Here is a 144,179-nt window from a genome sequence, read left to right as displayed (position 1 = left end):
ATCTTATCTCTCCCTTCAACAAGAGATAAAGCATAAGTGTTGTGTCTGACATAAGCATAATAAAAGTTAATTTGGGGGCTAAATTCAATTTGGGAGCACTGGGCAGATCTTTGCACCCCGGCGGCGCATATGCTAAAGACAGCCCTTCCTGTGTGAGAAGGAAATTCTGGAGGGAAGCTGAGGAAGAGAATCAGTTGGATTAGATGCTCCTTGGGGTCCCTTCCATGATTCTCTGATCCATTCATAACTTTGAATGTGTTTAAAGAGCTAAGGTTGATTCATTTTACAGACTATACATGATCTACGCACAGGAAAGAAAGGAGTGTGTGAGCATTTTTGCTGCCAGAGGCAGATTGCTGGCAAGCTCTGGTCAGCCCGGCTGCATTAGGGTTGTAATGGAAGGGCACTTTAGACTTTAGACTTGAAAAAAGCATTTCTTCACCTTACATGGAAGCTAAAATGACTAGAAAATTATCATTGAAATGAGTAACCAAACTAAAATAAAATTGAAAGGAATCTTGTTGAAGTTTACTCAGGAGCAAATTTCCACATCAAAACTCCTTGAAAGGGTTTCCACAGAACCAAGAAGAAGAAGAAGAGTTTGGATTTGATATCCTGCCTTTCACTCCCTTTTAAGGAGTCTCAAAGCGGCTAACAATCTCCTTTCCCTTCCTCCCCCACAACAAACACTCTGTGAGGTGAGTGAGGCTGAGAGACTTCAGAGAAGTGTGACTGGCCCAAGGTGGAGGAGCGGAGACGCGAACCCGGTTCCCCAGATTACGAGACTACCGCTCTTAACCACTACACCACACTGGAAGAGAGGTGAGTGGCAAAAGCCTCAAATGGGGAGGGAAAACATTTTAAAAGAAAACCAGAGGGTCTTGGCTGATCTTATGGAAATGCAGTCTTTTAATGATCCTGTGACCAAATAAATCCAATTCAAAACCTGACCAAAGATAGACAATTGCTGCACATGGAAGTTCTACTTTTAAGAAACAACTTGCTTTTACTGGAAGGGATGCTCATTTTTCCTTTGGTCATACAGTCATAATACTTCTTAGGATTCCTTTGTATTCAATGATAGATTGCCTACTTTTTATGCCCTTTAAATGTGATGAGGGTGTGTGTGTGTGTGTGTGTGTGTGTGCGCGCGCGCTCACGCATGCAAACACACATCCATGTGGTGGGGTGCCAACCTGGGTCTTTGACCTGGGTAACAGAAAGCCTAGTTTTGCTCCTCATTTTAGGGCTGAATATTTTTTAAACGTCTTGCCTCCGGCATTGCTCTTCTGTTCATGGAAGGGTTCCTGATTCAGCAGAGATCTCTGCTAAGGAGGGGTGGGGGGAGAGGAGGTGATTTTTGCCAATTCCACACCCTCCCCCATGCTACCAGTGGCCCGTCTAACCAAGATGGTGGGTGGTTTAGCAGTGATGACAGCCAGGAGTAGCAGCGGAGGCCAGAACTAAGGTTGGCAGCAGAGAGCCTCGGTTTTGGCTTCTCTCCATTTCTCCATCTTAAATTCAGTTCTCCATATTTACACCTCACTTCGCTCCCCAAAAAAGAAAAGAAAAGTCCTTATGAAAACTGATAGGCATTTCCATGCAAATTTCTCCTAGCAAATGCACTTTGGTATGTAGTGTCCTCTTATATACACATTTTTGCAAAGCAATTCCACCTAATACATTTTTTGGTATATTTTCACTGTCATATGTATGTTATGCATGCTTTACCATAGCCTATGTAATTTTGTCCATGTTATCTGACTGGAGAATTGCATTGCAAACTTCAGAGAGTATGAATTTTGAAGAATGACTATAGTTCCTTTTGTGTGTTGTTTGGAAATATGTGAATTAAATGACTCTGATTCCTCCCCTTCCCTGACTGACAGTGGCCTTTCTGTGGTGTTGGGGTTTTGGTTGGACACCAACCCCAACCCTGGCTCTGAAAGCAAAGCTAATGCTCACTACCCTTAATCTTCTGTGAATTGGGAACTGTGACCATTCACTTTCTCATGCAATCTGTTTGCTCCAAAAAAACCCCACTTTTTTTAAGGAAAGAAGATGCACCCATGCCTACACCATGTTGGAAACAGAAAGACGGTTGTTTCCCTGGGCTACCCCCCAACAGCAAATTAGGATAAGGTACTATTTCCATCACAAAGGGGTTTGTGGGAAGAAGCTCGTTCCTCTTCTTCCACTTCCATGTTTTACTGGTCTGCTTCTATATATTTAAAAGCACCCTGACATGCAAAAATTAAGCCAGTAAAGGTTTTCATGTTTTGATTTAAAAAAAAATGCTATAATAATAATCGGGGCTTCTAATTTCTTTGGAATTTCTCTCGGCATCACTGAATATTTCCATAGTATTTGTCTCCTACGCTTTGCTGATTCATCCTCCTCTTCTCTCCCGTGCTTCGCTGCTAATGCTTCAGGCACTGATGAGGTAAACCAGGAAGGTTAGCTGGCAATGCTCTGAAACAGAGCTGTGGTGCTAACTGCTGCTGTGGCAATGGAATGAAACTCCAGTTTGTAGCACAGATGCCTTCCGGGTACAGCTGAGGGTTTCGTTTCAAACTCAGGCGCCCATCTGATTCCTTGTGAGGAGAACATGCATTCAAGGTCACATCTCCTTGAGGGTGTTTCCTTTCTCCTGCTCATTTGGTTATATTCTGAAATGGTTAAATAAGCGCCGTGGAGATTTATTACCACTAAGCTGTGAAACTTGAGAAGTGCAGGTTCCCAGAATTGCAGTGCACATAATCTCTGGCTATGTGGACTCAGGTAAACCCTCGTGAACTTTAACCACCTCAAAACAGCCCCCAACTAATAAAATCTCTTCATTATTATGTCAAGGAAAACCCAGAACTTTCCCTTCATCTTAGTCACATTAAACCAGCCCCAGTTTAAATTGCTGGAGTTTAGTTCTCTGCAGAAGATCCAGTTTCAGACAGTCCTTCTCAGATGTGCTTGCAACACCTTATCTGAAAAGCAAAACAAACAAAATGTACGGTTGTGAGGCTGTGGTGTAAAGTCTAGCACTGCAGTATTGTTGAAAGGTTTCTCCAACATCTGTTTTATAGTTATTAAAAACAAAACATTGGGCTGTCTCCATCCAGGCTATGATGTAGTTAAGGTGGAGATTCTGATCAGCATTCTTAATGCAAGATGCTGTTCTGTTGCTCTCTGGGTGGATTTCAATAAGTAAGAAGGTCTAATGTCTCACGTTTCGCCCCTCTGAGGCGTCAGAGGAATGGATGATACTGAAAGGTGTCTGAAGACACAACAGTCAATCATAACATTAAGTTGAGCCAAGTGGGAGGAAAGACACTGTCCTATCAAGGCCTATCAAACCATGTCAAAAAATAAATAAAAATAGGCATGTAAGCTCAGAAGATAAACAGGAGCACGGTGATTGGTGAAGGTTTCTGCACTTATAAAGGAGGCTGAGAGAGTGGCTATACAGACACTCATTTGCTTTTTCATCACATTTAAGGTGTGGAGTGGAGCTATTTGGGTGTGGGGTGAGGTTGGGACTAATCCAGTGGCAAGGTGGTGGCCCCCTTGATAAGGGCAAAGGGCTTGAGCTGCGTTCAATTTTTGACGCTCAGTATGTTGTTAGGCACACACAGCACACCAACCTATTTCCAAGTGTTCCAGTGGAGATATCACAGCTGCCCTCTTTCCTAGGAAAAGTGGTGGCCTGAGTGTGAATATGGCATCTAGCAGCAGGTTTGTCCTGAACATGACCACACCTTCCATTCTGAGGAAAATCTTGCATTGCACCTTATTTTGCATTCCCCCCCCCTCACCGCTGCCGCCACACACACATACCAACAACCACTTTGAAAGTGAGCATGGCGAGCGACTGAGTGGGTGGAGGTCAAGCTGGTATTTAAACTTGAATGTAAAATTGTGTTCTGAATGTGTGTACAAAATTTCATTCTGATATTTCTGTGTCCGGGGCCATTATCGCCTTGCAAACTGACAAATTCAGAAAAATAATACTAAGTGGACCAATACTCATGGCCAAAGTCCAGATAAAAACTATGAAAACTGCATCAAAAATAACCCTCCATCAGAAATTACATAATAAACTGCCCCCTAAGAAGTATGAATGGGAGGAAGTTGCAGTCCCTGGTTCAAATCCTGGGCAGACCAATTTCATCTAAAATGTTACAGGTGGAATTGATTTTTTTGATTGTTGGTTTGGGGAGCTTGTTCACTGGCCTGTGGGCAATGCAGTGTCATGACGCCCAGCTATACTTGGGGCCTCAGCTGCCTGTGTTACCTGTAACAGCTATCTGTAATAGGGAGAAGTATGAAAACAACAGATCCATCTGTACACTTAGCCCTTTGTAAATATAGATATTCACAATTAGGATAGACAAGTAAGCTTTGCAAGACCATTGTGCTAGATCATCTCAGATCTCTTGAAAACAGCTCAGCTATTCTGCAGTTTAAATGCTATATACTCAACAAAACCTGTGTTGCAGGAAACAGCTGTCAGTCAGTCCATCTTTAGACTTAGTATATGGCAACATGAAATGTCTTAACATTCTTGTTTTTAACATAGCTTTAGGAATGTGAATCTGAATCAGTCAACATATTTTAACACCTGACCTCATTTTATTGGCTTTGCTATCAACCTCGGTTTGGAGGGTGGGAATATTTTGCCATGAGAAGGAGCCTAATTTTAATTTGTTTGGCTTTTCAGTGGCTGGCAGGTATGTTCTTTAGTCAGATGATTTACTAATGTGAGAGTCACCTCACTTGAGGCAACCGTGGTAGTTTCTACAGGCGACTTCTGCAACATCAGTAGTGCAGGCCGAGGATGCCTGTCCTTCAGTCTTAAAGAAAAATTACTGACCATTAAACTGACTTCATTAAAAGCAGACGTTTATTGCTACAAATCCAGTGATGTCAGATATTGAAGCATAGAAAGGGCATCGGCTGAAACAACAATGTGCTTTTCTTTTATAAGTGGTGAGGGGGCGTTTGGTCTTTTATGAGTGGTGAGCGGGATTTTGACATTTTACAAGCAAAAAAGAAATGATTAACCCCATCTGTTGCAAATTGTGCTAGATGAATGTGCTCACCAATAATTGCTACAAAGCCCAGACAGCAGGGATTTGCAGCAGCAGCCCATTGTTGCCTCTTGAGATATTTGTTTATTAATATTAATAAATAATAATATGGGTTATAAAGGGTTCTATTTGAAATGAATGATGACAGAAAGTTAAGCAGCTGCTTATGAGTTGCTCCAAAAGAATAAGCATTACTGCTAGGCAAAGGGAACTGACTGTCCCAAGCAGCTGATTGGGGTGTCCGAAAAGAAAATTGTTAAGTTATTTAGCATATTACTGCTGAAGAAGGTGAAAGGCATTTGCAGGATTTCCAGCCTCAGACACCTAAATTACTTGACTGGTTGTGGGTATTATGAACTTTGTTTTGGAGGGGGGGGGAGTGCCATTTGTTGCTGTGCCTCAGACAGCAAAATGTATTGGTTTTGCCCTACGTACATGCATCAGAAAAGCTCCTATACTAAAGAGATGGGTTCATTTTACTAGCCTATCTGGGGCTCCTGTTTTCTGTAGGTCGTCATTGTGGCATGAAAAATGGTCTTGCATGCTTTCAATATGGCCAGGCTAAATGTTTGCATGGTGTCTGCAGAGAAGGTTGGGGAAAAGAGAAGAGTGTGATAAATAGGCGCTCCCCTTGTGGGTCTGTGACACCCGGGTCTTTGGCACCATTTATGGGACAGATGAGTGCCTGGTTCATACAAGCCTGGGGTGGGGGGAGGAATACCGGAGGAGCTGTATTCATGCAACATGAAACCCATCTGAGAAACAACCCCTGTGTGCATAAGTCAGAGCCGCAATGTTTACACACACTGGCTCACAAAGTTTTCCCCAATCATTTCTTGTCTGTGATAAATATAGCTTGGAGCAGATGAGCACATGATTCACAGCATGACAGTGTACTCTGGAGTAGCTTTCTTTTTCTAAAACTGCCATGAATCAAAGGGGATTGCCTAATGAAAGTAGTAATTAGAGAGCAGCAGTTCAGCGTCAGACAGATAGGAGTGAAGGAAGCAACTTTGATGATTAACAGTCCCATCTCTGGGCAAACCTGGCCAGAGGGAACAAAACATCCCTTCTCTTCCTGGGATTTCTGGAGCTATCCTGCTCTGTGTAACTGACCTTTAAAAGGCAAGCCGGCCAACCTCAGTGGACCTGGATAGCCAGACGTTGTGTGAGTTCAGGATGAGTTTAGCAGCCCAGAAAGAAAATGTAATGAAGATGATGTATAGATGGTATTTGACACCTGTAAAGTTAGCTAAAATGTATAGGATGAGAGATAAAACATGCTGGAAATGTAAAGAAGCAGACGGAGACTTTCACTATATGTGGTGGACGTGTGACCAAGTAAAAACATTTTGGGAACTGATCTATAATGAATTTTAAAAGATGTTTAGATATATATTTCCCCAAAAACCTGAAGCATTCTTGCGAGGTTTGATGGGAGAGGAAATTGCGAAGATAGACCAAAGACTATTTATGTACGCCACAGTAGCAGGGAGAACTTTAATGGCCCCAAAGTGCAAGTTACAGGAATTACCAATTGCGGAGTGGCAGGCGAAGATGATGGACTTTGCAGAATTGGCCAGACTGACCTGCAGGATTCAAGTCCAGGACAATCAAAATTGTCAAGGGGACTGGAGTAAATATATTGTATATTTGAATAATGATTGCAAAAAAATGAAGACACTAGCAGGACTGAAATAAATCCTTCAATGTGGACAATAGGTTAAAGAGCTAAAGTGTGAGATAGGACTTGAAAGTGGAAAACCTGCTGAAGGGAGGGAGGGAAGCCACAGGCTTGGCAGAGCTGAAAGTAAATGTGTATGTTACTGTATTGTTGAAAATACTGTTTTAAGGAGAAAAATAAATAAAAAATATATTTTTTAAAAAAGAGTTTAGCAGCCCAGAGTGGTTGGGACAGCCCAGTCAGATGGGCAGGGTACAAATAAAATGCTGCTGGTGGTGGTGGTGATGCCGACGAATGCAGGAAAAGGCACAAAACCAGGCCAAGCGTTAGCCCTCACCCCACTTGTCCAAGCAGTGGGAAGTCCTGGGGGTGCAGCGCTTAGCCAGGTTGGGTTTCATTTGGAAGGGCATCACTGGGAGCTTATTAGCATGTTGTGTTTATTTACAAACATACAGGCTGGGCAGAGGTGGAGCTGATATTTCACGCTGCAACCGAAAGCCAAAGTGTAATGTCCTCACATCAGAACTCCCAGGAGACAGCCAACACTCCGGAGGTGCCTAAAGCTGGTCATCTCTACCTCTTCTCAGCAGCCTTCTTCAGCCATCCCATTACTCGTGCAATTAACATTGTATACAAGTAGAAGAGGGAAGATGATTATGTCTCCATCGCCCTTTGCAGGTTGGAGGGCACCTGTTGATAGCAAGAAGCCTGAGCCACTTCTGGAGGACCCAAGGTGGAGCAGGCTCCCTACTTCAGACAGTCACCCTCCAACTTGTGGAGGACAACGGGATAGTGGCAGAGTGTGTGATTAGAGCACACTTGTCTTCATCCTGCACACAGTGTCAATTGGGTGGAGAAAGGAACACTTGAAGATGGCTTCTCTCACTTACAAACACCATGATCATGTCACCTATTAGTTGGGGTGGAGAAGAGCTCTCCCCCTTTCAGGTATTTCCTAGCCATTCAGAAAGCCTTCTATTGAGAACATCTGCCATGCTGCCTAACACTAGGACTACAAGGCAACTAAGGTAGCCTACAAGTTTCTCCGGCATCCACCCCCCTCAAATTTAACAACAGTTTATGGTTTGTCTGAAGGAGACAAACCACAGGCCCGGGTTCAGGCAACACATGAAGCCCAGCAAAATATCTTGGACTGCTTTTATATGGGTTCCATTGTCCCAGACCAGGCAGTGTCTCCTCCCTCGCCTGCCACTTGCCTTGCCTGGCAGGACTGGTCCCAGCACCAGGAACTCCCCATATGATAAATCAAGAAATGGCTCTAAGAAATGTTTGAAAGCACCCTAGATTGTACACAAGTACAAGCAGGAAAAGAAGAAATAACTTTTCAGAAACCTTACGACTAGGGAATGTGAGATAGAGATGAAGACTCATATATTTTTATCATTTGAACTCAAAATTAAGGGAATGCCTAGTGACGGCATCAAATGTAAAGATGTTATTGAAAGCTGGTTTTTGATTGGTTTTTAGATCTGTGACATGTTCACAAAGATGAGTGATATCTGATTAGTTCATTCCTTTCCAGGATGAATTCAGGCACTGGAGAAAAACACACACAACTTCCTGGAGCAACTTTATTAAACCAAGTGTTGTTGATCTTCTTTCTGATTCATCTGAGCCCAGGTATCATCTGAAACTGAGACACACCTTTTATAATTCTGCAGTCAATCCTTTTTTTCTGCTGTGGAAATTGCTGACAATGCTGAAGCTTCTATAATACTTACTATATTGTAGTTAAAAGCAAATTTTGTTTTCTTGCAAAACAAATTCAGCAAAAAAAAATCAGAAGATTACACAAACCTGTTCAATGGCTTCCACTCTAGGTCATATTCAAGTCAACTTCTAAAAAGTACATGACTGAAGCCCAGCTGAAAATTCAGGTTGCAGAATTATAGTTCACTAGTGCAAAGTGCCCAGAATTCCTTGGTAATTCTAAGAAACAGAAAATCAGTGCAGTTTTGAAAAGTTCACCACCTTGATTTAAAATGGCATCCAACTGTAGCCAAATGCAGAAATAAAACCTCCTTGATTTCAAGAGCCATTGTGCAAACTTTTGTTAAGGAAGGTGGTGGTGAAATGCAGTGGAAATTATGGGATAATGCTTGCTTTGACGTAACATCACTTAACCTTCCTACAAACAAATCAGGACTAATGCTCAATAAGCATCTGGAAGCATCCTAGCAAGTCATATTTCACTGAAGAGAAAAGGAGCTAAAATGACTTTCAACACAGAGGGTAGTATCCTCCAAGGCCAGGAATTACCACAATCTTGAAAGTAGCAGGTGGGCTTTTTCCAGGCTTTTCCAGGTCTTCAAATCGTTGCTTTTTAGAGTTGAAAGGGATATTGGAGGTCATGTAATCCATCCCCTGCTCAATACAGTACAGGACTCTTGCAACTACAGCATCTCTGCTCAAGCTCTGCTGAAATGCCTCCAGTGAAGGAGAGCCCACAACAGCCTACAAGAAAGAAGATTCCACCTAAACATTAGGAAGAACTTCCTGACAGTAAGAGCTGTTCGACAGTGGAATTTGCTGCCAAGGAGTGTGGTGGAGTCTCCTACTTTGGAGGTCTTTAAGCAGAGGCTTGACAATCATATGTCAGGAGTGCTCTGATGGTGTTTCCTGCTTGGCAGGGGGTTGGACTCGATGGCCCTTGTGGTCTCTTCCAACTCTATGATTCTATTAACCTTCCAATGGATTGTTGCACGGCTGAGTATCTTGTGTCACTGAATTTGACTTCCTTGCAATTTCCACCCATTGGTTCAAGTCTAGTCCTCTGAAGTAACCTCAAACAAGTCTGCTCCATCTCTGTGTGGAAGCCCTCCAGCTATCTGAAGGCATCAAGTATTTCCCTACTTTTCCCCAGGCTAAGCATACCCAGTTCTTTCAAATGTTTCTCCTAAGACTTGGTTTCCAGATCAATTACCCTCCTCCTCTGACTTTGAGGAACAAGACAGGCCAAGCACTTCATCATCACCAGGGGTGCCAGCTTGAACAAAATATGGGAGGGGGTGGTAAGTCCCTCCCCACATAATCTATCACATGACATAGCACACACTCACCATTTGAATGAGAATTACCCTCAACTTTGTGGGGAGGGGCCTATGATGATCATCACCACCATCTTAGAAGCTTGCAGCCAAAGTTTTAGCTGAAATATTTATTTATTTATTTGTTTCATACAATGGAGTATCAGACATTCCCAAATAATAAAGCATTGGAGAATCGCTTTCCCTCAACCCCAAAATACTGTCTATTGTTATAATATGGGTCTTGGCATTTGTTGTTGCTGTTGTTCTTGCTTAGTATTCAGACACACACACAGCAAGATGTACTATCTATGAACATTCATAAGACTGGCAGATATATTTCTGATCTTAGCTTGCCATTCTGGGCTTGCTTTTTTCCAATCAGAAAACATATGAGATTTGTGATATATGCAAGTTACAAACTAACTCAAAGGAGTGTAGGAAACTCAACTCAACACAAACTGACATCACTTCCAGAAGAAGCATACATTGCACAATCGTCCTGATATGTTTGCACAAAAATTGCCTGGAGGTTATATGATATGGCCATCAAGTGGTTGTAATCCTGCAACTGTAGTTTTCTGTCACTTTTCATACCACAAAATGTCCATTAAAAATTATTGCACAAAAGCACTATATAACCATTATCAATTATTGTGCCATACCAACTTTCTTTGTGGTGGGTTATGCAGGGCATATACTGACATGTAACCAAATTCGTGAGAGATCTCTGCAAATGTATGTGATGTTAAAACCCTCTTGAGTCCATGATGTGGAGTGATAAATGAAAGAATCTGCTAGTGCTGCAGATGGAATGTTGAGATATCAGCCAGAAAATATATTTATTAGTCATGTAATATAGGAACTGCTGGCAGAATTTCAAGATGGTGTGCATGGTTATTCTAGCTAGGAACTGCATTTATTTAGGTTTTTAGTATATTGTGATTTCACTCTCTCACACACACACACCCTAAAATATAGAGCATGTAATATTTAAAAACTCCTATTTAGCAATGATGCTGCAGAAGCAGGGCTGGCAGAATGCCCCCAATCCTCAGGAGCTCTTTTCCATCCCCTCAATCCTACAGCATCATGGCATGGTCAAGATGTACACTTGGCCCTTTGATCCATTGCGTCTATTTATGACCTCTTTATTCAGTGTGGTGTAGTGGTTAAGAGCGGTAATCTTGCAATCTGGGGAACCGGGTTCGCGTCTCCGCTCCTCCACATGCAGCTGCTGGGTGACCTTGGGCCAGTCACACTTCTCTGAAGTCTCTCAGCCCCACTCACCTCACAGAGTGTTTGTTGTGGGGGAGGAAGGAAAAGGAGAATGTTAGCCGCTTTGAGCCTCCTTAAAGGGAGTGAAAGGCGGGATATCAAATCCAAACTCCTCTTCTTCTTCTTCTTCTTCTTCATAGAATCATAGAGTTGGAAGAGACCACAAGGGCCATCGAGTCCAACCCCCTGCCAAGTAGGAAACAAATAACAACACTGCCTGGAGAAGCAGAAGGGACGTTGTTCATTTTCAAAACAATCTCCAAATCAAGGCACTTTATAATTTAAATTGCTAATGCTTTGGCTCAAATCCATAACACCTTAGGCTCTTACCTCATCATGAAATGTTGCAAGCGAAGCAGAGTCAATGCTCATCATTATTTGGAGAAGGGGGAACTTGTGCTGAAGCTGATTCCGTAGGTGATGCTTCTTGAGTCAGCACTTACAAAAGCTGACATGCCCTAGTCAAGAGGGGGAAATGATATGGAGGCAGATGCATTCCCCGCCCCCCCCACACACACCGACGATAAATAACAGCAAGTCTCCCATGAATCACTTTGCCATGAGAAATGTGAACCAAGCTAATTGCAAGACCATTTATCTGTGCCTTTCGTTACATGACGCATCCACCTCCCTATTCCATTTGTAGAACTGTTATTGTTTTTGTGATTTGACAAGCCTGCCCAAAGAACAGGTATATGAATAGAGAATTTGGAATCTTGCAATCTCAAAGTTAAAAGCACATTTCTCCTACTTAGCTTGAAAAGATGTGGGCAGCGTGTGATGAGGATTGAGAAGTCAGAGAGGAGTTTAAGACATTTCCATTGCTTGTGGGAGGCGGCACAACCACTTGTTCCTACGCCATGTTTCCTATTTCCTGGTCGGTACACCATCCTGCCCATTAGTGTCCAATCTCTATATTCTTCCTCTTTCCACTCTCCTAGTCCTTAGGGCTAAAAAAAATATCATTCCAAATCTATTGAAAAACCATGTATGCCTGTGGTGCATGTTTTATCCTTATTTGATTGAGCATATGCAAGTCAAAATGATTAAAATGCTTCTCAAGTTCCTGCGTGTCATTTCTGCATGAATTTTTTCCCATGTTCCTTTCATTCCATAATTCAAATGTTTGGCTATCCTTGTCTGAACCTCACACCTGGAATTCAAGTACATGCTGTTTGCCACATCTTCTTCTCTCTTCCATAAATTTCAAACTCTGCTCGTCTCTTGCACAGAGCTCACAAGGAAGGCAGTGGGTGCCCTGAGCACTCAGGCTTTCAGCTCACAGGGGCAGCCTGGTCATCCTCCAAAACACCCAAAATGACGCTTCTGGACTACAAAGCCCACCACCGCTGATCAGGCTTTGCCAACTGGAGCTGATGGGAACCAAAATCTAAGAACTTCTAGAGGTCCACTTATTTCCTACCCTAGCTTAGCTTAGGCCTTACTCACACCAGGCTTGATCATGAGGTGATAACTGCAATACCATTATGAGCTGCATGTTTCAAAGTACAAATACTATTTAAAATACTGCAGTACACAACCTTTAACCAATTTATACATTACTGAGGCAGAAGAACATTTACTTAAAAAAACAACAACCCTTCCCTGTTACCCAGTTCTACATTGCCTAGGTAGCAGCTTGAAGTTCCAGTCACACAGGAAGAAGAGAAGAGTTTGGATTTGATATCCTGCTTTATCACTACCCGAAGGAGTCTCAAAGCGGCTAACATTCTCCTTTCCCTTCCTCCCCCACAACAAACACTCTGTGAGGTGAGTGAGGATGAGACTTCAGAGAAGTGTGACTGGCCCAAGGTCACCCAGCAGCTGCATGTGGAGGAGCGGGGAAGCGAACCCAGTTCCCCAGATTATGAGTCCACCGCTCTTCACCACTACAGCACACTGGCTCTGGCAAACTCAGTCATTTCCTTCATCAACATCTCAAGCCCGAGGTGGTGGGGATGCTTGGAACTGAGTAAAACTATTGGTCCATCCAATCAGTATTATCCACACAGTATGGCAACATCTTTCTAGGGGCTCAGACAGGGGACATTCCCAGCCATCCCCAGAGCTGGTGGGGACTGAACCTGGACCTTCTGCATGCAAAGCAGACACTCTGCCTACAGAACTTGTGTCTGAATTGAGCCACAGCTATAGCAACAGCCGTTGAAAACCCTTGGGGACTGAAATAGTTGGATAGACATAGTTCCAAGCCCTGTCGAACTAGTCCCAATGTTGACCTGGAGTAAATATGTCCCACTGGGTGCTAAGTGTAAAGTGGACAGTTTTTTAAGGAAAATATCTTCAGACACAGGCTACCTAGGAGCATGCTTGTACATAAAATTCAGAGCCCAATATATCGAATGATGTTCTTGGGTAATGTATGGTGGTGGTTTGTGTTGGGATCAGGATGAAGGCATAACACAAATGTGTAACGAGGCAAAGCAGCAAATAAAGCAGAAGAAACCCAGGCTAATATTAGCAACAAGCCGCCAGGGCACCCATTGCTTAGAGCAGTGTTTCCCAAACGTTTTTGGGCAACGGCACACCTGCTTACCGGAAAAAAATCTCGCGGCACACCACCATTAAAGCCCCGCCCCGTGACGTCAGCGCGCAGCGTCACGCGGGGGGGGGGACGCACAAAAGTGAACGTTTTTTCCCTTCCCCTTGCCGGGGTGGGAGGAGGCAGCAGAGCGAGGGACTGAGGGACGGCGGCAGCTGCTGTTGTGGTGGTGGCGGCGATAGCGGGCGGAGGAGGAGCCGTCGCCGGGAGTTGCTGCTGCTGCTGTTGCTGCTGCTGCCCGGACATGCCGGCCTCCTCCTCCTCCGCTGTCTCGCGCTCCTCCCTTTTGCGCGAGCTGCCCCGCCGCTCGGCACCACCACCGCGGAGCCGCCCCCGGCTCGACGCGGATCCTCGCCGCCGCCGCCGCCGCCTCTCGCCGCCCGACTCGCCCGCCTCCCTCCCACGGCACACCAGCCGGTGTCTCACGGCACAGTAGTGTGCCGCGGCACACCGGTTGGGAAACACTGGCTTAGAGCATTTGGCACTATGGTGGGAGGTTGATAGGATGGTGACAGTTACCAGACAAACCTTGTTGCTATAATAAGGCTTATATGTCGAGTAGATGACTCATTGCAAGCATCATCTCCATTACATTTCCTCCGTACACAGGCTGTGGCTGCGGCTGGGTCTGTTTATGGGTTCCCTTGCAGTGCCAGTTAGAAGAATGTCAATGGTTAAGAGGCCTGATTCCAGGCAGCAAGGCAAGTCGCACCTTGGGTGACCTGGGTTCTCATCACAGTGGATGCTTTGGATTGTAAGGGCACACCAAGAAATTGAATTTTCACGATTCTGACCCCAAACACATTATTCGGGTTCATTTGATCCATGGCTCTCACACTACTACAATTCTTTCTGTATTTATTGGATTTTAATGGATTGCTTTTGTTGTATTGGTATTTATGTGTTGTACACCTCCATGGAATTTTTAATGAAGAGTGCCATTAAAAAAAGTTTTAAGGAAACAAATAAAGATAAATGAATATATAAACCTCTCTGTGCGGAACAGTGTTGAACTTTACAAACATTTGCAAACAAGAAATCCTCAGCTGTGTGAAGATTTCTCACAACCCCTGCCCTCTGGCTGTGTCTGCTCAGGTGGTCTTGCTTTCCCATGCCTCCACACCGTGTGCCCACCAGAAGAGCCTTGCTTCATCAGACCAAGAGTGGTTACGAGAATTCAAAAGCAACTAGGAGAGAGAGAAACATCACTTCAAAATTGTATCATTTCTCATATCCCTACTTATGCATCTTTTCTGTCAAAAAGAAGATAAGACTCCCCTTATGTAGCCGTCCATCCTTCTCACGCCACAGGAAAGAGGGTGTAAGAGCTTCTCATGTGGATTACGGGGCATCCAGCTATCGCTCACTCCTGCCTTTTATTTATTTTTATTTTTTAATAATATTTATTAGTAGTTTCAAAGTTATAAAAAAAGAAAAATTAAAAACAACACTGTAATACATAGAAAGAGAAAAAAGTGAAAACAACAATACAGCAAAAAATAAATAAAAAGAAAAATGGAAAACACAAGAAAAAAGAAAACAACATAGATCCCAAATTACATATCTATAACTTCCATTTGCTTGTTTCATTGACCTCCTCACACCTCCCTTTTTGTATTCTAGTTTAATTAATTATTTCAGCAAATTCTTTCCATCTTTCTCAATTTTTGTTAAAAAATTTATCTTGACAGTTTAACTTTATAATTAGCTCAGCAAATCCTTACCATCTTTCCCTATATTCTGTTATTCAAGTTGCCTTAATTTATTTAACCTTATCTTACCCTAAAATACAGTACCTTAAAGCTTAAATCTTAGTCTTCAAATATACATAACTCCTGATATCATTTCTGCTAGAGTCATATAGTTTCATTCCAACATTTTCCCTAATATTCATTAATTTTTAGCCAATTCCCTAAATAAAAAGTTTCCTTTATAAATTTTCTTCCAATCTTCATCCAACGTCTCATCTTCCTGGTCTCGGATCATGTCAGTCCTTACTGTCCAATCCATCTAGTCCATCAACCTGGAAGCCTTATGTCCAAGGCCGTTAAGTCTCTTCCATGTCCCTTCTGCATTTCTTCTTGTTGTTGTTTATACTTGCCCTTTTCCTTGTCTTTTGTTGGTCTCTTTCTTAATTTCTTTCCTTTCATATTGAGGAGTAGTTCTCTGGGGGGTTCCAACCCAGAGTTGTCTCCATCTCTCTTCATCAAACCCACCCATTCCCCAAAGTCCCACTCCCCACAGTCCTCGATAAAATCCAAAAAATATTTAAAAACATATTTCAAGGTCTCTCCAAAATTAGGAACCTCCTCAACACCAGATTCCCCCTGGCCCATTCCAACTTCAATCTTCAATGACAGCGGCTTATGCTCCTGTAGGGCCTCGGGTCTCTCCATTTGTATTATTTGAGGTGCAACCGCATCCTCCTCCATTATCTTCTGTTCTTGCCCAGTCAGTACTTTCATGAGTTGGTCCCTGAATATCAATGTTCCCTGTTTGTCCACAGTTATTAACCACAACAGTCAAATCCATTTTTTCATTCATCAAGTCCATCTTCTCATGCATCTGTTCCAACAGGGCACTTGTCTTGCATAAAGCAAGCACCCAATCTTCCTCCCAGCTCATCTTTAGGCAAGGTCAGAAAAGACTGTTCCCACGGTCTTAATCTCACAGCTGTTGAGTCCTCGAGTATACTGCTGCAACAATTTAACAAGCTCCCTCTAGAGGAGACAATTTCTATTTGTATCCATTTTTTTTTTAAGGCAAGTCCAACAAAGGAAAATTACTTTCGTTTTTCAGATATTTTCCGGATATTTTGTTTCTTTAAGATGCAAAAGGCAACATTGGAATCAGCTTGTTTCTCTTCTTTAACTATCTGTCAAAATGTTCCATTCACGGTCAATGAACCTACAATTTCTGTCTCTGACACCCCATTAGAGGTTAGAGACGGTGGAAACTCATCCTTCTTGCTCCCTCTCCTGCAGGGGTTAAACACCCCCCCCCTTTTCTCCCGCTTCCAAGGGGGTTTCAGTATTTCTGAATGAGGGAAATTTAGACTTTTTTGACAGTTTCCCGGCTTTAGCTTACAAAGTTTTTGCTTTAGTCTACAGTATATACAAAAAGCAGAAGGTGGACTTCCTGTTTTGAACCTTCCTGCTTCGATGCCAAATTAAGATATTTCTTGATCCAATTTTCCGTTTCTACTCACGGGTACTTGTTTTAAATCCAATTGTCCACAGGAAAAAGTCAACGCTCTCCGGCAATGGCTGTGCGGCTTCACTCCGTGAAAGTAGCAATCAGTTCGCAGCACCGCGCTGCTCACCCCGCTTCAATCCGGCGCCCGAAAAAGGGGTTCCCGGTGAGTAGGGGGGCGCTTCTGGTGCCCTGCCGAACCCCACGTTCCCAGGCTTCCTCCGCCTGGGATTTCTAGTGGGTCCCCGCCTTCGCCGCGGCAGGAAGACCCAGTTTTCACGGAGCTAGTTATTTATATAATTGCCAGGCTTTCTTGCTTGGTAGCTGTGACCATGAAAGAGGCTTGAACCCAGCCCACAGGGTAAGGAATTTAGCCCTTATGAAAGCTCATGAAATTCATAAATGAAGTTCATGTAGAAGAAGTGGGGAGTCAAAATGTTTTCTAGACTCTCTTTTAATAAATTGGAGACCTGTTTGACAAACATTATTGACTCATACTACTGTAGAATTATCAGTTACATGCACTCTACTAATCTTATAAGGTGCATTTTGCATATTGCAAGAAAACACACAATGCTAGACATTGAAATTAATGGGCCTAAGTTAAAAAGGTAAAGGTACCCCTGCCCGTACAGGCCAGTCGTGTCCGACTCTAGGGTTGTGCGCTCATCTCGCTTAAGAGGCCGGGGGCCAGCGCTGTCCGGAGACACTTCCGGGTCACGTGGCCAGCGTGACGAAGCTGCACTGGTGAGCCAGCACCAGCGCAGCACACGGAAACGCCGTTTACCTTCTCGCTAGAAAGCGGTACCTATTTATCCACTTGCACTTAAGGGTGCTTTCGAACTGCTAGGTGGGCAGGAGCTGGGACCGAATGACGGGAGCTCACCCCGCCGCGGGGATTCAAACCGCCGACCATACGATCGGCAAGTCCTAGACACTGAGGTTTTACCCACAACTTGATTATTTCTCCCCAAAGCATGATTCAGACCTTAACTTTATAGTTCCCTGCAGTAAGAAAAACAACAATTAAAATGTGTAATCATAAAGTAGGCAGCAACAAATGGCATTTCCCTAAGAGAAGCTGCCTTCACTACACAAAGCCGTTTCAGTCTTTATCTCCAGTGTTGCCATTTTAGATTTCAGGGGAGTACAGCAGTTTTCCCCAACCTGGTGCCCACATCCCCAGCCTGATCATTGTGACACCACTGCAAAGGAAGGAAGAGCAGGCAGTACCATTACACCCTGATGGATGGCCTTGACTGGTAAAGTAAGAGGCTTCTCTGGCACCAAGGGCTCAAGCCATGCTGGGGAACAATACCACTGCAGGAGAGGAAGGGGTGGAGAACTTTGGGAAAGCTACAACTGCACTCTCCCCCAACAACACATACCAGTAGCTCACTGGGTGGATCAGGATCCACGGGCACGTCTCTGGGGGACTTGTGGCAATTCTGCGGGGTTTCTCACTCCCTCCTTCACAATAGTAACAACGAAAAAGTGTTTCCTCCCATAAGTTAGGCAGCAAAAAGAGAATAAAAGATATGTCTGTTTAATGCAGAAAAACATGATCCATTAGCTCTGAGATCCATTAGGAATCTAATTTGACCAAACTTGTATTGCTGGCTTTTGGTGAAAAGTGGGGTTGCTGGTTTCTTATCTGGATGTTGAAATTCTGACCTATGTCAAGTTTTATTTATTTATAAGCCTGCTTCCTTAAGGAAACAAGAAGCAGGAACGCTCATGTCCTAGTGCATTAAAACTGGGGGGAAATTGTTTTAAAATTGGCTGAACAAGGGTTTCTGCCCTTGGGGAAATAGATCTCTTAAACCTACCCTTTCCCTCTCTTTGAGTCTCTGGCAAGATAAGCCAATCATGTTGTTGTTGTTTAGTCGTTTAGTCGTGTCCGACTCTTCGTGACCCCCTGGACCAGAGCACGCCAGGCACTCCTGTCTTCCACTGCCTCCCACAGTTTGGTCAGGCTCATGTTTGTAGCTTCGCGAACACTGTCCAACCTTCTCGTCCTCTGTCGTCCCCTTCTTCTTGTGCCCTCCATCTTTCCCAACACCAGGGTCTTTTCCAGGGAGTCTTCTCTTCTCATGAGGTGGTCAAAGTATTGGAGCCTCAGCTTCACGATCTGTCCTTCCAGTGAGCACTCAGGGCTGATTTCCTTAAGAATGGAGATGTTGGATCTTCTTGCAGTCCATGGGACTCTCAAGAGTCTCCTCCAGCACCATAATTCAAAAGCATCCATTCTTCGGCAATCAGCCTTCTTTATGGTCCAGCTCTCGCTTCCATACATCACTACTGGGAAAATCATGGCTTTAACTATACGGACCTTTGTTGGCAAGGTGATGTCTCTGCTTTTTAAGATGCTGTCCAGGTTTGCCATCGCCTTTCTCCCAAGGAGCAGGTGTCTTTTAATTTCGTGACTGCTGTCACCATCTGCAATGATCATGGAGCCCAAGAAAGTAAAATCTCTCACTGCCTCCATTTTTTCCCCTTCTATTTGCCAGGAGGTGATGGGCCCAGTGGCCATGAGCTTGGGTTTTTGTTTGTTTGTTTTTTTGATGTTGAGCTTCAGACCATATTTTGCGCTCTCCTCTTTCACCCTCAATAAAAGGTTCTTTAATTCCTCCTCACTTTCTGCCATCAAGGTTGTGTCATCTGCATATCTGAGGGGTTGATATTTCTTCCGGCAATCTTAATTCCGGCCTTGGATTCATCCAGCCCAGCCTTTCGCATGATGAATTCTGCATATAAGTTAAATAAGCAGGGAGACAATATACAGCCTTGTCATACTTCTTTCCCAATTTTGAACCGATCAGTTATTCCATACCCAGTTCTAACTGTAGCTTCTTGTCCCACATGGAGATTTCTCAGGAGACAGATGAGGTGATCAGGCACTCCCTATTTCTTTAAGAACTTGCCATAGTTTGCTGTGGTCGACACAGTCAAAGGCTTTTGCATAGTCAATGAAGCAGAAGTAGATGTCTTTCTGGAACTCTCTAGCTTTCTCCATAATCCAGCGCATGTTTGCAATTTGGTCTCTGGTTCCTCTGCCCCTTCGAAATCCAGCTTGCACTTCTGGGAGTTCTCGGTCCACATGCAGCTTAAGCCTGCCTTGTAGAATTTGTAGAATTTTAAGCATAATCATAGCTTTCTTCAAATGGCAATTTAATCAGGGAACGCAAAACTTAAAATGGTGTGATAGATTTTGCTGCATCATGAACTGTCCATGGAAAGGAACTAGTTTTCTGATATGAAAGGGGGTTTGTCTGCTTAATTGCTTTGGTAAAGCCCCACTTGACACAGGGAGCTATATTTAAAGTGAAATTGGGAACCATTTGAGGGTGGGCAGGTACCCCTTTTGTGTGTGAATGTGATGGGAAATTTAAGTTGCCAGAGGGAAAAGGTCTTTTCCCTCTTTCGGGGGGGGGGGGTGAATTCCAGAGAGAAATATGAGTAACAGCTGATGTATGGATGTGGGTAATTAACTTAAGTACAACTAGGAACTTCATAATAATCCTGCTGCAAACTTGCTACAGCATCCAAATATTTAAAGCTAACTTATTTCTCTTTTTTGAATACCCTTTTGTATATATTTATCCAGTGTTGATTGAGATTTTCAATGGAATGTTAAACCAGAGACCTGCATTCTCTCTCTTTCACAGACCTCAGCAAATAATGAAGCTGCTAGCCAGTCTAACACTTATACTGTACTCAAAACGCTTATCAGAAGAGTTTTCCACTTTAAAGATTGTCACTGGGAATGGCCAACTCAGTAATTAATACTTTTGATGCCTCTAATTATGTTTTTGTTTACTTGTATTATAAAAGCTGTGTCTCTTTGCATGGATTTTCAATTGTTTTCATGAAATCCTTACAGGAATAAACCCTTTAATACAGGATATTTGGACTTGATGTTTAATAACTTGTCTATTGTGTTCAAATACACAATATGTCTAGGGGGGGGGAACCTTCTTTCTTCCCTTCTTTCTCCCTCAGCCAAACTAAGTGAAGGAAATTAAGCTGAGTATATAGTTTTATAAGTTGTGTGTCCTTGTTTCTCAGTTTGATCCTTTTATATTTTGTGGTATTTTATGCATTGTGAATTGCTTTTATTAATAGACTGGTAATTATTTATTATGGTTGATAAGTGTATACTGTGTAATTATTATATGCTGGTATTTAATTTTACTGTTTAGCATTAGATCCTGATGGATTGTTGAATGTTGCTTTGTTTGATATAAGTTTATTATAAAGTTACTGTGACTTTTTATAATGGATTGAATTGCTACTATTGTTTGATTTTTTTATTATGTTTTATATGTGTTGGAAGCTGCCCAGGGTGGCTGGGGCTGCCCAGCCAGGTGGGTGGGGTATTATAAAATATATATATATCATTACAGTGGTGCCCCGCAAGACGAATGCCTCGCAAGACGAAAAACTCACTAGACGAAAGGGTTTTTCGGTTTTGCGTTGCTTCGCTAGACGAATTTCCCTATGGGCTTGCTTCGCAAGACGAAAACGTCTTGCGCTTTTTTCTTAAAGCCGCTTGAAGAGGCGCAGTTGCGACGGACCGTGCTTCGCAAGACAAAAAACATCGCAAGACGAAAAGACTCGCGGAACAAATTATTTTCATCTTGCGAGGCACCACTGTATATTCAGTGGTGCCTCGCAAGACGAAAATAATAATAAAATAGAAATGAATAAAATTCTTAACTCAGAAGTTTCATATTGTTTACAGCTTGCCAAGAAGAAAGGTAAGGATTCCTCCTTTAATTCCGGAATTAAGCCTTGGCTGTTTCTACTCCCTCCCTTTTCTAACTGATTGTGTCTTTCAGCTCCAAAGGGCACCCCCCCCCCCGGTTTTGCCCCCTGCAGGCCTTTCTCTAAAGATGGTGCTTTCCAGCCCAATCTGCCAGCCCAAGTTCACTGCAAGACTGTTGCACGCCAGAAAACTGATAGCTCAGGTTTCTCCCCCCCCCCCGACATCTTCATTGAAAGCACCGACTTATGTGTGCACTAAGCATGATGAGACATCATAAAAGAGAGAAAAAGAAAAAGAAAAACAGCACCCGTGTAGAAGGAAAAATAAAGGGGGAGACCCAAAAAACTGTATACTTTACAAAGTTGTTATTGTATTTCACCAGATCTTAACCTATTACAGTATTTGTAAGAATGGATTCCAAATACCGTTGAATTTGTCCATGACAAGTCTGTGTTTATATGCCAGTTGTTCTTTTGTCGTGAGTTTGTATGTCTTCAATCCAGTTGTGGAAGGGAGCCACGTTTTTATTTTTCCAATCCATCAGTATCAACCTTTTTGTTGTGGCACGGAGAGTCCTTTTGTAAGGTTCCATGTGCTGGGTATATAATTCAAAAGGATATTGTAACATAATAGAAACTACAGATAATTTAGGATGATGAAAACTTTAGAGAAGTATTGTTGTGCAGATGAAAATAGAAAAAGACCCATGGATGGGCTGGGGGAAGTCAGGAGATTCAGAGCAATACCAATATGTGAATGTGTATGACACTTTGATGTAACTTTATTCTTAATTCTTTTTAGTTTTTCCTTTTTCCCCCTTTCCTTATTTTTGAAAACCAAATTTAAAAAATCTTTAAAAAACAAAACAAAAGGATATTTTGCTCTGTAAATGTAAGGTTGTCCCATACAGGTCTGTTGATAGTTTCAGTTCTCTCAAAAATCTTTCAATATAGGACAATGAAAAAACATGTTTTAGAGAAGCATTATCCCTATTGCATCTCCAACAGTTAGACAGATACCTTAGCCCTTTTTTAAACAAACATGATGGGATCCAGTATATTCTAAATATTATTTTTTGTTGGTATTACTCCTTGCTGTCTATATGCCAATATCACTGTTAAGATTTTTGTATCAATATTCGTCAAATAAATTGGGGGGTAGTTGGCACATTGCGTTAGGTCCCTACCGGGCTTTGGAATAAGAGTAATGTCAGCCTGGTTGAATAATGTTGAGCTGATTCTGACTCTAAATGCATCATCATATTTTGGGCTGCTGCAAAAAAAGCTGACTCAAAGGCTATCAAGCATAAACAGGCAGGCCCAAATACAGCTATTTTACAAAATATCCTGGCCCAGCTTTAAACCCTAAACCATATACAATACCAGCTGAAACTCTAACAATACTTTAATGCGTTTTCGGGTGCAATTGGCGAACTGTGAAGGCAGATTGGACTCATCTGAGGCATTTTCACAGGTCTCTCACAGCACTCTTAATCATCGCCTTAATGATTTAGAATCTCAGCAATGACAAAAGAACCTGAAAATTATCAGCCTTGAAAACCCGCCAAGCCAAATAGAGCTGGCAGATTACTTGCAACAGGTATTCAAAGAGGTGCTCTCTGCCTGCTCAGTGTCAATTTGACACAGAACACGTTTTTAAAATCCCAGTGAAAAGGCGAAGGATGGGGGCTCCCTCAAATATAAGTTTGTGCGTGTTCAAGATAGAGATGAGCTCTTAAGCAAATTCTGCCAAAAATCAATGGAAGCCTCGGTGAAGTGGGAACTGAAGAATAATTCTTTCCGGACTCTTCCAAGGATGTGATTCAAGTACCCTCTAAATTTGTTAAAGCAAAAGGCCCTTGCTAGGGCAAATAATGTGAAATACTGCATTCAGTTCTCGGCAAAGTTTTGTATTCACCTTTCAGGTCAAACTCACCAATTCGACCAGCCAGATTTTGCAGAGGCATTCCTCACTAAAATTGGTGAACACCCTGGAACTGAAGCGTTGGATGACTCCCTTAACTAATAAGAGGATACACTGTTGAAGATATTGTTTTTCCAGTCTGCAGGTTCCGCCAATAGATTGGAGTGTAAACAGTCAGCAGTGAAAATCAACAAGAGAATGTTTATTGACTAGTGAAGCAGCAAAAGTCACCACCACTTTTTGAATAAAAATATTAACAAGTCAGAGTCAAGCTGATAGGAAAGGAGGAGGAGGAAACTGTGAGCTTAGTCCACTCCGGAAGTCATGATTTTGATTTTTATTTTTCCATTTGGATTATTTTTTCTGTTTTTATTTTTCTTATGTTTTCCAAACTGGTTAAGTTGGATAATCGGTTTTTTGTTTTCATTGTGTAACACTAATGTAATAGGGGATTTTTCTCTGTCTCTTCTTATTTGTGTTCTGTTTTTTGTCTTCATTTTCTTATTCTTTATTTCCCCCCCCCTCCTTTCAACAACAGTAATAATGAAATTGCTAGGTTATGGCTATTATTATGTATATCATGCCAAATTATATAGAGAGATATGTGTAAGGTATCTGAGGTGTATGAATGGCAGGTGTGTGTGTATGTATATATATATATATATATATATATATATATATATATATATATGCATATACAAGAAAGCTTTCATGGATCCTGAAGCTTCTCCTTGGTAAAAATGAATCAAACAATAAAAAATAGGGAAGGTTGGCACTGATATGGAGGGGGGGGCATGTCTTCTTCACCTCCTTCTTCGCTACAATATATCCATTTATTTCCAATTGTCAATGCCAAAAGGGACTAAAATCTATAAAATTCATAGAAAATCAACGTGCCAATTTGCTCAATTTCTCTAGGATTCCATGACACCTCCCCTGTCCTCCATAATCCCTCAAGCAAGGTGTCAAGACCCTAATCCTGTCAAACCACTCTGCCAAGCCTTTCCTCTGGGCAATGCCAGGTGGCAGACCATGCATACATGGACCATTGTCGTCTCATCACCAGTACTCAGGATGTGCTTATCTGCGCATATTTCCAGCTCTGCATATTCCCCCCTCCCTCCTCCATATGTTAATCCTGTGTGACCCAACCTTTTCTTAATGTATTCATGATGTAATCTGTGTAACCCAACCTCTTCTTAATGTATTCATGATGTAACTGGGATGTATTTTGCACTGTATTCTGGGACATGGAGGGAAATTTCAAAAGTTCATGTCACCCCTTTCTCGCTGTTCAATCTCGCCTTGAACCTGTTGCGCAATAAACTTGGATCTTCTGCAGTTTGCTCCTGTCTCCAGCTGAGCTCATTTTCTTCCGCAGGGACCCGCGGACCTAGTCCGACGAGCTGGGTGGCAGAGTAACCCCGCACCCAGATTTTACCGTAACAGCACAAAATGTCGTGCCCCAGGTGAGACAAAGAAATGTGGTCCCCAGTTGACCTACCCCATAGCCTGAGCTATGTAAAGGCATGAAATGGAAGAGGACCCTCCAGGCCCATATAAAACACTGGAGTTGTGGTAATGAGCCAAGCCCATCTATCGCACATAGTTATGCAATATACACTAAACATAAATCAATTACACAAAAGAGACAATTGGCTCTGTACACTACAGACATAGTTCAACATTCCTACATAATAGCATAGTCACAACGGGAGTCTTCAGGATGGACTTGGCTATTATGACTATCCTCTTCATGGTTTGGGCACTGAATGCAAATGTAGGTCCGGATGCACCTCCTAAGGTGGAGGCTGACACCTTTCTTTTGCCTGCCCTGAATCTCCTGTCAATCAAAATCATTAAGTGGCCTTAAGTTCTAATATTATGGGACGGAAAATGTTTTCCCCTGTCTGCTTACTCCATGCCATCCATAATTCTGCAAACCTGTCATGTCCCCTCCCCATAGTTATCTTTCGAAGTTAAAAATATCTTAATGTTTTAGCCTTGAATCATCCCATCATTTTTGGTCGACACTTTCTGCCCACTTTTTCAGCTCTGTAATTTCTTTCTTTTTGGAAATGGGATGATCAGAGCTGAACACAGTGTTCCAAATCCTGAGGTATCACAGATTTATTTTCAATCCATTTCCAAATAATCCCTAGCGCAGAATTTGCTTTATTCATTGCTGAGCCACAGGATGAGATGATGGTTTTACTGAGCTAGCCTCTGGGACCCCAAAATCTCTTTCCTGGTTAGTCACCATCAGTTCAGATGCCATCTGTGTAGATGTGAACCTAATATTTTTCCCTACCCCAGATTGCATCATTTTATATTTCCCTAAAATCTCGTTTGCCATTGTGCATCCCTTTCACCCAGTTTGCCAAGATCCTTGCCTTATCCTAAATAATTTGATGTCATCCACAGAGCTGCATTTTCCCCCTGCCCATCCTGATGCCAGATCGGTTTAAGAAAAAATGAAATGGCGCCCAAGCACCCAAAATAGACCGTTGACATACTGTGACTCCCTTCCTGAAACTTACTACCGCTTGGGGGAGTGGAGATTGTCAGAGACAACAGGCCCAACCCTAAGAATGCAAAAACCACAACAAAGGCTTGCCAAGGTAGAAAGTGTGACACACACTGCAAGCAATTCAGTCATGCAAAGAAGTGATTCCCGAACTGTGGAAGGTTTCTGGGTGAGTCAGCAGATTGCTGGCAATCCAGCCTGGAAGCAGTATCACTTGGAAAAGTAGAACAGTTCAGGCAGATGGTGACAGATTAGTCTTCAGCCTCTTTAATGGAATCCCCCGTTGCAGATTTCTAAAAAAGCCTTCCTATTTTTCAAATGGCCTTTTATCACAGAACGGCACTACTGCAGAGGACATAGCTGGTGTCCCTTTTTTGAAATCCCTGCAGCCCACAGAATTTGACATCTCCTTTCTTCCTTTACTTTTCATGTGTGAATGGTGTCTTCCGAAGGGAAACTCCAGAAATGGTTACCGTAATTAATAATATTATTATTATTCTGTTACAGATTTGGAAGCCCCCCCCCCAAACCCTATAAATTAATAAATTTTGATTATTTGGAGTATTGAAGGGAAAATATGAGGCCAGTGTAAAAGTACAGGCTAAGATTTCTTTCCAGGCTGGGGCCTCACCTGGAATAGAGGCACTAACATGACAAAAGGTGTTGATGGCCCACCTGAGAGCCTGGGCTTGGGCAGACAGGAAAAGAGGGCCTTTAGAGCAAGGTGTGCTGGTAAGAAGTAGGGGAGAACAAAGTCTGGGATCCATCTTGGGCAGGAAGGCTGAAGGCTGACTGGGAGAGATTCCTTGGGCTCCAGGGCTGCACTGCTATGGGGAACAAGTCTTGCTTGAGATGACTATGCTGTAAGATCTGGACTCCCTCCATGCACAATGAAGGTGTAAATAGGTGAATAAACCATATTTCTTAAACGCTACAACAGACTCCACTGTGTCTCAATTCTCCAAAAGAAAACAGACCCTGGGTGAGTGCTAGGAACCCCATGGACTCTTGCCACCACTCAGCAGAGACAGGGGGAGGCACCCAACTTTTGTAACACTACCATTACATGTTACCCACTTTGCCAAGCTTAAAGTGCGTTGTTTTTTTATGTGAGGATAAAAAATGCAAGCAAAGAAGCATGCCTACAATTTATAGAAAAAGGGCTGATCCATGTACTGGGCTGATCAAAGGACACTGACAAACTGGAACGTGTCCAGAGGAGGGCAACCAAAATGGTCAAAGGCCTGGAAACGATGCCTTATGAGGAACGGCTAAGGGAGCTGGGCATGTTTAGCCTGGAGAAGAGGAGGTTAAGGGGTGATATGATAGCCATGTTCAAATATATAAAAGGATGTCACATAGAGGAGGGAGAAAGGTTGTTTTCTGCTGCTCCAGAGAAGCGGACACGGAGCAATGGATCCAAACTACAAGAAAGAAGATTCCACCTAAACATTAGGAAGAACTTCCTGACAGTAAGAGCTGTTCGACAGTGGAATTTGCTGCCAAGGAGTGTGGTGGGGTCTCCTTCTTTGGAGGTCTTTAAGCAGAGGCTTGACAACCATATGCCAGGAGTGCTCTGATGGTGTTTCCTGCTTGGCAGGGGGTTGGACTCGATGGCCCTTGTGGTCTATTCCAACTCTATGATTCTATGATTCTATGTATCTGTTTCCCAGACAATGGGTATTGTAGTTTCCCACCAGTTAGTCTGTACCTAGCGTTGCCATCTTTGTTCTGGCAAAATACAAGGTGAGGCGGAGCAGTTGGTGTGTTATGTACTGAAGTTCTCACCCTGGGCCAGCAGGGGAATACTGTAGATAGTTCAGGTCCACATATGCAAATAAGGGATCGAAAGTGACGTTCAGTGATTGGATAGTTACAGAAAATGGTTACTGTTGCGTTCTAGTGGAGCTCTATATAAGCAGGTTGGCTGAAGCCTTCAGTTCAGTTCCGTTCTGGCCTGTGAATAAACAAAAGCTGTTTGAAGAATCGCTGTGTCGTCTGATATGTTCACCCACAACTTAACATGGTGGACTTCTTTTCTCATCTGGTGCTGAAGCAATTTCTTAAGCCCAACAAGATAGCCCCTGTGCAATTTGACACATGCACACACCAACATATGAATGTGTAAATCTGTCTGTGCTTGTCTACCCAGAGCTTAAATATATGACCGTTCACACACGCTTTCAAACACATGCATTTGGAGAGGATACCTAACAAGAGAGAGAGAGAAAGATGAAATACAGGACAAAAGTGGATCATTGCAGGACATAGCATTTTACATTGAAACACGAGACAATCCTGTATTATACAGGACAAGTGGCAACCCTGTGACTATACCCCTGTTTAGCTACCTCCAAGGCCTCTTCTGCACTATCCACTGAAAGCAGTATTGTACCTCTTTAAACAGTCATGGCTGCCCTCAAAGAATTCTGGGAACTGTAGTTTGTTAAGAGTGTTGAGAATTGTTTGGAGACCCCTTTTCCCCTCACAGAACTACAATTCCCAGAGTTCCATGGAAAGAGGTGTTGGCTGTTAAACCATCAGAGCACATTCAGATGTTGATATTCTGCATTGCCCTCCCTGGGCAGCCTGAGAGATCTTCCAGTGTCTACTAAAGGCCTTTGGGAAATAATAACAATCTGCAGATTCTATTTATTATAATATTAAATCATATTAAATCATCCTGCCTGATGTTGTCTGGATTACTTTTCAATGCTGTTAGCTGCTTTGAGGTCCCCTAGGTGGCAGAAAAGCAAGGGAGACACTTTTAAAGAAATAAAATAGGATAAATCCACCTACTGAGACCATGCCAGAGGCAGAACTTGAACCAAGGAATCCCTCACACTCTTCACAATTATACGGCACCAGCTCATACAAACCATATATGGAGCAGCTCAGAGACGCCTTGCTGTTTTCAATCAAGTCCTGCCAATCTGTCAGGCTTGAGTAGCAATGCTGGGAAAAAGAAAAACACGCCAAGTTTGGAGGGCAAAGAGAACCCGAGACCATATTGTTAGGGGAATCTATGCCATCTGACCAGCCAAGCTTTCCTGGAGTATACAGTGCTACCTTGGTTCTCAAATGCCTTGGTACTCAAGCAACTTGGAACCCAAACACTGCAAACCCGAAAGTAAGTGTTCCAGTTTGCGAACTTTTTTCGGAGGTCAAATGTGCTCTGTTTTGAGTGTTACGCGTCCAATTTGAGTGCCACACTTCCATTTTGAGTGTCACGCTGAGGTCTGTCTGTTTTTGCTATTTATTTTGCGTTTTTGTGGCTCTTTTTGTTTTTGCTTTCGTAACTGTGTGGAACCCAGTTCAGCGATCGATCGATCGATCGATCGATCGATCGTGTGACTGCAGTACATTGTTTATTGCTTTTATTTTATGGATCAATGGTCTTGTTAGATAATAAAATTCATGTTAAACTGCTGTTTTAGGGGTTGTTTTTAAAAATCTGGAACGGATTAATCCATTTTGCATTACTTTCTGTGGGAAAGAACGCCTTGGTTTTGGAACACTTTGGTTTTGGAACGGACTTTGGGAACGGATTAAGTTTGAGAACCAAGGTACCACTGTACTTGCTGCCAGTGCTGCAGCAGAGCTCATCAAGAGCACAGCCTTTCATTCTTGGTCCAATTTGGTAGTGTCTTTTGGGATGAATTTTGATGACAAAAGCATCATGGTTATTTATTTTGGATCAACTAAAGAAGAAGCATACAACAACTTTGAACATGGTAGGCATATTAATGTGCTGGTTTGTAGAGCCGCCTGGAGAATTTGTGTTATAGGGTGGCTATTTATTTTATTTTATTTTTTAAAAATATTTTATTTTATTAAGGATTTTCTTGTTTTACAAAAGTGTAGTGCCTCGTTTTTGGTTGTTTTTTTTTCCATGTAACATTTTTACAAATCCATTTCATTTGTTGAGGCATTAGGGGGGGGGGGGGAGAAAAAAGAAAGAGAGAAGAAAAGGGGGGTGGAGAGAGGGAAGATGGATGGGGGTGGGGTCGGGTGGCGGTGTTTCTATTATGTTTAATGTGTGTAGAGTTTGGTGTCAGCGTTGTTTGTGTTGTTCACTTGTGTTCCTTTGGTGGTGAGAGAGGTTGAGGTTGGCCTAGGGTGTGATTGTTTGCTTGTGATTGGCTGTGGTGATCTTTGTTTTCGTGTGTGAGTGAGGTGGGTGGGTGTTTTGGATCAGATTAGCCATATTGATTTGTATGCTATTTAAAAAAAAATAGTGAAGGAATGAAGGAAGGACTAAGGGGTATTGTGGCACATTAAAGACTAGCAAATTTATTATGTATGGCTAAAGTTTTTGTGGAGTACAAGCAGATCTAGCTTTTCACACCTCCAACCCAATGTACAGGCCCTCTCTTCATCTCACAGTGAATAAACACATTTAATCTCTCCCCCCCCCCCCAGCCTATGGTAAGAGAGAATAACTCTCTGAACAAAATGTTCTGTATCTGAAAGTCCTAAATGCTCTCATCATTTGCATGAAGCTTCTCTCTCAGTGCAGTACATATTAGCAAATTAGCCTTGATGACAAATTGCACAGATAACTCCAGGGCTATTAGCCAGTGGGCAGCTGAAATTAAACAGTCTGAATACTGTGAGTTTGATCCAAGCTTCCCATGAGCAGAGTTCATTTGCAGGAAGGGAGAAGGGGTTTTCTCCCATTGGTCCTTCCTTCTACTGCTCCCTGAAAAGCTGATTCAGAAGGTTGAAGAAGAACTCTCCAGAACAGCATGGGAGATGGCACTGGGGATTGTGCAGGGAAGAAGAAAAGGATAAAGATAACATTCCCATTCTTCCTTCAATGGGAGCTTCTCAGTCCTTTCTACAATGGTTCCAACCATATGTGCTGTACTTTTGTCCTAATCCAGGAAGGGAAATCAATGTATAGGACCTTTGGATACTCCTCTGGATCTCATTGAACTGGCTGTATGAGTCTCTTGATGCAGAGACACATCCCCAGGTGAGGCCAAACCATGTTGCCATCAACTAGATGTACACAACTAGAACTAGATCAAAACCCTTATCAACACAAGAAATACAAGACAAATCAAAAGACAACCAAATGCCCTGGTTAACACACCACCAATTATATGCCATCTTAAACAATCTAGTAGTAAAATCAGCAGCAACTAGGCCCCTGACAACCTTCAAAAACCTCCTCCTAACAACAAAGGAATACGGCAAAGGGATGGTATCCGTAATATACAAAATACTACTCCAAAATCCCACAAACCCCCTAGACTTAATGAAAAAAACAATGGGAGGATGACATAGGCTATGAGATTGACCCCACTCAGTGGACCAGAATGTGGTCTAAACCTCTCTTTAAATCCATATCAACGAAAGGTCAAAGAACTCACTTACAGATGATACCTAATACCAAGGAAACTAGCGCTAATATGCCCAAGAACCTCACCAAAATGCTGGAGAGGATGCACCTCCACAGGCACATACCTCCACATGTGGTGGGAATGCCCCAAATTCCAACTCTTCTGGACAACAATCATACAAGAAATATGCAAAATAACTAAGCAAGTATTAGAAGTCACCCCAGAACTCACCCTACTAAACATCTTCCAAGATAATAATGCCCACTCACATCATAAAGAGCTCATAACCCACCTCAGCAGCCAGAAACATCATAGCCAGACACTGGAGAGACCTGTCAGGAGTAAGCATGGACCAATGGTACCAAATTGTATAGGAAACGGCCTTATTAGAAAAATTAACCAATAAACTGAAACTGACACAGGAACAAACAGAAGAAGATGCCTTCACCCCAGTATGGCTCCCCTTTATCACATACACAGCCCAACAAGACGACGACAATAATCCACCAACAGCATACAAATCAATATGGCTAACCTGATTCAAAAACACCCACCCACCCCACTCACGCATGAAAACAAAGACCACTACAGCCAACCACAAATGAACAACCCCAACCTAGGCCAACCCCAACCTCTCTTACCACTAAAGGAAGACAAGTGAACAGCAGAGAACCTGCACAAGCAACGCGGGCACAAAACCCCACATATATTAAGTAAAATAGAAACATCGCCACCTGACCCCACCTCCACTGACCAAACCCCACTCCACCTCTTTCCCCTTTTTCTTCCTAATGTAACACTAATGTCTCAACAAATGAAACTGATATGTAGAAAATGTAACTTGAAAAAATAGACATTGCACATACTTTTGTAAACCAAGAAATCTTTAATAAAAAATATGTTTTAAAAAAGGAAGAGATCTTGAAATAAAAACAATCACATGTTTTATAAAACATGTCCAAATCAGAGATTATTAGCTTTTCGCAGCAAGCTAGGCATTAACTCATTAATTGATGCTAGCCAAGCAAATGATGTGTGGTCACACTGATGTATGGTATTTTCTGTTCCACACACCTTAAATCAATTCAACTGTCATACTGCACCTCAGGGGTTGCAAATCTTCTTCAGTCTCTTGGAGCATTTGCAAACTAGGAAAACTGTTGTGGGCATCAGGCCCACACCGTATCCATGCAAGCCCTGCAACCATGCATGCACATGGCAACATCGCACTCACTACTCTCCCCAAAAAGTGTTTTCATGTTTTTCCAGCCCTAATTGTGGGGACACTGATAGGATTGCCACATGTCCTCTTCCATGGGCATGTATAATGAGAGTCGTCATAGCGATCCATAGTTAAAAGCAGAAGTCGGCAAATGTATCCTCTTTTTTGCTCTTCAAAATATGGCAGCCCTAGCACTGATCTTGCTGGAGAATGCTTTTGGGGAGGCAAGAGTCAATCTTCTCTTTCAAGTTTCCATCTCCAGGAAAATCACAACCCCTTCCCTTGGACATAATAATTGGGAACCAACAGAAGGCTTTTTTAAAGCGTAAATGTAGTGGGGGAGGTGGGGGTCACAGCTGGGAAGAGTCGGGCAGAGCCTTTCCTCCCAACTGCAACCTTCAAAACTGCCTCTCCCCAAAGGCCTGACATGGCAAACCCAAAACATTTTGCCGCTGCCCAAAGTGGCAACATGGGACTCTCCTCCACCATCCCATGTACAGAAACTCACTGGACTGGCTCTGGAGACTTAATTTCAACCAGGAGCGGACTTGGGTGATATGGTGCCCTAAGTGAGGACAAATTTTGGTGCCCTGAACATTTATTTGGCACCCTCCCTCTTCTCGCCTTCTGTTCTGCACATGCTGTGAAGTCATAATTGTGACATCTCAATTGCCCATCTGGCTGGGGCCTAACTTCGAGTACTTATCCATATAAATCTAGATGGTGATGATGATGATGATGATGATACTTTTTAGCCCCTCAGCTCAGTCTCCTGGGGGGGGGGTGAACTGCCTTCACAGCCCTAAAGCAAATGCTGTTTCAACACTGGCGACAGGGCAGTGCGCCTGAGAGCAGCAGAGACAGGGCGCACTACATGGCACATAAAACTCTGTCCTCCAGAATGCCACTGCTGTTCTGCCCCCAGCATCTGCCTCATTCTGGTTGCCTCATTCGGTCAGACGGTAGGGCTGGATCTGAACGCTGAGCAAAAGGCATAAGAATTAAGATGACAATCAACAGCATTCATATTGGACCATTACTCATGGTTTCAGAAATCAAAACAAAATTCTCAAGTATGATGACATTTGGAGGAGGAGAAAACAGATTTAGTTGTAAGCAACTTCCTTCTTGGGCAGCTATTGCAGCATGTGCTGGTGAATACGTTTTTCCGTATGTGATTTATGGGATCTAGTGCAGATGTAACTTTACATAGGAGTTCAGTCCTTGGCCTTTATAGTTAATAAAGTCAAGTACAGGTAGGGATGGGCAAATCTGTGGCTGCGCATCTTCCTGTTGTAACTTTATCATATATATTATTGACCTCTTTGAGTCAGCAGTAGAAAATTCCTCTGAATTTAAATTGCCTTACTTTCAAGGAAGTATTAGCTATTCAATATATTTCACTACCTAACCATTCTCTGATGAGTAAGATCTCATGATGTCTCATATTATCTTTTCTATTTTATTTGCAAGAAAGGAAGAACTGTCAGGCGTACTATGTGGGAAAATTATCCATGTTTGAATGTAGCAGTGAGTGGTCAATAAGGAGGTGCCAAAACACTTTACAGTCTACCCATTTCTCTCTTCTTTTTGAAATAAAGCTGAACAGGAAGAAGCATGAATGCCCTTAAGTATTGATACTATTGGGCACAATCATGAAAACTACAGGTAAGGCATTGATGCAGGGCATATCCGAGATAGGAACTCCCTATTTTCTTGTATAATTTTTAAAAAAGACACTTAGAGTGGTACCTCTGGTTACGAACTTAATTCGTTCTGGAGGTCCGTTCTTAACCTGAAACTGTTATTAATGGGGCCTCCTGCTGCCGCAGCTGTGCAATTTCTGTTCTCATCCTGAGGTAAAGTTCTTAACCCGAGGTACTACTTCTAGGTTAGCGGAGTCTGTAACCTGAGGTATTTGTAACCCGAAGTTGTAACCCGAAGTACCACTGTATAACCAGTTAGGAATGGAATGCATATACATGGGCCACTTTACAGGCCTGCCCAAGATCTGGGGGAGGTATAGGTAGGAGCCCCAGATCTTTTGTTCTGGGCTTAGGAAACTTGATTTTTTTTAAAAAAAAACTTGGCTTACAGCACCGTTGGGCGTACTGCAAAGTGCAGTTACAGTAGGACTCCAGTCACCAACCATAGTAATTTGCCCAGAGGTCTGAATCTTTTTATATGATGCAAAATGTCTTGTGGGCCTGTGCCCTGAAGTATATAGGGCAAGGAGCCAAATCTGCAGGGGCCAAGGCCAACTCCTGAGCTTCATGGCTGAACTGAAATTAGAAGCCATAGTTTGTACCCAACTAAGTTCCCTTGTCCAAACAGAAGTTCTTGCAGGAATGGGGCAGCTTTGTGGAATACAAGCCCAGGTGTCACCTTCAGGTCAAACACGGAAGCCAATGCAGAAGCTGCCTACATCTATGCAACTACTAGTGTTGTGCACACAAAATTAGGATTAGATTAAGCACATTCTTTTTGCCTTTGCTTTGAGAAATCAATTGTAGGTGTGTCCCCCCCCCCCGCCCCTTCCTGAAAGGGAGCTGTGATTTCAGCTTTACAGTCTCAGATGGGCTTGCATGCCACAGGTTAACTGCTCTATTGAGCAGTCTACAGCACATATGAAGTAATTGCTGACAGCAAGCCAAGCTTTAAAATGACAGTAATTTGGCCGGCACAAGATCCCTTGTCTTGATAGCAAGTTCTGACTGATGAAATATGAATCATAGAAATTAAAGGCAAAGAAGGGCTGTTAGCTCATCCACTTCACCTCTCTGCCAGATAAAAATTGTTTGTTGCATATTATTCCCCAATGCTTGTCTAGACCATTTTTAAAGGACTGTGAGAAAAGGAATCATCATCTTCTTGGCAGCATTCTTTGCAGTCTTAATAGATGTTGCTATAAGACAACCCTTGCTTCTGATCGTGGCAGCGGAGGCCATTCAGAGCATCCTAAACAATGCCTTCACCTTCAGTTCCTATCTTTGTACTGTGACCGGTTGATGCTGCAATTGACTTCCTCACCTTGTAAAACTAACTCAGCAAAGAAAAGGATCCACAGCAAGCAATAAATTGCAATTATTTTATCATTTATAGGCATGGTGCACAATATGCAATGCACACATTTAAAAATGCTCACATACATATATTACAGATTTTTAAAAAATCAATGTTTTGGACAAACAATTAAATTAATTCTCATGTCACGTTGGCTACCACATCTGCTTTATAAAATATTAACAATGGAGGGAGTGCTTTCATTTTGTTTTTAAATCAGGATTAAGGTTGTGGTTGTTTTGCATTGGTTGCTGGAGGAAAATGTAACCCTATTAGCATTCAAAGTGAGCTTATTTTAAAAACTATTTAATATTCATTATATTATGGTACTTTCTCATACTGTTAAGCTGTAAACAGCACTTAGAGGTTGAAAAAAATCTCCAGGGCATTTTGGTAAGTAAAATTCTTCAGAAAGTAACTTAATAATTAGCTTTAACATAAGGTCAAATTTAAAATTAGTCCAACCAACTGAGCTATCCAGGCAGCATTAGCCCAACCAAATTACATCTATAAACAGTATTGTGTTGCAATATCAAGAGAAGAAAAAGGGGTGGGCATTAAATCTCTGTGCTTTCAGATACTCTAGAGATGAGGAAAATTATTATACTGCTTCAAATTCCACTTCAGTGTAATAGTTGTACGAGCTACATTAAATGAACCCCTAATGCTAAAACTTCTTCCAAATTTGGCTTGAACTCCATGTAAAATTTGTCTTTATCCATGGCTAGAAACAGTCTATTTTTAATGTTGATAAATACAAGTGTCACATAGGTAATAAATATTGTTATGTATTGAAATTTTATACATACATTAGGGCAGGCATGTCCGAAGTCCGTTTTGTGGCCCGCTGGTCAGTTTAATCCAGCCCCTGTGGCAGTTTATTTCCTGGGGTAAAATCCTAAAAAAGCTCAACAACTTCAATCCTAATTTGGACACCTCTGCATTAGGATAAAAACCTTTACGTAAAAAGGCTTGTTGAAAAAGAAAGATCTTAGATAGCTGCTGTAAGTAACACACCCACGATTGTTAAGTCGTGGGTTGACATAGCAGCCGGCACAGCGATTTCTTCAAGTAGCTCTTTATTGTGGTAAGCTGGAATAAAACTGACTGAGAACAGCTCAGCCGGCCTGTATTTATAGGCAGCCGGCTGTCAACATTGTAACCACCACAGCCCAGAGTTCCCGCCTAAAATAACTGCCGCGGACCTGAGTGAAAACTATCTACAGACCTGAGTGAAAACTATATACAGTATCCCCCTGTTGGCCCAGGGTGAAACTACACTACATAACACCCCTCCCCACCGAGATAAGGCGTTAGTTACAATCGTAATGGTTTCCTTATATACAGCACTACGCGTAATGGTTCAAATAAGCACAAAAGCATATCGGTTACATTTCCCATACTTAGACCAACAGTGATACCTGTCCAACAACATAGTCCTTTAAATACGTTGGGCGCTTGGAAACTCTGCCAGACCGCCGGGGACTGGTAGCCAAGTCCGGAGGGCCACACAGTTCTCGCTGAGGCTGTGGTGCGACCCTAGGTGGCGTTGGAACCAACTCCCCTGGATCCGCTGCTGTGGGTGGAGCCTCCGCAAGTGGAGTGGTCTGAGTCTGTTCTGAAACGGCTTGGTTCGGCTCCACGCTGGCAGTTTGCGAGGGAGGTGTAGGTGGGGCCTCGCCATCTGCATGTGTCTCTTCTGGAGCCGCAAGCGCAGTTGGGGGCACCTCGGTAGTGTCCAAGTCCGCAACCCTGCGCCTAAGCTGGTCTATGTGCCGTCGCCACAAGCGTCCGTCTTCAAGTGCCACCTGGTACGAGCGAGGTCCAGTGACTCCCACTACTGTGGCTGGCACCCAAGGGATGTCCCCCACATAGTTCCGGGCAAAGACCTGGTTTCCTGGGACAAATGACCGTGGTGCGTTGGCACAGCCTGGGGGTTCAGCCACGGCAAAGTCTGGGTGTAGCCGGTCGAGCGGTGACCTGAGGCGGCGGCCCATAAGCAGTTCAGCAGGACTCCTCCCTGTGGCCGCATGAGGGGTGATGTGTTGCACGAACAAGTATTCGGCGACCCGCTCATGCCAGTCTCCCCGGTCCAGGCGCGCCAGTGCCTCTTTTGTCGAGCGCACCATTCTTTCCGCTTGCCCGTTGCTGGATGGATGAAAGGGTGCCGTTAGGGCGTGGCGGATGCCCAGTCCCAAAAGATACCGCTCAAACGTGCCTGACGTGAACTGCGGTCCGTTGTCAGAGACAAGGACATCAGGACACCCATGCGTTGCAAACAGGCCTCGCAGCACCCGGATGACAGCTTCGGTAGTGGTGGAGGGCATCAGGGCGACCTCCAGCCATTTGGAATAGGCGTCCACCACTACCATAAAGGTCCGGCCGTGAAAGGGGCCAGCCAGATCGATGTGCACCCTCGACCAGGGTGTCTTTGGCGTCTCCCAGGTGTGTCCCTTAGCTGCCGGTGGTGCAGGCCTCGACTCCTGGCACGCTTGACAGGCGGACACCCAGGCAGTGATGGCATCGTCCATATTAGGCCACCAGACGTAACACCGAGCCAACGCCTTCATTTTGACAATTCCCGGGTGGCCAACGTGCAGAGCCTCCAGGACGCGCTGACGGAGTCCCTGGGGAATCACGACGCGGTCTCCCCACAGCAGGCAGCCGCGATGAGCTGAGAGTTCATGTTGTCTGGTTGCGAAGGGCTGGAACTCCGATGCAAAAGGCCCTTGTGGCCACCCCCTCCACACCCAGTTGAGCACCCGGCTGATGGTGCGATCCTGGGCAGATGCGGAGGCCACAGTGGCAGCCGATACAGGCGCTGCCGGAAGATCCTCAATCAGAAGGAGCGATGAAGCTGGAGCCGGGTCTTCCACAAATGCTGGAAGAGGGCAACGGCTGAGGGCGTCGGCATGGCCCATCGATTTCCCCGGGCGATGGATGAGCCGGTAGTGGTAGGCAGCCAGGAAAACAGTCCATCGCAGCATGCGTGGTGAGAGGACCGGTGGAGTTGGACGATCACCGGCGAGGAGGCCCAGGAGTGGCTTGTGGTCAGTGATGAGGTCAAAAGTCCTGCCATAGAGGTATTCATGGAACCTCTTCACTCCAGCCACAAGTGCCAATGCCTCCTTGTCGAGCTGGCTGTAATTCCGTTCCGTCGGAGATAGTGTCCTGGAAAAGTAGGCGAGCGGTGCTTCTCTTCCATCTGGAAAACGGTGACTAAGGACAGCACCGATGCCAAAAGGTGAGGCGTCGCAGGCAAGGACCAGCGGCCTGGATTCACTGTACTGTACCAGCACACTGTCTGAAGAAAGGAGAGCCTTGACCGCATTGAAGGCCGCCGTCTCCCGATGACCCCAGGCCCAAGGCGTCTTAGTGCTAAGGAGTCGGTGAAGAGGCTCAGCCACTGTGGCTTTGTGGGGCAGGAACATGTTATAAAAGTTCAGCAGCCCCAGGAATGCCTGCAACTCCGTTTTGTTCTTTGGGGTGGGGGCCTGCTGGATAGCGCGGATCTTGGATGTGGTTGGATGAAGACCAGAGGCATCGATAAGATAGCCCAGGAACTCTACCTGTGGAACGGCGATCTGGCACTTCTCCCTCTTTACCTTGAGCCCGGCCTCCTGGAACCTGGTCAGCACGGCACGGAGGCGCTCGAACAGCTGCTGGTGTGAGTCTGCAGACACCAAGACGTCATCAAAATATGGTACCACGCCCGGAAGCCCTTGCAGGAGACGCTCCATAAGGCTTTGGAAGATGCCAGGAGCCACACTCACCCCGAACTGCAACCGGCGGCAACGGAATGCCCCCCGGTGGGTGACGATCGTCTGGGCTTCAGCAGTGGCATCATCAACTGGCAGTTGTTGATAGGCTTGGGCAAGGTCCAGCTTAGCGAAGACCTTACCCTCACCCAGGGAATGCAGCAGGTGTTGGACAACAGGAACCGGATAAGCATGCTGCTGAAGTGCCTTGTTGATCGTGCACTTGTAGTCAGCGCAGATTCTCACCGACCCATCTGGCTTGACAGGCGTGACGATGGGGGTTTCCCACTTTGCGTGGTCAACCGGCTCCAAAACTCCTTGGGCAATCAGTTTGTCCAGTTGTTCGTCCACCTTAGCCTTGAGAGCAAAGGGAACCCGGCGTGGCTTTAGCTTGATGGGGGCGACTTGTGGATCAAGGCTAAAGGAGATGGGCGTACCTGTATATTGGCCCAAGGTGCCGTCAAAAACCTCGGCAAAGTCTTTGACCAGACCCTCAGTCTCTGCGTTAGAGATGCAGTTGATGCCGGTGACTTCCAGGCCGAGGGCATCAAACCAGTCTAGCCCTAGGAGGCTTGGCCGCTGACCTTCGACCACCACCAACCGGAGCAGGCCCGAAAAATCCTTGAAGGCGATCCGGAACCGGCCAACGCCTACCACGGGAATGTCGTTTCCCTGGTAGTCTCTCAGGTGTACGCGGTGAGAGTCGAGTTGCCTTTTGGACACTCTGGGTACCAGTCTTTTGATGGTGCTCCATGACACGATGGACAGGGCAGACCCGGTGTCGATCTCCATGTCACATGGAGCTCCTTCAATGAGCACCGTGACGTTCAGCTTGCGTCGCGTAGTTGAGTCAGTTTGGCCAATCGTGGTTCCAGACGGGCAGCGGCAGTTGGTGAGAGCGAAACAACTTTCCTTGGCAGACTGGAGTGAAGACTTGGACTTGCGAGTCGATGAAGGGGGGGTGTCAGACGGAGCCGATCGGCAGACCTTAGCGATGTGGCCCCTTCTGGAACACTTCCTACAGATGGCGTCTCTGAATCGACACTTGGCACGGGAATGGTTGCCTCCGCAGCCAGCACATTCCGGTTGGCCCTTGGACTTCTGTTGGAACTTCCTGCGCTCCCGCTTTGTCTGGTGCACGTCATCGTCTTCACTGGAGGATGCCTCCTCACTGCTGACCTCTTCATGATGCACCGGAACTGGCTCCCTAGCAAGACGCGGGCTGCTGGACTTACGGATCTCCTGGGCGGAGCGTTCAGCAGCTTCTGAGGCCACAGCCTCCTCAATGGCTTTCTGTAGCGTGAGGTCTGGCTTGGCTAGGAGGCGCCGTTGCAGATGGATGTCCCGGATCCCGCAGACGATTCGATCCATCAGGGCATCGTCTAAGTCTCGGAACTCACAGTGCATTGCAGCCTGTCGCAGGGCGGTGGTGTAGTTGTTGATTGACTCCCCCTCTGCCTGGTTCCGGTGGTAGAACGCATGGCGGGCAGCAATCTTGGACGGCTTTGGTGCGTAGTGGTTGCGGAGCTTCTCTTGGATCGTGTCCCATGGTGTTGCCTGGACTGCTTCAGGCGCAACCAACGCTCGGGCCGTCTCAAACACCTCAGGCCCACAGAGGCTGAGGAATAGGCCCCGCTTCCGATCCTTTGATACTGCTGTCAGCTCGTTGGCTTGGAGGTAGCAGTCGAACTGAGCGAGGTAGGAGTCCCATGATTCAGAGGCTGGCGCAAACGGCGGTAGAGGCACAAGTGAAGCCATGATTCCGATGCCGGCGTGAAGGGCGATGGATGGAACACAGTGCTCTAGCCAGAACAGTCAGCTCTGAATTGGTTCTGCCCAGTGATTTCGCTCAGTGATTTCGCTCTGTGATTCAGCTCAGTGATTCAGCTCAGTTCAGAGGCTGGCCGCATCTGGCTGTGCTCTGATGTCCATCAATCCCATCCTCGTCGCCAGTGTTAAGTCGTGGGTTGACATAGCAGCCGGCACAGCGATTTCTTCAAGTAGCTCTTTATTGTGGTAAGCTGGAATAAAACTGACTGAGAACAGCTCAGCCGGCCTGTATTTATAGGCAGCCGGCTGTCAACATTGTAACCACCACAGCCCAGAGTTCCCGCCTAAAATAACTGCCGCGGACCTGAGTGAAAACTATCTACAGACCTGAGTGAAAACTATATACAGTATCCCCCTGTTGGCCCAGGGTGAAACTACACTACATAACAACGATAAAGATGGCGTCTGCCTGATATGTAACAGAAGGAAGCTCCCAAAAGGAGGTGTCATCACACTAAAGGTCCAGGTGGAACAGACCTCCTGAGAACGCTGGCTGAGTTAATGCCCGGAGCTTGAGAGGCTGGGGCTGGAGAGGTGGGAGCATCTTTCACACTGATGAACCGGTGTAGCTTTTAATCACATGAATCATTTCCCCTAGAAAGTCAAAGCACGGTGATTGGGGGAAAGGGATTAAAAACTGTTTGGTTTTCATGTGGATCTCTGCCTTTTTCTAAAGGAAGTCTATGGAGCAATCACCATTGCAGCGCAGAAGCCAGTCTCCCATCAAAGAAACCGCCCAGAGTGACTGGGGAGGCCCAACCAGATGGGCGGGGTATAAATTACTACTACTACTACTACTACTACTACTACTACTACTACTGCAACAACAGCACAGTCTTTGCTGGAGCATAACAATTTCTCACCTCAGTCTTTCCTGGGTATGTATGCTCTTATTTCCACCATTATCACCTGCCCTCCTATGATTCCTATTGGACCCACCCCAAAATGTTTTGCCCTTGTGCAGGAACCACTGCAGTTATCATTCTGAAATTTGGTAGGCTTCATCCCCTCAGAAGGGATGACCATGCCTGCAAATTGCATTCATTTCTGGCAGACAATGAAAAACAATCATAGTTCTCTGTTGTTTTAAAAAAATCAAACTTAAAGGTGCTCTGACAAAAAACTCTGGATATATCTGCCTACAATTTGGCAGACTTCATATATTCTGGAGCTTCTGCCATGCCTGCAATTTTAATCCACCTTTGTGAAAAGGAAAAAAAAGTCATAGCCATTTTTAGATTCACATTATATGAAGGGGATGTAGAGATTCAATTTTAACAGGTTTAATTTGATCCCCCAAAATGGGTTGAATTGTATAGATGCAGGGTGGCTGAAAAACAATTCAAAGCTACATATAAAAGTCAGACTTTGTGGGCACTGCCCAGCCCTACTGTACATATTTATAGAAAATACCAAGCTCACAGCATCACAATTACAAGTGTTTAAACTAACAGACAGAGAAACAAATCCTCTCAGGGAATTCTAAACTGCAGAAGCCCTCAGCAGTTTCATTATCATTCAAACAGGGGAAAAGAAACCTCTGCTTCAAGGTTAAATAAAATTAGCATAATTACACCTAATTGACTGCATGTGTTAGAGAGAAACATTGGTCACACTTTTAATAAAGCTTCAAGTAATACAGTGAACCTGAAGTGAAAGGGTCAATACTGAAGTGGTCCAGTCATTGCCAGAGTCCTTTGCCTCCAAGCAAACCTTCTCACTATAATGTGTCATAGACTGCTTACAGCTATAATATATATTCATGTGGATGAAACCCTGAACTTTCATCGCCCATTGGGTAACCAACGTAAAATAAGAACACACAAAGCACTATTGTCCAGCTGCAGTAGAGCTCCTTGCCCCTGGCATCTACAAGTCCAAGGAACAGAAGCACATGATCTTGGAAAATGCCTTCCATATTCTACTGCAGAAGCAAACATGTCGTTCTCACTATGTGAGCCTGATGGGGTGTCTTGTTTTGAAGGCATATTACAGACTTCCTTTTAATCACCCTGGTATGGCAGTGAGTAGACTAAGAAGATGGAAGGTAGCAGGTTCACAGCAAGGGGGGCAAAGGGGGGGGTATTTGAAGCTGCCTCTGAATATTCTCTGCCCATTTTTTCCCTCTCTCTCCCTGTGGTTCACCTAAGCTAGGGCACTTCAGATGTTGCTAAACCACAACTCCCATCAGCCTCAGCAAGCATGCCTAGTGGCTTTGGGGTGATGAGAACTGCAGGGCCAATGGCTCCCCCTCTCTCATCGCAGCAGGCTTGTTGCATGGCTACCAGTCAGAACAAGATTGCCTCAGGAAGTGAGACAAGGGATATTCAGTTCAACCATAGCTGGGTCAGTTGTCCTTTCATATTCCAATCACGTCTTCACCCAATTCAGTTGTTTGCTGAGGCCACAGAGCTCTAGTAAAGCACATCCCACAGCCACATCCCTGCTTCCCCCAGTGGTGTTATTTTAAACACATGTGGATCTCAGAGGACATTTATGGGGGTTGTTGTTGTTTATTTTAATTAGTGAAACTGGCTTAGATCTCCTCTAAAGCCTGTAAAGTGTCAGGCTAAGTCAGAGATCTGTTTGACCTACTCTGAGTCCTCTCTGATTATACATGTGTTGACTGAAAAAGTAAGCTTGAGGGAAGAATAGCACTTGTAAAATATTACACTTTTCAGATGGATGCTTGTTTCAAGGAGATAGAGAGATCTTGACAAACCACAAAAAATGAATGCTCTGGGGTTAAAGCTATAAACAGAATGTATCATACAAAACTGAAACTCTGCTCATGAAGGCTATTAAAGTCAATTCAAGGACCTGTCTTTGATTAAAGCCTTAAAAACAGCATTTGAAGCCATTTCATTCCCTATAGTGAAACAGAGTTAGCAAGAAATGCAAAGCTAATCTATGGAACTGCATCTCATCACTCTGTATGCATTTAGATTTCTGGAGCCTTAAAATTGTTTTACATGACAGATGTTATCAGAATAATTCTGCATAAAATTTTGTATACTGGTGTAAGGAGAGTTAAAACAGATTTATAGTTCATGGATTGCCTGATGCTCTCTTTCTCCCTCTTATTTCATAGCCAGTTGTTTTCATTTACCCACCTGACATCTTTTAGAGAAAACCATGAACTAGCAACATTAATGGCTGACCGATACTGGATTTTTCTTCTTTCAACACCCCCAAAAGGATACACAGAATTTAGAGGGGAAATTGGCAAATCCCCCATTTCTGCTAATGAAAGCTAATCACAGCCAACACACAACCATACCCTGTGGGGGTTTACAAAGCCTGCTTGGAAGGTCTAATACCAGAGTACATCAAAAGCACAAATAGCACTTGTGAAGCATCAGAGATCATTGTTAGATTAGTCAAACATAACAGCAGGTCTAGCCATCAATCAATTGGACCACCTTTTGCCTTGCTGAATTTCTTGTTCAGTGTGAGTTCTCCTTTCATATGTGTGGAAGCAGAACAATGTGTTGTCCCACCAAGAAGGCGGCAATATATACATAAATAAACCTGCTAATTTTTACTCTCTCTCTCTTCCCCCACTCCCTTTCGTTTTCCTGATAGCTGTTTTGCAAGGCATGTTTCTTGCCATTCTCATCATGCTGTATTATCCAGACACCAATGAAGCCTGCTCCCCAGCCTACTTAATACTGTATTTATTCAGTCATGTCTGCTACCCTGCAGTCTTTGCTAGGGGTGGACTGCTAGGGCAAGCTGAATTTCTCAGGTTCAGTTTCCCTCCCATTCTTACTTTTCCATTCTTAAGTTCAATTCTCCATGTTTCATGAATATTTGTCAACGTTTTTCCTGCAAATTTGGCTAATATACACATCTTTAAGAAACAATTGCTCCTAATACACAACATTTTTGTATTTTCACTAATAAATTATTCATGCTCATTGCAGTTGCAGTTTTGCATACCTGATGTGGAGCACTGCATAGCAAAATTCAGGCATATATGAAATTTGAAGGACAGCTGTGTTTCACCTTGCCTATTGTTTTAGAAAATGCATCTTTGTTAATTTTCCTTTTAAGTACAAACTGAATTGAGCTTTGCCCCCTATCCCTACTGACTGCTGGCTCTGCTAATGACGATCCTGGCTTCTTGAGTTTCTCCTTCCCTGTATGTTGTGAGGTGTGAGGATAGGAACATCAAGATGTACAGAGTGCCTAGGTATATGACACAAATATCAGTGTCCAAGATGAACTGAACCACAGAGGCTGGGCCTGACACACTGCTAGGATGTGGCCTCTTGTGTTCACAATTCCACCTGCAAGATCAGCTCATTACTTTGATGTGTGGAACAGCTGAGACAGAGCAAATACCGCAAACATAACATTACCACCTCACATAATACTTCACACATTAGCTACCAACATTGGCTGATATGACTTGCATCATATATGAATCACCATGTTTGGAATACAGTATATTTACAAGAGCAAAAATAAATAAAAATAGGTCCCAACTTTGAGCACATGCTGGTCCTGTGGGATATGCATCAGATATAGGGAAGTCCAGCTTAACAGGTGGTGGACAGCAACTGATATAGAGGAACAAAAACACTATTTACCTAATCAAAACTGGTCTATTTTCAAAGTAATGCATCACTTGGCCAAATTATCACAATTCATGAACCTGATTTCTTAAATCACTACATAAACATTGGCATTTAATTATGTTGTGAATCTTAGAAATGTTTTCTTCCCCAAATAAAAATTTATGAGAATATACTAGACAGAGCTGGTCATATACAAAGCTTCCTAAATGTTATAATTTCTTACAAGCTCATTTTCTTCTTACTTGTTATGTCGGGCTGCCAAGAAGCAGATACAGAGGGTGCTGCTGCAAAGTGCCCAGAGACCACTGACCCCGTAGACTCTGAACTAACTTTCTTTCTTTCTTTCTTTCTTTCTTTCTTTCTTTCTTTCTTTCTTTCTTTCTTTCTTTCTTTCTTTTTGTTTGTTAGGAAGGAAGGAAGTAGCCCTTACTTTTTGTTATGAAACAAAATGTGTAGGTAGCCTTCTAGGTGATTTATGGGAGATGAGTGAAATCAAGGAGTGAAGGTACAGCTGTGATTGCTCAATGAGCTGTTTAGATTCCAGGCTGCAGTACATGAATCCCTGAGGTCCTAAAGAGAAACTCCTCTTTAGTGCACTTTTCTTTCCTGCTTCTGTCTGATTATTTGGTCCTTTGAATCTCCATCGTTTGACCTTCCTTTCCCCCTAGCAACCAGGATGCATCTTTCCTGTGCTGAATATGTCTGTTTATGGTACAGTACATAGATGTAGTAGTAATAGTTAAAGGAACCAAGATGGAATGCCTATAATATCAAGACTAAGTCCCCTTTTGGAGCTATTTTATACCTCCATCTATATCTTCACAAAAGTCATGCGTAGTAAAGAGCCAGGTGGTCTCTGGCTTGCAGAGGGGACCTTGGACCTGAATTTTGCTGCCTTTGGGAAGAATCAAGGCATCTGTATTTAATAACACAGAGGGGGCTGATCCAAACTGCCTGACTCGGGGGGGGGGGGTCAGGGCATTCTTTCTGAATGCTACTATGTTTTTAGCAATAGCTGTATTAAAATGCAACTCCAGATGAATTTTCAAAACAATTCAAAAGAAAATGCCATAGAAATAATTGATGTGTAAAACTCATCTCAAACAAAGGATGCCTGTGTAGAACTATGAAAACAAGTTCTCATTGTCTTATGAGTTACTTCATAAGCAGGTTAAAAAATGGAGCATATAATGCAATTGTATCATCTAGTAGATTATCATTGTTCACAACGGGACACCATGATGGAAGCCAGAGCGCACGGAAATGCCATTTACCTTCCTGCCACAGTAGAACCTATTTATCTACCTACTCACACTGGTATGCTTTCAAATTGCTAGGTTGGCAGGAGCTGGGGCAGAGCAGTGGAAGCTTACCCAATCGCGCAGATTCAAACCACCAACCTTCTGATCAGCAAGCCTAAGAGCCTCTGTGGTTTAAACCACAGTGCCACCCGTGTCTACTGTAAGAAGTCAGCAACCAAGACCGCTTGGCCAGATCTACCCCTTCCTGTTTCCCCCTGGAGATCTAACAGATGAGGAGAAAATGGAGATTGTGGCAATGAAGATTTGAAGGCATGGCTCTTCGATGGGTCCAGGTTGCACAATGAGATCACCACTGCTCATTTACTTCCCTAATTAAACATCCAGCCAGGGAGCAGAAGGGGAGCAGAAGGGGAGCAAAAGATCCAATCCTGCTGGGGTCTGCTTCCCCAGTGTGTTCTGGCAAAGGAGACCCCTGAAGCCAGCAGGATTACACCTGTTCAATCTTGTTTCCCTGGTGGAAACAGGTGTGCACAGGCAAAGCTTTTTATTCCTGTCTGATGATGCCCTATCCCCAGCAGTCCCAGGTCACTCTGGGAGGCCCAGCCAGAACCAGGGTGATGTAGGATTGCCTCCATGCAACTCACGTGAAGCCCTGACCCCCCCCCCCCGCCCCCCTTCCAACTGGCTGGGTTTGGGATCCAGCTAGATCCATTGCAAAGCCCTACTTAGCACAATATATTAACATATTTACAGTCTTCTTGGTTATGCCTACTGTATTAGAGAATGTGAACAAAGTATGTAGCCCACTATTCTTTGAACTTGGGGCAAGGAGTAGGCTATGGGGAAAAACAGCTACAGATGCTTCACTCTTGTACAATAACAAGGATTAGAAGCTTAATTTTATTTTTAAAAAAATATAAAATAAGACCTTTCTGCCAAGTTGGATCAATATGTATTGATGATAGCACATGGGACTCAAAAGTGGCAAAATCAGGGCCTTCTGGATCCTTTGACAGCAATGTGAGCCTTCAAACTGGGTCTCTGGCCACTAACTGCAGTGTCAAGAACACAAATATTAACATGTGCGAGTGGAGAGGTCTGTACACACATCTGAGTGCCCTTCTCCTCCCCAAACCCCTTTATATTTTCTTTATGAGTAGAAAACACCACCAGCAGTTTGATGGAAAGGGGAATTGAATGTTAGTAGTTATGTGCCAAATAGCTTGATGGCAACATAGAATATTTCCTAATCTGCAGCTCTTTAACAGCAATCTCACAGGAGGAAGAATGTGGGAGTTGTGAACATGATTGCCGTGTCTGATTTTTTCTTGATTAATGAAAGTAATATATTAATCCTACTTCTGGTAACTAGAACCTTGCGGTTATAACTGATGCAGTTAGAAATGAAAGCTTGGTTTCGGGCTACTGCATTCAACAACAATAATAAAAAATCCTATTTTTTACCTTTCAGTAAGTGTCAAATATTTTTGCACTATTTTTATAATTCTCAAAAATCCCAAGAAAGGTGTAGCTGCTATTTAAGGCCTGGCACTTGACTGCAGTTGACTACTGAACTAGTAGCAAATATTAAATATATACCCTTTTCCCAAAGACAGTTTACTTTCTTCCCAACAGATTTAATACAGCTTCAAGGAAGACAACCTCTGTCATTAATTGAGCTATGTATTTGTGTTAACTTCATTCAGCTAATTCAGTTAAAAACCTTTTCTGCCCTACCACAGGACAAAATCAAATTGTCCTTCTAAATATCTCGCCACAGTCCAGAGACAGCTCTGCGTAATTCCATGTGGTTGTCAGTTCCAAAACTACTCTGGGGTGACTTTTTGCAGCATTTACGACACACACTAGGCCCGGCTTCCTCACCCTCGGCCCTCCCGATGTTCTTGGCCTACAACTCCCATGATCCCTAGCTAGCAGGACCAGTGGTCAGGGATGATGGGAATTGTAGTCCCAAACATCTGGAGGGCCGAGTTTGAGGAAGCCTGCACTAGGCTAACCAGATTTCGGGAAGTCCTATAGCTGATATCACCTACCGGTAATTTTTTTTTATTTCTCACAAATAATTCATACTAAACTGGGCAGTTTTTACAGTGAAGGCGTGTACAATAAATGCCTGGCTATCACTTTTACTGAAATGGCCATGACTCACATAGAAATGAAGTTCCTGCGACTTCAGTGTGGTGTAGTGGTTAAGAGCGGTAGTCTCGTAATCTGGGGAACCGGGTTCGCGTCTCCGCTCCTCCACATGCAGCTGCTGGGTGAACTTGGGCCAGTCACACTTCTGTGAAGTCTCTCAGCCCCACTCACCTCACAGAGTGTTTGTTGTGGGGGAGGAAGGGAAAGGAGAACGTTAGCCGCTTTGAGACTCCTCAGGGTAGTGATAAAGCGGGGTATCAAATCCAACTCCTCCTCCACTTCTTCTTCTTCTTCTTCTTCTTCTTCTTCTTCTTCTTCTTTCCTACACTGTTGAATATAAATCCATGTTACTAACCATCTTGGCTGTCTCTTAGTGCCTGAACTTCCACAGCTGTCATCCACCATGAACCATCATTGACAGGATTGGCAGCAACAGCAGCAGATACGTTCAAAGCTTGATATTTTATTCTCTTGCTAATTGTGCTGTTTTAAATGTGCATTTTATATATGATTTCCTTCAGACTGTTTCTGTTGAAATGTTAATATACCTTTTTTACTAACTTTGCTGTGTTTAATGTGCATTCTGTACATGATCTCCTTTGTAAATTTTTATTTTGAAATCTTTAAGATAACATTTTAGTTTCCTGTTGATTATGTGGCTTTTAATGTATACTTCATTTCATTTTCTTCTGTAATCAAATTTATGCTGGATTGTTTTATTTGATGCTTTAATGTAGGATCTAAATTCTTTGAGACTTTTTTCTCTAAAATATAAAGCGGTAGAGAAATGAAATAAAAAATAGAATAGTAATAATAATAACAGTTTTAATACTGTGGCCAAAACTAGTATCAGGCCCAATTGTATTGTTGCTGAACTCAATTTGCCTAGCTATTTTGCTAACTTCTCTTTTATGTCTATATTCTCTGCTGGACTCTAATTTCTAAACAAATAAATAACATTTATTTGCATTGCAGTTATTTGTGTGTTCAGACCCAGAGACCTCCCCCCTAAATAAACACACATTTGACTCAAATTTTAGTTTTGGTTTTTGGCAGAATTTAGGCCACAATTTTATTGATTACAGAAAGTAAGTGGTTGCATAGACTCTGGTTCAACTAACTCCCTGCACCCTTGCAGGTAGCGCTGACCCAGAAATCTATCATAGGTCAGCCAAGGGTGAACACCTGTGGTAGGTGGAAAGCCCGGGAACGGACTATGTCCACTCCCCAGATGCCTCCCTGGACTCAGGCACGGGCACAACCCCCTCTCGGGGGTTGACCAAGCCAACTTGAGTCCCTGGATTCCTTTAACGGAATACCCTTCACATAGGGATGGCGAGACCGTTCTCCCATCCCTATCACCTGAACCAGTGCCTATCCGCCACACGAGCACCTGCTCTCACCACCAACCATTCACATCTGTAACCAATCCCTTCACCCCACTGTCACAGATGCACCCCATCAAGCATGCATCATGGAAGGTAATGCCCAGGTGACAGATCACTGTCCCGCCCAAGGCCAGAACCTTCTTGGCCACAGTGCTCTGGACACGCTTCCTGACACTCTCAGTGGCAGCTGGGCACTGGCTACCTCACCAAACACATCACTGCAACAGCTGCAACCAAAATATTTTGAGTCCAGGAAGAGCTGCCTTCAACTCTTCCGAGTCCTCCTGCATGCAGGTCTGCAATCTCAAGCCGGGAGCTTCCGGCAAATCATTCTCGCCCAGCTGCACCACCATCGCCGCAGGTGTGCCTTTCGCAGACACCTTCGCCTGCACCATCAGGAGAAGCTCCTCCCAACACATTCCTTGTCTGGATACCCAGGAGACACTCACGTGGTCGGGAAGTCCAAGCCTGGGTCTGAATCCAGACTCTGCTGCCCTCCTGCCGGCCCAGTGGACAATGCTGTGCTCGACTATCCAGACGTGCAGGGCAGACGGACCTAGGAATGAACAAAACAACATTAATAACTGCACCTCAGCACCGCTTCCGTAAATAACCCCGTATGCATCAGACTTCCCAAATCCTTGATCCCCAGTGTGCAACAGTGGTGGCATCACCAATGCAAAAGGAATGAGGTGCAAACTCACTGGCCAGCAGACCACAAGCTGTGATCGCCTTACGCATCACTGCAGCAAATTAATGCCTCCTTAACGGGTTCCCATCCTTGTGAATCAGGAAGGGACCATCCCCAGGCGGGCAAAGTGACAAATACTTCCTGGCATCTTTAACTGGACAAGGGCCATGCTTACCAGTGGCAGGCAGCCTCATTAAGGCACCTCTGCCCAACTGGTCCATTTTGGAGTTCCGGATGGTGAGAACCAGCTCCCCCTCAGAAAGCTGAACATCCTGCAAAAGCAAGCCCCTAGAGAACCCTCCTCGTGCTGACTCCACACGCAGTGCACCAAAAAACACAACAGAGTAAGCCGCTGAAAAGAGTCTCGCTTCATAAGTGGACCAGCAGACAAGTCTTCACTTGCTGCACATTTTGGATAAAAGGTCAAAAGTTACCGGCCTCCTACCTGGCGACTTAGGTGGATGCAATCCGCCCCAACCCTCCGGAGCCTTGTGCGCTAGAAACTTTGCACAAGGATCTTTAGAATAAAGGGATTTACAGAAAAATGAAATGGCAGAAGATTGAATTCTAATGGACTTAACCGCACGACCCATGCTCCACAGGTGAGCCAAATACTGCAACACCTGATGCATGGATGTCAACAAAGCATTGTCGATTGTCAAGTGCCGTGATTGAAATGCTAATAAGTCCATCCAGGCCCTCTTCTAAGACCGCAATGTGGAAGAAGAAACAGATGCCACTGCTCCCTAAGGACCAGCTGCTGCCAAGGTTCCAAAGCTGAACAGGGAAATATTCCGGAAACTGCTGTACATCCGGAGCCAGGGATCTGAAGCGCTCCATCTGAAAATGGGATAGGGCATCAGCAATATCATTAGTAGCACCAGGAATAAAACGGGCAGAAAACACAATGTTGAACCTGAGGCACCGCAGCACAAACGTGTGCAAAAGGGCAGAGACTCTGCTGGAGCGTGACAACTGCCTTGCCAAAACACTCACCACAGCCTGATTATCGGACTAGAAATGGACCCTTGAACTCCATGGTCCACATGTGCACTGCTACTACAATGGGGAAAAGCTCAAGAAACGTTAAGTCACGGGTAATGACTGTGCCCTGCCAGTGCTCAGGCCATGGCTGTGCACACCAATGGCCACGGAAAAGAGCCCAAAACCCAAGGATCCAGCAGTGTCCAAATGGACCTGGAAATCACAGTGCAGGTTCAAGGTATCCTGCCACAGAGATACTCCATTGAACTCCCTCAGGAATTCCAGCCACATCTTGGGGTCTGTCTTGACCTCCCTAGGCAATCGCACCTGATGATGGATGAATGCAGGCCTGCAGAGAGTCTTGCCAGGTGAGCACAAAGGGGGCGACCAGGAGCAACCACCCTGCAGGCGAAATTCATATGACCCGATAGGGACTGAATCTGTCTCAAGATAACCTTCTCCAGTGGCAAAAACTCCAAAATAATGTCACATAGGGCCATCAATTTACCCTCAGGCAGTGAGGAAGTCTGTGCCACAGTATCCAGCTGAATCCCAAGGTAAGACAGCCTTGTATCTGAAGAAGTGTGCATGCACACAAAAACTCATACCAATAACAAACTTAGCTGATCTCTAAGGTGCTACTGGAAGGAATTATTATTATTATTATTATTATTATTTTGTTTGTGATAATTACCCTTCTGCATTGTAGAGTTGAACTGGTTGTCTCCAGCTCTGAAGCCGGCAGTTCACTTTAGTGAAACAGAGAGCCCAATAACCATTTTACCAATCACTGCATGCCTGGTCTATTTAGAAGCCTTTAGCTGCTTAGAAACATACATTTTTAATAGGTTCAGGATGTAGTTCCAGACAACAGGTCAGTCCTTGGTAAATACTTTGTGACTAGTTCAAAAATTCCAGTGATCATAAATAAACGGTATCCAGGATATAGTCAACCCACTTATATTTTTGATAAAATAAATTCAAACACTTTGAATCAATGCCAATTTATTCTCATTCTCCTTGGATGAGAGATAGGATATTAATGTAATAATAAATAAACAGTACACACAAATCCTGCTGGCTCATAAGCAAGAGGAACTTGCTCACCAGGAATGCCTCAGTACTTTTACACATCCTTAATTATCTGCCCAAAACTAGAGTGTAATAAAAATTAAGAGGAAAATCAAAAAAAGAAAATAATGTCAGAACAACAACAAAAATGCATACATACAAAAGTTCTTGAGAATTCCAGCTCTTAGCTAGAAGAATTAAATGGTGGTAGGAGCAGGGAATCTGCAGCAATCTGAAATTCAATGGTCAACCCTTGTACCGTTTTACTTCTGCCCTTATTTCATTTAAAAAATAAAAACAAAGCACACATCCAAAAGTAGGCTTTTAAAAATGCTAAAATGTATGCTGAAGACACCAGGTGCCCCATGCTCCTTGTGCTGTGGAATGTCAGCAAAGCCATCTCATTATTCCTGTTTTGCTGTCTCTGCATGGAGAATCCATCCACAGACCAACATTTTCCATCCATCATGACATTAAAAAGGCTGCAGCATTTAAACACAAATGAGCAAAAACCCAAGGTATTTAGTATAGTGGACCCAGTGGCGTAGTGTGGGGGGTGCAGGGGGGGCCGGCCGCACCGGGCGCAACATCGGGGGGGGGGGCGCACTTGCAGCTCTCTGCCCCTACCTGGCTCACTCACTCACTCTCACTGCAGTGCTGGCTGTGCAAATCCGATCCGAGCCACTGGGTCGCCGCCCACTGTGGAGGGGGTGGGTGCCAGGCGTGCGGTGCGGAGAGAGAGCGAGGGACTATCTGGGGGAGGGACAGTGCAGCGGCCGCCCAGCGCAGTGCTGAGCGCGGGAGAGAACCACACCAGACCAGACCAGGCAGCAGCAAGAAGAAGCTGGTAGCGGCAGCAGGTTAGGGGTTAGGGGGCGCAAATTACTTGCCTTGCCCCGGGTGCTGACAACCCACGCTACGCCGCTGAGTGGACCTGCAAAACAGCAAATATGAACAAATGTTAATGTATGCAACTAAAAATAATGACAGATAAACAGAACAGAGGCAGGAGAGGAGAGAGATGCGAGTATGAAGAGGTGACTGTCTTCTGATTATGGAATTCCCTCATGGTACATTTCAGAAATATTTCAAGACTTTGCCTGTGAATGCAAACTGTGTCCTTGGTTTTCTCTGAGCGCAACCCCTGCTGGTGAGCTCATGAAGGCAAAATCTGGCCAGGAGGCCAGGTAGAAAGAGGTAGATTGTGCTGCATAGGATCTAAAATTGTTTTCATCACATACCTTGGGTTGTTTAATTCACTTATCCTTGTGGAAACATTATTTGCTCCTGAGTTAACAAAAACGGGAGTGGTCTGGTATTTTTTTAATATTGTTATTATTCATTCCATTTCTTAACTGCTTTATATTTTTAAGAAAAAAAATCTCAAAGCAATTTACAACACACTAAAACAGCAAATAAAACCATGTAGTCTAAAATATGACTGAATAAAGTCAAATATACATTCAAAGTAACATTAACAGGAAAATAAAATGTTATATTAAAGATTTCAAAATTAACCATTGCAGGACTTCCGGGGTGGCGCCATCGGCAATGGCGGACTCCCTCTGAACTGGAGGGACTAGCTCTGCGTGAAACGGGTCTTTTCCGCTACGGCGAAGTGGGGACCCTGCTAAAAATCACAGGCGGATGAAGCCTGTGACCATGGGACTCGGCGGGCACCCTTAGCGCCCCCCAACCCGCAAAGGAACCCACTAACGGGCTCCGAAGTGAAGAGGGGGAAGTGGCGCGGTGCTGTGAGTCAACTGCTATTTCCGTGGAGCGAAGCCACATAGCCGTTACCAGAGAGCGCTGCCTTTTTCCTGGGACAATTTGGCTTCTAAAATAAGCACCCGTGAGTACTTAAACTTTGAACAATCGGACTTTAAATAAGGACTTACGAGCAGAAAGGAATTGGACTTAAAAATTTACTTCAATTTGGTACCGAAACGGGAAGGTCTAAACAGGAAGTCAGCCTTGCGTTTCTTTGTAGACAGAATAAAGCAAAGACAACGTAAACTAGAGCTCAGAAAATCGCTTCTAAAGGATTGGCTTTCATCATCTAAAATTGTTGAACCCCCCTTCAGTAGCAGGAGAAGAAGGGGGATCTTTTTTGGACTGTTTAAACCTGCAGAAGTGAGTTTAAAGTAAAGTAACTTTCCACCGTCCTGATCCTGGAGCGGGGTGTCAGGACTGATGTTTGAAGCTCATTGACCAGAGACAAACGTTTTTGACAGATAGTTAAAGGAAAAGAAACATAGTGATTCCACTGTTTCCTTTCGCACTTTAAAGGAACAAATATTGACAAAATATCTCAAAAAGGATACTTTGTTGCAATAACAAATAGAAGTTCTCCCCTTGAGGGAGACTGTGAAACTGTAACTAATTCCAGGGAGCTTGCAGCTGTCTCAGATTACAATCGTGGGAATGGACTTGTGACCTTGTAGGACAATGTATTCAGAGGCTCTGTTGTGTGCTCTCTGTAAAACAAGTGCCCTACTGGAACAGTTAAGTGAGAAGATGGATTTGATGACTAATGCGGCCAGAATTTTCGAACAGGCAGTGGGAAACTATGTGGAGCCCACCCAGGAATTAGATCAGGAGTGTGTCCTGACAGAGCAGATGAGAGAAGAGGGTGTTGCTGAATCTTGGGCGCCAGAGATGGAGGGAGCTGCGGCCTTGCAGGAACATGAGCTTTTGGATTTGACAAATGAACTTGGAAAAAGCCAGATTTGGAAAGATAAAGTTTGGATTGGTTTGGAAATGGGGGGTTGGATAGACCCCCCCCCCTATGCAGGGATGTTTGGACTTTCCGAGTCTGGCAATGGGCCGTGAGATGTTTGGAGCTGTGGGGGCTCTCAATTTTGGAGGGATTCTGAAACATGTTTTTAAATACCACATGGAGTTGAGTCTGGACTATGGAAAAGGGGCTGATTTGTTGAAAAGGGTCAAAAACATCACCAAGCTGGAGTTCCCACGAGTGAAAGGAGAATATGAAGAAGAGCTGCGGAAGGGACATGGAAGAGATTTAAGGGCCTCGGATATTAGGTTACCAGGTTACTGTGCTAGATCGATGGGATAAAAAGGACTGACAAAACCCGGGACCAGGAGGAAGGGACGCTGGATGAAGATTGGATTGTTTTTATTTCTCTTTTTATTACCAGGATTGTTTTATAAAATTGATGAATGTTAGAAAAATGTTGGAACGAAATTACTTGGCTCTAGCAAAAATGTTTAAAGAATTAGGTAAGAATATTATGGTTGTGAAAAGTCAGTAAAAATAAGATTTAAGGTTTAAGTTTTTAAGGTTTTCTATAAGATAAGATGAAAATAGATTAAGGTAATGTAATGACAGAATACTATGAAATATGGAAAGGATTTGCTGTGATAATTATTAACCAGGATACAAAAAAAGGGAGGAGGAGGAGGTCAAAGAAAGAAGGTAATGAGAGTTGAGGATTTGAGAATGATGGATTTATTTTTGTCTGTTTGTGGTGTATTTTTGTTTTTTGAATTTGTATTGTTTGATGTGGTTTGTTTTTTTCTTTGTTTTTTCTTTTTTCGCTTTGTTTTTTCTCTGCAATTCAAAACTTTTCAATAAATATCATATAAAAAACAACAACAAAATTAACCATTGCAAAGGAGGTCAGCTACAGAATGCACATTTAATGCAGCAAAGTTAAGAAGCGAAGACAATATCTGCATAGAGCATACCTGCTGCAGTTGCTGCCAGTCCTGCCAACAGTGGCTTTTTTCACCTGTTCCTGGGTACAAGGAAATGACCTCTGAACATTTGTTCTGATCAACCCCACTTTAAAATGTCCACATTGCAGGTTTAGCCTCAGGAGCTGCTACGGAGTAATGAAAGAGGAGGTTGGAATTGGAAGTGAACTCTTGGTAGTCGTAGCACTTGTGGCATAACTGTCAACTTACAGATTTGAAAATAAGGGACCAGCAGCCTCGAAAATAAGGGATCAGCAGCCAAAATAAGGGATTTTCCAAGCACAGGTATGTTCAACTTCTGAGCCCCTCCAAGCCAAAGGCAGAAAGCCCAGCCAGCTGCCACAGGCTGTGTCCCACACCGATTTAATATGAGATGCAGTTTGTCCCATACATGCAACCACCATTTTAGGCATGACAGATATGTGCACAATTGTGCACACAGTGCCAAACACATAGTGCCAAACCCAGAAGTGACCCACAAACATCAAAAAGGACATCACTAAAAGGGTGGGGCAGGAGCAAAACAGGGCATTTCCATTTCACGTGATTTCATGCAAGTGCACAATGACCTTGAATGCAACCCCCACACAAATCGAGGGTTCCCTGTATTTTGCCTCCCTTCCCTCTTGCTCTCCCTCTCCCTGGCCGTCTCTGGTATTTCTGCCCTGCTCTTCTTCCACTTCCGTTGTCCCAGCCGCAGCACCATTGGCGGGCAGGGCATGGGAGAGGGAGCGGGAGAGCGGGGAGCATGTCGCGGGGTGGAGCAGCCGCAGCCGCCCAGCAAAGAGGTGAAGCGGCTGCTGGAGGTGAAGTGTGCAAGGTAGAAGGAAACGTTCTTGTGACAGGAGGTTTCTTGGCTGTGCAAGGACTCATTGCTAGTACAGTGAAAAGCATCACCAACTTGTGCTTGTGTTGGGCTTGAAAATTAACATAAAAACAAATCCTGTATTCCAGACATGTTTAACACTTCTAGAAAGAACCTGGTGTTCTTTTGTTTCTTTAAATATACAAATCCCTGAATCATAGAATTGTAGAGTTGGAAGGGACCCTGAGGGTCATCGAATGCAGCGTTTCTCAGCCTTTTCCCAACCCTGGCTCCCTTTCCACCTGTTTCCTTCCTGTGACCCCAAGTCCTACCTGTAGAAAGTTAGCAATTTCAATGTTTTGTTTGTAAACAGATCATGTTTTAATTTTAATTTTTATAATTTACATAAAACACAATTACATTAAAAAAATATTCTTTAAGTATTTCTCTCTCAATGTGACCCTTGTGCTTGATGACCAGAAACAAGCTTTTTATATCCGGTTCTATTGCTGTGAGGAATAACCAAAGATCATCTCTGTCCAATATGTTAAGGTGATTCAGGGTTAGGCTGAGTAAATAATTCACACAACTGAGACCTGAATCTACCAAAGACAAAGTAAGAAATGCCATGAAAAACAGTTTTGCTTGATCATTTCTCACTTCCCTCTGTGGTCCTCTGGTCTCGTGCCATGGCCCCCCATTTACACAATTTTCACCTGAGGCCCCTGGGGGCCCCCGGTTGAGAAATGCCAATCTAGTCCAACCCCATCCAATGCGGGAGTCTCAAGTAAAGCATCCCTGGCAGGTGATGGCAGGTGTTTGTGTGAAAGAAGATATTGCGTTTACCAGGTGCTCTTGCAACTGCTTATCTTCTTTTTCTGACAGTGGATGAGTGTTACAAAATCTCGCATGGTGCCAGCCAGTAAGAGTTTGTCTAAATGTTTGGAAATAGCTTCTAGAAATGTATCTCTTTCTGCCATCCAGGTGAGATGAGTAAAAGAGATTAACCTCTTTTAAAGCTCTCCTGGCAAGAGGCCGAGGCCATTAGTAATTGTGGGGAAGGGAGGCAGAGGCTGAGGTAATCATATCTTCGTTTAACACAGTCTTCCTCACCCTCGGCCCTCCAGATGTTTTTGGTCTACAACTCCCATGATCCCTAGCTAGCAGGACCAGTGGTCAGGGATGATGGGAATTGTAGTCTCAAAACATCTGGAGGGCTGAGATTGAGGAAGCCTGGTTTAACACAGCTAAAAGAAATCTGATGTGCTTTTGTATCTTTAAATCTACAAAAGCGGCAGAATGACAGATATATTTACAGTGATGCTATGAATTCATTGGGTGCTTTTGCAACTCAGCTTGCTTGGAACATGGGGTGCTGTAATGGTGTCCCACTTGTGGTCTCTTCAGCCCAAAATTGAAACTTACCTTCTGAGGTGCACAATATTTTTAGGGGTGTTTCAAAGCAGTAGCTTCCTATTTTCCTAGAGCAATGGTTTCCAAAGCTCCGCCTCCCCCTGGCATGGACCACTTGACAATTGCTGGGAGTTTTGGCAGACCATGGAATGGTTTTTCTGCCTGTTATGCCAATTGTAATGGGTTGTGCTATATGCTGCATGGTTTTAATTTTATTTGTATGGCTTCCATTATTTCTTCTATTGTATTTTATTGTGTTACAATTTGAATACTGTAGAAGTCAAACTGCAATAAATAAAAAGCAATAGAAGAAATAATAGAAGCCATACAAATACCATTAAAAATCAGTATGAATATTTAATGCAATTGATGTGTCTGTTGGGTTTTACATCTTAATTCTAGCCTCCCGTTAACTTTATTGGATAAAATAAATAAAAGAATGGCAATAGCTTATTAATGAATTTATCTGGGACAGGCTTCCTCAACCTCGGCCCTCCAGATGTTTTGAGACTACAGTTCCCATCACCCCTGACCATTGGTCCTGCTAGCTAGGAATCATGGGAGTTGTAGGCCAAAAACATCTGGAGGGCCGAGGTTGAGGAAGACTGATCTGGCACAATAAAAAAACACAGCTGAGTGCAGATACAGTGACAGACATATTAGAAGAGGCTTCCTCAAACTTGACCCTCCAGATGTTTTTGGCCTACAACTCCCATGATTCCTAGCTAGCAGGACCAGCGGTCAGGGATGATGGGAACTGTAGTCTCAAAACATCAGGAGGGCCGAGGTGGAGGAAGCCTGTATTAGAAAATGTACAGATTTCTTTATTCTGGCCTTTGACACCTGAGATGTATGTTTTCAGGGTCAACCGTATTCCTGCAATCGTAATCTGTTCCAAGTGTTTTTAATTTTGAATTGCTGCAACTCAACCTGGGACCTGCTAGTGAAGGATGGGTAATAATAATTTTAGAAAACAGAAAAGGGGTTCTGGTTGTACTGATCCTCACCTTCCAGGCAGACCCCCAGGCTCTAAGAATGATGGAGCAGTGCTGCACCCACTACTCTTGCTAGACCACCTGCATGAAGCTTGCAAACCGTGGGTGGTCCATGGATCAGCTTGGGAACACCTGTCCTGAGTACTGCACAGCTTGATTTGGCAGAGGGCCGTAAGGATAAATGTGACTCTACTTTAAGGGCATCTCCCATATTTAGCTGAGGTTAGGCCCAACCAAGCGGTAGGGCAAGAAGCCAGAGTGAAGTAGCACCTAAAGGATATTAGACCTGTTCATACTTAGTTCTTTAACAAATCCTCATTAAAAGAGAACATTACAGGGACATTGACTGTTCCACCTCTGGCAGAAAAATGTCCTGGACTGGGCTTGGGCTTATCTGCTTGTGCAGATGGGAGTTTTGTCCCAAGGTCTGCTGTCCTCCTTTGCACCTTCCAAAATGCTGTTCTGGAAAATCCGCCAACCCTCTGAAAACCAGTTTGCAGAAGCAGCAGGCAAGGAAATCAGAAACACCTTGCCCCTGTGTAAACAGAAAAACTTCCCTTTATGCAGACCTACCTTAGGATCTAAGCCTCCAGAACTCTAAAAGGTTCTGCTGCACCTATTCAGTCGAAACATTTCACTGAGAAGTACGGTTCTGTTTTTGCCCAGTCACCACTGCTGACCTCGGGGAAGCAGCTTCTCTCGTAACCCTCCTGTAGTGTAAGAGAGCCCCTTCAGTGCAGCTGAGTGAAAGAGGCAACTGCTTTATCCCTGTTTACATCTTAGCAGCACAAGCTTACTCATTCACAGCAGAAAGTTCAAGGCCCACACGCCTATACTCGTAGTCTGAGGCACTAAAAGGACCAAAAAAACCCTCTAGCGTGCAGATATTAACACTGATTAAACTCATTGCTACTGAAAAAAGGATCCCAGCAAAACAAGAATATGTGCAACTTGATGTGCTGTGTGAACTTTATGTAGGGTAAAGGTCACAGCTGTTCAGCAAGCACAAAAGGGGGAACAAATGGCTCAAAGCCTCAACTGTGTAGAGATCCATTTTGTTTTTCATTCATTTTATATTACTGTCTATTTAAACATTCACATTTTATTTGTCTAATGAATAACAGCAGGCCACTTAACAGGAGTGTACAGTGAAGAGAAAATATTTATAATTACAATGTGTTGAGGTAGTAATATAGGGACTTTTATTTATGGTGAAAGAAATACAGTAATTTGGAACTGGTTATCGAAGCAAATATTAGGCAAGATCAAGAAATGCTCAGCTGTCAACAGCAACATTAGAGCGTCACTGGGATGAAGCCTTTTTCAAACAACACTTTCAAAAGACATTTGGCCTGCTGAGGAGGTCCTAGGCTGAGCACTGCTATGGCACAATTATGATTCCCGTGGCCACAGCCAGACCACCTCAGGAAATAAGACACCACTAAAACTGCATTTCTGACCAATCACAAGAACTGGAACAATAAGAGGTCCTTGGATAATTTACAAGCATGTATTAAATCCAAAATGAAATTTCTGATCCCACTAAATGAGCAAGACTAGCCGTGCTCAAGGAAAAGTCTCCAAGCGCCATGCATGCCCTTTAATATGTACTGTATCTATCTTTTAAAATATTTGAAGGAAGCTGATCTCCTTATTATGGGTATCCTGGCAGTCTTGTTTTTTCTCCAGGGATTAGGCTGGCATGTAAATGTGTGGAGAGTGACACCGGGCACCACGCCGTTTGCCCACAAATAAGCAAGTGCGCCTCGGTGAATGTGCAGGAATCCCTGGGGCCACTCCACGCTCCGCAGGGTCTTCTCGGAGGCGCCTCCAGGTCCTGCTGCGCCCCGTGCTGCTTCGGGGTTTTCTGCTTCTCCTCGCGAAGGGGGAGGGAGATTTCGCGGGAATTCGCGGCTGTTTTCGCTGCCTTCCCTCCCTTCCTTTGCGGAGACGTGGCTGCGCCAGCCGGAGCAGAAGGGGGAATCCCTCTCGGGGCGGCGGCGGCGCCTCGAGATCCCGGCCTGGGGAGGGGGAGGGGCGGTGTGGGGCGGGCGGGGCGGGGCCTGGTGACGTGTCGCGCCTCGTCATCGAGCCCGTCACTGCCGCGCGCGCCCCCGCCCGCCCGCCCGCCTCCCTCGAAGCGCCTGGGCTGCCGACGCGCGCGCGCCCTCCTCCCTCCCTGCCTGCCCGGCTCTCTCGGCGGCGGTTTGTGCGCGCGAGGCGCTCTCTCGGCTCCTCCGGCCCCGAGGCTGGTGGCGGCGGCGGCGGCGGCGGGGCAGAGGCAGAGGCACCACCGGCAGCGGGAGCGGGAGCGGCGCCCTTGGCCCTCCGCGCGCGGCCGGGAAGCAGCTGCTCCCCCCGCCCCCCCGCCCGGCTCCTCCTTCTCCGCCTCCGCCTCCTCCTCCTCCCGCTGCTGCTGCTGCTTCAGGAACAAAGGGAGGAAGCGGCGGCGGCGGCGGGGCTGTCTTCCCGCCCGAGCCCGGGATAGCGGCGGCGGCGGCGGCCTCTTCGGCCTCCCTCCTCCTGCTCCTGCTCCTCCTCCTCCTCCTCCTGGTTTCCGCTCCTTTGTCCTCTGGGTCGGAGTCTGGCCGGGAGCCTCGAGGCGGGTGAGTCGCCCCTTCCTTCCTTCTCGGGGGGGGGGGGCTGCGGACCCAGCGGCGCCCTTTCTGCGCCCCCTCCCCGGCTGGGGGGGGTCTGTGTCTCCGCGTCTCCCCCGCGCCAAGGAGGCGGCGGCGGCGGCGGCGGACAAAGGGCCGCGAAGGGGCAGCCGGGCTTCGGGGGGGGGGGGAGAAAGAGCTTTCCCCGGAAAGGGGCCTCCTGCGCGACCCTCGCCCCAAAAGCCAGGCGAGAGGGGGGGGGCTGGCAGAAGACCCTCCCAGGGAGGGGGAGGGAGGCGGACAAAGAGCTGCCGGGGGGACGACACGCGGGGACCCAGGCGGCTCCTCTCCCGCGCCCCCCCCCCCGGACAGAGGCGGCTTCCCGGGCCCCGTGGGCCGCCTGGCGCGGAGGCCGCGAGCGGCTGGGCCTGGCCGTGACTCAGGGATTCTCCGGCAGGCCTCTCTCCGCCGCCTCGCCCCCCCCCCCGCCTCCCTCGGCGCCTCCTCCTCCCTCCTCCTCCTCCAGCGGCTCCCTTCCCTTTGTTTGTCCCGTCCCCCCCCCGCGCCCCTTTCAGGCCTCCAGGCCTAGTTTCCCTCCGCTGCTTCATTGTGTGCCTCGACCACTCAGTTTCCGCAGAGGAGCTCTCCCCCCCCCCTTCCTAATTACATTGCACTTAAAAGAAGGAAACATTGATAAGCCTAGTCGTGGTTTGTCAGCTTTGCTTAAACTAAAGCCATTGGTGTCGCGAAGCCTTGGGGCCTTGACTGGAGATGGGGCATGTGCCCCATGTCATGCGCATGGATGCCACACAGCGTGTCTGCAGCGGTGCGTTTGGACCAGCAGTGGAGCCAGTATGGACGGGGCAGTTCTCTGAAGGCAGGCAGGCCATGCAGTCGAGCAAGCGCGGCGGTAACCCAAATAAGCATATTTTAGGAGGCACCATCTGGTGCATACAGTTTGTAGTGTGTGCTCTGGAGTGACAGAATTGCAGTCATCTGAGCCATTTAACGGTTCTTACTACCCTTGCTCAGGGCTAAAATCACTGATAAATTCTCGATATAGTCATCAGCCTGACATGTTTCTCTTAATTGAGTGTCCTTTGTTAAGCTGCTTTGATAGTTTCCTGTTGGTACATTTTTGCTGCTTCAGTTCTGTGGGCTGCACAGGAGCTGGGCAGCCTTTGGAGATATAAATAGAAGCTGATTTCAGAGGCCCCTGTTGACGAGCTTTTGCCTGAGCCTCTAGCTCAGCCTGTCACATTGCAGCCTTGTGACAAGCGGAAGCTAATGCACTCCCCATGTGACTTGGGCTTCTGAGAAATATGAAAGCAAGCAGACGACGACGTGCATGTGATAGTATTCGAACCCAATATTCCAGTAAAAAAGCTAAAGGTCTAAACAATGGTGGCTAGCTTAAAATTATGAAATTCATACCCAATAACAAACATTGTTTTTCTGTAAAGATTTGTTTGGCTTTCCATGCTAGTCATTTGCAGGTGCAAACTTCTTTGATACTGATGATGTCATTCTAGGGCTTTTTAATTGGATGCCTGCAAAATTTACATGAAACTAGAAAAATGAAAATGGCACAGCTTTGTTTTTACAGATAAGTTTTACGTAGCTTACGGTGTCGATTTTACATTTGTTTTGGAAAAACAGGTCAAATTTGTGACCACATATTCTCCCAAACAAATGTTTCTTTATAAATTACAAGCTGATTTTAATGAGTTAGGGTGGACTTTATGGTGAAGGTGTGCCTGAAGTCTGCCTTGTGATATTTATTCAGCAAATATTATCTACTGTTTTGTGAAACAGGCCCTCTTTTTCTGTCCCCCTTGAGCATATCTTCTAAAATGCTATATTATAACAATTGTGGAAAAGTGACCCACTCGTATGTATGGTACAGGACTCTTGTCTTCAGGCTTTTTAGAACAAGAATAAACTCTGAAGCCATTCTCAGTTGATTTTCTTAAAGATGCTTGTGTAGAAAAAACATGATTATTCAGGATATGCAAATTCAAGCTTTGGAAGTTTCATACTGTTTAAAATGTATACATGCAAATATGCTCTGTGAAGATTTTTCATTTTTATTCATTTCACAGTTTTATATGCTGCCTTTCCATTGTTGAGGTCTTCGAATGCTTTTCTTTCTAGTAGACCATTGTTACACATTACAATCCAATTAATGTAGTGCTGTGGGAACAGAGGTTATGGATCCTATATTTTTATATCAGTCTTGCATAGCTTATATGGTAATGAAGTTGAAGTGTTTATGTTGCTAAAACATGACCCGTGTTCAAGCAGGAAATTTTGTTCAAGTTTGTTTTGATAGTCACGGTATTTTGCTGAGTTGCTGTAAAATGAGTGGCTTGTTTTAATGAATATATTAAGCAGGACATCTTCCAAAAAGCCTGCTTCAAGTGAAACTCTTCAGCTTAATAGCTTTTGTCTTATTAAAATAGTAGATGATTTTCTATAAAATAATTTAAACACATGGTGTTCTCAGTTAGCATGGGGTTGGTTTGGTTACGGGCCCAAGTTCTCAGGTCCTGTTGAGCTAGTCTACCAAGAATAGTGCTCCATCCTTATCTCCATAATTTGTTTTTAATATACAAAGCGGTGTGTCTCTTGAGCCTAAAAGTACTTCCCATGCTGTGAGATCTATTGATAGGCAATAACCAGAACAGGCATGAATGGAGAAGCATAAGACTGTTCTGCTTTATTGAATAGACTTGAAGATTTGAAATCACTATGAAAGGTTCAGGACACATTTGTGCCCCTTTCAGTGACAAAACACAGTCCAGGGTTTTATGATTAGCATATGCTGGTCTGCCTTCTTCACAGGAATAAAGGAAAACAGAACCACAAACTATTTTGATAGTTCCTACATTTTGCTTCTAGCGTTGTTCTTGTTGCATCCCACTCCACAAGTGGAGCCAGTAGAGCAAAATGCAGGAATCCTAGAGCGGAAGGGACCGGAAGAGTCATCTAGTCCAGGCATGGCCAGATTTGGCCCTCCAGCAGTTTTGGGACTACAACTCCCATCATCCTTAACCAACAGGACTAGTGGTCAGGGATGATAGGAATTGTAGTCCCAAAACAGCTGGAGGGCCAAGTCTGGCCATGCCTGATCTAGTCCAATGCTCTGCAGTTGTAGGAGTCAGTTAAAGACAGCTAGAATGTTTCCACACTCCAGTAAAGATTGCTGGATTAGGACCCTTAAGTCTAAATCAAAGGAGCATAATTGCAGTGGATTGGACTGGATGACCTTTGAGATGATCCTTCAAATTAACTCATTAAAAAGACTTCCAAGTATTTAACAGCTGTAGTATCTGCATATTACGAAGTTTATATTTCTAATCTATATGCTTATATTTCCCCCCTTCATGACTATCAATGGAACATACATTTAGATTCACCTCTGCCATATGCTTACTTGAAAGCAGTGCATTGTGGGCAGGTTGCATTGATGCCTGTATGCACTTAACATTGACCCTCAGGCGTCTAAGCTATGAGGCAACATTTTTTCTGTAGTAAAGCAATCCAGGTGAGGTTAATTTGGGACTGGAGAATATGAATCCAATCTTCCCTCTCCTTTTTAGGCCCTAGGCTGAAGATAATCAATAGGCAAGCTACTTACCTCTCTTCAGCTTCAACAGTTGAGGCGGCATTCCTGCTTATTCCTGCCAGTTTGACTTACAAGATGAAGGAATCACACAGGTGTAGCTCACAATCCGGTCTGCATTTGGGGGGAAGGTGGTGTCTTTTCACAAAGTTCAAGTGGAAACAGGCTTTTGCCTCATACCTCACTTACTCTGTTTGGAGTGGATTCCTTTAGTCCCTTTTCCTGTTATGGTTGCCTGTGCTTATACACAGAGAATGACCACTGTGGAAATATGGCTATGTGGTGTTATCTTTTGTAATGGCTAGTTCATGTGAATTATGATCTCATAGCAACTTCTAAAGCAGTTTGTGTGTGTGTTTGTTTACAGCACAAGATGGCTCAGGAGACCAACCAGACCCCAGGGCCCATGCTGTGTAGCACAGGATGTGGATTTTATGGGAATCCTAGAACTAACGGAATGTGTTCTGTCTGCTATAAAGAACATCTTCAAAGACAGCAAAACAGTGGCCGAATCAGTCCAATGGGTATGTGCTGGAGGAACATAATATAACTGAAATGCTAGCTGTGAATACTGTCACATTTCAGATATAAACATTTGTACTGTTCTAGTAACTTTGAGGCATTTTTGTGTATAAGCCAAATTAACTCATTAAAAAGACTTCCAAGTATTTAACAGCTGTAGTATCTGCATATTACAAAGTTTATATTTCTAATCTATATGCTTATATTTCCCCCCTTCATACAGGAACATCAAGTGGTTCCAACAGTCCTACCTCAGACTCTGCATCTGTACAGAGAGCAGATACTAGTTTAAACAACTGTGAAGGTGCTGCTGGCAGCACATCTGACAAATCAAGGTAAGAGCTGTGTAGAGCCTGATAGTGAAATGAAATAATTCTGGGAGAGTATGTAAGGGACACTCTAAGCCTGTTACTTTTATAACAGTTTCTGCTACAGCTAGTTTGTAGGGGAAATAACTGCAGAGTTTATTATTTCTGCAATCAAAAAGGCTCTGAGCTTTACAATGAGGGAATTGATGTAAATGCCTTAGTTTGCTGTAAGGTTAGATTACAAGGACACTTAGATATTACAGTCTATACATCAAACTTTATCACCAGTGAGTTCAGTCATAGTTGTCAAAGAAGAGCCCAGGGTTTTTAAGTTTTAGCTTTATAAGGTGTTAGTCTTCCTAATAGCACTAACAGATTGCTCTCATTTCACTGAATGCAAGCAGAAATGTGCCTGTTGCCGCCTTGCCTGTAACACAGCAAATGACAGAAATGAGCATTTCAAGAGAGGAGAAAGTAACTCCGAAAACAGAAACAACAGAGCCAGGTATGCCTTTTTTAAAGTCGCTTAAGTGCAGCTAGTTGAGTGGGACCTGGCAGGTGGAGACGTTTGGTAACCAATGAGAAAAACTATGCCATATTCTCTTTAGTATTTGGTTCTTTAGCATTAAAAGGCAAAATTGCAAAGTAAAAGATTTATCATCCTTAGATCAATTTGTTCACTGCTTGTAAGAGTTCATCCAACAGTTATTATAAGTAGATTAATGTTGCTAATCCCTTCAGCGAAAATGAGTAGTGAGAATGTGCTATTCTTTTTTTATTTAAAGAAAACCATACAAAATGGTTGGCGTTTTTTTTTCTTAAGCATTTTGAATGAATTCTTTAACGTGCTGCAGTTCACCAGTCTTTTCAACTTTCAATAGTTACTTTAGATCACTGGAGAAATCCTACAATCTTGCAAACAAGGTTGGGTTTTTTTAAGTATCTTTGTTTTTTATATCCCTATTTTATATCTGTTTTGTATACCAACTTCACTGAAATGATTATTTCTCAATATAATATACCTCCATGCATTGTTATTCAGGCCTTTTTTAAAGACTTGACATTTTGAAGTAACTTCTGGTACTTGTAAAGTGTTTATGAAATATTTCCTAAATTTGAATAAGTTCACAAGGTTGGAATCCATAGAGCTTTTTGCATGAGTGTTTTTGTATTAATTTGCATTCAATATTCCCACTATTGAATGTTCTGGTGCTGAAGTCATAATCACTGGGTATATATTTACATTAATTGTTTGGATGAACTCTTCTTATAATAGGCTTTTAAAAGTTGTTTTTAGTAATGTATTTTTGCTATATGATTTTGTTTGAACGCTTTGATATTAGGATGGTTCAATTCTTTTGCCAGTATTTCTTGCTGGTGTATAGTATCATAAAATGTAATTCTAAATAAGGTGAATTTGGACATGGGATTCATTTAGAAGCAAGTGAAAAGGCCAGCCCAGCAGGTACAACCTTAATGATGAACAGCTTTATACATCAGGGGGACCTTTTTATGTATATTCCTGATAAATGTGAAGGTAGACGGCAAGCTGAAAGATATTTAAATGGCACAATTATTTCTATATTTCTTTGAATCAAGTAGCCTACATATTAATGTTCTGAAACTAGGTGGGAGTATATAAAACGATAGAATATGCTATGGCCTATGTATGATGTGTGTTGTTCCACCCATCTTCCACAGACGTGTCTTTTAGTAAGCTTATTAAATCTGTAGTGTAAGTAGACAGATAATGCATTAAATGAAAGGGTGTTTTTAACTGCATGGATTAGGTAAAAAAGAAAAAGTAGTAATAGTATGATAGTGTTAGCTCTTCATTTATGATGACAGTGCAGCAACACTGAATACTGTGTGCACAGAAAGATGGAAACATACCACACTAAGGTGTTGAGCACCCAGAAATACCTTCCTAGTTCTCTGGAGCAGCTATGGGCTGATGCAGATTCTGTGTGAAGGTGATGGTGATTATAGGGGAGAGAATAGGAAAGAGGAACCTCCAAGGTACATCCTTTCAGCCAATGTATGGTTGTTTTTTTGTTTTGTTTTTTGTGGTGGCAAGAGTAGTAGTTTGCTGAAAGTTTGAATGAGACCATAAAAAACCCATTCCGAAACCTGCATCTTTACTCTTGGCAATCTCCAGCACACAAGTCTTCTCCAATCCATTACTTGGGAACCAGCCCAGAAGGTTATGGGCTCTACTTGGTGCTTCTATCAAGATTGAATTGCTTGAATCCTAAACTAACTTGAGAAATTTAACTTAATGGAATGAAGCTTTACTATCCCCCCACCACCCTGAAAAAGTCTCTGAAGGGGAGGCATCCTGAATAATATGGAAGGGTACAGAGGACTTCTGGAAAAGATGAGGACTGTGGCAACTTAGAAGCCACTGCCCCACAAAAGGTGGGGAACCTCCCCCCCCCAAGGGAAGCTTTTCATGGGTCATAGGTTGCTATAGGCAGAAGGGGGGGAGAACTTTGTGTTTTCAGGTTAACATAATAAGAGAACCATTCTAATGATTTCTTTACTACAAAAAGGAGACAGGGAGGATGAAGGAGTAGGTGCTTCCAAAAATTAATTCAGCATCTCCTTCTATAAATAAACTACCAACACTGAGGTGTGTAAAGAAGAGAATTTAAAATGTGGAGATGAAAACAGTTTAGAATTACAGTATACCATGTCTAATCAACTTTGGCCCATTTTGTTCTTTTCAGTTGTTACTCAACCCAGTCCTACAGTTAGTCAGCCTAGTACATCTCAGAATGAAGAGAAAACACCTGAAATGCCTAAACCAAAGAAGAACAGATGTTTTATGTGCAGAAAGAAGGTTGGCCTTACAGGTATGCTATTAGACACTGCGTTATCCACACTTATCCAGTCTTAAATATAGTTACTGCTGACGACTTGCATACTTTGAAACTTTGTGACACTTTGAAATGGCACAGATGTATGTATGTACGGGAGTTCAGTTTTTTATTCCACATGATGAAACCTAGGTCTTCACCGAACAGGACTTTATGCTGTTTTTGTGCTTTTACAGGGTTTGATTGCCGATGTGGAAATCTGTTTTGTGGACTTCACCGTTACTCTGACAAGCACAACTGCCCATATGATTACAAAGCAGAAGCTGCAGCAAAAATCAGAAAAGAGAATCCAGTTGTTGTGGCCGAAAAAATCCAGAGAATATAAACTAACCTACTCTGTGAAAAGACTGACTTTCTTTGTTTTTATTTTAAAATATCCTAGGAAAACATTAAAGAGCAAGTGCATGGCCATTTTCCTTTGATGTTCTCCAGAGTTTTACTTTAGTCTATCTTATTGATTGATATTTTAGGATGTTGTGGGTGTTACAGGCAGAATTGGATAGATACAGCCCTTTAAAATGTGTACATGCCCTCCCCAAAATGAATTGAAAGAGTAAGACCTGCACTGGAAAACAGACATGCACAAAAGACAGAGTTGTCTAGTTCACATGTGCCAAACAGATGCATAAAATCTGCATGTTTGCAGCAGATTTGCCTTTTGGGAATGTAATTGAGGTATATCATCCTTGGATAGTGCTACGTGCCTGCTTGATTAAATTATACACCAGGAAAAATGAGTCTACTTTTACCATAGTTAAACTTTGTCCTCTTTAATTTCCACAATTCATTGTTTTGAAACTGAGCTGCAGAGGAGCCACTTTCTAAAGAGAACGGGTGTTCAGGTGCCATAAGCTGCAGTTTAAGGTTACCTACTGAATGAAACCAAGAAATTTGAGTCTGAACAGTGCAATCCTTGGAACTGATGAAAATTGCTCAACTATTAAAACTGGTTCCCAAAGGAAACTTCATTTTCAGAACTTTTTGAACTAGCCTGCAACAGAAGATTTGTCTGCTTCTTACTCTTTATGTAGCTGATAAGTTTGTGTAGCACAAAACCACAAGACTGTTTTACAGTTTACAAACAAAATGCTACATTTAAAAAATAAACATAACCACAGCAGCTCTGTCAAGTAACATGCATCTGATGAACCTAGTTTGCAAATGTATTCAAGCATTTAATTTGTCATATACATCTTAAGTTGAATGTGTTCTGGGTTCAAAAGAACGTTAGCTTTTAATTTTTATAGTTTTCAAATGTAGTGAGATTGCACCATTTTGCATGGAAAAATCATACCCAATATGGCTGCTGTAGACTTTAAGTGGTACCTGGAACCACTCTGAGGGCTGCTTTATTATTTTAATAGTACTTGGGTGTAGGACTATAGTGTTCTTGGGTGTATTGCATGGGCTGCATTATCTACAGCATTGTACAATAACAACTCTAGAAAAGGCAGTATACTTCACTGATGCTTGTCTGGTAATATCACTTCTGTGTTATAATGGAAGGTTTTTGTGATGTATGAAACTTGTGTTTTTTTATATAAACAAGTACAGTTTAGAGTAGTGTAGTGGTAATGCCTGTCCTCATCTGTAAATAGTTGTGTATACACAGGGCACTACTTCTGACTTCTATTGCAGTGTTCAGTCTTAGTTTTTCTTCATTGAAAGCATCAGGTTTTGCTTTAAACTTTGTCCTCAGTTGAGTTATTAGATATACAAATGTGTACAGATAGTTCATATTTATGTATTGCACATAATCATGCTACCCGGCATCTATGCTATATTGTATTATGTAAATAATAAAATCATGTACAGAGGGATATAGCTCCTTTTTGTGATGCTTCATTGGGTTATTAAAATATTGATTGAATAATCTGAAATCTCCTACTTGTGAAAAGTTGATTGCAACTAATCCTTCAATTCTTATTAGTTAATAATTCTGGAGATCAGCTCTTCTGCATGTTTTTCCCCTTGCTGGATTTTATTTTTATGTACACTTCAGCCAATGAAGATGTGTTCAGATGAGCAAAGCATGTAAAATGGAATACAAATATGACTCCTGGACCTTTAAGAGCAACAGGATAGTTGAAAAAAGAAGCCTTTAAGAGTCTTAGTTTCTTTGATCTACAAATTTCTCCACCTTAGCTGCAGTTTTCTGACCTGATTTACTGCAAAAGTTGTGCCTTTTGACCATGTTGAATCACTCAATTTTTATTTATTACTGTTATGAAATCCAGTTACCCTATGTGGTGGTATACCACTTCCATGGAATTAAATATGAAAACTATATGATGTGTACAGATTTCCCCCCTTTCAAACTTCTTTTTTTTAAAGAGCTTGGAGCAATAAAAAGCACACTCCATAGTTCACTTTCCCAAATTATGTCCACCCTGGTCTAGTGCTGTTTCCTTTTATATATTTTTTGTAGGAAGGTCAAAAGTCTCTGCATAGAGCTCAGTTCTGTAGTGGCTAGTAATGCGTTCATAATTAAGTAGGATGCAAAAAGTTAGAACTATTCCCTGGAATAACAGGTTTACTTATATGAGCAGATTTTTAAAGTTTAGTTTGCTTTCTCATGGAAGTTGTAGAAGAACATTTCTGTTCCTCGTGTGTGTGTGTGTGTGGGAAAAAACCCATAGCAGCTCCAAACATCACAAGGGGTGGGCTATTAATGACACTATAATCAAAGCTTAGCTATGTATCTGCCTTGCCTGTGACACGGTAGTTTGAGAACTTACACTTTCTTTAACAGAGACCTAAAATTATCTGCAAGCAGATGTGCAATAAAACAGTTTTTACAGCTTTTTTACCTCTATTATTAGGCTAAAATGCTGCACATGTATAGAGCTGATGCTTAGCTCTGTAGTTCTTCCTCCTAGTATGAAATCATTTGCTTTGTTTCCTGAGGTAATTCACCCTGTGAATATCTTTGTATAAAATATCTGTCACTAGGGTTCCCTTGGGTGGGTAGAGAGCAAGTGCTGGTGCACTACAAAGTATGTACTGTGAAGGAAAGATGTGCCCCCCCCCGCCCCATGTCTACTAGTTTGTAGTAGACTATAACCAAAGGTGTTCTCCCTGTGTCCACAGGAGTCTTAGGCAACCTTGGACTTAGTTGACATCCTGCCGGACATTGAAACAAGGCTGACCCAGGGTCTGCTGGTGGTCGCTGCATGTTTGGTTCCCATAAGCTGCAGGAAAGGCTCTTGTGCGCAGGCTGCAGAGATGTGCACGGGGTTTTTCTTCTCAAATGCTTTCCCAAGTTGGCACACAATGTATATTTCAGCTGGGACATAGTTGTTGTCTAAAAATAAGGCAACTTGCCTGAAATTGGCATCTTACTTTCTGTCTGTATCTTCCACAACAGTGAGATTGTGATTTATGCTTTTTATTGTTACGCTACAGAGCATTCTGCATTTCAATTTTCATTTAGAAGAAAAGATTGAAGTTCCTTTTAAGTTGCCTCATTGTATAATTTAATGGACATGAAGGTGTGTAGATTACCTTTCAAAAAGTAACTGAATCTGAATTCCAAATCTCACTTTGGTCATATGGTACTGTGATCAAGGACAAAATGTGGTGCCCCCCCAAAATAATATTTCTCATTTTCACAATAATTCCTTTTGGTACAGGTTTTTTTAGGTACCTGTATAAATATAAAATTTGGCACTTCTTTGGCCCTGTGCAGGTTCCCCTACAGGCTCCACTCTAAATCTGTCACTGTTCACTTGCCTGGGAGGAAACTACTTAACACAAGATGACTTGCTGCGGAATAGATATACCATATTTTTCGCTCTATAAGACGCACTTTTCCCCTCCTTCCTCCCGCTGGCTTCCAGCTTAGCCACGCGCAGCCTCTGCTGGGCAGCCGGAGCCTTCATCCCCCTGCCCGGGAGAGGCTGCACGCGGCTATCCCATAAGCCAGGACAGCAAGAGGCTATCCCAGAAGCCAGATCCCTCTTGCTGTTCTGGCTTCTGGGATTCAGAATATTTTTTTTCTTGTTTTCCTCCTCCAAAAACTAGGTGCGTCTATGGAGCGAAAAATACGTAGTTAGGATTGCACTGTCAGTAAGGTTTCGTAGTCCTGGTTAAGTAAAATTTAAACTGGGTAAGCCTGCAATCCAATACGTATTTACCTAGATATAAGACCCACTGAACTAAGTGGGATTTACTTCTGAGTAGGCATGTAAGTGATTTATTTTTAGTCAGCACTCTGGCTTTTAATCAGTTGGTTCCACTAAGTTGTATTCTGGTGATTATATTTTGGTAAATGTGTCTATTATTAATAAAAATATTGCTACTCTTATTAATGTCTGTGTGAAAACAAACCACTAGGCTGCAGCAAAAACACTTGGGTTGGATCAACAACTTCATGAGCATCGCAAGAGAGAGAGAAAGCATCTGTCTTGAATAGGAGAGGGAAAGGAGTGCCAGTTTTAAATTCCTGACAGTAAGTGGCAATGGGTGAGAGCTGTTGTGGGAGCTGGTCTGCAGTCTCACTCCGGAGCCAAGGCATGCTTGCAATAATCACTTTGCATAAATTGGATGGGAAAACACAGAGACACATCCTTTTTGCATAAATTGCCATTTTATGGTTCCCTCCCCCTTTTCAGTTCTGAAGTAGCACACTTTCTAACACCCCAAGGGAATATGGATTTCACTGTTCTGGGGAAGCAGATGAAAAAAGCTAGTTATATTTATTTCACTGCTGTAGCTATATACCTGTAAACAGATGAGATCAGTATTCACTGTCAGTGTTAGTATTTCTAGGTTGCAAATACAGAAGAAAAGCAGATCCAAATGTCATTTGCTTATGTATAAAGCAGGACAGTCTCTTCTGTCTTCACGTATCGCAGTGTTCATTTTTTCATTGGCCCGGTGTCCTCTACTAATTTTGTGTGTTCTCGTGGACACATCTTTGTGTCCCTAGCATGATGGTTTACATGTCCTTGTATCTTAAAAATGCACTCTTAGATGTCTGTAACCAGAAGTAAGCCCATTGAAGCCAATGGGTTTGTGTAGGAATGCAGCCTACAATTCTTATTACTGCTCTGTGCATACATGGTCCAGTCTTGGGCAGCCTCTTTGTATGGCCAAACTATCCTAACGGGATTTCTTGGACCTTATTAATCCTGTTCCATCCTCAGAACCACTGCCTTATTCTCACTTCATTTCTTATTTCTTTTCCTTATTAAGTCCAGTAACCACTGTATCATTTGCATATCATGTTTATTTAAACCATGTCTTTCTGAACACATGCTCATTTCCTTTGTATTTTTGTAAACCTTGCTCCTAGTCTTCTAATCCCCCAAATGCCAACCAGAAGTCAAGTGCCTTGTTCTCCTTTTTAAGCTCCTGCTTCATAGACTCAGCATTTTTCAGTTGCTGAACTGATGAATTTACTCTTGCCTGTTCCCTGATTCTGTACCTACTCCCCCGATCATATATTCTGTCATATCTTTACAAGCTTGAGTCTATTCTACTCCAATCACCTCTGCCACAAGGTGTTCATTGCATTGGACGTAGTTATCTGCAAATGGCACATGACATGATGCAGTTCTCTGGATCTGTGCAGTTAGCACAATTGTTATTTTGATGAGCAAGAATAGGATTACAGCAATTCCTAGAAGTACTCACATATAGCCCAACCTTTCCAGATTTGTATCTCTGTTCTTGAACTTCCTTGTACAGAACTGCATTACAGTGCAATTTCATTTATCCAAAGCAGGGAGGAGATGGCCCAGGACCACAATATTAATGGGTATTAGCAGGTGCAGAAAGCTGTGCACAAATCACATTTGTTGTGACATGACAAACAACAAATAGCAATAATAATAAAGGTAAAAGTAAACTAATGGACCCTGCAGCCCAAGGCGACAATGGGGTGGGGTGCAGCACTCATCTTGCTTCAGGCCGAGGCAGCCGGCGTTTGTCAAGAGTTTTCTTTTTTCTTTTTTTAATGTATTTTTATTAAAGATTTTATTGATTTACAAAAGTATGTGTAATGTAACATTTTTACAAATCAGTTTCATTTGTTGAGACATTAGGAAGAAAAGGGGGAAAGAGGTGGAGTGGGGAGAGATGGGTGGAGGAGGGGTCAGGTGGCGATGTTTCTATTTTACTTCCTATATGTGGGGTTTGGTGTCAGCGTTCCTTGTGCAGGTCCTCTGCTGTTCACTTGTGTTCCTTTGGTGGTGAGAGAGGTTGGGGTTGGCCTGGGGTGTGGTTGTTCGTTTGTGGTTGGCTGTGGTGATCTTTGTTTTCATGTGTGAGTGGGGTGGGTGGGTGTTTTGGATCAGGTTAGCCATATTGATTTGTATGCTGTTGGTGGATTATTGTCATTGTCTTGTTGGGCTGTGTATGTGATAAAGAAGAGCCATACCAGGGTGAAGGCATCTTCTATTTGTCCCCATGTCAGTTTCAGTTTATTGGTTAATTTTTCTAGTAAGGCTGTTTCCCATACTATTTGGTACCACTGCTCCATGCTTACTCCTGACAGGTCTCTCCTGTGTCTGGTTATGATGTTTCTGGCTGCTGAAAGTAGGTTTTATGACTTCTTTGTGGTGTAAGTGGGCATTATTGTCCTGGAAGATGTTTAGTAAGGCCGCTTTCATTGCATCCCATAAGAGGGGGGTTGTTATATTGTGTACATCATTTTCCTTGAAGTAGTTTTGAGAGTTTTTGTGAGACTAATTTGTTTGTTTGTAGTTAGGATGGGACTGAAGGACCATGATGGGATGGTTTGTGTTCCTTCTCCTATTTTAACGGTGACTTCTACTGGGGCGTGATCTGTGATTTTAATGTTACCTATGTTCGTTGATTCCACTGAGGGGATCAGACCCTGTGGTGAGTAGAATGCTGTCCAGTCTGGATACTGTACCATGGCGTCCCGATTGGAATGTATGGCTGGTGTCTCCCAGGTTTTGCTCACCCCCAGATGTCATAGAGACCCCTTTTTTTAACATTTTTAGTAACTTGTAAGAGTCCCTAGTTGTTGGGGGTTTCGTTCAGAGGAAGGTTGCCCATGGGGTTGTAAGGTGAATGTTTTTCAGGGATATGCCTTTCATAATTAGGTTGAGGTCACATCCTAGGATTGCTTTCCCTTCAGAGAAGGAGAGGAACTTGTTTAGCGTCTTCTGGAAGAATTCTAGTTGTTTTGAGTTTGGGGCATATATGGAGCCAATTGTCAGTTTAATTTTGCCATCTAGTGTCCCTTTAGCAAAAATGAATCTGCCTCTTTTGTCCTTTAGGACTGTTGTGGCAGTGAAGTTCAGGTCTCTACTAAGTACTATAGCTACTCCGTGGGCCTTCCCTAAGCCAGGTGCAACCCATTGTTGACTGAAGCGGGGGTCGTTCAGGAGTTTGCTCCTTTTGGGTGGGTTGTGTATTTCTTGTAGGAAGGTGATGTGTGGTTTCATGGTATTTATGTATGAGGTGATGCATTTTCTTTTGATGGGGCTTCCCAACCCTCTCACATTTAATGTAAATGCTTTTAAGTTAGCCATCTTGCTTATCTATTATGTAGGGCGATTCCCTGCCAACCTGTCCGGGTTGTCCTGTGTCTCTCACTTTGTGTTGTTTCACAAACCAATGGGGTTGCGCTGATCTAGAGTGTGGTGGGTGGGGGACTAGTGGGATTATAGTTAGATTTGGGTTAAAGAGTAGGAGGTAGGTTGTAAATAATTTCCTATATGTAGTCATATAGATGTTCATTTGGGGTATTTTGGGCCATCTGGCATTTAGCCGGTTGGTCCTAGGTCTCAGCTGGTGTGGAGGGCCATGTTCAGGGACAGATCATCCCCCCTGTCGTTTGTGATAGGGGATGATCAGCGAGACGGTGTGAAGTGTTTTTGTGACGCCCATGTCGGGTAGAAGAAGAAGTGGAGGAGGAGTTTGGATTTGATATCCCGCTTTATCAGTACCCGAAGGAGTCTCAAAGCGGCTAACGTTCTCCTTTCCCTTCCTCCCCCACAACAAACACTGTGTGAGGTGAGTGAGGCTGAGAGACTTCAGAGAAGTGTGACTGGCCCAAGGTCACCCAGCAGCTGCATGTGGAGGAGCGGAGACGCGGACCCGGTTCACCAGATTACGAGTCCACCACTCTTAACCACTACACCACACTGGCTCTATAGAACATAATAGAGCATCACAAATCATATAATCTAATTAACAAATCAATCATAATTAAAACAATTATGATCTATAAATACTATTAACAAAGCAGGAACTAAATAACACAGAAACACTGCAATTTGGACAGTTGTAGGTTCCTGGATGTAATACATAAATTTTGGGCAATGGACAAAACAGCAAGAGTAGTCAAGACAATCTCAAAATATTAAAAACAAATGAACACATCCCAAATAGCTGATCCTGTGCCTATTGGAGATTAGCAAAGCCGACTGAAGTGCAGAGTGTTTGAGGACCAGGACATTCGCAGAGAAACCAAAATGCGTGTTTATAAAGCTACTGTACTACCAACCTTACTATATTCTTGTGAAACATGGACCACTTAGAAACGCCATCTCCAACTCCTCAAAAGAGTCCATCAACAGTGTCTCCAAAAAATGTTACACATCACTTGGGAAGCCAGGCGAACTAATGTCAGTGTACTGGAAGAAGCAAAGATCACCAGTGTTGAAGCAATGATTCTTCAACATCAACTCTTTGGACTGTTCATGTTGTGCGGATGCCTGATGATCGTCTTCCAAAGCAACTACTCTATTCCAAACTTAAAAATGGAAAGCGTAATGGTGGTGGTCAACAAAAGAGATTTAAAGACTGTCTCAAGGCAAATCTTAAAAAATGAAGTATAAACACTGACAACTGGGAAACACTGGCCTGCGAGTGCTCCAGTTGGAGAACAGCCTTTAGAATCGTAGAATCATAGAGTTGGAAGAGACCACAAGGGCCATCGAGTCCAACCCCCTGCCAAGCAGAAAACACCAAAGGTGTCATGGACTTTGAAGACGCTTGAACTCCGGTCAAAAGGGAGAAACCTGCTAAGAGAAAGGCACGCTTGGCAAATCCACATCGTGATCAACTCCCGCCCGGAAACCAATGTCCCCACTCTGGAAGGACATGTGGATCCAGAATTGGCCTCCACAGTCACTTGCGGACTCATTGTTAAAACCGTGTTTATGGAAAGCAGCCTTACTCGGCTACAAGGGATCGCCAAAGAAGAAAGAAGAAGAGATAAATTTGGGGCAATGGACAAAACATCAAGAGTAGTCAAGACAATCTCAAAATATTGAAAAGAAACGAACACATCCCAAGTGGCAGACCCTGTGTGTATTGGGGATTAGCAAGGCAAGGCATCCATTCCACCAGCCAGAAACAGGGGGATCAATTGATCCTCGGTCAGAATATCTGTCTCTCTGGCGCAACTCTGTGTTCTATGGTGATGATTTATTAGTTATGTGCTGTCCATGTGACTGGCTTCCCCCAACCACTTTAGGCAGCTTCCAACAAATTAAAACACAATATGACATCAAACATTAAAAACCTCCTAATGCAAGCCTGCCTTCATATGTCTTCTCAAAGTCAGATAGTTGGGTGGCGTTCCACAGGAAGAGCCCTTCCACTAACACCCTATACGCCTGTTTTCTATAATCTGCTGCAATTAAGTTTGTGCTCGTTACTCAGAGCAAAGCTAAATTATACACACAACTTGAAGCACATTTCAATTGAACTGAGCTGCTTGCTAACAACTGATTTGGACAACTTATTTTTCATGTGTGGAAGATTTTGCTATTTATTTTATTTTGTTGTTGTTGTTGTTGTTGTTGTTATTTGCCTGTGGTAGAAATTGGTTCATTCCAGCCAGTCAATTCTCCAGTATCTGAGCAGCCTTCCAAGTCCCAACTTGAATTGCAAAATATAAATATGAAAATGCCTTTCTTTGAAAAGGGCAGCAGCCCTACTCTTTCCTTTCAGCTGATCGTTAAAGACTCTGACAACAAAGAGCACGTTTGTAGCACTTACTTCCCAGAGGGAATGGTGTAACACTAATGAAATTTGAAACCATTTTTATATCATGAGAAAAACTTTGACTCTAAAGCAGACTGTAAACAAGCTGTTTTCAAGAGAGGCAAGCAGATGTCCCTTTCTACTGACAGTTAGTTTGTTGTTCAGATATCACTTTGAATATTTCAAAAATCTCTCCAGTAGGTGCTGCTTTGGAATGGAGGGAGTATTCGTAGAATCACAGAATTGTAGAGTTGGAAGGGACCCCACAGGTCATCTAGGCCAACCCCCTGCAATGCAGGAATCTCAGCTAAAATATCCATTGAAGGAAAGAACAGTGGTCTGGAGAAGGGGTTAAGCATATCCCACCACCTCCTCCTCCTACTTTAAACTCCACACCTGGCTCTCTGCCAAACATCTGACTCCACTCTTAGGTGTGTGATAGAAGATGGGCCACACACCTTGGGCAGTTGGAACAGTGTAATGTGGGAGACTAGGAGGGGTTTTAGGTTCATGGACATTAAAGATAAAGGGACCCCTGACCATTAGGTCCAGTCGTGGCCGACTCTGGGGTTGCGGCGCTCATCTTGCTTTACTGGCCGAGGGAGCCAGCGTACAGCTTCCGGGTCACGTGGCCAGCATGACTAAGCCGCTTCTGGCGAACCAGAGCAGCGCACGGAAACGCCGCTTACCTTCCCGCTGGAGTGGTACCTATTTATCTACTTGCACTTTGATGTGCTATCGAACCGCTAGGTTGGCAGGAGCAGGGACCGAGCAATGGGAGCTCACCCCGTCGTGGGGATTCGAACCGCCAACCTTCTGATTGGCAAGTCCTAGGCTCTGTGGACATTAGCAGGCAGTTAGGGATGGCAATTGCAGAAGTGCATAGAACTCCATGGCTCTTCATTTTGGACTTTTTTGCCCTTATTTCATTGTGTGGCTATTGTGCTCTGCAAAACCTATAACAAAAGTGATTGAGTGGCAGTATGCTGTAATGTAATAAAATCGTTGTAATGTAGGATTGCTATCCAGTAGCTGCATCAACACTTGGCTCACATTGATCAAAATGTATTATTCCAAAGTCTCATTAAGGGTTGTTGCTTTTTCTCTATCAGTTGATGGAATAAATTAAATTTTATCCCAAGAGGTGGCCTTTAATGAAATCTTCATAAATTATAAATATCTGGTTTGTTTAACCCAAGTTAATCACTTTGAAGTATTGGTTTGAAGGGGGAAAGTAAGCATCTGCTTAGTGCTTAATGTCAGCCATAGTGCGGTCCCTACTGATGTTCTAGTGTTATACAAGATTTTCTGAGAATAAATGTTAAAACATGTATTGCAAAATTTCATCGAAATTTCAGAGTTTGTTACTGCGGGAAAATGTGAAAAGTCAATTTTTACTACATTTGACAAATATTCAATAAAAGTATCTTGAAAGCTGGTATGATTTGCTTCAGAAGGGCACTGTGTATAGCAGAGATTTTAGGTGCCATGTAGAAACGTTGATTTCTGTATTAAAATACTGACAGTGAAATTAGCACTTTAATTTGATTGATATACCAACCCCTGTTGTTCTGATGATATAATCTTCAGGAAATTCCAAGCAGCCGCCTTTGTTGGAAACAGGGGTCCCACATCATCTCCGTCCCCTGAGGGCTTCCTTTACTGGGTGTGGCAGCTGATGGCTCAGGAGTTTAGGAGATTTTAACTGGTAAAATTGTTAGGGGAGGCCACTTTCAGAGACATATCAAGCCATCAGTCCTATCACACACCAGGATCAAAGTTAAGTAATGGGCCTAATGTTGCTCAATTCACAAAACATTTATGCAGCCAGTGTTGCTCCATTCAAAAAAAAATTCCATTTTCAAAGCCCAGGATATATAACCCGTTTACTTTTTTAAACGCCAATAGGTGGTAACATTCCACACACAGCTCAATGGGGCACAAGAAAACCACATATTTAACTGTCCCCACATTCCCAGAGTCCCTGCAGACCCTCCTCCCCCAAAACAACATACATATGGATCCAAAGTTCTAAAACCAGCTTTTATTCTGTTCCACGTGTAGCGCAGTGGCAGGGACAAAATCCAAAGTGTTCCCAAATACTCCCACAGCAGAAAGCTACAGCTATCTGAAAGACAACATTTTAGCCTAAGGTGGGGCAAGAGAAGTTTCTCCAAGCAGAACTCAGAGAGAGCGGCCACTTAGGGACATGGTAATAGTTACCTAGGAAGTGGTCTCCAACCCAAATCAGGCGGTTGGTTCATGTAGCTCAGTTAGTAAGAGGCAGCAGCTCCTCAGGGATCTTTCCCAGACATATCTAGAGATGCTAGCGAAGAAATGTGGGAATTTTCATGCAAAGCCTGCACCCGGTTACTGAGCTACAGCTCTTACCTAACTTGCTATTTGAAAGTTCACCAATTTGTAGGGAAACAACACCAGGGCAAAACCTGAAACATAGCTTGTCCCCCAACTTTTTCCTTTCCTTTACATCCGTCTATGGATTATGGTTTTGTATATTCTCCCAACCAAAATAATCAGACGCTTAGTAATGTAAACATGGCCTCTTTATTTTGTTACACCAGCACAAAGGTGCTCATTTAGCATAACTGACAACAAATCAGCCAGAAACAGAGCAACAATCACAATTCCAGATGCATTTCTAACCCCAAAAGAAAGGAATCAAAAGAAAATAGAAGATCTGGTGAGCATATTTCAAATACTTCCTTCAAAAAGCAGTCTTGCACTTCTGCAAAATGTGATTAAAGCACCTTTTTTACACCAGTGCTGACAGCTCTTGCATTTTGGTGAAGTGCTCCTCTCCACATAGTCTAATCTATGCAGCCTAAATGTAGCCAGCAACATCCCAAAGGCTTGCCAAATCTTTGAGTGGTATGAGTAAAACTGCTAATGTGTTCCAAGCATGTCAGTGCTAGTGTGAAAATAGCTTCGGCCTCCTAACTCTGCGTGTGGCACACACAAACCTCTTGCTGCCCATCTGAATGTTGTGCTCTTCATTCAGCAAGTACAATGAGGCTGAGTTTGGGTCATCACACTAACCCCTCTTATTTAAATGGAAGGTTTAGATGTTTTCACAAGCAGGAGCCCTACATTTTGGTGTGAACTGACAAGGTGGTGAAACTCTTAAAAGTTTGCTTTCTTCTCCATTACTGCAAAAATGTACAAGCACAATGCATTGGGGGAAGCATCCAACAGAAGGAAATAAAGTGCAGCCTTTCTCTGAGTTCACCAAGCCATCTGTGTGCAAATATTACAGAACATGGACACTATGCCAAGGCAACATTTTAAAGTGCAGAACTCTACTTGTCACATAGGAATCATTCACATAGCTGCACAAAGCACAGGCAATATTCAGTTTCATTAACATCTTCAAACAGAAGGTTAGCAAGTGGCACAGTAAGATAGAGACAGAATTATACATTCAGATCAACTCCATGAAAAGTGCTTGTTTCCACAAAGTGCACATTTAAGATATCCCTCCAATAAGCTACGTTTCCACATTCTCCTTTCTTTTTCATTGTCTAAATTGCATGCTGACAAGAACAGAAGGGGGTCATGGGGTGGGAGGGAGAGACATAGTATCAAATTTTCGTAAAATGAAAATACAAGAGAATGTGAGGCTTCTGAAAACAGACTTTCCCTAAGGCTTCATTCCCCATTTGGAATGTAACGGGACGTATTCTTGGCTAAGTTAAAGCAACTCCCTTTTTCTTTCCCTTCATGACCAACCAAAGCTATATTTTGGCTTACATATGGAAGGGTTTTCTGCTTAGCCCATGCAGTGATAAACAATACTGAGGACATGAGCCTTTTCTACTGAGAATCCCTTTAGAGACAACACTGCACCACGGCAGTCATCCTGAAAATGCCCTATACAAATGTGACAACCTGGTAAAGATCCACAGAAGGCACACACCCTTCTAAAAGTGCTCTGTTCAAGTCTAGTACATTAGCACCTACCAGTCTGTGGGTACAGCACAATAAATCTTGAGCACAGATAAATTCCTTTCCTAAGTACTTCACGTGCATTATCAGAATAATCATTGTCAATGCACAGGGAGGAGAACGTGTCAAGAGACACACAGGGAGCTCCTGTTATTCCTGATTCATGTCACATTCCACCTGACTATACTCTCACTCCCAATGGTTATGATTTTTAAAGTTCTAGAGAGCACCTGATGAATAAGGCCAACTCTGCTGCTTGTTCAGATGGGAGAGGAAGGATTCCCCTCACAACTTATTTCCATAAGCCAGCTTTGCAAGTAGGACACCTTTAAAAGTTTTGTGAAGTGCAAAATGGCAGTCCATTAAAAAAATATTTTACATCAAAACTTTAAGAATATATTTTCAACATTGTTCGGAAAACAGAAAAAAAGGAGGTTTATACAGGAGGGCTATACTTTTAATACTAAAATAAATACATTGGCCGCAAAACTATGTGTTCACAGTTTTATATAGATGAGAAATTTTGTTGCCCTCCTCACAAAGAACTATGGGCCTTATCAGAAGTACAATTTGAATCTATTAGTTTATCCCTTAATTATTTCCTAACACCTTATTCACTAGATGATGTGCCCAATTGTATGTACTATTTCCGCAAGACATTTAAAACTGGAAAAGCTGATTCTGGAGAGCTGATTGGAACCAGAGGAGGCGGCAGGGCTGACCTCCTGGAAACCTGCTCTTTACAAGCATCAAATCTCAGTTAGTCACATTCACACGCCCTGCATCAGCTTCCTCTCTGTGTGGGTTCAAATGAAAGAAAACATGCACTGAAGCCCCCACAGGGGGAAATCATTGGGTTGTGTAATTTGGGCTGAGGAAATTAAGGGTGTCAAAAGAGGGTGGTGCAACATTAACTTTGGCCCTTAAAATTTTATTCTGGCAACATTTGCCATGCAGTTTAATAATGAAATGACCCTCTCAGCTAACAGCTCAGTGACATCCCCCGCACTGCTCCTTTTAAGCATACTATTGCTGAGGCAGTTGTATAATGATTCTTCAACATCAACTTCATTGGACTGGTCATGTTGAATAGATGCCTGATTATCGTCTCCCAAAGCAACTACAGTGGTACCTCGGTTTACGAACTTAATCGGTTCCGGAAGTCCGTTCTTAAACCGAAACCATTCTTAAACCGAGGTGTGCTTCCCCTAATGAGGCCTCCCACCACCAGTGCCCTTCCACCGTTAGGACTCTGTTTTTAGACCGAGGTAAAGTTCTCAAACAAAGACACTATTTCTGGTTTTGCAGAGTTTGTAAACCAAATTGTTCTTAAACCGGACTGTTCTTAAACCGAGGTACCACTTTACTGCATTCCAAACTTAAAAATGGAAAGCGTAATTCTGGTGGTCAACAAAAGAGGTTTAAAGACTGTCTCAGGGCAAATCTAAAAAAAAAATTAAGTATAAACACCAACAATTGGGGGACACTTGCCTGCGAGCGCTCCAATTGGAGAACAGCCTTTACCAAAAGCACCTTTTCACCAAAGCCAGATTAAATGTATTCCCATCAGAAGTGTTAAATGGCAGACTGAGAGGTATCCCTTATCAAAATAGGATCTGTGTATGCTTTCAGAACGTCGACTGCATGAGGCATATTTTATTGCATTGCAGAAAATATGATCAAGCTAGGGAACAATTGATTAAACCACTATTGGCAAATTGGCCGGGTCAATCTGAAGCCTACTATATCAAATATCTTCTGGATGACAAATTCAATGATATCACAGTGGCCGTGGCAAAGTTTCTTTCAGTAGTCATACGAATCAAAGATCAACATACCCATGACTAAAAAATAACGCTTCGGTCTCCCTTCCCTGCGGGGTTGTCTGTATGAATCTGTATTTTAAGCATGTTATGGGTCGTTGGACTGCAATAAAGATTATTATTATATTATATTATTATAAAGTGTCATGGGCTTTGAAGACACTCGAACTCAGGACGCAGGGGAGAAACGTGCTAAGAGGAAGGCACGCTTGGCAAATCCACACCGTGATCAACTGCCGCCCGGGAAACAATGTCCCCACTGTGGAAGGACGTGTGGATCCAGAATTGGCCTCCACAGTCACTTACGGACTCATTGTTAAAACCGTGTTTATGGAAGACAATCTTACTCGGCTACGAGGGATCGCCAAAGAAGAAGATAATTATTCACATTAATTTCTCTAGTAAGATCCTATTAAACTTGTCCCAGTCTATAAGCATGCATTCAAAAAAAAGTGTTACAGGACATTGTGGTGCCTCAGGCCTAAAACCCAAGAAATGCCCCCATGGCGGCAAAGCTATACTAAATAAACTAAATAATTGACTACTCACTGTATTTTAGAATAACAGCAAAATCTTTCACTTGAGACAGGCTGCCTCATCCTGTCTAATATGAAAGACAGCCTTGTTATTGTTTTAAAATTAAGCATGGAGAGGTGGACTTTGGTAATCTTTCGTAATATGGTGCCCTGTGCTATGCCACAATTTGAGGCCCCCAATGGATCTTCTCAGTTATAGATCTTCTCAATTTTGTGCCCCCTCAGCTTGGAGCCCAGTGTGGAAGGACTGCTCACACCACCCTGATTCTGGTGTTGAAGCATGTGCTTACATTTGAATCAATTTGGAAACTGAGGCAGGGTGTGAATGTGTGGGTCAGTCCTGCTGCAACTGCTTGTTCAAACAAGGTTTATGGTAATGATTACATTCACAAATATCTAGCAGTGTCCTAATGAGAAGGAAATAAGTCAGCAGAACATGATCTTTATGCTAGGTTTAGAGCCTTCAGTAAAAGTGCTTTTCAGGGGATGGATGAAAAAGACATTTTAAAAATGCAAAAAAAAAAAATGGCTTGAAAGGATGGTTGAGCAAATTGAGATAAAAGTGTATCTGTGCTCAATTTTCTACCCCATCCCCCAAATAATTCCTGAGTATTGTTTAATGTCATCAGAGATGAAATGAATGGGTTTAGCCTTTGTTAAGAATTATGCTTTGCTTTGCTTGAAACATATTTATAAACAATGACCAGGATCCAAAAAGCCCAGTGTTCTGTTTACACACCAGAGCATTTCCAGTCCCCTTCAATGTGCAGTTCCCCTAAAACGTGTCACCTGAATGTTGAAGTAGGATTGATGTCCATGAAGGATGCAGATTTTTGGGGTGGGGGGGGAATCATCAACACCCCCATCCCCATACCAAAGTATGGTATGGCTCTCATTGAAATCCTCATAATATTTTATAATAAGATGCCTAAAATTTTACGGGATAAACATTTAAAATCATAAATTTACCTCAGTAAGTACTTGAGGTATGTGTACTATGACTGTATCTGTAGATTCTTCTTTAAGTCAGAGTTTTTTCCACAGGCAAGTTTGGTTTTACTTTAGATCTTTGTGGCCTCTCTTACACATACATTATTGGCACAATACTTTTTTTGTATCTGATGTGTAATTGGTTTCTTTTGTGCAAATCAGAAACATACTAAACAGAGTGAGCATGGCTTCACAACAAGGCACCCCATTTTCACCCAGTTATTCCAAGCTATAGAGTTACCAGCAGAGCATTTTGCAGCAAGCAGATCTAACTTTAGACAGAGCTTGAAAATGGCACCACCAATTTGCCAGCCACATAAACTTCTTCAATATTCCTGTCATCACCTGAAATCAGAAAAATGAAAGAGATGTATGCAATCTGTTCCGTCAGCCTTGATATCAATATTTTTCTAAGGACACAAACACACCATGTAGCTAAATTATGTGCAGATTCGCATGCTTCCAAGAACTGAACTTGACACCTGGACTTAGTTTATACTAGTAATTTCCCTAGTGCACAGAGAAGGGGGGCACATTAACCATCTCCCCCCCAACTGTTATGAATGTTCTCCTGGCCATCTCCTTTGCCAGGCAACTTGTTGGGTGATGACCCCAGATGTTAAGGGGAGATCTCTTTATAGAGGTTACTTGTACGGGAGTTTGCTGACTAATTACTCAGGATGGGTGATTGATGCTTTCCCAGTAGGAGAAATCCTGGGAAGGTGACACATCTCCATTCTCCCCAGCACAGGGTGGGACACCCGGAGTGGACCGCACCCCCTTCCTCCGCCATTGTGCCGGACTACCACACAGTGTATGATGACACCCGGGGATGAATGGGGATGTGTACCTACAAACACACTATGGCAAAGCAACAGCAAATGCATAAGACAATGCATATGAGCATTTTATTCTGCACATGAATCCTGTCCCTGCAGATTTGCACAGGCACCCAGGTGTGTTAATCAGCTTTCCTACATGCAGCGATGTACAATGCTAACATATGTAGGCAAGGAGGCCTTTGGAAGCAAAGCAAGTTGCCATGTGCAGAGCAGAAATCACACACACAATCACCTTGTTATATAGACAAACTGATACTGACTGGATGGTGGCAAACCTATTTCCATTAAAGCACTGGGAAACAGGTGTAATTTTCCATGTACAGACATTCAATAATGCTTATTGAAAACAATTACAGTACATTCAATAGATTTCAATAGGCTAAATTTAACCATATAAAAAGAAATAAAATCTGGGGAGGGGATGGGGGTGTGTGAAATAATAATAAATAAATAAATAAATAAATAAATAAATAAATAAATAAAATCTTACATTTTGAAAGAAAGTTTTAACAAAAAGATACTCATTTTGCAATTAGATGAAAACATCTGTATAGCAAGAACTGATACATACCCAGATATAGGAATTTCTGGATCATATCCTAAAAATATGGAAGAAGAAACAATTATTCAAAAGCAGTTCCTCCTTTGTAATTAAAGCAGCAAGATAAAAAGACTAATAGTAGCCTTTAAAAAACTAAGCAATATTAACATTTTAAAAGCAAAATCCAGATCCAACATAGCTATTTACTTTAAAGACATGTGAGAATGAAGAATATTATAGAATGTTGAAAAAGTACATTAAGCAATCCTCAGCTGTAGATACCTTTTATTCAAGTGTTTCTTACACTGCCATATTATCCTATTCAGAGGTGGTTTAAGGTGGCGCAATTGCAGGGGTGACACTGGGCACCATGCTGCAATGGGAGCCAAAACAACGCCTTTGGAAATAATATTGCCTGAAATGAACTAATCTAGTTTTTGTCAGTTTTCCAATAGGAATCTTCTGCAGACAATGGGTTGGATCCAGAGACAATTAAGCAGTACTCTATTTCATGCAACAGGGTTTTGCTGGTTTCTCCTACCACCATTACATCCCCTCCAAAAGCCACTGTTGAAGGTAACCCTGGAATGGTGTGGGTCATGGGTTGTAAAACAGTTTAGAAGTGTAGCTGCCATGTGCAAGTGGTAGTGCTTTCCTGTTCATGCAAGACATTCCTGGATCCAAGCCATTTAATTAATCAATATTAAATGGAACAAAAGAACAAAAGAAATTCCTTAGCCATGATTCTGTTGGGTAGAAGCCTAACCAACAAATTCTAGGCTGTCACTGTGGTGAGCAGAAAGCATCTTGTATAAGGGTTGCCAATAATCCACAGATATGAAGCAGCCAGAAAGCCACAAAGTCCAGCCCATTGGCCTAAAACAGGTTTCTCCAAACATGGTCAACGTATTTCCACAACACATTGTTCAGTTACCTCAAACGCATCACAAGTGAACAGCTCAAAAGGACTGTCTGAAGCTTTGGTGTTGATAAGCAGTGCATCAAATTCTTTGCCAACTTCAAAGTTCCCAATCACAGTATCTAGCCCAAGGGCTATGAAAGAAATTTAAATAACAAATTACTCTTTTCTCTTTCATAGAATAATAATAAATAAACAACAACAACAATTTATTTATTTATTTACCGTATATCCCGTCCTCCCCAGCCAAAGCTGGGCTCAGAGTTGTTAACAACAGTAAAAACAGCACAGTTTACATAAAATCACAGTCAATTAATTGAAATACATTCTAAAATAAATTCAGAATCAAATTAATGGTAACCATTGGGCTAGAGTTCTATGAGGATTACAGAAGGAGAGAGGGGTCAGTCTGTGCCTTGGCCAAAGTCCTGGAGGAACAGCTCTGTCTTGCAGGCCCTGTGGAAAGATGTCAAGTCTTTTTCTGGGCACTTATGAATGCAACTTGCTTTAGTCCCATTTATTCCTGACATAATGGACAGTGAAATGGAGATCCCCATTATGAAAATATGTGAGTAGATTCTTGTCTACCTACCTTTATAAATAGCTTGGAAAGATTGATCATTTCAGAATATTTGAATGGAATTCAGGTATTGAAAGCTATTTATAAACTGAGACCAAGGTATTGTACTCTGACTTCAAGAAACATTGTTTGCATGACACCCGTCAACATTAACACTGGTATTGCTAGGCTTTACAATATAAAAAAGAGTCAGGTCTTGGGAGATGTTTGATAATCAAAGGATATTTCATTTGTTTTCCAGTTCTTATATGCAATAAATATTATTTACTATACTTCAGCATAAAATGCAACAGCACAAAATTTATTGTTTTACAAATTGCATGGAAAGCAAGAGCATTTCAGCCACAGAAAGTGAAATAGAATAAGGAGGGGGAAATGACTTTTTTAATTGTACCAATCTTGTTTTAATAATACCGAATGTTAGGCACTTAGTAAAATATTGTCAGCATGGCAGTGTGTTATTTTTTTCAGTGATATCTTTAGTGCAGTTTTCACATTAGACACAAGAGGGTGGTAAGAGGTTAAAAATATTTTTTAAAAGGTTTCTTCGGCTATGTTTGAAGCAAGAGGAAGAATAAGCAATAGGATCTCTGTGCGGGGAACACGGAGAAATGCTATTGGGTGACAGAGAAAAGGCGGAAATACTTAACACCTACTTTGCCTCTGTCTTCACCCCAAAGGAAAGTGATGCCCCACCTGGTGATAACAGAATAAATGATGTAAGAAGGGAACTGCAGCCCAAGATAGGAAAGTAAATATTAAGGGAACACCTAGCTACTTTAAATGAATTCAAAACTTCAGGGCCTGATGAGCTGCATCCAAGGGTACTAAAGCAGCTTGTGGATCTAATTTCAGAGCCTTTATCTATTATCTTTGAGAATTCTTGGAGAACAGGTGAGGTCCCTACAGACTGGAGGCGGGCAAAGGTTGTCCACATCTTCAAAAGGGGGGGAAGGAAGACCCAGGTAACTACTGACCAGTGAACTTGACATCAATACCAGGGAAGGTCCTAGAACAGATAGTTTATCAGTCGGTCTGTGAGCATTTAGAAAAGGATGCTGCGATTACTAAGACTCAGCATGGGTTTCTCAAAAATAAATCATGCCAGACCAATCTGATTTCTATTTTTTATGGAATTACAAACTTGGTGGATCAGGGAAATGCTGTGGACATAGTGTATCTTGATTTCAGTAAGGCATTTGACAACGTCCCCCATGATATTCTTTGGAGGAAGCTGGTAAAATGTGGGTTGAACGAAGTAGCTGTTAGGTGGATTTTTAGCTGGTTGACTGACCAAACCCAAAGAGTACTCATTAATGGTTCCTCGTTGTGGCATTTGCCCATTCACTGTGATTTCGTTTGTACAGGGGGATGGAAATGGTTAATGTAGATTGACCAATGAGAAAGCTCAGAGGCAGAGCCTACCTGGTTTTGAGGCTCAGCCCAGGGGTTTTATCATTGGGAGATAGAGGAGTCCGAGTCAGACAGAGCCAGTAAAAGACAAACATAGCAGTTGTGACAGCTAGAGTGAGAGACAGGGATAGAACTGAGAGAGAAGAGTGTGACAGTGGGAGATAGTGCCACATCTAGTTATGGGCGTGCATTTGAGAAACCGTTCTGAATATATTTAAAACTTGTTCGTTCTTCAAAAAACTTTAACCTTCGTTGTTGACTTTACAACCTGACTGAGACTCAGTATTTCACCAGAAGAAACCTGGTTGGTGGCAGTGGAAGAATAAAGCAGTGGTGTACAGGTCAATAGTCCGTGAAATGACCGGGGGCTCTGTACGAATGCCACACTCGTCATCTTGGGAAAAAGTGACAAGTGGTGTGCCACAGGGTTCTGTCCTGGGCCCATTGTTGTTTAACGTCTTTATAAATTGTTGGTACTAAAGGGTTAAGAGGTAACAAGTCGCTCTAATCACTGAGCAGCTGGAAGTCATTAAGCATCCAGGAATGTGAGTTAGTTTGTATAAATAGTCAGTTCACCCGTGTGTTTTCTCTCTCCCCCCCCCCCCTTGACCTGACTCGCAGACTCAGTTTGTGGCCATGGGCGTGTTTGCTAATATGAGTTAAGTTTAGAGTAAAGTTTTCTTTATGCCGGAGATAAAAGCATGTGTGCTTTATCGCCAGGGTTTTTCTTTTGTAAATAAAGTTTTTTTTCTGAGTTCCAAAGTGCTTGCTCCAGGATTCTTCATTGAAAGGTACTGACTCTCCTGCCTTCTTCAACCGCTGCACGAAATTCTCTGCTGAGATAAGATTTATGGCGTTGGAAGCACACTGGACGTTTACTTAACATTAAACTAATTAAAGTTTAATGGACATAAATGACTTGGTTGAAGGAACTGAGGCGATGCTCATCAAATTTGCAGATGACACTAAACTGGGAGGGGTAGCTAATGCTACAGAAGACAAAATCAGAATTCAAAATGACCTTAACAGGTTGGAGAACTGGGCGCGAGCTAACAAAATGAATTTCAATAGGGACAAATGTTGGGTTCTGTACTTAGGCAGGAAGAACCAGATGCACAAATACACAATGGGGGACACCTGGCTTACTAGTAGTACATGTAAAAAGGATCTCAGGGTCTTGGTGGACCACAAGCTTAACATGAATCAACAGTGTGATGCAGCAGCAAAAAAAGCTAATGCTATTCTAGGCTGCATCTAACATGTAATTCACGTTTGACCCCACTGAGAAATTTGTATCCTGTGTTGCCATTGAGATGAGCAAGTACCACAAATTTTCACCTAGATGAATAGAAGACGGGATAGTTTCCATGTCATGCCTTTACATCACACTACTTTTAAACATCAACTTATTCTCCTAAAACACAGCTCTTCTCACCAAAAATCTGAGCACTCACGCATGAGTATGCAGAAGCCCTAAGTCCAAAATGGAAAATTCATTCAGAACAAAATCAAGTATCAAATATGAAATTCAAATTTTGAGAAATTCATATTATCAGACAGCCAGAAGGAAATTTTGTCAATTTAGAATATGAGGAAAAAATGTGTATTGCCTCTAACTTTACACACGTAGCTCCTTGATAAACCAAAATTTTGACAGCTGTGCATTCTAGGGTAAAGAAGTAAAAGAAGAAGAAGAGCTTCCGTACCTTGGCTCCCTCCAAGAGTTGCTAGTTGGAAAACTTCCTTGAGCGTTAAGCACGTTTCATCCTCTTTGTTAATATGAATGATGTTAGATACCATAATTGCCTTTCTGATAGCATCAAGCATAGAGGCTGAGTAGCCACCAGCAACATCTGAAATAGAACAGAAAATTAAAAGCATAGCCTGGAAGGAACAGTCTTCAGGCGAAAACACGAGCTCCATTAAATATGGGGGGGGTGTCCTTAGCATGGCGCAGCTGTGTTACGGAGCGGATATGAGCAGAAGCCTGTTGAACAGCCTTGCTTACAACCCAGAATTCCTGCCTGCAGACAGACGGAGAGAGACACCCCATCGCTCCATCAGGGGTTTTGTTTCTTTTTAAACTTTAAATGTCCTGCCCACCTAGCAGTTCGAAAGCACTCCTAAGTGCAAGTAGATAAACAGGTACCGCTTTCTAGCGGGAAGGGAAACGGCGTTTCCGTGTGCGGCGCTGGTGCTGGCTCGCCAGCTGCAGCTTCGTCACGCTGGCCACGTGACCCGGAAGTGTCTTCAGACGGCGCTGGCCCCCGGCCTCTTGAGCGAGATGAGCGCGCAACCCTAGAGTCGGACACGACTGGCCCGTACGGGCAGGGGTACCTTTACCTTAAACTTTAAATGCTTTTAAAATCTCTATTCAATAAGCAAACTGGGGGGGGGGGGGAGTGTGGCCCTTTGTTAGCAGATGTTCCACGTGAAGATGCCTGTGAGTCTTTCAGTGCAGCGTTTCCAAAATAAGCAGCTACGGAGTCAATGGCTCACCTGTGCCCAGGCCCAGCTTCACGCGATGCTTCAGAACCTTCCTTGCGTTTAAAAGGCCACTGCACAACCTGGATGGGAAGCAGGAGAAGGGGGAAATGTGCCATCTTTACAAACCAAAAAACCCATGTGTTGTCAAATGAGGCTATTGGAAGTCTTTCATAAAGGGAAGCCTAGAAAAAAGTTTTTAAATAAACCTTGGCTAAGAAAAAGAGAGTTTTCTCCCATTACTGTACTTCCATTCTTTGTTGTTTCACTGTTTGGAACTGAGGTGCCCCACATATTCCTGTGACTGTAGGTTGTTTCAATTGTTTTTAATTCTGAATAATAATAATAATAATAATAATAATAATAATAATAATAATTTCATGACAGTTCTTTATACATCTTATTTGGCTGGATATACATTAGTTCAGGCATAGGCAAGCTCAGCCCTCCAGATGTTTTGGGACTACAACTAGTCCCTAGCTAACAGGACCAGTAGTCAGGGATGATGGGGATTGTAGTCCCAAAACATCTGGAGGGCTGAGTTTGCCTATGCCTGCATTAGTTCCTTCACCCAATTTTCCACACTCTCTTATATTTTATAAGGTCACAATGTAACCCCTACTTTGAGGTCCAATTTTTGTAAATATTCCCTTAGATTCTCCCACTCACTCCTCGTCACTTTATTGTCTTGATTTCTTACTTTAGATGCCATACTGGCAAGCTCTGCATATTCAGTTAATTTGTATTGCCATTGTTCTTTCCCTAGGATTTCTCTTAATTTCCAATATCTTGCATATATTTGCTGCCGCTGTTGCATAGAAAAATAGGTTGTGGGCTTTCTTAGGTAATTCATTCCCAATTACACCTAGAAGAAATGCTTCCGTTTACATTTCCACCATAAATAAATAAAGGAAAAAAGGAACCCTCTACTTCCAAACATTTCTAGCACCCTTTTGATTTTTTTGGTACATTTTAGTCAGCTTAACCGGTGTCAAATACCATCTACTGTATACTGCATTTTTTCTAATTTGGTAACATGCTGAAAAGTTCATTGTTCATTTCCATAATTTGTGTCTCATCCAAACCTTATTCATTCCTTCTAATCATGTGATTTTAAAATCCTCTGTGCACCCTAGTTTTCTCATACCAAAGGTACGTATGTCATCCGTAGAACAGGTCAGCTCCTTCTAAGTCCAGCACATTTATATGCTTCAATTTGATCCACTCCTTCATCCAGCTTAGGCAGGCTACTTCATAATATAATTTCAGATCTGGGAGAGCAAACCTCCCTCTGTGCTCCTCATCTATTAATATTTTGTATTTGATCCTTGGGTTTTTTCTTTGCCATAAAAAGTTTAGTATATCCTTTTTCCATTTTGTGAAGCAGTTGGTGTTGGATATCACCAGTAGTGCCCCTTCATGGATCACTGCCTTGCCGTGGCGAAGGAGCTTGAATAACTCAGAGAAGCTATGAGCTATGCCGTGCAGGGCCACCCAAGATGGACAGGTCATAGTGGAGAGTTTTGACCAAACGTGATCCACCTGGAGCAGGAACCAGCAAGCCACTCCAGTATCCCTGCCAAAAAAACTCCATGGACAAAGGCAACAGGCATATAAAAGTTATGACGCTGGAAGGTGAGCCCCTCAGGTCGGAAGGCATCCAACATGCTACTGAGGAAGAGCGGAGGACAAGTACAAGTAGATTCAGAGCTGATGAAGCGGCTGGGCCAAAGCCGAAAGGACGCTCAGTTGCAAATATGCCTGGAAGCGAAAGGAAAGTCCAATGCTGTAAAGAAAAATATTGCATAGGAACCTGGAATGTAAGAAGCATGAACCTTGGTAAGTTGGACGTGGTCAAAAATGAGATGGCAAGAATAAATATTGACATCCTGGGCATCAGTGAACTAAAATGGACGGGAATGGGCGAATTCAGTTCGGATGACCATCATATCTACTACTGTGGGCAAGAATCCCGTAAAAGAAATGGAGTGGCCCTCATAGTCAACAAAAGAGTGGCGAAAGCTGTACTGGGATGCAATCTCAAAAATGTTAGAATGATCTCAATACGAATCCAAGGTAGACCTTTTAACATCACAGTAATCCACGTTTATGCACCAACCACTGGTGCTGAAGAAACTGAAATTGACCAATTCTATGAAGACTTACAACACCTTATAGAATTGACACCAAAGAAGGATGTTCTTCTCATTATAGGGGATTGGAATGCTAAAGTAGGGAGTCAAGAGATAAAAGGAACAACTGGCAAATTTGGCCTTGGAGTTCAAAACGAAGCAGGGCAAAGGCTAATAGAGTTCTGTCAAGAGAACAAGCTGGTCATCACAAACACTCTTTTCCAACAACACAAGAGACGACTCTACACATGGACATCACCAGATGGGCAGCATCGAAATCAGATTGATTATATTCTCTGCATCTGAAGATGGAGAAGCTCTATACAGTCAGCAAAAACAAGACCTGGAGCTGACTGTGGCTCAGATCATCAGCTTCTTATAGCAAAATTCAAGCTTAAACTGAAGAAAGTAGGAAAAACCATTGGGCCGGTAAGATACAATCTAAGTCAAATCCCTTATGAATACACAGTGGAAGTGAGGAACAGGTTTAAGGATTTAGATTTGCTGGACAGAGTGCCTGAAGAACTATGGATGGAGGCTCGTAACATTAAACAGGAGGCAGCAATGAAAACCATCCCAATGAAAAGGAAATGCAAGAAAGCAAAGTGGCTGTCCAATGAGACCTTACAAATAGCAGGGGAGAGAAGGCAAGCAAAATGCGAGGGAGATAGTGAAAGATACAGGAAATTGAATGCAGATTTCCAAAAAATAGCAAGGAGAGACAAGAAGGCCTTCTTAAACGAGCAATGTAAAGAAATAGAGGAAAACAACAGGATGGGAAGAGCCAGAGATCTGTTCAAGAAAATTGGAAATATGAAAGGAACATTTCGTACAAAGATTACCATAATAAAAGACAAAAGTGGTAAGGACCTAACAGAAGCAGAAGGCATCAAGAAGAGGTGGCAAGAATACAAAGAGGAACTATACCAGAAAGAAATGGATGTCTCATATAGTCCCAGGTAGTGTGGTTGCTGACCTTGAGCCAGACATCCTGGAGAGTGAAGTCAAATGAGCCTTAGAAAGCACTGCTAATAACAAGGCCAGTGAAAGTGATGATATTCCAGCTGAACTATTTAAAATTTTAAACGATGATGCTGTTAAGGTGCTACACTCAATATGCCAGCAAATTTGGAAAACTCATCAGTGGCCAGAGGATTGGAGAAGATCAGTCTACATCCCAATCCCAAAGAAGGGCAGTGCCAAAGAATGCTCCAACTACCGCACAATTGCACTCATTTCACACGCTAGCAAGGTTATGCTTAAAATTCTACAAGGCAGGCTTAAGCAGTATGTGGACCGAGAACTCCCAGAAGTGCAAGCTGGATTTCGAAGGGGCAGAGGAACCAGAGACCAAATTGCAAACATGCGCTGGATTATGGAGAAAGCTAGAGAGTTCCAGAAAGACATCTACTTTTGCTTTATTGACTATGCAAAAGCCTTTGACTGTGTCGACCACAGCAAACTATGGCAAGTTCTTAAAGAAATGGGAGTGCCTGATCACTTCATCTGTCTCCTGAGAAATCTCTTTTTTTTTTTTTAAATCATTTTTATTGCATTTTTTTCAGACATAAAACAAGAAAAGAAAAAGAAAACAGAAAAAATAATACAGAAAATCATGTCCTTCCAACAACTTATTTCCACGTTCCAACGAACTTCCCCACATCTCCCGCGCAATGCATTCTTAACAATAAATTTGTCAGCAAATTGTAACCTTGTTTCGTGTGTTTCTTTGTACTTTCAATTGCAATTTAAGTTTAAATCCCTTATTGTCCATTTACTCTAAAAACATACCATATTAGCATTTTTAACATTTAAACTTGATTCTTTCAATAATATTATCCAATTTCATAGATATTGCACTCTCATTGCTGGGGCTAGAAATTTAAATTATGCGTCATTTATAATTCATGTAACTTATAATGTTTTTGCAAATAGTTCTTAAATTTTTTCCAGTCCTCCTCCATGGCTTCTTCTCCCAGGTCTCGGATTCTGGCGGTCATTTCAGCCAACTCCATATAGTCAATCAGTTGCGTTTGCCACTCTTCCAGCGTGGGAAGATCTTGGGTCTTCCAGTATTTGGCGATCAGAATTCTTGCTGCTGTAATAGCATACATAAAAAACGTTCTGTCCTTCTTTAACACCTTTTGGCCGACAATACCCAAAAGGAAGGCCTCCGGTTTTTTAGGGATGGTGTACTTAAACACCTTTTTTAACTCGTTGTAGATCATTTCTCTATGTGGGACAAGAAGCTACAGTTAGAACTGGATATGGAACAACTGACTGGTTCAAAATTGGGAAAGGAGTACGGCAAGGCTGTATATTGTCTCCCTGCTTATTTAACTTATATGCAGAATTCATCGTGCGAAAGGCTGGGCTGGATGAATCCCAAGACGGAATTAAGATTGCCAGAAGAAATATCAACAACCTCAGATATGCAGATGACACAACCTTGACAGCAGAAAGTGAGGAGGAATTAAAGAACCTTTTAATGAGGGTGAAAGAGTAGAGCGCAAAATATGGTCTGAAGCTCAACATCAAAAAAACAAAGATAATGGCCACTGGGCCCATCACCTCCTGGCAAATAGAAGGGGAAGAAATGGAGGCAGTGAGAGATTTTACTTTCTTGGGCTCCATGATCACTGCAGATGGTGACAGCAGTCACAAAATTAAAAGACTCCTGCTCCTTGGGAGAAAGGCGATGGCAAACCTAGACAGTATCTTAAAAAGCAGAGACATCACCTTGCCAACAAAGGTCCGTATAGTTAAAGCCATGGTTTTCCCAGTAGTGATGTATGGAAGTGAGAGTTGGACCATAAAGAAGGCTGATCGCCGAAGAATTGATGCTTTTGAATTATGGTGCTGGAGGAGACTCTTGAGAGTCCCATGGACTGCAAGAAGATCAAACATATCCATTCTTCAGGAAATCAGCCCTGAGTGCTCACTGGAAGGACAGATCCTGAAGCTGAGACTCCAGTACTTTGGCCACCTCATGAGAAGAGAAGACTCCCTAGAAAAGACCCTGATGTTGGGAAAGATTGAGGGCACAAGGAGAAGGGGACGACAGAGGACGAGATGGTTGGAAGGTGTCCTCGAGGCTACAAACATGAATCTGACCAAACTGCGGGAGGCAGTGGAAGACAGGAGTGCGTGGCGTGCTGTGGTCCATGGGGTCACGAAGAGTCGGACACTACTAAACGACTAAACAACAACAGCAGCAACAACATCACCAGTAGTGATTGGAATAAAAATATAATTTTGGAGAAGACATTCATTTTAACTACAGAATCCTGCCCAAAAAAGACAAATTCATTCACTTCCATTTTTTAATGTCTTTTTTATCTCAGTCCACACTCTATTATAATTATCTTGAAATAGATTCAGATTTTTGGATGCAATCCACATTCCTAAGTATTTAATTTTTCATTCCATTTTGATTCCTAGGTCATTTTCCAGTTCTCCCTCTGTTTGATTATTTTTATTCTGAATTAACTTTTGGCTTTTTATTAATACAGAATCCCGCAAGATTGCCGAAAGTTGTGATAGCTTCCAAGGCTATTGGTAAACTTATGGATGGGTTCTCTACCGTTATTACTATGTTGTCTGCAAAGGCCTTAATTTTATACGTTCTCTGTCCAATCCATGTGCCTTTTATTCTCTCCTTCTCCCTGATCTTTCCTGTAAGTACTTCCAATACCAAATTAAATAGTAATGCAGATAAGGGACATCCTTGTCTTGTACATTTTTTGATTTGAAAATTGTTGGTGATCTTTTTGTTAATAATTATGTTTGCTCTTTGTTCTCTGTATATTACCTTAACAGCATTTGTAAAGGCTGGTCCAAAGTCCATATAGTCTAGAATCTTCGTCATGAAGATCCATAAAATGTTATCAAAGGCCTTTTCTGCATCTAGAGACAGGATTGCTGCTTGCTTCTCTCTCCTTTTTTCCACGTATTCAATTATATTCAAGATATTTCTGATGCTGTTTTTCATTTGTCTTGATGGCAAAAAGTCGGCTTGGTCTTTGTGGATCACCATATTCAATACCGTCATCATTCTCTTAGCCATGTTTGCAAATAGTTTATAATAATTGTTTAATGGAGATATTGGCCTGAAGTTCTTTGGGTGTGGAGCTATTTATCTTGTTTTGGAATTAAAGTTATACCTGCCTTTTTCCATGAAGGTGGAATTGGGTTCATTACCTCTATCATTGGTCGTGCCAGTGTTTCTTGGAAGACTTTATAATACATTGAAAAAAGACCATCAGCTCCAAGCGATTTTCCTAACTTAGCTTGTTTCATGACTATATTAACCTCCAATTATTCAATTATTAATATTAAATATTAATATTGATTAATGTTAATAAGTAATATTAATTTCCGTGTGCTCTGGCTTCCATCACAGTGTCCCGTTGTGCCAGAAGCAGTTTAATCATGCTGGCCACATGACCCAGAAAGCTGTCTGTGGACAAACGCCAGCTCCCTCAGCCTGAAGTGAGATAGGCGCCGCACGTAACCGTCCAGGGCTTCTTTACCTTTTTTGGAGTAATAATTCCAAAATTCACTTCTAATGTCTTTAGGGTTGGATATTATTCTGTCCCCTATTAGGACTTCGTTTATGATATTTGGTTTCCTTTCCTTTTGATAACTGCCGTGCCAGGAGTTCACCAGGTTTATTAGCATGTTTGAATTGCTTTTGTTTTAAGGCTTTTATTTTTTGTTCTATTTCATTCTGTGTTGTAATTGCCAGTTGTGTTTGTAAGATTTTAATTTTCTGTGTGGTAGTTAGGTCTCTGGGCTTATCTGTTACTGTCTTCTCACAGTTCTTCAGTTCATCCATTAGCTTTGGTATTTCTTTTCTGTTTTTCCTATTAAAGACATTCTGTTGTTTTTCTTCAGATCATATAAATCTTTTGCCCTTTCTGTATTTTAAATTGTCATAAACACCAACCCCCAGGTCCTGCTGGTGAAGGGAAGTTTAGTATTAAAAGTGATAGCAGTACAATTATTATTATGTTCTTATGTTCTTTGTATACTGTGTTAGTTTTATGATGTTAGCTACATGGAGCCCGGCTCTGGCTGTGGAGGGCAGGGTACAGATAGAATATTATTATTATTATTATTATTATTATTATTATTATTATTATTATTATTGAAAGGAGTATTGCATGTTATATGCAAGAATCAGGTGTAATCAACACAATGCCTTCCAGATGCTTAGGACCCCAACTCCCATCAGCTCTGGTCAGCTTTAGCAATAGTGAGGGATGATGGGAGTTATAGTCCAAAAACCTGAAGGTTACAGAGTTAACCACAAAAAATAGCACAGTCAAGGAAATTCATGGTGTGATAGCATCACATCACATGGTGAGCATTCCTACATATGTTATTGTGGAGAAAAGAGCAGTATTCATACTTGTGCAGGAACTAGGATGTCAGAGAATTCTGTCAGAAATGGGAGCAAAAAATGCCTCACTTTGCATGCTCATCCCAAGCCAGGAACAAAAATCAGACAAGTGAATATAAGCAATATTTACTATCTTTATTTTAATCTATGAATGTTATCTAAATAATTACATTATTTTCTGCATAGTTTTTAACATTTCCTTCCACCGAAAGGCTTTGAAATTAATTACACAATTAATTAAGAAATGAATAATGTAAGTTTTGGCTGGAAGCTAAACTGTAGCAAATGGAGACAGTGCTGATGGTGACAGAGAACAGGGTGGAAATCCTTACTTCCTTACATCCCTAGTAGGAACTCATACCATGTGATGTTATCGCATTGTGAATTTTCTTTATTGTACTGTAAATCTACAAGACGACCTGGCTGGTAGCCAGATTCTGCGCCCAGATTTGTAGGCACAGAATAAAATAGCTTACTAGGGAAATGCTGAAGTCGTCCTTTGGGGCACCTCAGGGTCAATATTTTATGGTAGCCCAAATCTCAGTTGTACGGATGTATGTATACATCTCAATTTTAATTCATGAGCTATTGCTGCAATCTGCTCCAATTGTATATTTTATCTTTATGAACGCTGTTTTTATTGTGTTATGTTATGTGAGCTGGTCTTTGACCGTAATAAATTCTCTATCTATCTCCTGTAAATCAAAGGCTGCTGGTGGTGGGAGAATTTCCATCATGTGAAAGACACAGCAGAGCATGACTGTTCCCCCTATATGCATATTATTGGGGTGTCATTTTCAGAGGTATCTCCCTAGTACATTATATGTCTTGTTGTGGTCTAAGGCACCATGTTTCTTGCCAGTAGTGAGGAATGCAGCAGCAGCAGCAGCAACAAGCTTGCCTCCCAGCTACTCCATTTCAGAGAAACTATCTGTTTTTGAAACTTTTCACTTCTTGTCTCAAAGAGAAAGTCCTGCCATCCCAATTTAATGCTGCAAACAAACAGGCGGGTTCATGGATTACTGCTCTACTTGTAGCTTTCAACACAGCACTCACTATATCAATAAGAAAATCCCATAACTTCTCACAGCTCTTCCCTTCACTGCATCCCAATGCCAGTTCATTTTCATGCCTCAGGTTGACTTTTGGGCAGTGGCATAGTGTGGGTTGTTGGTGCCTGGGGCAGGGCAAGTGTTGCACCCCCTGGTGGGCTGGGCAGCTGGGGTAGAGGCACATGATGGGGGTGCATACATGGAGCTAAACAGAGCCCACTCGCAACAGGCTCCTCGCCTGCTGCCTCCGTCCACCTACTGGACCCTGTTACGCCTACCACAAATGTGCGCCCCCCTGCCCTCCCCGTGCTTTGCCTCTACTGCCAGGAGCACAGAAACAGGGCTGGTAAAAAAGATGGCCACTTCAGAGCACCCAGATTTATATTTGCCTTGGGGACATCTGGAAACAGGCTGCTTTGACCCTTCAAAGGGGTACGTGCAAACATCTATTTTCTCTGTGAAGAGGCTGGTACAGTGCCGATTCCATCATCCCATGTTAAAATTATCTAAACCTTCAAGCCATCCACACTGAAATGTGGTGAACTTTAAAACACAAATATGAAACACAGCATTATCTGAAACACACCTCTATGAGGTATTACCTACTGTAAATGAATTAACTTATTTTACTTACGATATGTTTGAATTAGGGCAATGTACAATGGCAGCTCCTTTAAGATTAAAAACTTGCAGTTCTTCATCAGAAAGATGGCAGCCATGAGCCATTATTGTCTAAAGAGTAAAACAAAAACAGTGTAATTTGTATTTGTATTTTATTCTTAACTTTTACTATCATTTTGCTTCTACTTGTACCTAGAGAGGACAATACCTAGACAGGGCCCTGGTGCTATGAATAATTATTGCCTCTGTTCATTCCTCATAACTCTGCTGTGAGCTCATTTGCTCTCTTCGAGAGAGCCAAATAAGATGTATTATCATTCACACAATTAGGAATGGTGCAAATCCTGTGTTTACAAAGGTTATCATGTGCTAGAACGGCTACTTCCATGGGCTGTTATATGTCGTTCATACCGTTCATATTTATTTTCCTGACCTCTCAAATGACCAAGGTCAACTGCCCATATATCCCAGTAAATTTTATCCAAACAACTAAAATATGAATGAAAAGTAGTGAAATTGAGTCTATTGGGCTTTTGTTGTGGTTGTTTAATGCTACCTTGAATGAAGGTTATTCTTTATAATATAAAATACGGTAATGTTTGTTTCTCAGATAATCAAAGGAAGCATATCAGGGCCCTGCCATATGCAAACCTTTAAACTCTTGGTAGTAAACCCTCTTCATTAATGACTCTATTGAGAAGCATTGTGCTTAAATTTGAATCTCATTAATGTGATTAATGCTGTGTATACAATCTGCTAATTGACACTAAGTCAGCTAATAAAATGCTATGCAAATCTTAAAATCCAAAGGGAGAATTTCAAAGACAAATGAGACATATTCCCTGAAGATTTTCAGAGGCAACTGAAAATGCCTTGCGTGTCTTTGAAAAATCTCCCTCACAAGTGTAATTGAAAAACCTAAGTTTGCCTCAAAGTCAAGTTTATTAATTTCAGAGTGCTTCTGCGAGGAAACAGTCACAAAGAAAACTGTCTGAAAAACCTGGGGATTCACACTGCTTGAATTCAAATGCAGACAAGTGTGTTTGTTTGTTTGTTTGTTTGTTTGTTTGTTTGTGTGTGTATCTGTGTGTGTTCCTCCACCTTTTAATCTGTGGGAATTTGCTAGGGTTGCCTTATTTTAAAGAGCCAAAAAGAGGAGACACACACATGTAAGCGCCCCTCCAAGCAGCCAGCGGCCATGACGCTTTGCGACTCCCCATCACCACCCCATAAGGGGCCTCAGGCTATGTTATGGAGCATTGTGACCAAAGCAAAGTGGACAGAGGTGCCTCAAACTCTTCTCCTTAACCCACACGCCCAAGACCCTGCCGCAGCCACCCTCCTCCCAGGTCTTGCCCAGGCAGCTGGTGGAGGAGAGCTGGCGGGGAGAGAGGGAGGCTGGGCAGCAGAGGCGCATGGAGGAGACACATCAAACACCTCCTCACACTGCCCAACCGTGAGCAAGGGCGCACATACACCTTTCTCTGTCTCTCACCTCTGAGAGGCCTTGTGCCCCCCCTTCACTGCTGCTTCCCTCTCTCCTTCTCTCTCTCCTCACAAACCTGGCTCCTGCCTCAACGCTGCCCACCATTGGGGGCAAGTGAGAGGGAGAAGGGCTGCCTGCGGCCCTGATCTCAGGGAAGAGAGCCTCCTGGTGCTGGAGCGGGCGGACCCATGCTCGTTTTTCTTGGTGCCCACCACCCCGGAACAGGAGCCAAGCGCCCTGACGGCGGGCTTCCCTTCCCAAAGTAGATCTCCTTCTGGCACTTGGGCATGGCGGCAGCAGCAAGCACTCACTCACCACAATGGAGGGTGGCAGCAGCAGCAGCCATAAGAGAGCCAGGACTCTGTCTGCTAGAAACCCCACCAAATGCCTCCTCCCCAATGACATATCTAAGTATTCTGCAAAAACACTCTACCTTGTTTGTAAGAAGATTGTTTTTATCATATAACTCTGTATAGTTTTGATAAGCAGGGAATAATTTTTCTACGAGTTTCATTTCTCCTTCACTCTCGCTTATGTGACTCTGTAAGGAGAAATGGGGTTACAATGGTCAGCATTTCAATATATGGTTAGCCTGAACGAAAAGACACCATAACTCCCCACTCCAAACAAGTGTGTAATGGCTTTGATTCTACAGAGCACATCACTGTTAATTATGAATACCATCTTCCGTATTATCTTCCCAGGTGACAACATAAAGATATTCTAGTCAAGGGAGTAGCCAGCTTGCAAGGAAATGACACACTGCATATATTATAGATCTATATAAGTATCTGTGTCTCTATATAGATAGAGGCTCATTAGAGAGAGATTTGTGTGGTGGCAGGAGCACATAGCCTTGGAAAAAATATCAAGGAGGGGGGAAGAGGTCAAAGGCTCACAAAATAGTGATACGTTCTTTGGGAAGACGGGAAAGAGGGAAGAACGAACTAGCATTGATGGCTTTCAGCACTTCTTGATTTGTTTCCAGTGCTATTTTGTGCATGCTTACTCAGAAGTAAGTTCCACTGTGTTCAATAGGCCTTGCTCACAGACAGGAGTGGCAGAGGTGTGGCAACTTTCTCCTGAGAGTGGAATGGCTGCTGCTTACTGACCACAGCAGAGATCAGGTCTGTGTGGATGGCGTCTGCAGGGAGCCCATCTGGCACTCCTGTCAGTGCATCTGTGCAACCCTTAGCTTGCTACTGCCTCACCTCTCCCTGACTTGGTAAGCAGCAGCAACTGGGGCTCCATCCCACCAGACAAGCCACTCTCGCTCACAAATACAGCATGAAGAACCGCAGCTTTTGTTCCATTTTGAAGGACTCTGTGGAGTATGCATAGCCCCCAAAATGGTTTAAATGTTCATAAAATGGGATTGGAGGGGAAGTGTGTGTTGATCATTACAAATGATGTCATGGGCACTGATCATTAGGTCTGTGACACCTGAAAAACCACATTTCACACAGCATTACAAATTGCAATAGGTGTGCAAACAGAACCTATTTTCCTGGCACAATGTATTACTGTTCAGAGTGCTGGCAAAAGTTCCGCACAAAAAGCCAGATTGAGCCCCCAGCAATAATTAACCACACTGCACTTTTATTATATAATGAAATAGTTATAAATAATGGCTCCCATTCCTATTTAAGTACATTTGATTCTACAGTCAGACAAATGAAGGACATTGTAAGGGACAGTCGCATGGAAATTACATTAAAAATACTCTAAATACAAAGCTTCTTGCTGTTTCCTGATCGAAAGTTTGTGCGCATTGCAGAGCAAAAACTAAGCCTTCTTAGACAACTACCTCTTCAACTCCCCGGGGCAGATCTCTTGCCATAAGAAGGATTACTCAGCATGAAGCTGATCCTTATGAGCATGAAAAAAATTGCACTGGGTTTTCCATTTCCCATGCATATATCATGACTGCAGGGCCTGACATCAGGGCTGGTGGCCTAAACAGAGTTGGTGTTTCCTAAGCTACAGTAGGGTTGCCATATTTCAAGAAGTAAAAATCTGAACACAAAAGTTGTTAAGCTTTTTCTTGGGGGGGGGGGGATAGCCCAAAAAGTTGTCATTTGAAATTGCTGCATAGATGAGTTTTCACTAAATATGATAGCAAAAAACTTACCTGCACATGAAGGTCGTGAATCTTTGCCAGCTTACCAAGGCTATTAAGCAGTTCCTCTGTGCAGGATGGTCCAAAGCGGGGCGTTACTATGGGGTGAACCCTTGGATACTGGGGAAGATGTCAAAGAAAGACAATAGACATTTGTGTATAACAGCATATTAAATATACCTATTCTTAGCTTGTTTCTTAGGCAAATTATTAAAAATGGGAACAAATAAAGCCTGTACAGATTACTTTTTCCAAGGCACACAGTTTATGTTCTGTTATGGCTAAACCACAATTTCAGATGGCAAAACAGTGACATCAGTTAGCAGGCACAAAGTGCTCAGCATGTGCAAATTCAGGCTACAACCCATCATTCTTTACAAGGAGCGTGATCCACATATGGCTTAGCTCCTTGCAGTCTCTCTGACTTCACGTTCCCCTCAGCCTGGCTCCAGGAATGGCAATGAGTCTGGAGTGGGGTTAAACAGAACTACAGTGGAACCTCAGTTTTCGAATGTAATCCGTTCCAGAAAACTGTTTGACTTCTGAAACATTTGAAAACCAAGGCGCAAAGGGTGGTCTGCAAATTTACAGAGAAAATTGAGAAAAATACAGTGGTACCTCAGTGGAAGCTGTTTGACTTCTGAGGCGTGTTTGAAAACAGAAGCATTTACTTCTGGGTTTTCGGCGTTCAAGTTCCAAAACGTTTGTCAATGAAGACGATCAAAAACTGAGGTACCACTGTATCCCTCTCCGTTTCACATGATTGGGACAGATCAGATAGATGGGTCTGTCTCCATCATGTCTAGTTCAGCTCAAGGGTGAGACGTGAATTCTGACAGGATCGCCATACCAGTGTCTGTGGTTACCTTGGCACCTGTAAGGGTTCCCCTGGCTTTCTCTTTCTTTCTTTCAAGCTCCTATCCCTCTTAGAAAGAAAGTAATAGGGCAAAATGTGCAGGTGCCTTCCAAATGATTTCTGTGAAATGAGGAGAATAGTGTTGTAACCTTGTGTATTTTTCCTGGTACTGAGGAATTCTCCCTGCTGCTATTAGACAGTAACAGCATCAGTGTGTGTGGGTGTGAAATCAGTAAAAATCAATGTTGTGTGATCTACACAGTCAGGATCAGGTAAGCCTAAAGTTGTCAGGGGTGGGCTGTCTCTCAATTTTTGTGTTTTGCCATGCTCCCCATGGCACCCATTTTGCGTTATGCCCTGCCCCACAGCGGCTATTTTGTGACCAGAATCCCCCAAACTTTGTCAAAATTCAAAATGTTAATGACCCCTACCATACAGCCTAACCTTTTACATAGGAAAACATCTTATCATTTACATAGAAATATGCATGCCCTGGGAGTACAACATGACCAGTTACTGTTCTGGGAAAGAAAAGGAAATTCTACTTACATTCTTGTCCAGTACTCCTCTAACAAACCTGAAAGGATTGGGGTAGGAAGTTAAAATATATAAAATATATATTCATCATCATCATCTAGATTTATCCGTCCTTTAATATGAGGTCGCAGGGTAAGTTACAACCATTTTTAAAATCAGCATTATATTTGTGCATGTCAGTCCCTCTGTGTTTCTGTATCAGGGGTGTACCTTGTATCTGTGCATTTTAACAAAATTCTGATCTGTTTCTGTATTGTCGTGTGTCCCCTCTGCTTTGATTTGTATTCTGGGTTCTGAGCATGTCTATATAAAACAAAGTGGTCCCCAATCACTATAATCACTATAATGGTGAATTTAAAAATGGTTACAACTCCCTTCCCTTTTGGCCAAAGTGGATGAATTTTACAGAAACACTGAGTCCCTCCAGAGTGGATTACACATCAACTCAATTTGCCTCATTATTCAGCTACAGGCAGGCTACACCCCCCCCCCCATTATGTGTACAAACAGAAAGATATTTTCATATGGATCGTTTGACAATGTGATCACACAGTTAATCATCACTTTTTCAGTGAGGTTAATAGGACTGTACAAATGTACAGCAGCTAAGGATTTTTATCTCAAATCTACACAAGCTGTTGGTAATTAACAGCAGACAAGTGGTCATTACTATGCTTCCTGTGACAACTAAATAGATAACATGTGAAATGAAGTGAAAACATAATTATATACTACAATGGCAGTATTTTTCTTTTAAAAAGTAAAAACTTAATTTTGGCTGTGTATCACAAACCTAAATGAATTCTATTTTTATTGCCTTATTTTTAGATGGCAAAATCGATGTTTCATTTACAATAGTTATGTCCACACAAAAATTAAGCTCTAATTTAAGATCTGTTTTTCATTCATTTCTTTGATACTGTCTACCTCCCCTGCATCTCCTTTAAATAACATTTATTTTCTTTTAAAGTATGTAGAAAAAATGAGAATTTCCTTGAAGGTTTATGAAGACAGGTTAATTAACTAAATAAGCAACATTAGCAGCAGTTTTTCTTTGATACTGTGGGTGAGTCACACACAAGTACAGCACATGTTGTAGCAGCTGTAAGAAAGCAGGTTCCTTATCAGCCACATGTATATTGGATGCCACTAAAAGTCATCCTAAATGTGGGCACTAGAAACATGCTCCTGCGCATGGCAGTTCCTGCACAGACATGAAGAAATTCCAAGGAGCCATTAGAGAAACGTCCCAATGTGGTGTACATTGGTACTGAGTCTCTCAGATGTACACATAAAACACATTGGCACTTTATTGCTAGGTTCAGTTAAGATGTTTAACAATATGCATATAAACTTTGGTTATTCAACACTTTTCGAATGAAGCTAAACATGATAGAGAAGTTCTGTCTGTGACCCCTATGTGTCTGTGATCCCTGCACTGCAGAGGGTTGGACCAGATTGCCCTTGAGGGTCCCTTCCAACTCTACAATCCTATGATTCTTTTTATCAGTTAGCACAATAGTCTGCCTTTTTTCCTTTTGGGCACAAGGGGCTGCGACAGGGGCAAGGAGGAATCCACTTGCACCTTAGATTTCAGCAACAATCAAACAAAAGTATGAACAATAAGACAGGTGCTGCCATCAGGATTCCAGTTTAAGGACACAACACAAAAGGGGAAGTATCTGAGAGGGTGGAGGGAAAGGAGGAGGAGGATGTGATGAAGAAACTCCAAAAGCAATATAAGAGGAACATATTTTTTTTAGCTTAAAATCTGTAAAGACAGAAGTATAAATAATCCTCAAAATCTTTTAAACTATCCAAAATATAGTTATGTATTTTATATATATTTACCATTTTATGTTCCAAAAACGTGACTCCAGTGACCCAAGATTTGCTAACAACATTACATGCACAATACTTAGATATTTAATACTATCCCCCCTTTGTTTTCAACAGGCTTCTTTTGATAACTCTCTTTGTAAACCGGATGCAAGCTAAATCCCTTCTCTTCTGATATATAATAAGCTGTTAAAAACATGGAAGACAGAAATAGACACCTTAGGCTTAAAAAAATTACAAGTGCATTTAAAAATATATTCAAGAAGAAATGTGTCTCTGTCGGTTTACTTCAAGGGTAAGCATTCTTAAGAATCTAACATGGTTATAAAAATAGCTGTAGCAGGATACTTAGATTCTGTGGTCATATTACAGCTCAATATTTATTTTTTAATCATGCCTTCTATTTAACTTTTAGAATCTATGTTTTACCTATTTCATTACTTTTAGAAAAATATGCTACCTAATTTGTACATGAAGAAAGTATTTTACCTTTCCGTCTCCTTGATTGATTCAGTGGTGGTCTCCTTGTACTCTTCAAAACTCTCATTGATGTCCATGCAAACTTTACCCACAAATGCCCTTTGGCCAAATTTATCTGTAAAGAACAAAACTCAAAACAATGCTTTCAATTCACAGTTCTGGCAAGCCTTTCTTTTTAAAACATACTAATAAAGCTCTCCTTGTAAACCCAGGCTGTGAGCTCTGATCTCCACAGCTAACCTGCAACCTTCATTTTGCTGAAGAAAAATAAGACGTGGTGTTTAGTCTCCATCGTGCTGTCTGCAAGCTTTTATAGAGAAATCACACCACCCATTGCGAGAGACGCCATATACAATCAGAGTGACACTTCATCAGATCCAGCAACCTAATTCTTATGTTATTTAAGTTGTAGAGAGCCATTATCATTTTACCTATAATATCAGCGAGAAGCAAAGAAGCATCTGTGTGAATTGTTCCAAAGTAGCAGGCTGTAGTTGTGCCATTCTTAAGCGTTCGCCTCTGTAAAAAAGAACTCTGTTTCAGTTATTTGCAGAAACAGTCCTGCAATGAATTCTAGACAAAGTTGTTTCAGCTGCAAATTTCAGGAGTCACCATAGACTACACAGATTTTTGTAATGTGCAAAAAAGTGGCCAGAGGCAACAGAAAAAAGAAAAGAAATGAGTTTATACATAATGGAAAAAATGTTTCTGTTATAGCATCTTCAACTCATTTTAAAAAGATTCCCTGTTTCTAACTTGCATGGTACATTTATAACGTTTCACCCATGTTTCTAAATTTCTACTTTGTGCTTGCTTTCCTCCCCTTGCCTTTCTCCTCCCTAGTATTCTAATTCTTTTTAAATATTTATTTAGTATAAAAAAGTGCAAGGTAATGTGCAAATTCCATTTCTTCTATCATTTCTCTATCTTAGCTTCTTCCGGGTTAGTGCCATCGGCAATGGCGGAGTTCCTCTGATCGAGAGGAATCCGCTCCGCGAGAATCGGGTCCTCCCGCCGCGGTGAAGGCGGGGACCCCTTAAAAATCCCAGGCAGAGGAAGCCTGGGAACGTGGGATTCGGCGGGCACCAAGAGCGCCTCCCCTACTCGCGGGGAAACCCTTTTTGGGGCTTCGGAGCGAAGTGGGGTGAGTGGCGCAGTGCTTCGAACTGATTGCTACTTTCACGGAGTAAAGCCGCGCAGCCGTTGCCGGAGAGCGCTGACTTTTTCCTGTGGACAATTGGATCTAAAAGTAACTACCCGTGAGTAAAGCGAAGATTTGGAGTTTTTAAAAGTTGAGGTAAGGTTCAAAACAGGAAGTCCGCCTTCCTTCTTTGTAAATATTCGGAAGCAAAATAGGCTGAAGCTAAAGCCTTGAAAGGACTGTTTTAAACGCATAAATTTCTAACACTAAGAGCAGTAATTCCCCCCCTTGGAAGCAGGAGAAGAGGGGGGGAGCTTTGGACAATATTTGCCTGCAAAAAGAGAGGAACAGAGGCTAAATTTCCATCACTCAGAACCTGGGATTAGGCTGTTATTAAGATCGCTGTATTTTGGAGCGCTGCACAGACTGTGAACAGTTCATTCACAGACTGTGAACAGTTCATTCACTGACAGCTAGTGAAACAAGAGTGATATATTGTTTCCATTATTCTTTCTGACTCAAAAGGAACTAAAGGAGTAAAAGAAACTGAGTAACAGTAACTGAGACCTGATACTAATTGCATTGGTGCAACTGTGGTTTTTTTTAAAGAAAAGTGACATTTTGGACTAATACAATATAACTAGTAGCTATTTCCCTCTAGAGGAGGGCTTGGAAATTGTTACAAGGATTGGAATTTTCCAATTTTAAAGATAAGACTCTGGGACTGTGGGAGTGACCTTGACAGGTGTAAGTGTGATGGCAGATGGAAAAGAAAAAACAGACCTGCTAATTCAAGACAAAACAACAAGGTCTGGGAAATCTTGGCAGCAGAGAAGAGCCTCTACATCTGGCCCCCCTGCTCCATCTGTGGCTGTATCAACGCAATCTAAACCAAAAGGAATTATTTCAGAAGAGGTTTTGGCACTTGCTTTGAATAGGATAAATGAATCATTGGAACAAATGAATAGAAAATTAGATCAAAATACACAAAGCATAAATCAAAATACAGAAAGTATAAATAGTTTGGGACAAAAAGTTAATTCAAACACAGAAGCTATTGAGAAATTAATTCAGGAGTCTAACTCAACTCGACAGATTGCAGAGGAGGCCAGGGAGAAGGTTGTAGCTGTGGAGGCGAAGGTAACTCAGCTGGAAACAGAGAGAGTTTCAGAACTAGAGAAGCAACTGGAGGACCATAGGTTGGTGCTTTCTATGATTGAACTCAAGGAAAAACAGACAAATTTGAGAATCAGAGCTGTACCTGAACTGGAAAAGGGCTCTCTGTCAAAGTTTCTCACGCAGGAATTTGTAGATTGTTGGAACGTGGATTTGGGAAAAGAGGAGTTCAAAATCGTGAGGGCTTTTAGACTTGGAAGAGGAGGGAAAAAGGAGAAGAACAGAATAAGAGACTGTTTGATTACCCTCCGTTCTAAAGAAGAGAGAGATAAAATTCTGAGCTGGCACTACGAGAAGTCTTTGGTAATACACCAGTCAAGAGTGGAAATATTTAAAGATATTCCAAAACATCTTCTGGACCTCAGGTATGACTTTGGAGATTTGGTTGGTCTGCTGAGAAGGAACAAAATCATTTTCAGGTGGGAATTCCCTCAAGGCCTATCCTTCAGCTTTAAAGGAAGGAAAATAAAAATAAAATCAGTAGATGATAAAATAAAGTTTCTGTCTAAATACGAAGAAGATTTGCAGAAGGGAATTGGAAAGGAGCCAGCAGCACTGGACAGAGGATCACTAGATAGAGGATCAGAGCTAAGAGCATTGGAGAAAAGGTCACCAACGTTGGATATATCGACATTATCTTTTGGATTGGACCCCCCAGCGAAAATCCCAACAACACCACCAACAGAAGAGGAGCAAGCATTGGGTGCAGTTGGGGGGACACCAAAGTAGCCATATGATGGCGCTGCAGGTCTTGAGTTGGAATGTTAATGGACTGAACTCCCCTGAAAGGAGGCGGAGAGTATTTCATTTATTAAAAAAGAACATTTGGACTTGATTTGATTACAAGAAACACATGTGATTAGGCTACACAGGAAGTTATTGATTAATAAAAGATTAGGCCAAGAATTTATTTCATCAGATAAAATTAAAAAAAGAGGAGTGGTCATTTATGCAAAGGAGAGCCTATCACCAAAATTTATATTTAAAGATGATCAAGGAAGATTTGTTGCAATTGAAATTCAATCGCAAGGAGAAAAATTTTTGATAGTAGGTATCTATGCACCAAATGAAGGAAAATCAGAATTTTTCAAGAAGTTACATGAGACTCTGATGGACTATTTGGATTATAATATGATTTTGATGGGAGATATGAATGGTGTGGTGTCTACAAATATGGACAAGGCACAGAGACAGGTAGTCACTAAGGATGGAAGATTACCAAAAACCTTCTTTGATATGACAGAAAACATGGATTTAGTTGATATTTGGAGAACAAAGAACCCCTTGGGAAGAGAGGGAACCTTCTTCTCTGAGGCTAAAATGACATGGACAAGAATTGACCAAATCTGGGTAACGAGAGGACTGGCTCCGAAAACTAGCAAAGTGGAAATTTGCCCCAAAATTTGCTCCGACCATAATGCCTGAAGATGGAAATGAAATTGACGCCTATTGGTTCTTTTAGATGGAGGATGAATGATACTCTGTTTAGGAGCGAAGAATTCACAAAGAAGGCCCAAAAAACTTTGAGAGACTATTTTGAGATAAATATGAACACTACTATGGAAAAAAGAGTAATTTGGGATGGAAGTAAAGCGGTTATGAGAGGATTTTTGATACAACAGAATGCAATCAAGAAGAGAATTCAAAATGAGAAAAAAGACAAAATTCTGGAAAAAATAAAGGAAGGAGAGAAGAAATTGAGAGTGAAACCAAAGTCGCAGGAGATTTTGAAAGAGATAAAATTATATCAAGTACAATATATGAAAATGATGAATCAGGAAATAGAATGGAAGATCAAACAGATGAGACAAAAGACATTTGAATCGGCAAATAAGTGTGGGAAATTGTTGGCATGGCAAATGAAAAAAAGACAAAAACTCAACACCGTCACGAATTTGGAAGTGGAAGGAAAGATTATACAGAACCCAGTGGAAATTAGAAAGTGCTTCCAGAGGTACTTCAAACAACTATATACACAGGAGAAACAGAAAGAAATGGACATTGATAAATTTTTGAAAAAGAATGGATTACAACAAATTTCCCAAGAAAATAAGCTAATGTTGAATTATAAAATAACAGAACAGGAAGTAGAAGGGGCTATCCAGAATATGCAATTGGGTAAATCCCCAGGGCCGGATGGACTGACTTCAAGATATTATAGATCTTTGAAAGAATGGTTAATACAACCTTTAAAGGAAGTCTGCAATGAAATATTGGAAGGGAAACAGGCACCAGAAGGAAGCTTACATCACACTTATACCGAAAACAGAGACTGAAAAGACACAGCTTAAGAACTACCGCCCCATATCATTGCTCAATGTGGATTATAAAATTTTTGCAGATATTTTGGCTAAAAGATTAAAAAAGGTGTTAGCAGAAGAAATTCATAAAGACCAAGCGGGCTTCCTCCCGGGCAGACACTTGTCTGATAACACGAGGAATATAATTAATATTTTAGAAAAATTACAAGTGAAGATTAATACTAAAACAGTTTTGATATTTGTGGATGCGGAGAAAGCCTTTGACAACATTTCTCGGAGTTTTATGAAGAAAAATTTATTGGGGATGGGGGTTGGTCAAGGCTTTGGAAACGGTATAGGTGCAATTTATTCAGAACAGAAGACTAAATTAATTGTAAATAATGTGGTGACAGAAGAATTTAAGATTGAGAAAGGAACACGACAAGGTTGCCCAATCTCTCCATTACTTTTTATATCGGTCCTAGAGGTTTTGTTAAATATGATTAGAAGGGACCAAACTGGTAAAAGGTATACAAGTGGGAGCTAAACAGTACAAATTGAAAGCATTTGCAGATGACCTGGTATTGACTTTACAGGAGCCAGAATCTAGTACCAAAAGAGTATTAGAACTGATTCAAGAATTTGGTCAGGTTGCAGGTTTTAAGTTGAATAAGACGAAAACTAAGGTTTTAGAGAAGAATCTAACTGAGATTGAGAGAGATAAGTTTCAGAAGGAGACAGGATTGACACTGGTCAAGAAAGTGAAATATTTAGGGGTTAACATGACTGCTAAGAATGTGAATTTATTTAAGCATAACTATGAAAAATGTTGGACTGAAGTGAAAAAGGATTTAGAAACACGGTCAAGTTTGAAGTTATCGTTGCTAGGCCGAATCGCTGTGATTAAAATGAATGTATTGCCAAGAATGCTGTTTTCATTTCAAACATTGCAAATTTTGGACAAAATGGACTGTTTCAAGAAGTGGCAGAGAGATATCTCTAGATTTGTCTGGCAGGGCAAGAAGCCTTGTAGAAAATTTAAGATATTACCGTATTTTTCGCTCTATAACACGCAGATTTTTGCTCCTAAAAAGGAAGGGGAAATGTCTGTGCGTGTTATGCAGCGAATGTGTGTCCCTGGAGCCGAAAAATGAGGCAAAAATCAAACCGCGCTTCAGGGAGAAGGGAGCTCCGTGAGAGAGGAAGTTGCAGCTTTCCTGCATTCTGCCTCAGGGTCTTACTGCCCACCCTGCTCTGTTTCGTTACTGTGTTTGCTCAAACGGAACTGTAGTAACGTTCCACTCGCCCACACTACCCCTCCATGACCTGACTCTGCTCTCCGGCCAATTCAGGCTTCTGGAATAGGTTGGCGAGGGAAGTTACTTTTTTCAAACACAGACTGAAATCACACCGGTAAGGCTGCCACCACTCCCTTTAGTTCAGGGGAACCCAAAGACACAATCCAGGGAGAAGAGTGTGTCCAATTAACCTGGCAGTCCCCCCTCCTTACAAGCTGCATCCACAGGCTTGCAGGCAGAAGTTCACTCGGTAAAGCGTGACTAAGCAGAAGGCTTGGATTTAGCTATTCCCCGGAAAAGGCACAAAACACCAACAGGTTCTAAATTAAAAGTTTATTTTAAAAGAATAACTGAAAACATGTGGAAAGACCACAGGCACATCTTGAGAGTCTTACAAACATGAAAACAATAACGTTATACATTATAACTAGCTTTACATACTCACACAAAAAGGAATACCCTTAGAGAAGAGAGAGTCCTTTCAAGCTGTTGCGTATTGGAGATAGTTGAGGATTTCCATTTCAAAAGGACGAAACGGCTGTTAAGGATGGAGATTACAGCCGGGCATCTTTGCGGATTGCAAAGCAATGGCATAGAGCAAGCAATGGCATCTAGCAACGAACAAAACATCCCTTGATCTTTTATCCACAATTCTGACTTTGCGTCGTAACTTTTGGCCAATCAAGAGTCTTAGTTTGATCAGCTCATTCTTTTGCAGCTGGGTCAGTTTTGGTTTGAACCCTTAATCAAAGAATCTTCCTCCCACCTGTGGAAATTAACCAGATCCCCAATTCTCAGCAATTTGAAAACAAACAACCTCCGGGAAGGAGGAAGAGATTCACACCCACAACCCAGGTGCCAAACCTTCCATTAATCAAGGACCCCTTTACTCCCATAAACCTCTCATGGCAAGGAGCCAGAAAGTCTGGGTTTTAAAGATACACAACTCCCTTTCCCAGGGTCCTTGCGGCTGATAGAATACCCACAAGGCCACATTCTTCTTCTTGACCAAGGAATGATTTTTCTAACAATGATAACTTTACTACACGCTCCCCCCTAGAGGGAATATAGGGTTAAGTCCCTTTATTCCATCCAGACTATTTTTACAATGAGGTAGGTTTTCTTGGATCAGGGGTCTTCAGCAGCTTTTAAACCACACACACTAATAGCACCCTCCCCTAATCCACTATTTACACAGTTCCAAGATAATTTCTCAGCGGAAGATGTTAACAGAGTATACATTCATGCTTCATGGAACAGATTGGTACATCCTAGAAAGGGTGTCAGCAACCACATTTTCTTTTCCAGGAAAATGAGTGACTTTAAACTGGAAGTCTTGCAAGGCCATACTCCACCTGGCCAATTTCTGGTTAGAGTTTTTTCCTCTTTCCAACCAACACAAAGGAGAGTGATCAGTCCGGACCTCAAAGGCAGTACCCCACAGATAGGGACGCAGTTTAGTTAGAGCCCAGACTAAAGCAAAGCACTCCTTCTCAATGGTAGAATAATTTTGTTCCCTGGTTATCAATTTCTTACTCAGATAAACCACGGGACGCCAATTTTTCTCTGAGTCTTCCTGCAACAAAACGGCACCCAATCCAGATTGACTAGCGTCCGTCTGTACTTTAAACGGCCGTCTCTGATCTGGGGCCAACATGACTTGATTGCTCACCAGTGCATGTTTCAACAAATCAAAGGCTCGTTGGCAATCCTCAGTCCACACTATCTTAACTGGCAAGGATTCCTTGCAAAGGTTGGTGAGAGGAGCTGCCAGAGTTGAGAAATGGTTGATGAAACGCCTGTAATAGTTTACCAACCCTATGAAGGACTGCACATCTTTTTTCACCACAGGGCGAGGCCACTCTTGAATACATTGTATCTTAGCCTCCAGAGTTTTGATGCTTCCAGACCCAACTCTAAATCCCAAATACACCACTTCTCCTCGAGCAAACTGGCATTTAGACATTTTTACAGTCAAGTTTGCTTCTTGTAACCGGGCCAAAACTCTCTGCAGGTGTTTAAGGTGTTCTGGCCATGATTCGGAAAAAACAGCTAGGTCATCCAAGTAAGCACAACAGAATTCACTCATGTCATGAATCAGGGAGTTAATCAACCTTTGGAAAGCTGCAGGAGCATTTCGCAATCCAAATGGTAGCACTTTAAACTGGTACAAGCCTATATGAGTAGTAAAGGCAGACTTTTCAGAAGCTTCAGGGGACAAAGGGATTTGCCGATATCCTTTGGTCAATTCCATAACTGTAATGAATTTCGCACACCCCAGCTTCTCAATCCTAAGTTCTTCCAATCCCTCCCATTTTCCTCTAAACATACCCAACAAATTTTGAACACAGGGATTGGGCAAAATGAAACTCCAAGCAAACCTGAAAATATTTTTGCTCTTAACATCATCATCCTGTTTCCTAGGACTGAAATCCTGTAAAAGACCCACCAAATTCACTTTCTTCTTGACACAACCATTTGCGTTACAAAACATCGTTTGAAACACAATAAACACATCAGCAGGGTCTTTAAAGTCCTTGAGCTGTGGGCAAAAAAGTTCTTTGTTAGCCACAACAGAAATAAACTCAGTCTCACAAGGTAGAGTTTCTTCAGCTTCCCGGCAACCTAGGAAAGAATGATCAAAAAACTCAAAAGTTCTTACAGCTGCTTGATTGGGTGGAGTTGACCCCCCTCCTTCTGTTTGCCTCTCAGCGTTTGGCTGACAGGAAACACTTGCATAGTTCACAGTTTGTGCTACTAGGGGGTTTTCTGCAAGCGGCTGTGCTGAAACTGCAGATCTCACAACATCTTTACCCAAAAGAAAACTTTCACTAACTTGGGGTCTAAGACCTGGATCAAAAGGTTCCCCCATACAACCCTTAGAGGTAAACAAATCAGCAGTTGCAGTTTGGGGAATTAAAGTTCCACAACCAGGATTACTCTTCTGGAAGTCAGGCTGGTTCCATGGAGACAAAACTGAGTCCTTTGGTAAAGTCACGGAAACAGAGTCCATACTTTGAAAAGAAGGCACAACAACTCGATGAACCCTGGGGATGACGTCAGACGCTGAGCAGGGCTCATTATCACAAGGAGTGGCAATACGTATCAAGCCAACCCTCCTCCCAACCAATTTCTCAGGTGTCACAGTCTCAACAGTCTCAGTAATTTTGGGAGTTATAGTATCAGGCGCCAACTTTCCACCCTTCCTATCCGGGACAAGATTTTCCACAACTTTTGCTTCTAAGGGGACACTTTGTAATTCATTGGGTAGGTTATCACAGTCAGTTCCCACCTTCTGACCCAAATCCCCCAGTTCAACAGAGGTATCAAAGTCCTTTTTAGGTTCCGCATCCAAGATTGGCAAGTCTCCCTCCCCTCCGGGTTTTCCATCCAACCCTGTCTCAGGCTCAACAGAGTCTGTCCCTGCCTGAATCGGGGTGGGGGCAGATGCTACAGTTACCGGATTCACCTTGGTTTGTTGTTGCAGGTAAACTTGAGATCCAAGGTCGTTCCCAACCAGAACGGGGCTTTTGCAAACTTGTGGGTCATGAACAATCACCAAATGGTTCCCACTATAGCCTTTGTATTTAAGGGGAACTATGGCTGTTGGCTGATAAATCTCCTCTACCCCATACGGACTAATTTTCAGAGGCTTTGCCTGCATCTGACTAGGCAGGACCAGGTCTCTAGATACGCTGGTGATATCTGAGCCAGAGTCTCGATAGGATTCCACGATAGTTTTATTGACTTCAATAGGGGCAGAAAACTCCAACTTCGCCCAGTTCACATGAGGGGTTTTGAAATTACTCCCCGCACTCACCGGACCCACATTAACAGCAGTTATTGGGACAGCAGGTGTTTCAGCTTTAGGCGTTGCCCCACCCTCCTGTAAAGCCAAACTCTGCTCCACTCCAGATTTTAGTTCCTCCTCCCAATCTTCCTCCGGCCGCTGGATCATCCGCACAGCGGGAGTAGACGTAAGGATATGGGGCTTTTTATCTCCCAACTGGGGACAAGCTGCTTTCACGTGTCCCGGCTTTTTACACAAAAAACACAGTCCAGACGCCGGGGACAGCTTCGGACGCTCTCCGCCTGTTGCAGCAAAATCTTTAGCAGGGATAGGAACACCTCGGCTGGGCTCCTTGATGGGGGGGGGCGGCTCTTCCGGACCCAATCATAGGTCTATTAGCATTGTTCCCCCCTCTTGCAGCCCAATGGGCCCGATTAACCCTGAAAGTCTCGGCAAGGGAGGTAGCTTCCTCCAAAGTTCGTGGCTTTTGATCGGCAACCAGACTAGCAATTTCAGGGGACAGAGACCTCATCAACTGCTCAATTAACAGGAGCTGCTTGATATCCTTCGCATCCTGAGCCCCCTCGGCTGCAAGCCACAGTTCAAAATTCTGAGCCATCTTTGCAGAGAAAACGGCGATGTTATCAGTGAGCCCACCTTTCTCCACTTTCCGAAAAGCTTTTCTATATTGCTCAGGGTGTAAACCAAGCCGTCGCATAACTAGTCTTTTAAATTTCTCATAGTCACTTTGATCCTCTTGGGAGAGAGTCCCCATTAATTCTGCCAAATCCCCACAAACCAGGGAACGCAACACCAACATGTACAGTTCTGGTGCAACCCCCATGTCTTTGCAAGTTTTCTCAAAAAGATTTAGGTAACACAGTACATCAGTGGGAGGTTGGTACTTTTGAAACACCCTCCAATTGAGGTTATTTAAAGTCAGTCCTGGAGGGGACGGCTGTTGCTGGTTTCCCCCCCGCACAGAGACAGGCTCATACCTTGGATCTCTACTGGGCGGCAACCACCCATCCGGGCGTCGCGGTTCTGCCGCTGTTGCATATTCACGCTGCGGTCTCCGGTAAAACTCCTCCTCTTCATCCACATACCGACGCACCGGCACGTGAAGCGGTTGAGCATTGACGGGGGAGTAAATCTTTCCCGGGCTAAACGAAGGCTGTCCCACCTTCCTGCGCACGTCCGGCGCATACGCCGCTCGGCCATAGCCCTGCTCCGTCACTTCAGGTTGTTGCCGTGGCAAACTTGGAAAATCATACGCCATCCTCTGGTCGTATCGTGGTGCTAGACGAATAGCCTCACCGACTTTTGGACACTTTTCTCTGGAACGGAATCCACCGTCCACTGGATCACGAATCCATTCCACATCAAGTCCCTCCGAGAAATCCATCTCCCTGGACTCTGTGTAAACAGGAAATTTTTCCCTAGGACGTGCAGAAGCTGCCTCTACTTGCACCTCCTTACGAGGAGTTTGGGGTTGGCACTCCAGCGCAGCCCTCCCTCCTTCCACATGGCAGGTCTTTTGCTGACCCCTCCGAATCGTCTCTGGGATGCTGGAATCCACCAACTCCTCTTGGGACCCATCGGAAAACCAGGACGCGGACTTTTCACTAGGACTCGGAGTCCTGATGGGGTTGGTTTCCACCGGTAGGGAACTAGCTCCTCCTACTACCCCCCATTCATCAATAGTTCTCAAAGATTGTTGTCCAGTTGCTAAAGAATCTTCCATCCTAACTATCTATCCAAAATAATAAACCGTTTGTAAGCCACAAAAGATACGTGCCAAAATATTTTTTAAAACGTTACAGTGCTTTTCCGCAGGGAAGTTCCAGATCCCACCAAGCTGCCAACATGTAGTAACGTTCCACTCGCCCACGCTACCCCTCCATGACCTGACTCTGCTCTCCGGCCAATTCAGGTTTCTGGAATAGGTTGGCGAGGGAAGTTACTTTTTTCAAACACAGACTGAAATCACACCGGTAAGGCTGCCACCACTCCCTTTAGTTCAGGGGAACCCAAAGACACAATCCAGGGAGAAGAGTGTGTCCAATTAACCTGGCAGTCCCCCCTCCTTACAAGCTGCATCCACAGGCTTGCAGGCAGAAGTTCACTCGGTAAAGCGTGACTAAGCAGAAGGCTTGGATTTAGCTATTCCCCGGAAAAGGCACAAAACACCAACAGGTTCTAAATTAAAAGTTTATTTTAAAAGAATAACTGAAAACATGTGGAAAGACCACAGGCACATCTTGAGAGTCTTACAAACATGAAAACAATAACGTTATACATTATAACTAGCTTTACATACTCACACAAAAAGGAATACCCTTAGAGAAGAGAGAGTCCTTTCAAGCTGTTGCGTATTGGAGATAGTTGAGGATTTCCATTTCAAAAGGACGAAACGGCTGTTAAGGATGGAGATTACAGCCGGGCATCTTTGCGGATTGCAAAGCAATGGCATAGAGCAAGCAATGGCATCTAGCAACGAACAAAACATCCCTTGATCTTTTATCCACAATTCTGACTTTGCGTCGTAACTTTTGGCCAATCAAGAGTCTTAGTTTGATCAGCTCATTCTTTTGCAGCTGGGTCAGTTTTGGTTTGAACCCTTAATCAAAGAATCTTCCTCCCACCTGTGGAAATTAACCAGATCCCCAATTCTCAGCAATTTGAAAACAAACAACCTCCGGGAAGGAGGAAGAGATTCACACCCACAACCCAGGTGCCAAACCTTCCATTAATCAAGGACCCCTTTACTCCCATAAACCTCTCATGGCAAGGAGCCAGAAAGTCTGGGTTTTAAAGATACACAACTCCCTTTCCCAGGGTCCTTGCGGCTGATAGAATACCCACAAGGCCACATTCTTCTTCTTGACCAAGGAATGATTTTTCTAACAATGATAACTTTACTACAGGAACAAAGAGCAGGGAAAGCCCCTCCCCTCCAGGCAAGAAGAGAGGAAAGGAAAGGAAAGGATCGTCCTTCCTTCTATCCTCTCCCTGCTCCGGAGGGAACAATGTTTGTGAAGGGAAGAGAGATTACAGGTTCGGCTTAAAATTCTGATTTGACTTCCTGCTTTTTGTTTTTGGAGACACACAGCATTCAAATATGCTTTCTTCCATTTAAAAGGATGAAATCCTTAAACAGTGTTTTGCCTGTAAATTCATGCGATCTGGAAGATTACAGTGTCTGTACCTCTTAAGGGATGGCAAAGCTTAGGTTTCGCTGCTAAATAGTTCTTAATGCAGTTAAAATGCTTTCTTCTGTCATGCTGGTGGGAGGGAGAGGGAGAGAGAGAGAGAGAGAGAGAGAGAGAGCGCGCGCGCACGCTGGCTGGCTTGGGTGGGTGGGTGGGGGGAAACTTTTGCCTTCCTTTCCTCACGTTATAGCCCTCTCCTGCATTCTTAGCCTTCTGTGTTTTTCCTTCCCTCCCCACTTAAAATGTGGTTACAAAGCATGGATCCACATGGATCCTCAGGATCTTTGCATTGGGTCAGCCAAAATTCACCATCAGAGCACATAGCATGTCCATGGCTACAGCCTGTCCCCCCAAAAAAAAATCACGCACCCACTGTTGCCTGGGGCTGCAATGGTGCAAAAACGTGGTTACAAAGCATGGATCCACATGGATCCTCAGGATCTTTGCATTGGGTCAGCCAAAATTCACCATCAGAGCACATAGCATGTCCATGGCTACAGCCTGTCCCCCCCCAAAAAAATCACGCACCCACTGTTGCCTGGGGCTGCAATGGTGCAAAAACGTGGTTACAAAGCATGGATCCACATGGATCCTCAGGATCTTTGCATTGGGTCACCCCAAATTCACCATCAGATCACATGTCTGTGGCCACAGCATGAAGCACAAAAATGATACGTCCACTGTTTCATTCAGAATATTTTTTCCCTTGTTTTCCTCCTCTAAAAACGATGTGCGTGTTATGGTCAGGTGCGTGTTATAGAGCGAAAAATACGGTAACTGATGCTAAAGAAAGAGGTGGATTTGCCCTGCCGGACCTTAAAATTTATTACGAATCAGCCGACGTGTTGGATTTGGAAGGTTTTAATAATGTATAATGTGTCAGGAAAGCACTGTTTAATGTCTGGATAAGATACAAATATCTGTTAGAAAATAAAACCCCGAGATGGCTGTCACCAATGGAAGCAAAGGCTCAGAAAAAACTCAATATGGAGGCCAAATGGCCGAAGTATTGGGAAATTCTGGAGCAAGAGGGAGATAGACTAAAACTGCAGAGTTTTGAAAAATTAAAAAATAGAGTGCGAGATTGGCTTCATTATTATCAAATAATGGAGGCATACAATATGGACAAAAAATTAGGCTTCCAGGTAGAAAAATCAAAATTGGAAACAGAATTGTTAGACCCTAAAGTTAAGAATTTGTCAAGAATGTATAACTTGCTGTTGAAATGGAATACTCAAGATGAAACGGTGAAATCTGCTATGATTAAATGGGCACAAGATGTTGAACATAATATTATGATGGCTGACTGGGAACAGTTATGGACCACTGGTATGAAGTTTACGGCATGTAATGCCTTAAAAGAGAATTTAATGAAAATGATCTATAGGTGGTACATAACGCCAGTCAAGCTTGCAAAAATCTAACAAATGTTGGAAATGTGGGGAGCCTGAAGGTACATTCTTTCACCTTTTGTGGGCATGCCCAAAGATTAAGGCATTCTGGGAGATGATTTATAATGAAATGAAAAAGGTATTTAAATATACCTTTCTGAAGAAACCAGAGGCCTTTCTCCTGGGCATGGTCGGCCAATTGGTGCCAAAGAAGGATAGAACCTTTTTCATGTATGCCACAACAGCAGCAAGAATACTCATCACAAAGCACTGGAAGACACAAGATCTACCCACCAGGGAAGAATGGCAGATGAAGCTGATGGACTACATGGAACTGGCAGAAATGGCTGGCAGAATTCGAGACCAGGGAGAAGAGTTGGTGGAAGAAGATTGGAAAAAATTTAAAGTATATTTACAAAAATATAGTAAAATTAATGAATGTTAGAAGGATGTTGGAATGAAGTTACATGGTTTTAGCAGAAATGTTATTAAGAATTAAGTAAAAATGGGTTGTTAATGGGTCAAAGGGTAAAATTTAAGGTCAGATCAGGTTAAGGTAATTTATAGAACAAAAACTGAGAAAGATGGAAAGGATTTGTTGAAACAGCTAAATTGAATTAGAATACAAAAAAAGGGAGGTGTGAGGAGGTCGATGAAACAAGTAAATGAAAGATAAGGATATGGAAATACTGGATGTGTTTTTTAAATGTTTTTGTTTTTAAATGTTTTTGTTTTGTTTTTCCCTCATCGCTGTGCTGTATTGTTTTTTATTTTGTTTTTTATTGCTTTTTGATGTATTGTAACTTTTTAATCTCTCTTTTTTCTTTTTTTCTGTAATTGTTAAACTTTTGATAAATATCATTTTAAAAAAAATCTTAGCTTCTTCTTTTTTATCAGTCTGCTATTCCATTCTGTCTCCCCACTCCTTTTTTACTGCATTTAAAACAGTGTATCATAACATACAACATCATGTTGACACTTATATCACTGAATTTCATTTAGGCTTCATACTGACCACCACAAACGATTCCAACAATTGAGCCTTAGGTACTGCCTGAATAAAAACGCTTATTTCTGATAACATGTTCCACTGAAGATGGTAATATTCAAGCAACTTAACTAAGCCAAATTCTACCAGAGAAAGTGTACGTGTGTGTCTGCCCATGCACACACACACACACACACACACACACAACTGCACCTTGGGAACCAGTCACCCATCTGGGAAAGTGCCGCAGCTCACAGACAGAGCTCATGCTTCGTGTGCAAATATTCCCAGGCTCAATCTTTAGGTAAGACTAGGAAAGAGTTGTATCTCAAACCCTGGAAAGCTGCTGGCTTACTAGTTATTCAAGTTGCTAATGTTTTGTTTATAAATTGTTTATAAGCTAATGTTTGTCACCTACTGTACTTCTTATTGGAGTGTACATGTGGAACTCACAAGAGGATTAGGGAATCTAACGGGCTGCCTTTATTTCAGCATATCCACTTGAAAGGCATAAACTATCCTAACCCTCAAGACAGAACATACTTACCACCACTCTAGTGTACACCTCTTCCACAAAATCATTGTCTTTGAATTTGGCTTCTGTTGGGTAGGTATATTCCTTCAACCACTGCAAAAGAGGCAGATCGATTCGTGTTCCTGCAAAAGAATACTGTGGAGCATGGATGTGTGCATCAACCAAACCTGGCATGAAGAATTCACTGAGGAGAAAATGCATGAAAAAATAAGAAGAAAAACAGGTTTTAAAATATTATTCCCATAAGTATCTTAAGCCCTGGGTCTTAATAATATGCTTGTGGAACAATCCTCAGCTTAAGCACATAGTAAAAAACAACAACACAGCACATAAATATCAAATGTCACTTTTGAACAAAAGAGTAATTTCCATTTCACAAAGAACAATACAGACAAGTGTGGGGCTCTCAGTACATGGAGAGAGCACCCACTGGTTGCCCTACCATTTATTCACCTCAAGCAGAGCCTGAAAGCATCCAACCTGAACATGCACAGGCAATTGGGGACCCTGCATTTCTCCCTTCTCTCTTCATCAACACACTGATAACCCCACAAATGCCATTCGAAGAGGGCTAATATTTGTTTGTCTGTCACATTTGATAGCTCATTATTCAGTTACATTAGAATTTCATTTCAGTTAGAACCCTTCAGTTCCATTGGGGAAGATGGCAGCTGTTATCACTAAGCACTAAATGCTGTCGACAGTTAAAAAGCACAGAAAAATATAAGGCCTTTGACCTAGTGAAAGAATCGCATAACCCTTGTGTGGATTGTGTCTATGATCTGAACATTGCATTAGATAAGTGTTATACAATATTTGCTTTATGCTTATTGCTCCTATGAGTAATATAATACTGATTCGCCTCTCTCATGTCTACTCCTGCTGTATTCCACACTTCCTGTATTAGTCTCAGCATTTCAGTCAATCATCACATGTAATTTATGAACATCCTGGCAAATACAGCGGTACATCGGGTTAAGTACTGAATTCATTCCAGAGGTCTGTTCTTAATCTGAAACTGTTCTTAACCTGAAGCACCACTTTAGCTAATGGGGCCTCCTGCCGCTGCCACGCCGCCGGAGCACGATTTCTGTTCTCATCCTGAAGCAAAGTTCTTAACCTGAGGTACTATTTCTGGGTTAGCGGAGTGTGTAACCTGAAGCGTATGGAACCTGAAGTGTATGTAACCCGAGGTACCACTGTAGTCAATTCTTTTTCTGGTTGCATTAATTCTGAAGCAGCCCAATCATAAACCAGGCCTCCATTATACTGAACACTTTTAATAAGATTTGCTTTCCATGATACTAGTAAATCTTGACAATCTTAACATTCAAAGAAAGCAAACCTGAACAGAGTGCAAACCATGATTATACGGCATTCTAATTTTAATGAACTTTTGCCGAATTGTGTGTCAATGTGTTTATCCTCTCAGCTGGATTTCAGAAGTGTGATCTGCACAAATGTTTCTTGCGTAACTGAAACATAGCCTCCTTTCTATTGCACAAGATGGTAAAACAAAGAGATATCATGCTGCTCTGCCAATTTCCCTCTGCCCAAGTCACCCTACACTTATTAACTCAGCTAGAATCTGCAATCAACCTGTTCTGGCCATGCTTTGTAAATGCAAATCAATAAAGATGAAAAATAAAAATCTTGCCATTTTAAAAGAACATTCTGTCTTCAGTACCAATTAACACCCCAAACCTAAATGCATTTACTTGAAAGTAAGGCTCACACCCTTCAGTTGTTCAGTTGTTGGAGCAGTACCCAAAGACTGGCTCTCTCTCAGGTAAATGCTTTGCACATTTAACTGTCTTCTGTCAATGTAAGCAAAATTTGTCAACAATGCCTAATTACAAAGCTGCTTTGGATGGGACACTTTGGAACAGAGAAGCAGCTGGGAAAGTGTAAAGTCAGGTGTTTAACATGTCTTTGGAACCATACAGCAGAAAAATGCTTAGGAGTACTGTCGCATCCATTTCCTCCAATGGGTATTCCATGTCATCATTTTCAACATGTAACAACATTCTTATTTAACGTTCATACTCAGCATTATACCCATCCCGCAAGGGAAGAAGATTGGGCTGAACGTCAAGGCAAAATGTTGATATATGAAGGTCAAACTGTATACAAAAAACAGTATTTATCAATAACATCGAGCAGAAGTTAAGGTGGGAGCCATAATATATGGTTTCCTTGGTTTTTAGAACATGAATAAATTTGTAATTGCTTTAATTTAAGCCAAAGGTCTCTCTAACAACTAGATTCTAACCCAACACCCTGTATTCCGCATTGGCAAACCAGGCGCTTCCCATTCTGGGAAGCCCACAGCCTGCTTCCTGCAACTGGTTTTCAGAGGCACATTTCTTCTGAAAACGGATATTCCACAGTGGACTATTTTGGAGGGGAATTTTCCTCCATGTACTTGAGCTCATGTTTGTGCATGCATTCCTGTTTAGCAGGTCTGAAGACAACTGGAGCATGACTTGTGAGTGGCAAGTCCCAGTTCAAATCTCAGCAGACCACATACTTACCCTGTTTGACAACATCAGCACCCCCACTTTCAAAAATATAGGGATACTATGTACAGTGGTACCTCGGGTTACATATGCTTCAGGTTACATACGCTTCAGGTTACAGACTCCGCTGACCCAGAAATAGTGCTTCAGGTTAAGAACTTTGCTTCAGGATGAGAACAGAAATCGTGCTCCGGTGGCACGGCAGCAGGAGGCCCCATTAGCTAAAGTGGCGCTTCAGGTTAAGAACAGTTTCAAGTTAAGAACGGACCTCTGGAACAAATTAAGTACTTAACCCGAGGTACGACTGTAATATATAGATAGTTGTACTAATCTGGCTGTTAGAACTGTTGTGGGGACAACAGGAGAAAATGCAAAGCAGACCAAACACTCAGAAAAGGTATTTCATAAATACAATTTGTTATCATCATCAACAACAACAACATTACTGAAAATGATAAAGACAAAAATATCTGATGACAAAAGTAAAATAAAACATAATGCATACTTATTACTGAGCTCTCGGATGTCAGATGCTTTGAATCCCCACTTCTTTGCCAGTTTCTCCTGCTCTTCGGCTGGTTCCAAAAATGCAATCTAAGGAAGTGAAAAGAGGATAAGGCATTCAAATGTTTGTTTTTGATATGATTCTGTGTGTTTCACGTTTAGTGTAGATTCACATGAAGGAAAATTAGTCAAGGCTAATTTTAAATAATTTTAAGTTACTTCATATAATTCATATTAAAGGTTCCACTTTATTCCTCTTCCAATATAATTCCAAACTATATAACACTGGTGACTTTAGTGTGATCTCGTAATTCAAATGCTATTTCCTGTAATCTAAAGTATCCTTGTGCTGCTCCTGTTTTTCATCTGTATTACTAAGGAATGCAACTCTAATCATGCCAGGGCAGACGTGGGGGCTCAGAGGAGCAGCGGAGTAACCAGCACATCTGCAGCCCCATCACTTGCACCAACAAGGGTGGAAGGGGGTAGGAGATAAACTTGTATTTTTGCTACACTAAATATGTTGTGACTTAAGATCCAGCAGATCCTTTGCCAGCCCACCTCCAGCCCTTCCCAGCCTTCCAAATGCCTTGTAAAGGCAGCAGGAGTTTCCACCCAACCAGGGGCGCCAACTTGAATAATATATTGGGGGGCAGGTAAGCCCCACCCTGCAGAGTTGATCACAAGATGCAGCACACACACACCATCTGAATGGCAATGCCCATCAACTTTGGGGAGGTACAGCCCCCTCAAATATTTTATGGGGGGGCAAAGGGATCTCAGCTCCTAGGAGTTGGCTCCTATGCACCCACCACGTTACTCACAGGTCCATAAAACAGCTCTGTGGCGCCAAAGTCCCCATCTGGATTCTTTGCAGGAAGCCATGAGCATGAAAGTGGTGTGAAGAGTGCTTTAAATGTATGGTGCATGTATGATCCCAGATAACAGAAAGTATGGTTTTTACCAGGAGGCTAGAAAAATAGTACACTTAGAGGCACTTAGCCCTAGGCTTCTCTCTTGTGGCGTTCCAGACACACTGGTGCTTTTAGGGGGAACTCTAAAAGGAAGACACTCAGAAATATACTCTTTGATAGGACTTCTGAATGAACAATATCAGAAAGAATAGCAGTTGTGTGAAGGAGCTTTAATACATATAATTATTAAATTTCTATAGTATAGAACTATATTAATATAGAAGAGGGGGATTAAAATGTTTAAATGCTTAAGTTAGGTCACATTAACTGAAGCATAATATATTGAATAGCTGCAGTGGCGTAGCGTGGGGGGTGCAGGGGGGCCGGCCGCACCGGGCGCAACATCTGGGGGTTAGGGTTAGGGGGCGCAAATCCACGGGTTAGGGGGCACAAATTACTTGCCTTGCCCCGGGTGCTGACAACCCATGCTACGCCACTGAATAGCTGGAAGTAGAAATCTAACTGCAGTGTTAAGCAGAAGTAACAGAATTTGTAAATATGTTCAGGATTGGTAACAAACAGATGTGGAGAAGGGCATTAGTGAACAAATGGCACAGCAAGAACAGCACACCTGTTTGGTTGTGCATCGGGACATAACAAGATAGTGCCAAGATGGCACAAGCAGATTATGAACTCCTTATATGCCATAAGGTGGAGATCAGGTAGGACCCATCAGGACAAGGAATTATGGGGGAAAGTCCAGCGTTAATCTTCAGAATACACAAACATACACTTGAAAAGGGATCATACCTCATCTAACTCCAACAATGCCTGGCTTTATAAGATTCTGTCCTACTAATTGGCCTGATCAACCAATTCGTGCTGTATTGGGGTAGTACAACTACTATTTGCTTAACGTGTCAGAGTATTAGAGTAGGTGGTACGTTCTGAAGTATTGCTTTATTAGAATTGTATTAATCAATATAAGAGTGAATAAATATTTTAAAAAGCATGTTGTATCTGTCTTCTCTTAAGTCCATACAAAGGGAATACTGGTGGTAACTGGGCACTGTATAACATTCTTTTTAGTACAATCAGACATTCCAACCATAACTATGAAAATTGGCAAAATCAATAATTGGTGATCAATAACCTGATTGGCTAACAACAAGCACAAGCATGGGAGACTCAAATTAGTATTAGCAACCCCATCCAGAACAGGCAACTGTTGAGCATGCAACCTTAGTCCTATGCAGTGGACATTCACTGCAAGATAAGAGGGTAGGATAACAAAGTAAAAAACAGAAACCAGCACAAAAGGGCAATTCCCACACGACTCAGGGAGTCAGAGGCAGCCAATGGTGACCTGCCCATACAGGCACACCCCTAACAAACTCCTAGCATTCCTCTTGTGTCACAATGCACAAATCACACACAACACCACAATACCTGCAATGCAACAGCCCTTTTGAGAAGTGTTTGAGCTCCCAGGAGAAAATGGGAAATGCCTCCCACTCAGCTTCTGTACACTAAGGAAGAAACTACAGTCATGGGGGGTGGGGGTGGGAACGCCCAGAACTCACACCCATATACCACACACCACAGAGCCAGCCCCACAGCAGCAGTCAGTCATCATGCACATCACTGGAGATTAGTTTTTCCCTCTGCCTTCTTTTTTATGTTGAATAATTTTTTTATTAATTTTTCATTAATAACAATCCAATATAAGCCACATTAATACAATACCAAATCATAATACAATTAAAAGAGACAATTATCCAGTTCCAAATTAAGCAATTTGGGGTGACTTCCCGTGTTCTGATTATCAGGAGATGATGATGTTATTCCTTGGTCCTTCTCCAGTCCTCTTAATCCAAGTACAACAGTTCCAATCTTAATTCTTTATTTTAACAGCCACTGGTGTGACAACTCTTGTTCGTGTTTAGCTATTCCATAGCCATTAATTTGCAAATGAAGTTTATATCCTGTAACTTTCTGTGTGAAATATTTGTTTGCATTCGTCCTTCGCTTCATGTTGTAATCAATCATCTTCAGCATCCCGCCCCCTCTTTCAAGGGCTGAATTCTCAATTACGCCATGGCCTCACGCCATCTTGCCTTTTCAAACCGAAAGTGAACTGGCATCTGACCATGGCTCCAGGCAGACTTCCAGCATTTTCTTCTTTGATCCTTTCCAATCTGCTAACAAGCTGGTGTCTTGCCAAAACCATAATAAATCAAAGTTAGTGCCCTCTTTAGAAGGTAATGCCACAAATTCTCACAACATTTTCACACAGTCTATTCATTCAAATAATCCATAAAAAATTATGAAGTTCTTGTTAATTCCCTCTTACATTCCATTAATAGTCGTAATCCATTGATAATTAGATTTCATTAGTAATTAATTCTTCTTCAGTGAAGGTTTGCCGAATCAAAAACAGCAAATACAATGTAGAGAGAGAACAAAGGCTCCCCTTCACTTACATTCCAATCCAATTATGACAAAAATACTTTCTAGATCAAAACCGTGCCACTCAGTGGCTGATTCATTTAGCAGGTTATCTTGTCTCTTTCGTCTAAAACATGCCTCTTTCTTAAGTCCAAATTCAAACCCATCTTAAGATAACAGAAGGCTCTCCACACACGGTTGAAGAGTTTCTGATACGTGCAGTGCTATGCACTCAGCGTCCCTGCCCCCTGCATTCCGTCAGAATAAGAGGCAGATATCAGATGATCTGTGAGTGAGAGCTCACCCACCCACCCCCGACCTGGGAGGGGCCTTGCAAGGATAATTACTCTCAAATTATCCTTAATTAGCTGCACAGCCGGCATCCACTATTATAGGAGCTGCTGTTCACCATGGCGGAAAACACCGGAAGTCCGTTCCCTCTGCCTTCAACCCCAACCTTCAATTATAAATGCTAGTGGCACAGGAAGCATCATAAATGCTCTGCAGGAACCCTGGTCTGGAATAACAATATATGTTCCTGATCAATCTCAGGGAAGACCCCTTCACTAGACAAAAGGAAAGGCCCCAAATGTAGCCAGACCAAAGCCAATGCGGAGGACAAGTGCAGGTGCTGAAAGCTTAGAGACCTTACAAAAATTGGCTTTTACGATATCGCTGCTGAAACAGACATACGGTGAAACGGAACAGGTGGGAGTGGCTGCAGAATTTTAAGGGAGCGGCTTATATTCGGGTATTGTCTTTTTTTCTTTTTCCCTTTTGAATTTTAAAGGTGCGGCTTATATTCAGGTGTGGCTTATATTCGGGCCAATATGGTACTGTCACAAAGTGTGCAAGGAGTCTGCATGGATCAAACAAGTCAACAGTCCCATGCAGGAACAGCCAGGAGCATCGTGGTCAGTGCTTGTGGTTAAGGAGTGGGCTTCCCTCAAGGCCTACAGAGATCCTTAACCTGGATCCTTAACCTGTAGGAAAGCGGACTATGGAGAGCATGGTGAGAGACAAAGAAAGCAATCAGCAATGGACAGCAGCTGGCACCATATGGCTCTGGAGTCTAAGTAGGTGTTTGTGAGGAAATGAAAAAGAAGGGCTGATGAAATCTGAGTGTTGTGCTAGAGCTCTCCACTAGCACCACTGGTAAGGAGGGGGAGAGATACAGTGACTATGAGTGTACTCACACTCACACCCCTGGAGGGCTACAGTGAAAGGCTCTGTGTAGGGTGACAGTTTCTCCTGCTTACTGCATCTGGGCTGCGAACCTTGCAAGGCAAAAGTGTGCATGAGTGGCCAGCAGTTGGAATGGTTGGAGTGGATGATCTGGCTTTTGCTGATGGAGACATTAGCTGCAAGTGGGGATGGGTGCCTCCCTTTCATTTGGACGACATTGCTGTCTGCTGTGTGTGGAGAATCTGAGAGCAACACAGTTATGACAAGACACTGGACTCATACAGTGAGACAGTACCTGCTCAAGGTGCTCTGTCTTGGCACCCCCAGTTGCTGGAGTGGAGTCTATTGCTCGCTCCTTGTGCCCCTGTTGTACAAGGTGCTCTTTCTCCATTGCATCCCATTGCCAGAGGTCCCCCTTATGAGCTCTAAGTGTTTGTGACAGGAGGCCTAAGAGATATAACCTCATACTAGGTGCCCAATCATTTGACTTTTGCTCTGCCAGCACTGGGTTTACACTGTATTTGAGTGGAGGTGTGCTGTGCTTAAGGGCCAGGTAACACCAAATCCGTGGCTCTTGACCTGCGTCTCCTGTTTTAATTGCAGTGCTGCTTGAATAGGATTATTTTATTGTATATGTTAATCATGGAGTTTATATCTTAATTTATGGTGTGTTTTTAATTATTCTGTATTTTAACAATGTAGTGCAATTGGTTTTTATATTCTGTAAACCACTGAGAATACATCAGTGGTTTGCAACGTGAGTCGCAGTGGGCTGCCTCTGCACCCTGCGCCCCTGGGGGTGTGCCCCACTTGCCTGCCCTAGGCAGCATTAGCTTACACTCTGCCACTGCAAATGTGTCCTTCAAATATTTGTTGTTTTAAAAAGTAAAGGGTAAAGGGACCCCTGACCATTAGGTCCAGTCGTGGCCGACTCTGGGGTTGCAGTGCTTATCTCGCTTTGTTGGCCGAGAGAGCCGGCGTACAGCTTCCAGGTCATGTGGCCAGCATGACTAAGCCGCTTCTGGCGAACCAGAGCAGCCCACGGAAACGCCGCTTACCTTCCCGCTGGAGTGGTACCTATTTATCTAGTTCCACTATGGCGTGCTTTTGAACTGCTAGGTTGGCAGGAGCAGGGACCGAGCAACAGGAGCTCACCCCGTCACGGGGATTCAAACCTCTGACCTTCTGATCAGCAAGTCCTAGGCTCCCACGTCCCTAATCTGTATCTTACTTGCTTACAAATATATCAATTGAATCATATTATTTGAGATCCTACTGTCCAAGTGGAGGCCACACACATACACTTAAAAGTTTCAAAAATCTACCCTTCACCTTTTCCTCTCGGGAATATGGGTTGGTTTCTAAGCTATATGGAGAACTATAGCAAACAATGTTGGGTCCTTTGTGTAGTTTAAAAATGATCTGGTAGGCAGGTTTAGGTTGACCAATATATGATAATTAATGTGACAATATCTGTATGTCTAAACCTGCTAAATCAGTTTCAGCATATATTAGGGAGAAAACAATTAAACTTGGGCATAGGTGGCATAACACACCTGCACAATCCTAACCCTAACACACTTGCACTTTGGCGTGCTTTCGAATGGCTAGGTTGGCAGGAGCAGGGACCGAGCAACGGGAGCTCACCCCATCGTGAGGATTCGAACAGCCAACCTTCTGATCGGCAAGTCCTAGGCTCTGTGGTTTAACCCACAGCGCCACCCGTGTCCCATTTGTTGTTTTAGAGGGGGCTTTATTGTTCATATGTTGCTGTTGTTTAGTATGTATTCCATATTTGAGTTTGAGTGGGCTCTGGAAGTGCTTTGGCTATGAACAGCGAGCAAGAAAGATTTTAAATAAATAAAATAAATGTTGCTGCTGTTGCTCCATCTCCAATGGAAATTCCATTACACCCTAAAAGGCTTTCTGAGGTACTGAGTGGTAAAGGTAAAGGTACCACTGATCATTAAGTCCAGTCACGGACGACTGTGGGGTTGCGGCGCTCATCTCACCTTTCAGGCCGAGGAAGCCGGCATTTGTCCACAGACAGATTTCCAGGTCATGTGGCCAGCATGACTAAGCCGCTTCTGGTGAACCAGAGCAGCGCACAGAAACGCCGTTTACCTTCCCACCGGAGTGGTACCTATTTATCTACTTGCACTTTGACGTGCTTTCGAACTGCTAGGTTGGCAAGAGCAGGGACCGAGCAACGGGAGCTCACCCCGTCGTGGGGATTTGAACCTCCAACCTTCTGATCGGCAAGTCCTAGGCTCTGTGGTTTAGACTACAGCGCCACCTGCTGATACTCAGTTGTAAATATTTGCTGCTGGAAATAATAAATGTAATCTGTAAAATTATCTAGTAACAGTTCATTCAAGGTAACAAACAACTCTATTATTATTATTATTATCATTATCATTATCATTATCATTATTATCATTATTGTCATGCTTTGGCATATGCATGCACACTACACCATTATCTAACAAATGCATATGCTTTATAACTCAGATCTTCTAATGAGCAATTAAAAAATGTCACAGAAATGCTGGAGTGAAGCTGGGAGGAGAATGACTAATACCACTTACTGAACACAAAGTAGAAAACAAGAATAAGTGAAGGAAAGACAAGCATGCAACACCAGATGGGAAATGTGGAAAGCAGGCTTGTTGTCATGGAGGAAGAGCTGCCTATACAGTATTCATAACAAGGCAACTTTAAATAGTTCCTTTCAGGATTGGCAAAATGCATCATATAAATGTCACTTTAGGAAGAAAGAAAATATTTAAAAAGCAAAGAGGGAAGAACAGTTATTAAGAACAAGTTGTAAAAGGTTAGGCTGTTCAGATGTTCTGCTTCTTTCGTAGGCCACCCCAATCGGTCAACACTATTCCAGTGAGGAAGGGACGTGGGTGGCGCTGTGGTCTAAACCACAGAGCCTAGGGCTTGCCGATCCGAAGGTAGGCAGTTCAAATCCCCACAACGGCGTGAGCTCCCGTTGCTCAGTCCCTGCTCCTGCCAACTCAGCAGTTCGAAAGCATGTCAAAGTGCAAGTAGATAAATAGGTACCGCTCCAGCGGGAAGGTAAACTGTGTTTCCATGCATTGCTCCGGTTTGCCAGAAGCGGCTTAGTCATGCTGGCCACATGACACGGAAGCTGTACACCGGCTCCCTCGGCCAATAAAGCGAGATGAACACTGCAACCCAAGAGTCGTCCATGACTGGACCTAACGGTCAGGGGTCCCTTTACCTTTACCTTTATCCAGTGAGGATGATGAAGCAGGGGTCAGTTCACACATGCATGTTCAATATTATTTGATTGCCCTTTTTTATTCACACATTTGTATCTCTGCCAAAGCATCTGCTTAGATCTGCCAATGGAGAGCACTGAAGTAAGTGATTTATTGTAAAATATTCTACCCAGTTGTACTTAGTATTTTATCAGGAGTCATTTGTACACAAAACATACAAGTTTAAAACCAGAGCAGCCATCAAAAGGCGTTCCATCACTTCTCAAAACTTTGCCAAGTCTCCAGGAGACCCTCACTGCTTATCAGCAAAGTTGGTAAGATAATGTTTGAAGTTAAACCATAATATACAGCCCATGTATGTGTCTATGTGTGCATTTGCATTTCTGCAGTTCTCTGAAATACTTGCTTGCTACTGATTAAAAGGCAGCCAAATGATCAGTAAGTTTACTGAGAATGATACAAGCTGTTCTTGTATTGTACAAAGATCACCATAAGAGCCGCCCAGGCGAAGCACAGCGAGTTCCTGCCAACTGAGTTCTACTCAGAGTAGATCCACTGGAATGAACAGGCCTAAGTTACACATGCCCATTAATTTCAATAGGCCTACTATTAGTTGAACCAGCATTGGATTCAGTCCAATAGTGTGGGGTGGGGAATACAGATATATTTTTATTTTTTCTTTTATTTAGCTTTGATTGGGCATATTTTTTTTCCACAATAATATTTATTATTTTCCATACATAAACATAACAGAAGAAAAATTTAACAATAATAAAGGAAAAAGAATGAAACGGAAAAAAGAAAAAAGAATGTAAAACATAAAATAAAAAACATAAAAAACATAAAATTTTATGTTTTCGGAATACAGATATATTTTTATCCCTGAATATAACAAACCTGAGGGGGGAGGTTGGGCTTTCTGGCACTTTTATGCCTTCCAGGCCCCCCAAGGTCAGCTTTAGGTGCTTGCATTTCACTTTCTCCCTTCTACAGGCCACAATGATATACACATACACAAACATTTCCCATTTGGTGGGACAAGAAATTGCAGCAAATCGAAATAAAACAGCTGTTAGGAACTTAGTTTGTCATTCAACCCATTAAGCAGTACATGTGGCTCCCTGGAAGGCAGAATTTAAGAAGCCTCTGGCCACTCTGGAGTAACAAGCCAGGGCTTGTTTCCCCAAAGCTTGGTTTCATTTTTCAGCTGCTGCTTCCTTGTGTAGCTTAGTGAGCATGTGGAGTGGTGCAGCCCGGCAAGGCTTTTGGGTTCAGAGACAACACCAAACCATAGCCGGATTCCTGAGGGTTGTGAGTGCTGACAGCCACTCCCTGGAAGGCCCTTTCCATCTGGCCTGGGGGGCGGGGTCCAGGCTTACCTTGCCCTACAAAAGAGGCTCCTGCTGGCTGTGGGTGCTGAAGGCCCCAACGTTTGTTTAATTTTTAACATAACTATGTACTTTTTTGTTGTTTTATAAAGTTTGTATTTGGTTCTTAAGGGGAGAGGGTCAGGGCTGCCGGAGTGGGCCCAACCAACAGAATGGCTGGGGCAGGTTCCACGGGGGGGGGGGGGGAGAGAATGCTCTGGGACACTCAGTGATCACGGGTAGGAAGAGGAGTTACGCTAAGACCAGACCATGTCATTACCGAGGAAGCAGGCTTAGTCGTTGTTTTAGGACTATCCCTACCTCCAGGTCTGGTCTTGACTGGAAGGATACTTGAATCAACAAGGGAGACCCACATGACCTGAAGGTGCTGCTGTGCAATGCCAGGTCAATGATTCATAAGACAACTGCCATCCATGACTTGATCATGGATGGAGGACTTGACCTGGCATGCGTGACAGAGACTTGGTTGGATGAAGCAGATGGGCCTGTCCTTGCCGTTGCTTGTCCACCAGGTTTCTCTTACGCACAGCAACCCAGGCCTTGTGGGTGGGGAGGGGGGGTTGCAGTGATTTTTAGGAAGTCATTAGTTTGCACCAGGCGTCCTACTGGGAAGACCCAGTTCTCTGAGTGAATGTTCTGGAAGTTAGGCAATAGGGGCAGTACAGGATTCCTTTTGCTATACCTCCCCAAGGATTCCCTGCCCGAGCTGCCCGAGCTTCTCCTTGAGACACCTAGTTTGGTTGTCCTAGGGGATTTTCACATCAATGCCAACACAACCTTACAAGGGGCCGCTCGGGACTTTGTGGAAAGCATGGCCTCCATGGGGCTGTCCCTGAATAAGTTTGGCCCAACTCATAGTCGCGGACATGCCTTAGACCTGGTGTTCACTCTATGGATGTGGGTGAATTGACACTAAGTAAAAGTGAAACAAAGAAGTGCCATGGTCAGATCACTTCCTGGTGCAACTGGACTTCTCCATGACCCTTCCCCTCTTCAGGGAGGTGGGACCAATTCAGATGGTCTGTGCCCCCCCCTTAATGGATCCAAATGGTTTCCAGAGAGTGGTAGGAGATGCTTTATCCCATGTTGATGTTTTTGGGGGACAAGGGCGGGCATGTGTGGGGGACTCCCTGCTCCTGAATGGGGCAACTGTGCCCCTGAAGGAGCAGGTGCGCAGCCTGGGAGTCATTTTGGACTCACAGCTGTCCATGGAGGCACAGCTTAATTCTGTGTCCAGAGCAACTGTCTACCAGCTCCATCTGGTACGCAGGCTGAGACCCTACCTGCCCGCAGACTGTCTTGCCAGAGTGGTACATGCTCTGGTTATCTGCCGCTTGGATTATTGCAATGAGCTCTCATGGGGCTACTTTTGAAGGTGACCCAGAAACTACAACTAATCCAGAATGCAGCAGCCAGACTGGTGACTGGGAGCGGCTGCCAAGATCACATAACACCGGTCTTGAAAGACCTACATTGGCTCCCAGTACGTTTCTGAACACAATTCAAAGTGCTGGTGTCGACCTCGGCCCAGTATACCTGTAGGAGCGTCTCTACCCCCATCATTCTGCCCGGACACTGAGATCCAGCACCAAGGGCCTTCTGGTGGTTCCCTCACTGCGAGAAGTGAGGTTACAGGGAACCAGGCAGAGGGCCTTCTCGGTAGTGGCACCCGCCCTGTGGAACGCCCTCCCATCAGATGTCAAAGAGATAAACAACTATCTGATGTTTAGAAAACATCTGAAGGCAGCCCTGTTTAGGGAAGTTTTTAATGACTGATGTTTTAATGTACCATATTTTTCTGTGTATAAGACTAGGTTTTCCCCCCTAAAAATAATGTCCAATATTTGGGGGCATCTTATTCCCCCATTTTCTTAAATCGGAGTCCACCAAAATAGGGGGCATCTTATACGTGGGGGCATCTTATAGACAGAAAAATACAGTATTTTTTCATCTTTGTTGGAAGCCGTTCAGAGTCGCTGGGGAAACCCAGCTAGATGGGCGGGGTACAAATAAATTATTATTATTATTATTATTATTATTATTATTATTATTATTATAGCTAAAACAAGCCACATATCATAAGTCAACACCACACCATGACTTGTCAGAAAACAAGCCATGACTTAGTGCCACATGCAAATTAGACCAGAGTATGTAAAGCAAGCTTTGCAAAGCAATCTTTACAATTATATGAATTGTGGCAGAAATAGAATATGTGGTCATGTCGTAAGGAAGAAACAAACTGTATTAAATAACATGTTACAGTCAGAGCTGCAAAAGTAGGTATCGTTGCTATTCAAAGCATCCATTTATTAGTCACTGCAATCATTCGAAACTGTATGGAAATGCACAATAATACACTCCATTAAGCTTTTAAAGGAATACTTATCCATGAATGAGGAACATATATTAATTATGTCTCTTGGTTAAATGAATATTAACTAGACAAGAGATTGCTGGCTCTAAAAACATATAAGCCAAGATGGTCAGAGCAGCAGAACCCAGAAGATCTGTGTGGGTCTACTGGTTGAGCAAAAATTGTTGTTGGAGGTTGGCCAATGAAAGAGGAAACATCTTAACAGTATTTAGAGAATCTGTGAAAAGGTATGCGTGAAATGGCTTTCTGCAGCATTTTATATATGCAATAAAATAGCATTAAGCATAGAAGTCATGTACAGTGGTGCCTCTGGTTACGAACTTAATTTGTTCTGGAGGTCCGTTCTTAACCTGAAACTGTTCTTAACCTGAAGCACCACTTTAGCTAATGGGGTCTCCTGCTGCCACCGCGCCGCTGCTGCACAATTTGTATTCTCATCCTGAAGCAAAGTTCTTAACCCGAGGTAATATTTCTGGGTTAGCGGAGTCTGTAACCTGAAGCATCTGTAACCCGAGGTACCACTGTACTACTTAGGATAGGAACAATATGTTACGGTCAAAGCAAGAGAGATGAGGACACAAATCCCCCCAAGAGATACTGGAAAGGCTCCTTGAAGCAACGTCTTTTGTAACCAAGATTCCAGGGGGGGGGGGTTTAAAGCTAGTTTTGAGGCCATATGTTCTGAAAGCTATTTATAAAAAGATCTGCCGATGAATCATCTCGGTTAATTCTCATCTTTACAGGAAGCAGCTTACAGAAACAATGTGATTATCTGGAGATACTGTAAGGATAAAGTCATTTTTTACCACAGAAAATTAGTATCATAGAGGCCATAATTTTACATTTCAAACTTTCACAAGAAAAAGATGTGTGTAAAAATGTATTGCATGCCACCCCTGCTTTTATATTACTAAAATTACTGAAGCCTACAAAATTATATGAATATCTCAAAGACATGTTCCCAGGTGTATATCTAACATCACCCAGAAAAACCCATAATAAACTACATGCACAACAATCTTCTATTCAACTCCATCAACACAAGCTGTTAAGTACTTGAAATATATGGATGGAAAAAGACTTGCAAGTGCTTCACTGTTTTCCAGGCATATTTATTTAGTATGGTTTCTAATCTGTGTTAGTATGTAATGATACATGATCAGAGAGCAGCAGTAAATGGTTCATAATTTCTGTAACACTTCTGTTTTGGTGCTTTATATTCGCTGCCTTGAAAACAATCTCTCAAAAGGCTCGCGAGTTCATACTGCGCCTGAAAGGCTTCCGAGCACTATGGAAGCAGACCTGGGCATCGCCGCTGCTCTTTTGGCACTTGGCGTCATCGACTGGCATCGCCCTATTAATAACCCTACAAAGAGCTTCCTGAAGACCATTTTGAGACGGTGGCACATTGCGGATGGGCTTCCACGCTGCCATCTTCCTCGCCCCACTTCCCTGGTGGTGTTTCCAGAGCCAAAGCAGCACCCGGAAACTGGGAAGCCAGCGAGCGGGCTGCTTCGCGATTGGGGGCTGTCCCGGGGAAAGTCCCGAGTCGGAGTCCCTGTCCAGCACTCCTCGCTTTCCTGGCCCCGAAGCCCGTCTGCTCCGAAGGACGCCCTCCTGCCTCTCTCTCTCCCCCTCTCGGGGCGGCCTCGCTGTCTTCCCGCCCAGCCGCGCGCTCCGCTTATGTAACCCTCGGAGCAGCGGGACACCGGAGCACGGCGCCTCCTCCCGGCCGGGCACCTTTCGCGCTCGGGGTTTCCCCCGCCGCCGCTCCTTCTCCTCGAAGCCCCTCGCCCCCCTCGGCCGCCCCGTCCCGCCTGGTCTTCGCCGGCTCGCCCGCGGCCGCCCACGTGCCGGGCAAGGCGGCAGCCGGCGTCCCCCCGCCGCCCCCCCGCCGCCTCACCTTGCCGCTCTGGTCGACGCCCAGCAGGTGTCCGGCGCGAATGTCGAGGGGCGAGGCGCGGCTGGAGTGCGCGAAGGTCCCTCGGAAGAGGAGCGCCAGAGAGCCCATGGCGCGCGCCTCCCTCGCGCCCTCGACGGCACCAGCCTGCGCTCCTCCCGGCCTCCCTTGCGGCGCAGGTGGCGGCGGCGGCGGCGGTTCCTCCTCCTCCTCCTCCTCCTCCTCCCGGGAGCCCGTCCTCCTTCGGGGCCACGAGCAGCTCCCGCCGTACCTGTCGCCATCTCTCCTCTCGCCGCCAGCGCGCCTCGGCCCGCCCCGTCCAGGCGCCTCAGCCTCTCCCGCCGAGCTCTCGAAGCCGCTGTCCCCCCGGGCGGCCGAGGACTGCGCCCAGTCAGAGCAGCCGGAGCTGAGCCCAAGGGCGAGGCTGCTTCGCCCCTCGCGGCGCCAAGACGGAGCGGCCTCGTCAGGAGCGAGCCCGGAGACAGCGAGGCGCCTCTCTCCCACTTGGCCTTTCTGACCCAGGAGGCACACAGTCAAAATTCCCACCGGTGTCCCTCAGTCGTAGAATTGTGCCTGGAATTTACCTGGGCGGCAGATGATTTGGCTTCTTGGGGGAAAGGAGTTGGATAAAAAGGATATCCAGTGGCTTCATCAAGTGGGCTGAAGCTTTCTTCTAGCCAAAATTTGCCCGCACGGTGCCACAAAACGTGAGGGGGCAGCCAGCGCGCCCAAGCCAGCTTATGCCTTCATCGTGCACTTTCAAATTGTGTATACCGTAGTTCCTTACTCTCCGTATTGTGCAAGGCTTCACCCTGTCGTGACCGCTGTTTACAAGGGGAGTAGGAGCTGAGGAAAAGAGCCTTTCCCATGGAACTTGTACAGTACACATATTCCCCACATCCCAGGCCACACCTGCAGCCAGACAAGACGAACCTCCATGACTGCTCTTCAAACCACGTCTTGTGGGCCAGATGCTGTATGCTGCTCAATCTCCTGAGCTTGCTGTGGGCTCCATTTGAACCTACAAGTCTGCCATGGTGGAGAAGATACAC

General features: G+C 43.0%; 2 protein-coding genes and 1 long non-coding RNA gene across 9 annotated transcripts; 1 reads left to right on the top strand and 2 right to left on the bottom strand.

The window, feature by feature from the left end:
* Positions 1 to 2,680: 2,680 nt before the first annotated feature.
* LOC310688508 lies at positions 2,681 to 9,959 on the bottom strand. The gene is made up of 3 exons (XR_014516986.1): positions 9,474 to 9,959; positions 8,587 to 9,243; positions 2,681 to 2,981 (listed from the first exon to the last, which is right to left on the bottom strand). It is a non-coding gene; the product is annotated as an uncharacterized lncRNA (long non-coding RNA).
* Positions 9,960 to 62,381: 52,422 nt separating this feature from the next.
* ZFAND5 (zinc finger AN1-type containing 5) lies at positions 62,382 to 72,104 on the top strand. Of its 3 annotated transcripts, none has more exons than XM_083465042.1 (6): positions 62,382 to 62,959; positions 66,943 to 67,099; positions 67,321 to 67,432; positions 67,810 to 67,910; positions 70,135 to 70,260; positions 70,461 to 72,104. In XM_083465042.1, the coding sequence occupies exons 2-6, from the start codon at positions 66,949 to 66,951 to the stop codon at positions 70,607 to 70,609; spliced, it is 639 nt and encodes a 212-aa protein (XP_083321168.1). In that variant the 5' UTR covers positions 62,382 to 62,959; positions 66,943 to 66,948; the 3' UTR covers positions 70,610 to 72,104. The 3 variants fall into 3 exon arrangements, with proteins under 3 accessions (XP_083321168.1, XP_083321167.1, XP_083321169.1); XM_083465041.1 differs by having other exon boundaries at positions 62,491 to 63,860; positions 66,920 to 67,099; XM_083465043.1 differs by having other exon boundaries at positions 62,560 to 62,959; positions 67,807 to 67,910.
* Positions 72,105 to 82,799: 10,695 nt separating this feature from the next.
* Positions 82,800 to 143,367, bottom strand: GDA (guanine deaminase). 5 transcript variants are annotated; one of them, XR_014516945.1, is made up of 15 exons: positions 143,131 to 143,361; positions 129,666 to 129,754; positions 126,654 to 126,825; positions 111,302 to 111,389; positions 110,880 to 110,985; positions 108,564 to 108,591; positions 107,171 to 107,278; positions 105,473 to 105,580; positions 103,567 to 103,664; positions 94,360 to 94,427; positions 93,567 to 93,713; positions 89,883 to 90,001; positions 88,979 to 89,006; positions 84,784 to 87,910; positions 82,800 to 84,679 (listed from the first exon to the last, which is right to left on the bottom strand). XR_014516945.1 is itself a non-coding variant. In XM_083464961.1 (14 exons), the coding sequence occupies exons 1-14, from the start codon at positions 143,236 to 143,238 to the stop codon at positions 87,840 to 87,842; spliced, it is 1,338 nt and encodes a 445-aa protein (XP_083321087.1). In that variant the 5' UTR covers positions 143,239 to 143,361; the 3' UTR covers positions 82,800 to 87,839. The 5 variants fall into 5 exon arrangements, 3 of the variants coding, with proteins under 3 accessions (XP_083321087.1, XP_083321089.1, XP_083321088.1); XR_014516946.1 differs by lacking the exon at positions 143,131 to 143,361 and adding an exon at positions 132,028 to 132,102; XM_083464961.1 differs by having other exon boundaries at positions 82,800 to 87,910.
* Positions 143,368 to 144,179: the final 812 nt, after the last annotated feature.

This window comes from Podarcis liolepis, assembly GCF_965112155.1.
Source record: "Podarcis liolepis genome assembly, chromosome: 11".
NCBI lineage: Eukaryota > Metazoa > Chordata > Lepidosauria > Squamata > Lacertidae > Podarcis > Podarcis liolepis.
The sequence above is the reverse complement of the archived record's forward strand: the minus strand, read 5'-3'. Positions and strand labels throughout refer to the sequence as shown.

Bases quoted from the DNA above. Each gene is read 5' to 3' on its own strand.
- ZFAND5 (XM_083465041.1), top strand. From the start codon at position 63,722: ATGGGGCATGTGCCCCATGTCATGCGCATGGATGCCACACAGCGTGTC. The intron at 63,861-66,919 runs GTAACCCAAATA...CTTCTAAAGCAG, and splicing joins GCAGTCGAGCAAGCGCGGCG to TTTGTGTGTGTGTTTGTTTA. The intron at 70,261-70,460 runs GTATGCTATTAG...GTGCTTTTACAG, and splicing joins AAAGAAGGTTGGCCTTACAG to GGTTTGATTGCCGATGTGGA.
- GDA (XM_083464961.1), bottom strand. From the start codon at position 143,238: ATGGGCTCTCTGGCGCTCCTCTTCCGAGGGACCTTCGCGCACTCCAGC. The intron at 129,755-143,130 runs GTGAGGCGGCGG...TCACTTCCTTAG, and splicing joins GCGTCGACCAGAGCGGCAAG to ATTGCATTTTTGGAACCAGC. The intron at 87,911-88,978 runs GTATGTATCAGT...TTCTGATTTCAG, and splicing joins CCAGAAATTCCTATATCTGG to GTGATGACAGGAATATTGAA.